The sequence below is a fragment of the Strongylocentrotus purpuratus genome, unplaced genomic scaffold, assembly GCF_000002235.5.
Source record: "Strongylocentrotus purpuratus isolate Spur 01 unplaced genomic scaffold, Spur_5.0 spur5_scaffold_3, whole genome shotgun sequence".
NCBI lineage: Eukaryota > Metazoa > Echinodermata > Echinoidea > Camarodonta > Strongylocentrotidae > Strongylocentrotus > Strongylocentrotus purpuratus.
This window is the reverse complement of record NW_022145609.1, coordinates 24,010,512-24,154,690: the sequence shown is the minus strand read 5'-3', so window position 1 is coordinate 24,154,690 and position 144,179 is coordinate 24,010,512. Positions and strand designations below refer to the sequence as shown.

At 37.5% G+C, this 144,179-nt stretch overlaps 3 protein-coding genes and 2 long non-coding RNA genes across 7 annotated transcripts; 1 reads left to right on the top strand and 4 right to left on the bottom strand.

The window, feature by feature from the left end:
* The first annotated feature begins 28,601 nt into the window (after positions 1-28,601).
* Positions 28,602-31,095, top strand: LOC115928695. Its single transcript, XR_004066184.1, has 3 exons — positions 28,602-28,670; positions 28,928-29,026; positions 31,071-31,095. It is a non-coding gene; the product is annotated as an uncharacterized LOC115928695 (long non-coding RNA).
* Positions 31,096-45,514: 14,419 nt separating this feature from the next.
* On the bottom strand, positions 45,515-53,337 carry LOC115928536 (fibropellin-3-like). Its single transcript, XM_030995832.1, has 4 exons — positions 53,295-53,337; positions 52,305-52,433; positions 46,474-46,672; positions 45,515-45,576 (listed from the first exon to the last, which is right to left on the bottom strand). Exons 1-4 carry the CDS (start codon positions 53,335-53,337, stop codon positions 45,516-45,518), a joined length of 432 nt encoding a protein of 143 aa, XP_030851692.1. The 3' UTR covers position 45,515.
* A 2,028-nt stretch (positions 53,338-55,365) lies between these two features.
* On the bottom strand, positions 55,366-66,703 carry LOC105442204 (CUB and peptidase domain-containing protein 1-like). The gene is made up of 10 exons (XM_030995831.1): positions 66,697-66,703; positions 65,602-65,803; positions 62,952-63,220; positions 59,683-59,822; positions 59,037-59,196; positions 58,197-58,556; positions 57,192-57,557; positions 56,293-56,406; positions 55,715-55,837; positions 55,366-55,379 (listed from the first exon to the last, which is right to left on the bottom strand). Exons 1-10 carry the CDS (start codon positions 66,701-66,703, stop codon positions 55,366-55,368), a joined length of 1,755 nt encoding a protein of 584 aa, XP_030851691.1.
* An 18,447-nt stretch (positions 66,704-85,150) lies between these two features.
* On the bottom strand, positions 85,151-126,442 carry LOC590372. 3 transcript variants are annotated; one of them, XM_030996014.1, is made up of 34 exons: positions 126,298-126,441; positions 120,468-120,563; positions 119,449-119,805; positions 118,921-119,028; positions 117,466-117,584; positions 116,601-116,835; positions 115,129-115,330; positions 111,158-111,426; positions 110,141-110,280; positions 109,492-109,651; positions 108,674-109,033; positions 107,658-108,035; positions 106,994-107,107; positions 105,475-105,597; positions 104,042-104,401; positions 101,565-101,672; positions 101,077-101,195; positions 100,307-100,541; positions 99,684-99,882; positions 99,238-99,506; positions 98,286-98,425; positions 97,223-97,382; positions 96,139-96,498; positions 95,569-95,952; positions 95,108-95,221; positions 94,234-94,353; positions 93,735-93,842; positions 93,341-93,448; positions 92,371-92,490; positions 91,549-91,656; positions 89,900-90,013; positions 88,908-89,036; positions 87,930-88,128; positions 85,151-86,898 (listed from the first exon to the last, which is right to left on the bottom strand). In XM_030996014.1, the coding sequence occupies exons 1-34, from the start codon at positions 126,299-126,301 to the stop codon at positions 86,838-86,840; spliced, it is 6,180 nt and encodes a 2,059-aa protein (XP_030851874.1). In that variant the 5' UTR covers positions 126,302-126,441; the 3' UTR covers positions 85,151-86,837. The 3 variants fall into 3 exon arrangements, with proteins under 3 accessions (XP_030851874.1, XP_030851876.1, XP_030851875.1); XM_030996016.1 differs by lacking the exon at positions 93,341-93,448 and having other exon boundaries at positions 126,298-126,442; XM_030996015.1 differs by lacking the exon at positions 93,735-93,842 and having other exon boundaries at positions 126,298-126,442.
* A 5,394-nt stretch (positions 126,443-131,836) lies between these two features.
* On the bottom strand, positions 131,837-135,103 carry LOC115928738. Its single transcript, XR_004066206.1, has 3 exons — positions 135,019-135,103; positions 134,145-134,273; positions 131,837-133,283 (listed from the first exon to the last, which is right to left on the bottom strand). It is a non-coding gene; the product is annotated as an uncharacterized LOC115928738 (long non-coding RNA).
* Positions 135,104-144,179: the final 9,076 nt, after the last annotated feature.

Genomic DNA, 144,179 nt, shown 5'->3' with positions numbered 1-144,179 from the left:
CTAAGCTGGGCATACGTGACTTTTAGGTGTGAACAATTAGTAATTATTAGGTGTCTTAAAAAATCTTTTTAAATGGTTTCAAAGTTACCATAACTTTGCTGGTGATGATCCCGTAGTTAAAAGTGATTACTAATCTAAGCTGTGAATTCGTGATATTTAGGTGTGAAAAATTAGTAATCATGAGGTGTCTTAAAAACACCTATTTAAATGGTAGTCAAAATTGCCAGCAGTTCCGCGGTGATGATCACGTGACTCAAACGGATTATTTTATTTCATATTTCTCGGTAACGAGAATACATGAGAGCCCGCCCGCAACGCTACAATCAATACGTTCGTCGCGCTTACATCGTATGATCTGTTTATATTTTTGCAATCCTTCGTTTCCGGCAGAGTTTTTTGCCGAAATTCGCTCGTAGAAAAGTTTCTGACACTTTTGAAACGGGTTTTGTTCTAAAATGGACAAATCTTGGGACTCTAAAAACAATTTTGAAATCCCATCTTCTGCTCGGTGCCTGCCGGGCACGAGCAAGTCACCATCGGAACCTGCAATCACGGGGACGGGTACTAACCCGCAGGCAGCCGGGCCCATAATGCCTACCTTACCCGGTGCTTCTCCCCTGACGAGTAAGGCAAAGACGAGCTCGGGCATCGCTGTGGGTACTCCCAAATGCAAAATTAGTAGCAAGGCAAAGCCGAGCGTGCAAGAAAATACTAAATCGTCTAAGACGAAAGTCAAATCCTCTGACAATAAATATGTTGGTAAGACTAAGCCGAACCGCGAGGAAGTTGACAACACGAGCAAGGCTAAGCCGCGCTCGGACTCAAAATCGAAGTCTTTGGATTCACGCATTGATAAGCTGGAAGACATGCTTTCTGTGTTAATGGAGAGAATCCCTGCCCCGGCACAGCCGGCTCTGGCCCCACAGACATTCTCCTCTCCGGTTGATAAAAACACGGAGCCTCTCTCGGTAGGAAGATTGACCTCGGGGGAAGGCCTTATGGCCGATGATTTTTATGATGGAAGTGAATCGCCAGGTAGCGAACTTCTTTATGATACCGACGATGTCGGAAGCATGGGCAGAGCTGTTGGTAGTGTGCCTACTACTGCCGGCAAGGGACAAGATTCAATTCCCATGATCGCCGCAAAATTTGCCATGCCCTCGGGGATTGGTGCCCCCTTACATGACGACATAGCTCAATCTATGACTTATTTGATGAGCAACAAACTGGAAGAAAAATCTCTGGATGAGGCGGCTGAGAAATATCTTTCCCCCGAAAACTGTGAATTGCTTGACACTCCAAGAGTGAACACAATTATTTGGGAAAACTTGCGATCAGCAACTAGAAATAAAGATCTGAAAATTCAGTACATCCAGAAGTCATTAACCAAAGGCTTGTGTGCTTTTGCACGATCTCTGAACCCGGCTACGATGACCGAGGAGCAGCATGATGCATTGGCGCTGCTATGTAATGCCAATTACGGCCTAAATTCCATGAGGAAGAATTTGATCAAACCGGATCTCAACCTTCTTTTTCATCATCTGTGCCGGCCAACTTACCCAGTTACCAAACACTTGTTTGGCAAGGATCTGGGGCGCCAGGTTAAAGAACTGCAAGAACAGCAAAAAGCCACGGCAGGTGTTATGAACACGAGAAACCAGCCTCAAGACAGGCATCAACGCTCATATCATCCTTATCGCAAGGTTACAGACTATGCCAAGCACACCATGAAACGAGCTGGCTGGTTCCCCAATCGAGATCAAGGCAATTCGTCATCCCGTATGTATGGGAACTCAGAGCGCCCTTTTATAGGGCAGCACCAGAATTCCAACTTCAAGAAAGGGAATTCAAAACAACAGGCATCACACACCTACACCCCAACAGCAGCCAACAGGGGCAAACAATCGTACCATCGCAAGAAGTAGTCGGGGGAAATTCCCCTTCAGGCTCAAGCACTCAAGAGGTAAGTGTTTGTAATGAAGCCGTGTCTGATATGGTCGGAGGTCGACTGAAGCCATTTTATGAAAATTGGTGCAAAATTACTTCAGATCCATTCTTACTTCAAGCTTTCAAGGCTACAAACTGGAATTTGATCCAGACAAATTCCCCCCCCCCCATACAAGACAAGCCCCTCCACACTTACAAGCGAAATGCTATGGAGATGGCTAAGATCCATGAGAAGTTGAATACTCTAGAAAATAAAAACGTCATTGAGCGTTGCTCACACGTCAATGGTGAATTCATTTCACACATTTTCACAAGACCAAAAAAGAATGGAGGAGTTAGACTAATTCTGGATTTGTCCAAACTTAATAAATACATTACTTATTACCTTTTCAAAATGGACAACATTTTCACTGCTGTCTCCCTCTTGTCTGAGGGAGACTTCATGGCTTCAGTCGACCTTCGCGATGCATACTACACGGTACCCATTCATACAGAATCTAGAAAGTACCTTCGCTTTGTGTGGCAGGGACAATTATGGCAATTTAAAACCCTGCCAAATGGGCTTAGCTCTGCCCCCAGGCTATTTACTAAGCTTCTCAAACCTGTGTTTGCCTGTCTTAGACAATCCAAACACAAAGTTGTTGGATATTTGGATGACACTATAATTATTGGTAAAACCAAGTCTAGAACACTAGAATCTGTGACAGCTACTACAATGTTACTGAGTAGACTGGGATTCATAATTCATCCAATAAAGTCGGTGCTAGAACCGACTCAAGAAATTGAATTTCTTGGATTCAGACTTAATACAATTAGAATGGAAATTACACTGCCTGTTAACAAAGGCAAAGACGTAAGAGAGGCATGCATTGGGTTGCTAGAGAAGAAAGCCCCCTCCATAAGGGAAGTTGCGAAGATAATTGGGAAAATAGTAGCAACATTTCCAGCTTCTCAGTATGGGCCACTGCATTACAGGGCACTAGAGAAAAAGAAAATAGCAGCATTAAGGTGCAATAAAGGGCACTTTGACAGGCCCATGGTACTTTCACCTAAATCTAAAGATGAAATAAACTGGTGGGTTTCAAATGTTACTTTAGTTAAGTGCCCTATGCATCATGGGAAATTCATGATGGAATTGCGCACCGATGCCAGTGGAAAAGGCTGGGGTGCTACAGATCTAAAATCACAAACAGGGGGCAGATGGAACAGCCAAGAATTAGCTAGGGCTCACAATAATGAAATAAATTATCTTGAGACCCTTTGCAGCAGGCCTCGGGTTGAAAGCTTACTGTTCTAACATGAGAAATACACATGTTCTGATTAGGCTTGATAATATGACAGCAACTGCGTACCTCAATAATATGGGAGGTATTAGATCACACTCCTGCAATGAAATTGCCAGTCAAATTTGGGAGTGGTGTAAGGATAGAAATATTTGGTTAACGGCTGCTCATCTCCCAGGTACTCTAAACGTCGAAGCAGACCGCATGTCTAGGAAATTTAATGACAACATTGAATGGATGCTCGATAGGGCTATGTTCAAGTCAATAGTGGGTAGATATGGTCTGCCAGAGGTAGATTTGTTTGCAACTAGACTCAACGCTCAGCTACCAAAGTATATTTCGTGGATGCCAGACCCTAATGCTTGGGCAGTGGATGCATTCACCGTAGACTGGGGTACTCTCAATTTTTATGCCTTCCCACCTTTCAACATAATTCCAAGGTGCCTACAGAAGATTAAAGTAGACAATGCACGAGGCTTATTGGTGGTACCAAACTGGCCTACACAAGCCTGGTTCCCCATTCTTGAAGAAATGTTGCTCGAAGAGCCTATGCTTTTGCCATGAAACATTTCACTTCTCACTCAGCCAGTGTCTGGCAGTCCTCACCCTCTCACTAATCTTGATCTCCTTTGTTGCAGGCTTGGCGTGCACACTGTGACCTACATGGATTAACAGAGAGAACTACATACATTATTGGTGCATCATGGAGAGAATCAACAAAGAAACAATACAACATTTACATCTCCAAGTGGAAAATTTTCTGCGAACAGCACAAACTTCCATGGATGCAGGCTAAAGCTAAGGATATTTTAGAGTTTTTCAGTGACCTTTTTTACAGACATAATGCTATCCCAAGACGAAAATCCAATTGAAACCAATTGAACACCAATTGAAATTTCAATTGGTTTCAATTGGTTTCAATTGGTCTCAATAGGTCTCAATAGGTTTTAACAGGTTTCAATGGGACCTCAGATGTTTTCAATTGGTCCAGATTGGCCCCATTGGACAAATTGGCCCCATTGGCCCCATTGGCCTAGGCCCCATTAGACTTTAATGGGTCCCCAATTGGATTCAATTGGTCCGGATTGGCCCCATTGGACAAATTGGCCCCATTGGCCCCATTGGCCTAGGCCCCATTAGACTTTAATGGGTCCCCAATTGGTTTCAATTGGTCCGGATTGGCCCCATTGGACAAATTGGACCCATTGGCCTAGGCCCCATTAGACTTTAATGGGTCCCCAATTGGTTTCAATTGGACCAATTGGCCTTAATTTAGACTTCAATTGGTCCCATTGAAACCAATTGGCCAATTGAAACCAACAAATCTAGGCATCTCATGAATATTCATTATCACTTTACACGTGTCACAGAAAAATAAATTTATCATGATTTGTTAAAGGTAATACAAAGTTTTGGTATGGGGTCATGAATTTGGTTTAAATGAACAAATTTGAAGCATATGCGATCCTACAATATTCAGTGATCGTTGTCACGGTTGAAATCGAGTCTGAAGTTATGAAATTGTAAATAATACACTCTTTATGTTGTATAGATCCCTCTCAAGGTCAAGATATTAATGAAGTTATAAAACAATGTTTCTCGACTAATATCGACCGATTAGTTTTTACCGTTTGGAAATTATGTATCACAACTACTTATTCTGAGATTGTCATGGTCGTAACTACCATCGTACGGCCGTAGGCGCTATTTGAAATTTATCAAAATTTACCGGGAGCACCGGTAAATTTTTATATTCAATATTTCTCGAAAGTCGAAGTGTTTTAGGGGCTGAATTTTCTAGTGATTATAATACATCCACATGGGCATCCAAATATATCAAAATTGTAAAGAATCACTTCCAGCCAATTTTCAAAATTTCCCAAAACTTTGTATTACCTTTAAGCAAATTATGACAATGCACACCAATTTTGTGATTTCTTTATTCCTTCAGCAATTATTAACCAATAGATTATTTTGTCTGATCATGTTACAATTACATTCACGTTTTAGCAATAGATATATTGATTTATATATTGATTATATGATTACTAACCAAAAAACAATATACATATTTAGTATATATATTTGTACGAGTCAATGTCACTTTAAATGAAACTCTTGAATTCACTTCAAATGATCTTTGTGATGAAGTTAATGCAAATGAGATTGGAATATACCTAATTGGTGGACAGTTGCCAATATCGATTATGAAGTATCAATAATTTTTCACTGGTTCTTCTAACTGGATCGATTTACCAATTGTATCCCCATTGAATGTCCCCATTGAATCCCAATTCAATACCAATTGGCAATTTGGAGTAAATGGAAAGTGAAACAATGGGTACCCATTGAAACCAATTGGCGATTGGTCCCCATTGGAACCAATTGGCAATTGGTCCCCAATTTTGAGTAAATGGAAAGTGAAACAATGGGTACCCATTGAAACCAATGGGGACCAATTGCCAATTGGTTCCAATGGGGACCAATTGCCAATTGGTTTCAATGGGTACCCATTGTTTCACTTTCCATTTACTCCAAATTGGATTCAATGGGGACATTCAATGGGGATTCAATTGGATTTTCGTCTTGGGTAGCTATAGTGCTATCAATACAGCAAGGAGTGCCCTGGCATCAGTCATGAGTTTGGATGATAGCAACTATACGATTGGTTCACATCCTATCATAAGCAAGTACATGAAAGGTGTTTTCCAGCTAAGAACTCCAACCCCACGCTATGCTCAGGTTTGGGACGTCAGTTTTGTATTGGATTACCTTCGTCTTCAACCAGCTAATGATAAGCTTCCTTTGTGTAAATTGACTCAAAAATTGAGCATGTTACTTGCGCTTACTAAAGCACAAAGAGTACAAACTCTTTGGAACCTTAATTTGGACAAGATGTGTTTGAAGACAGACTCGGTGGAATTCCACGTTGATAGCCTGCTTAAGCAGAATAAACCAGGAAATGTTGGTATAATGGTGAAGATATCAGCATTCCCAGAGGATGAACGGCTTTGTGCCGTACATTGCATTGAACAATATATAAAACTGACAAAAGAAATAAGGAAGTCAGAGAGACACCTGTTCATCTCGTTTCGGAAGCCACACAAAAGGGCATCCTCGCAAACAATTTCGAGATGGATCAGAGTTGTGATGAAAATTTCTGGCATCGATACGGACCAGTACAAGTCTCACTCTACAAGGGCAGCATCTACTTCAATAGCCAAGAAGATGCACATCCCAATGGATGTGATTCTCAAGCATGCCGGTTGGGCCAATGAGAAAACTTTTGAAAAATACTACAACAAACCAGTGAATACGGGACATTCTACTTTCACTCAAGCAGTCCTACATCACTGATTCTGATTTCTACCAGGACCAGGTTAGCTATTCCTGATATTTGTTGACAAATTGTTGTCGCATATGTGACTACTGAGCTTTGAAGTCTCATGTATTCTCGTTACCGAGAAATATGAAATAAAATAGGAGGATTAAACGAGAACTTAAAGTTTGAAGTTTGATCCTTATTTTATGAGTATTAGGAGGTTAGAGAATACATGCCCTACCTCTCCCTCCCTTGCTCAGGATCATTAGTATGTTCTCATCAGTCCTATTTTATTTATTTTATTTGTTCATCAGTAGTCACAGTTGCTTTGAAGATTGATTGTAGCGTTGCGGGCGGGCTCTCATGTATTCTCTAACCTCCTAATACTCATAAAATAAGGATCAAACTTCAAACTGTAAGTTCTCGTTTAATCCTCCTATTAATCTAAGCTGGGCATACGTGACTTTTAGGTGTGAAAAATGAGTAATTATTAGGTGTCTTAAAAAACCTTTTAAATGGTTTCAAAGTTACCATAACTTTGTTGGTGATGATCACGTAGTTAAAACTGATTACTAATCTAAGCTGTGAATTCGTGATATTTAGGTGTGAAAAATTAGTAATCATGAGGTGTCTTAAAAACACCTATTTAAATGGTAGTCAAAGTTGCCAGCAGTTCCGCGGTGATGATCTCGTGACTTAAACGGATTATTAATCTAAGCTGGGCATACGTGACTTTTAGGTGTGAAAAATGAGTAATTATTAGGTGTCTTAAAAAACCTATTTAAATGGTTTCAAAGTTACCATAACTTTGTTGGTGATGATCACGTAGTTAAAAGTGATTACTTATCTAAGCTGTGAATCCGTGATATTTAGGTGTGAAAAATTAGTAATCATTAGGTGTTTTAAAACACCTATTTAAATGGTAGTCAAAATTGCCAGCAGTTCCGCAGTGATGATCTCGTGACTCAAACGGATTATTAATCTAAGCTGGGCATACGTGACTTTTAGGTGAGAAAAATAAGTCATTATTAGGTGTCTTAAAACACCTATTTAAATGGTAGTCAAAATTGCCAGCAGTTCCGCGGTGATGATCTCGTGACTCAAACGGATTATTCATATAAGCTGGGTATTTCGTGTTTTCCAGGTGTGAAAATGAGTTATTCTTGGGTGTCTTGATGGTTTCACAGTTACCATTTAAGTTCCGTGCTGATAATCCCGTGACTGTTGGCATATTTCTATGTTCACCAGTTGATAACTGACTGTTGGCATATTTTCATTTCACCAGTTGTTAACTGGAGTGTGCATATTCCCAGTTCCAGTTAAACCAGCTGACACCAATTAATTTGCATATTGAATATGGGGTGCGTGCAGATCTATGTTTTTTAAACACTTTATCTGAATTTACAGCATAATTCTTAATTGCTGATGATTTAGTTATATGCAATTCATTTCGAAAATATTACAAATATAAATTACCAGTTATTAGGACGTTTCGCTACTACGTATAAATTACATTTAGTTAAACATGAATAAGGGAAACATTAACTATGAACTAAAATTATTTCAAAAAATCCAAGTATATTAAAAAAAAAAAAAAAAAAAAATCGATTAATTAAATTATGAAAGTCTACTTATTACCAATGCCTTTACATTGGAAATACAGACGTACCAGTATTGAAGTGTTGTTTAAATGGCTCAGCTAGACCAGTTGAATTCTCACTGGCCTGGATCAACTGGATCATTTAGCCCATTTCAATTTCCAGGGTTACCAGTTAGCATTAACTGGTTCATCAACTAGACCAGTTGCAACTAGCTTTCTCTTCTGGGATGTCACCCACTCCCCCCCCCCACCCCCTCTAATCTCAAACTGCTTCCGGCGCGCCTGGACGTAATTATGGAAGATCCAAGACTCGATGTTCAGAAACGCGATGAGAACGTCATTATTTTGGTTCATTTATTGTGTAACATTTGCGTAATTATTGGGTTGAACGCGGGTTACAGTAACATATTTCCTCTTCGACGTAAATTTGACGTGAATGAAGACCATGATTCATCTCAAGTCAGCCTCGTAATATTCACGTGAATTTCACGCAGATATTTTTACTAAAACTATCACTAACGCTTCACGTGTTTCTGTGACGCGATAATTTCGTTTGTGAAGATGTAATTTCATAACCAAACAAACACGGGAGTATTAGGTTTACAAGCCATGGTCTCCATGGTAGGGATAATCACGTTATTACAATGGTGATATTGCAGTGACAATTGCGTGATTTAGTGTACGTGTGTTTTAAGTTACCTAGTGCAATAAACGTATTAACACATTTACGTAAATGTCAGGTGTTTGAAGAACGTAACTCTCCTCAAGTCGATACCTTGATATTGACGTGATTTTCACGTGATTTTGTTTATTGGGTAATCAATTGCGTGTTATGAATAATGTTGTTTAACCCTCATGCGTCTTGTTGTGTTGTGCACAATACACATATTGCTCCGTTTAGTCTCATTTGAGCATTTGACTGTCAAGTGGATTTGGCGCCTTATAAATCATATGTATTATTATTATTATTATTATTTCACAACGCCCCCTATCGTCAGAGTCAGCAGCCTAACATGTTAGCCTATGGACGTTTAAAAAAAAAAAAAAAAAAAAAAAATAAAAAAAAAAAAAAAAAATCATTTTTTGTTTAAACGAAAAGCACATCCACCCGACATACGTTATCACTAGCTCTTTCATTGGAGCCCTCATGTTTCATTAAAGGGAAAGTCCACCCCAAAAATAAGTTTGTTTCGATAGAGGCAGAATAATAAGAAAATCAGGTGAGTGAAAGTTTGAGCAAATTCTGAATGAAAATAAGAAAGTTATGAATTATTGAAGTTGTGATCAATCAAACACAAATTGGCAACTCTATGACGTATCATGCGAGCTCAACTTCCATTTGCTCAGTACTAAAAAAATCTAAAATTTTCATTTTCCCTCAAGAAAAAATTCAACCATACATGCACCCTAAATATAATAATTGCAAATATGTTTCTATACTCCCCCTGCAAGGAACAAATATATATTCCGTCATCAATAACGAAGAAAACATGATTTTATGGAATATTATGCACAAAGCAAATGAAGGAGAGCTCGTATAATAAGTCACAGAGTTGCCAATTTGTATTTGATTGATCACAACTTCAATAATTCATAACTTTCTTATTTTCATTCAGAATTTGCTCAAACTTTCACTCACCTGATTTTCTTATTATTCTGCCTCTATCGAAACAAACTTATTTTGGGGGTGGACTTTCCCTTTAACTTTTGAAAGTTCACCCACCGTAATTTTTCAAAATAGGTTGCAAGCTCGCCATTGCCTATAATACACATGTGAAACAAGTCGATCTTTGGACTCAGTCTGCCAAGCGATTGTAAGATTATATGTGCTGTATATGCGGATCCTTTTAATGATTACGTAATGAAAGTGGCGAGGCGGTATGGTTTGAATAACTTAGGTAGGTGAAAAGTTATTGTATTGAGAAGGAAAGAAATGTTCAGAAAGGCATAATAAGAGAGGGAAATGGACGTGGTAGCCAATACACCCGACGGCGCGGTGGCCTGTACTCATAGCGCGCCAACACATCACACCCAATGGCATACACCAGTACCCTGCAACACAGTGGAACATTCTAAGAAATTGAAAATTTATCTACCAAATAGACCTCTTGAATCATCTGAAAAGTAACTTACCCTATTCTGATGACTTCAATGAATGTCAAGTTAACAATGGCTGCGTTTCCATCCAAACATAAAACTAGTTTGCAATTGAAAATTTCTCGATAATTTCACAAAATATATTTGCCGCCGCATTCAATATGACGTCATTGACAGCTGATTGGCTAGTTTGGTAGTGACGTCGAACGAGCTATGTTTGTGCTGCAGTGATCCAGCGAGCGAAAATGAGACAATCGGAGCAATATGGAATCTTTGATATCTTTGATATATTTTATCTTTTATAAGGAGTATTTATATTATATTTTTGGTTATATTTGTGTTTTTTTGTTTTAATGTATGGCAAACATTTATTCTCATATTTCAAGTAAAAGTGTAAAATGTAATGAACTATACGGTAAAGGTTTGAAATTTTTACAACTGAATGTTGTTAGTCTTTTAAAATATTATGATGAATTTAAGGCTATTTTGTGTTAAAGTTTGATACATGTTTTGGCTTTGAATGAAACTAGACTGGATGACAATATATTTCAGATACCTCACTACAATGTTATCCGTAAGGACCGTAATAGAAACGGTGGAGGTGTACTGACTTATATTCATGAAAGCTTGGGATATGAAGTTTTGAAACATAGTTCGTTATTGCGAATGAAAGCAATTGCATTACTGATACGGCAGAAAAACGCCAGTCCCATTGAAAACCCCATTAGAAGGTGCAACCAAGAAATATATTCAATTCAATGATATATATTGTATGAACTAGATCAATACGGCCGAATATACAAGAATAACTAACAATAGCGCCTCTTTGGTTGATCACATGTTAACTAATTATGATGAAAAAAGTTAAGTCATTTGGTTTAATTCATAATGGTTTGAGCGACCATTCCATGAGTTATTTGATATGGAAATCTCCTCAGATACAAAGTTCTGTAAAATATGTTACTTTTAGAAAATCAAAAGGAATTGTTGAACTATTTAAGTCTGACTTACAACATAATAATTGGAAGGTTATAAAACGCATTGATGAGTTGAATGAAGCTGTGTGTAAATAGGAAGAGCTGCTGTTGGACGTTGTGGATAAACACATGCCGTTATAAAGACAAAGCGAGTAAGGAAAAAACATTCGCCATGGATAGATGAACCTATTTCTAGTCTTATGGATGAAAGGGACAAAACGAAAAACAAAACAAAGCAAAGTTTAAAAAAAAAAAGATGGTGAATTGTGGAAAAATTACAAGAAATTAAAGAATAAAATTACAGATAAATGTGAAAATTTAACTGGAAATCAAAATCGTAGTAAATCTTGGACGTTGTTTTCATCCATAGCCCCTAACAGTCGCTCTTCATTGTTAATTCCTATTATTGAAGGAGATGTCTTGAAAACAGCAAACAAATTTAATAGCTATTTTGCAAATGTCGCTGTTGACACTTTGAATGATGATTCGTCAGAACAATATATTAACTCTAGACTGGACAATCCAGTATCGCCTAATCTAAAACAAGATTTTAAACGTTCTTTTGTTACCGAAGAAGAGGTATTAAACGAATTAAGGATATTCCCAACTAAAAAATCGGTTGGAGTAGATAGTATTTCTCAAGTTAACCGCTGATGAAATTATAAAACCAATAACATATTTGATAAATAAATCAATCAGAGATGGGGTTATGGCTGACGTATGGAAAATAGCAAAAATTATACCGTTGCATAAGAAGGGTAACAAGTATAACCCAGATAATTATAAGCCCATTTCGTTATTGCCATGCATCTCAAAGCTTTTTGAAAGAATGGTACAGAAACAACTCATTCAACATTTAAATGTAAACGACATTATATCTGCTCACCAATCTGGATTCAGAAAAAAAAAAATCAACATGTACTGCGCTTGTCAAAATGACCGACGACTGGTTAAACGCAATGGACCAGGGACAATACACAGGTTCAGTCTTTGTTGATCTACAAAAAGCCTTTGATTTGGTGGATACTGAGATACTGTTGCAAAAGCTCTTACTAAAAAGGCGTCACTAGTGAATCGCTTCAGGGCTTCATGAGCTATTTAGTTGATCGAAAGATAGTGACTTGTATTAATGATGTAGTTTCTGATGCATTACCCTTGACCGGTGGGGTGCCGCAGGGCTCTCTACTAGGGCCCTTATTGTTTGTCATATTTATTAATGGTATGCCTCATTCTTTTGAAAAATGTAAAATATATCTATATGCTGATGACACTGTGTTATATTACACATAATAATCCGTCTGTTGTACAGTCAGTTCTCAACGAGGAACTAGCTCGATTAGATACATGGATATCTCGGAATAAACTAAAGATTAACTACAGCAAGACCGTGGGTATGTTAAATGCAACAAAGAAATTGCTGAAAAAACAAGATAAATTAGTTTTGAAAGTTCGAGGGAGAGGTATAATCCAAATGCATAACACAAAATCATTGATTCACAATTTAAATGGAACATTCATATTGAAAACATGCGTAAGAAAATTGGGAAAATGGTTGGATTTCTTGTTCGGTTTAGACATTATGTAAATAAAACTAATTTGAAAATTATATATCAATCTGTTATTCTCCCGCATTTTGATTTTGCAGACAATGTGTGGTCGTCATTTTCTGATAAATATCTTGATCGGTTACAGAAACTACAGAATAGAGCGGGGAGGATCACTTTGAAGACAAATCGGCAATCATATATATCCAATCAACAATTGCATGATATCCTAAAATGGATACTTTGTCCATACGGCGTACTAAACACATGCACGTTATGATGTTTACAATACTGCATGGCCCGACTCCTAATTATATGAATGAAAATGTTTCTTTTAGAGCTACTAGATACACACTTCGAAGTTAATTTAATTTTGCCCTTCCTAAACTCAGGACAAATTAATGTAAAATAACCTTTGTATATAGAGGTTCAGTATTGTATAACTTATTACCATTGGCGTTACGCAACTGTGATACATTGTCTTCATTTAAGAGACTTTTGAGTTATTTGTAATTTTACTTAATTAATCACACAATTCTGTTTCTATGAATACTAGTTTCTTTTCTTTATACTGTCTGTCCTGGATATTTAATTTCTTACTATATTTTGCTTGGGAATTTATGTTATGCCATTTTTTCTTTGTCGTTTGTTAAATTTATATTGTATTGTTTTACTGTATTTTTTCTGGTCCCCATGGATCCCGCCGAATATGGGTTATCCAGCCGTTTATTTTATCTTGTAATTCATTATTCTATTTGTTATTTTTTTTTACTGAATGCATGATGTCTTTTATGCGGAAAACAAACAAACAAACAAACAAACATGTCAACGAAAACTTAAAGTAATTAATGGTGAGAATCTCAAGCATTATGAACTGCCAATATTTTCAATTTCTTTTTATCTTCAAACAGCCTTATTTTATTGTTCTAGCTCCGGCATTAACGTGTCACTGACTGTCATGTGCGATGGGCTGTACCACTGCGATCATTTCGAGGATGAATTAGAATGCGGTAAGTCAACGAATTTTTAAAAATATATTTCCTAGAAATTAAGAAAGATTTATTTTCATTCAAAATTAAATTGTGTATATTGTGTACTATGCTATGTAATGTAATTTGAAATGATTTGTATTTGTATGATGTACATGTACATGTATTGAATGAAGACAATACAAAAAATACCCACAAACAAAACAATATCGGGGGTGTGCGCGTGTGAATCCATTTAACGATATGAATAAGTAAAGTACCGGAAATTTTGAGGTTGAACAACTACATTTGTGATATCGGTGGATTTACTAGTGGAGGCTGGTGCGTTTGTGTGTGTGTGTGTGTGTGTGTACGAAGTGCAAGTGTTTGGTTAATTACAATGTACAATAAAAAAAAATAAAAAAATAAAGACCCATCTTGGTCACAGTTACAATAATTGGTTAGGAGCAACAGAACAGAGCCCGACCACCCGAAGGGTGTATTTTTGGCACACAAAATAGAGTGGCTGGACAGAAACATAATGCTTGAAAGCAGTAATGACAAATCTAAGTACGATTATAAAATAGCAAAGAGGGTTTTGACATTCCCGCTCATTAAAACAAGTTCAGTCGATTACAATAAAACAGACTCAAAACAATTGAATGCTATACGGATAATAATTATTGATAAAGAGTGAGGAGTTCGGTCTTGATAATCCCAGTCATCAAGATCAAAGGGTAATAAAAACATGCCTCCAGCCCCCCAGCCCCGGCCCAACAACTCAGTGTTATTTAAGGTACGCATATGGGTGTTCCCAGCACCCCCCTTTTCAGCATAAGTCCGGTGTGTAATGTCATTACGGGTAGACCTTTTTCTTTTGTTACGAGCCGGAGATTTAAGGAACACGCATGCGGTCCCTCCGTTCACGTAGTGGGGGGGGGGCAGCCCAATGGAGGGTAAGCGTTACATTCCTGCATGATACAAACTATTACTGCATGACCCCTGGCATATCCAGGCGCAGACTGTGACTCGGATCACAACTTGGTAATGATGACAGTACAGCTGAAACTAAAGAAGATGAGAGGGAGCTGTAAAGTGACGAAAATAGATAATGCAAAGCTGAAACAGAATGCATTAGTGTATGCACGTGGTGTCCAATCCCGGCTGTATTCTAGAGAACTCCCAGAGGGGCACATGGTTGAAGAGGAATGGGAAAATCTAAAAGGTGCCTTGCTAACCAACCAACGGGACATAGAGGAGAGATGGCGTCAGTACGTAGAGGAGTTGTATGCAAGGGACAATAAACCAGTCGCTCTGCCCTTGGAAATAGAAGATTATGTCATGGCGGATGAAGTTGGTCCTCCCTTACTTCCAGAAGAGGTGCGTGCTGCAATCTGTCAGTTAAAGGAGAAAAAGGCGGCTGGTGAAGATTACATTACGGCTGAAATGCTCAAGAATATGGGGGAAGTTGGCATAAAAGCACTGACTGAACTATGTTAACATATATATGAACAGGGAATCTGGCCAGATGATTGGACAAGAAGCCAGTTGATAACTATTAAGAAGACTACCAAGGCAATCAGATGCGAGGATCGCCGCACCATCAGCCTGGTATCACATGCTTCAAAAGTATTGCTAAAGGTACTCTACCATCGGATTGAAGCGAGGTCCAAAGATTACATTGGAATTGACCAATTTGGCTTTCGTATAGGGGTCGGTACTCGAGAAGCAATCGCTGTAATGAGAATACTAAGTGAGAGATGTATACAGCATGATCAGGACCTATATATCTGTTTTGTGGACTACGAAAAGGCATTTGATCGTGTCAATTGGACTAGGTTGATGGAAGTGCTGTCGGCCATTGGTGTTGATTGGAAAGACCGTAGACTGCTTGCATCCTTGTACATGTCTCAGACTGCTAGCGTTCGCGTTGGAGATGGGGTCTCTGAACCAGCCGTCATTGGATGTGGAACACGTCAGGGATGCCTTCTGCCTCCTCTTCTCTTCAATATCTATGCAGAGGCAATGGTGAGAGAAGCTCTGGCAACGTTAGAAGAAGGAGTGAACGTTGGAGGAGTGTTCATTAAGTCTGTACGGTATGCTGGTGATCAGGCCACGCTCGATGTCACTGCCGATGGTCTTCAAAGACAGATGGTACAGAGGACCAAGTGGTCAGGAGCTATGGCATGAGAATCAACGAGAAGAAGACGAAGGTGATGATGATAAGTAAAGTCAAGACAAAAGAAATAAATATCATGATAAATGGCAACAGACTAGTGCAAGTTAACCACTTCAAGTATCTAGGCAGTGTGCTGACTGAGGATGGCAAGTCTGCCAAAGAGGTCAACTTGCGCTCAGCTCTGCCTTCATTCAACGACATCCTGATGAGCCACAATATTGACCTTAGTTTGAGAAAGCGTCTTGTGAAGTTTCTAGTATGGAGTGTACTGTTGGATGGGGCAGAGACGTGGACACTCACTAAAAAGGACATGCAAAGATTGGAGGCGGTCGAAATGTGGTGCTGGCGCAAATTACTAGGTGTGTCTTGGAGGGACAGAGTTTCGAATGAAGAGGTGTTGCATCGAGCTCAAGAAAAGCGGGTGCTGATTCAAACGATTAGAGAGAGACAGAAGAAATGGCTTGGACTCATAATGCGGCATGATGAGGGCTTGATGCTCAGAGTCATAGAAGGTCGTATTCATGGGAAGAAGAAGAGGGGAAGACCTCGTAAAGGCTTTCTAGATGATTTAATCACATAATGTGGAGCAACAGGGTATGAAACACTGAAACGGATGGCTCAAGCCCGAGGAACTTGGAGAGACACTTGATATAAAATTTTGATTGGGTCACTGAACCTGTCATAAATTGACAGATCACTATTGATGATAACACCAGTAAGGCATACAAGCATGACAAGTTAGGGCTCGTAACAAAAGAAAAAGGTCTACCCGTATTGACTTTACACACCGGACATATGCTGAAGGGGGGGGGGGGGGGTGTGCTGAAAAGGCTCGTATAACAAAAGAAAAAGGTCGATTGACAAGTCACAGTACTGCAATAGGAAGGGCTACTTGACTGCACACTATCTGATAGATATACTAAATACCATCCATCGGAATGCCGAAAATCCCAAAACGGTCACAACACTGGTGGTTCCAGATTTCAGCAAAGCTTTCGACAGGATAGATCATGGACTAGCGGTTAGGAAGTTACTCGAAATGGGGGCATCCCCGTCTTTGGTGGCATGGATTTCCAGCTTCCTTTCCAATCGAGAACAATGTGTGCGCTACATGTCACAGCTCTAACTGGATGGATATCTCGGCAGTTGCTCCGCAGGGCACTCGACTTGGGCCGCTTATCTTTCTCTGCATTTTCAATGACGTGTTCAAGGACAGTGATGTTCAGTGTTAGAAATACGTCGATGACCTCTCCCTGCTTGAATGTAGGAAGGCAATGGATCAACCAAAAATCCAAGAAGTGGTAAATGAACTTGAGAAATGGACCAAAGACAATAGCATGAAACTGAACCCTAGCAAATGTGTCGTCATGAACGTTCAGTTCATGAGAAACCAGACAACCGTCTGCAAAGTAAAAATTGGTGACCTGGAAATAAGTGAAGTACAACTAGTTAAACTTTTGGGTGTGTTTGTACAGGAGGACTTAAAATGGTCATATCATGACACAGAAATGGTCAAGGCGCAACCTGCGCAACACTACTGACTATTCAGAAATCAAATGCAAAAATGAGCGCTACAGAAAGAGCGCACTCCCCTTCATTGTGAGGTTACTCAATTCAAAACTGGAATAATGTAAAGACAGATCTCTTGTTCTTAAATGCTATGCATACAGTCAATCAAACTGTTATCTTATAGATGTGCTTAAATTAACAATTATACAGTGCGTCCCAGATAACACGAAACCGAGGATTATCGATGTTTTATCATAACTTATTCACAATTATAATTGATAAATGACACATATTTGGAAAGCTTAGATCCTCCTCTTTCATTTGATGCAACTCATAATAATGCATATTTCACGCATGAGTGATTAAAATCAATTTGAAGAGAGGAAACCGAAAAGTCGTTTGGCGGGCGGTATCTGAATTTCAAAGAGAAAATCACATTTCTAGAAAGTTGAGTTTCTGCCCTTTCATATGACACCTCAATCAGGAAAAATGAGCAAGGAATGACAAGTTTTTTTTTTTTTAAAGTAGCCCTTACATTTTCATAACTTTAGCAAACAAATTCGTTTTCACTGGCTGCCTGCCGTAGCAAAAGCAGAATTGACAAAAGACTTAACTCCGTTTCGTTGACAATCAGCCATGCATGAAGTCTTTCGTATACGGCTGATTGTCAACGAAACGGAGTTAAGTCTTTTGTTAATTTCGTTTGTTGATACGGCAGGCAGCCAGTGAAAACGAATTCGTTTAATCAAATTATAGAAAATCAAGCACTACTTTAAACAAACAGAACTTTGTTATTTCTAGATCATGAAAATCATGACGCTCTGTGAAGTGAAGAATTTTTTGTTATAATTGGGAAGATACTCTAAACAAAATTCTGAATTTTACAATAAAGGCTCTGCGTAAACAATTATTAATAATATTATTAGTAGTTGTTGTAAACTTGTACGTTGTGTATCAGAAAATGCCATAATTAGCTATTCAGAATTTTACAGTGAGCAATCGTAAAGAACTTGAAAACACAAAGACAACAGTTGTATGGGCCCATCAGGGGAAAAAAAAGACACAGAAGCACTGATATGAGGGTTTCGCACTACCGCTGCATAATTTTGAATAGGGGAGGGGGCGTTGCGGACCAAAATTTCCCGATGAATAAATTAGTTCTCGGATTTTTATAAAGGCCGGCAAGAGTACATATGAAAAGGGTCATATATTTGCAGACAAGAAATTTTCTTTTAAAAACTCAACTCCCTTACCTTACGCTCACATGCTAACACGAAATAAGGGACCTGCACTGATTCAGGGGCATTAGTCATATAGGGAGGGGAAAACGTTATACCCCATGATAACAGGGGGGAGTTTGTCCATCACAAACCCCTTCCTTCGATCTACATCACATACCTTGCCCCTCACATCTAATCAATACGAATTGGATTTGTTATTTCTAGAAAAATTGTTATTTCATAATTATGTAGTTTCTTTTAAGAAGATGAAAATGTCTAATCATGCCCCCTGGGGCACTGGCGGGTACTATCTCTATATGTCATGCCAGATGGGTACTCCTTTTTAAACCATCTTGCCTTAGGATGGCCCGGGGAGGGGGGGGGGGGGGTCACTCGCATACCAAAGTGGTACGCGTGCTCGTCATTAAAAACGTCGAAAAAGGGTCGATTTTGGGCCTTGTGGCGTCGTCGACGTTTTTAGAACAAAGCGAGCTTTTCAGGTTAAGTTCCGACGTTTAGGGTATCTTTTTTCAACTTCAAGTTCGACGTTTAGGGTCACTTTTCGGCCACGCCACCGCCAATATATATTTATATGCAAGATTTTAATTATGAAAGGCCAAAATTGAAATAAATTATGTTTCATGTAAATGTCATGGGGCACATAGGTCTATGGAACTCTTACCCCTTCGATTCTTTCTTAATTACTATGTAGGTGTGTTGCACAATTTGTGGGTTTGTTTTTAGAATTTACACCGTTTAGGGGTCCATTTTAGTTTCTTACGCCATTTAGGGGTGAGATTTACAGAACCATACGCCGATAAGGGGCGAAATTTTCTGTATAAAACATTGCTTAAAGGTTATACAATGTTTCGATATGGGGTCATGAATTTGGTTCAAATGAACATATTGGATGCTTATGCGATCCTACAATATTCAGTGATCGTTGTCGCGGTTGAAATCGAGTCTAAATTTATGAAATTTTAAATAATAAACTCTTTATGTTGTATAGCTCCCTCTCGAGGTCAAGATATTAATTGAGCTATAAAAAAACAATGTTTTTTGACTAAAATGGAAATTTTATATCACAAATCATATTCTGAGATTTTCATGGTCGCAGCTACCATTGTACGGCCGTAGGCGCTATTTGAAATTCATCAAAATTTACCGGGAGCACCGGTAAATTTTTTATATTCAATTTTTCTCGAAAGCAGAAGTGTTTTAGGGGCAAATTTTTGTGGTGCTTATAATACATCCACAGGGGCATCCAAATATATCAATATTGTAAAGAATCACTATCCACCAAATTTTCAAATTTCCCAAAACTTTGTATTACCTTTAAGCATCATATCTTGCAGTTGGGTGTGATGGTCGAAAAAATCATTTGCGAGCGAGCAAAGCGAGTAGCATTGCGAAAACTACATCCTATAAAGAGGAAAAACCCAACCCTCATCGGGTTATATATAAGCACATTCTCATACCAGCAGACTGAAAAGTTTGTATTATTGTTTTGTTCTTTTGGGTTAAAAAAAACAAACCATCTTTACTCCTTTACTGCTTTTTTTTTTTTTTTGGAAGGGGGGGGGGGGGGCAAAAATGCGTCTTCCCCATTTTTTGGTTGGTGGTGCAAGTGCCCCCCCCCCCTGCCCCATGCCCCCCCCCCCACTTCCAGCGCCTATGGCTACAAAACCCGGCACCGAATTACAGTCGATGGAGCTGTACTATGAAACGTCTTCTACCTTCATCATACAGAAGCCGGCGTTGAATTACAAGAAAAAAGACCAAATCACTGCGATACGTCTTCCTCGTCTCAAAATTTTGATGAATAACTGTCAAAGTGTCTGCGCTTCGCGCGGGAGGCGGAAAAATCCCTCCACCCTGCACGCACCCACCTTCTCTCCTGCTTTACCTGCTCAATATGGCTCACATATTATTTTGGAGTTAAGTTCATCATGAAACGTTTTATTTTATTCTCTCAAGATTTGATGAAACTTCTAGGGAGTAGAAAGCTCTACCCAATTCAAACTCACCCCTCCCCACTTTATATGTTCATTATGGCTATCAATTATTTCTCGCAATCATTCAGTTCCTTCGTTATATAGAAGCCGGCATCGAATTCGAGTCGAAAGTACTATGATACGTCTTACTTTCTCTCAAAATTTGCTGAAATCCCCTCCCTGCACCGGCCCTTAGGATGGACACTAGCGCCCCCTGAAATGAAATCCTGTCTATATACTCGGGTGTCTTGCCCCCCTAACAAAATACCCTGGCACCGCCCCTTATTGGTGGTACGTGCATATGTTTTTCAATTTTTATGACAATGGGTTCTCAGTAAGAATATTACAGTTGAAATTTCCTAGGATAATAACTTTTGATTTCGATTGTAAAGCTTTTTCAAATGGAAGTTCTGATTTAGAAAAGAAGTCGGCGAAAGAATTCGCTGGTCGGTAAACAACAGTAATTAAATAAAGTTGTGGATGTTCACAAACAAACTTCAGATCATCGTGGCCCAAATTATACATGTGAGTGTAAATCAGATTCAAGTTAATATAACTAGCAACACAACCACCTGATGATTTACTATCGTTTCTCTTAAGATTGTAAGCACTTAAAAGGAGCACAGAGTCTAGGCTTGATTGATCTAACCGAGTTTCCGATAAGCCTTTTATATCAAAAGGAGTGTTAACAACATATCTTTTATGTGGTCAAATTTACCCCTAATGCTACGTATATTTAATTGAGTCACTGAAAAAATCTTATTCCAAATTTCTTGGCAAAGCATTTTTATTTATTACATCGTTTAGGTTAACATTATCATCAAAAGTAAGTGTTTCTACACGATCATCAGAGCTGAAAGGAAATTCCTTGAATAAACAAGTGCCGAATATCCAATCAGCATCCGACTAAAGAAAAAAAAAATCGATGTCAACAGAGGAACACTTAAAATGAATCCACCTTTGCCAGTTAATGCATAATCTCGAATTATGATTGTTATATAATGATTAGAACATTTCATACAGGGATACTTCTTACCCGCGATAACAATCTGCTTTGCTCTTCTCAACGAGGAAACGAAGAGAGTTTTAGTGTCGTTATCACAGCGGATTATTAATTTTCCTATCGTCCTTCGTAAGACTTGTGATTATGTCATCTGGATCTGTTTTACAAAGAGTAATATCGACTTTAAGTTGGACGTAACTATGACAGGCCATTCATGCCACTGTTTGATCTCACCATTATGGTCTTTAGATAAAAAAAAAAAAATCCTTCAAAAATGAATTATCAACAAAAAGTAAATGTTGTAGCTTTGTGACGATGATTTGTACGTCCCTTGAGAGACCAATGCCAGTAAATGGTGAGAGCAAACAGTGGCATGAACATCTGCCTTAGTTAAGTCCAACTAAGATTAGATCTTAGTCTTTCTGAAACACCCCCTGATGTCCATGTTCTTTAACGTTGTCATGTTTCTGTGTTTTGTACAAAATATAATCTTTTATAGTCCATTGCAAATTTTCTCGGTAAAATCACATATGGATATAAACAGAAGAGTTACTTGGGGTGGAGAGGTTCCCAGATTTGCCAGTGCTAGTTGACGAGGCTTATATACCAATCTCTAGTTGACGAACTTATTTTAATCATGTATAAATGCAAAAGTCACTTGTTTTTCTTTTCCTTTCTTACATTCCTCTTTTTCTTTTTTCTTTCTTTCTTGTCTTAAAAACAATTAAACAGATAATTCTGCTACATATCTGCAGGAAGGCGAATCACATTTCATCAACATACCGCTTTTCCGCAACACCCGATTGTACAATGTATCCTTGCTACAAACAAATACTTCGTATGGTTTTCGAATCGTGTTCCAAAATATGGATCTTAGCTTCGATGAGGAAGTCCGAATAGGGACAGGTAATGATCCGTCTGACATACAGTCTGTCATCACAACTATCCATGGATATACAAACAACGCTCCTGATGATGTCTATGTAGGTACCAATGAGATGTGGATTGCTGTCATAGGAGGAAAGGGTTACAGCCGACTTGGAATGGCCGTTGAGATCATTTCCATTGACTTATCAAGTGAGTGTTGGATAAATGTTCTTTGAAAAATATTGATAGAATCAGTTACACGACAATCTCCATTTATTTGTAAAATACAAACACACACGATTGTTTTGGTTGAAATTTGGAGACATAATTCGAAAACTTTACAATGTTAATTTTTCTTTTGACAAGTTCGTTTTAATTGAAGGTTATAACTTGAAAAACAAAATATTTAAAAGTATAATTTTCTTATCATATATGCAAAATACGCAGTTAATTCAACATTTATGCAAGCAAAAAAATCGCAACTATGTGTTTTGCACTCGCTATTCATAGAATCATCGCATTAATCAGATTATCTCAATATAAACTTGGCACTCTGTGATTTGGGGCTTGGCACAATGGGGATTAGCCCTAGCCTGTGGCATGATAAGAGTTAAAGATCGAAAAGTACTGTAAAACAAAAAAGCTATGCATTTTTAAAACACTGTGATTCAAGAAAACGATTTTTGTTTTATTTAAACTATGTTAAGATGCTACGATGTTATTTCAATCGATTGTGTGTATAATTGTTTGATTTGTTCAAAAGCATATATTTATCAATACATTCATTTTACCCAAAAAAAGTAAAAAAGAAAAAATCTAACGCTCTGTTCGTTGAAGCAGTGATAACTGTTATGTTACCAGATGTAAAAATGAAAATTGTTCAACACCGGTCGACTGATGAAGATATCCCATGTTCCCAGTCTTACCAGAAATAATAGTATTAATAATATTTTTTGTTTTATTATGTTGAAATACAAAATAGAAGTAGAGGAAAATAAAACTAAGACAACAGATTTGAATATTATTAAGTGGAAGAAGACAATTACCGATTTATAATCTGCTATCAAGTAAAAAGAGATGTATAATTTGATTTGATCTCAATGAAACATGTGATTAAGTGCTTTGTTATGAATATTTATGTACTACGATGTTATCCGTGATTTTATCTGAATAAAGATTTATTTAAAAAAAAAATAAAAAAAAAAGAAAACTTTTTTTTGGTGCTTTCTACCCCCCCCCCCCAAAATATTGGTTGGCACTTTTTTCAAATGAAAACAAAATAATTAGTGCTCATTGCTTGTAACTTTACCAAGGCCAAATTTCTTATCATTTTAATGATTTCAGAACCTTGCAATACACACACATACTTGTATGCCAGATGATCAACCTTTCTGATCGATTCCACATCGTTTCTTTCACAATTCAATCGCATGACCAGAACTCAACTTTATCTTTAAATTCCGCGGGCTTTAAGCGTCCTCTTTACCTTTCTTCTTGTTCTCAAAAGCTTCCCAATACATCGGGCCCCAACGTACCTTTCCCTTCTTATCAGTATTGATGGGGGTTGTGTGTCCGGACGCTTTACACAAATAAAACTCGCTTTTGCCTTAGTATTAAACAAAAAATATGCATCAAATAACGCTTAAACGTCATTATAATTTGTCTTTTATAATATTTATTGGGTAACATAAGTTATACATAAAAAAAAAAATTGCATGTAAACTTCTTCAAATCACCGATTTAAGTCAACTGACCAGAGACACAACCTGTCCGGACACAGAGCGTGGGGGTAAAAGTTTTTTACAGCCTGCTTAATGGTTCATCATAAAATTCATTGAAATTGAGTAGTGTACTCAATCTTCATTTGCATCCGTTATCAACAGGTACCTGTGAGAACAACGCGTGTATATGTGCTGCGGGACTTAATGGAGCTTTGTGTAGTTCAGGTATGGAAATATATTGTTAAAGGAATATTTTCCGTTAATCTGGGATACGTATAATATTATTGCCAATTAATCTACAATATTCACCACCAAAGTTTCGCATGAATGAAATATATTTATCAACTGCTATATTTTTTAGTATTTTCAAATAAAGGGGTTATAATTGTTCCCCGAAAATAGGGCGGTCTAATTTTTTTCAGGAGGGGGGGGGGGGGGGAGGGGGGGGGGGGCTACCCACTTTTTAATTTGAAATTCTTTAATATCATTATCGTCCGATGTAAATTCAATATTTTATTCTCGTCATTACATCATGCCAATAATATCTTTATTTGTATATCCTTTGTACACTCTCGTATCGAATATTGTACATCAAAGGGCATGATTAAATCTCATTTTTTTTAGATTACCTACACTTATTCTTTGGGGTAAGCTTTCATTAAAGTACTGTCATAATTTATTGTATTCATCAATAAATATTTTGGTTTAAAGGACGTAAATGGCTACACAATGATTACGATGTTTCATGACTTTAACCTCGTTATTTTAAACTTTTTATTCAAATTCATATGTATTTTGACATCACCATTCTAATTAACAACCGCTGCCCCACCTAAAATTGAGTGGTCTTGACAATGGGGGGGGGGGGGGGTGCTACCCATGCTGTAATGTTACACTCCTTAATACATCATGACTTTTCCTCTACATCGATTGATATCAATTCGAAATTTTATTTTCGTCATTCACGATTTACCTCGTGAACGGTGAATGTAAAAATTGGTCATTAAATTTAGGCTATTTTCTATTCTCTCTGTAGTTGACTGTTCTGGTAGCAACCCATGTCTGAACGGAGGTACATGTGAGAACAATGCATGTACATGTCTTGACATGGGGGTTGCGAGCCAGCCTACGTTGCCATTTTACACTCCTTAATACATCATTATAATTTTTCCTCTACATCGATTGATATCAATTCAAAATGTTATTCTCGTCATTCATGTATTTCCTCGTGAACGGTGAATGTAAAAATTGGTCATTAAATTTAGGCTATTTTCTTTTCTCTCTGTAGTTGACTGTTCTGGTAGCAACCCATGTCGGAACGAAGGTACCTGTGAGAACAATGCATGTACATGTGCTGCGGGATTTGATGGACCCCTGTGTAGTACAGGTATGGAAATATATTGTAACACAGGTTAAAGGAAACCTCACTCCAAGGGATAACTCCAATCATTCTGGGAGACTTATTATATGTTTGCCCATTAATCCACAAGATTTCCACCAAGGTGTATGGGAGAGGTACAAAGCAAGACAAATCTACAGTTTCTAAGCACGACATGGGCATCGCCATTTGCTTCATTCCATGACGGACTATATCAAGTCGTTAATCAAGTAAATGTATCCAAATAATCATCATAAAAGGTATTACATCGTGCCAAGAATATCTTTATTTATATGTCCTTTTTACACTCTCGCAAGGAATATGGTACATCAAAGGGCATGAATAAATCTCATATTTAGATAACCTACACTTATTCTTTGAGGTGAGGTTTCCTTATAGTACTGTCTAGATTCATCGTATATATCAAGCAATATTTTGGTTTGTAGGACATTAACGGCTACACAATGACCTTAACCTAATTATATTTTACTTGTTATTTAAATTCACAGATTTTTTTTTCGACCTCATTTCAACTAACATCCGCTGTCCCTCGCGCCCAAAACGAGTGGTATAAACATTAGGGAGGGGAACCTACCTACTTTGTCATTTTTAAATTGTATAATGCATCATTATTAATTTGCCTGCAAATCGCCTAATATTAATTCAATATTTTATCCTCGTCATTTGCCTCTAAATCGCCTAATATTAATACAATATTTCATCCTCGGCATTCATGTATTTCCTCGTGAACAGTGAAAGAAAAGATCAGTCACTAATTTTAGGATATTTTTATTTCTTCTCTGTAGTTGACTGTTCTGGTAGCAACCCATGTCGGAACGGAGTTACCTGTGAGAACAATGCATGTACATGTGCTGCGGGATTTACCGGAGCTTTGTGTGGTACAGGTATGGACATATATTGTAACATATGTTTAAAAGGAAACCTCACCCAAAGGAATAATGTTTAGTTATCCGGGAGACTTATTTCATTCTTGCCCATTAATCTACTAGATTCCCCACCTAAGTGTATTATAGACGTATAAAGCACGAATAATCAACAGCTTCCCAGCACGTCATGGACATCGTCAGTTTCTTGATAATACATGACGTACTATATGAAGACGTTTATCAAGTAATTGAATTCAAATGTACGAATGCTTCCTTTACAGGTGAGTGTGGTGATGAATTGCATTCAAACGGGTATTATCCTTCGTACCAGAACGCACATCGCATAAATAAGTTAGTGTCTTTCTCGGGAGAAGGTTTCTCATGAATGAAATAAATTAGTCCACCGCACTATTTTATTTTTAAAGATTTAATCGGTTACTATTTCCACCCTGTTTAATACTTTTGACTCAATATACATTTTAAATTCTCAGCCATGACCGTCCCTTATTGAAAAGTGAAGGTTTTCGGAATTAAGTTGAAATTGCTTTAGGACTCAAGCTTTGTGCATGATATAAATACAAGTTCGCCTGGTACGTCATATTATCAAGAAAATGACTGCCCCATTGTCATTCTAAAAGGTATTACATCAGCCAAAGAATATCTTTATCTGTTTATTCTTTGTACACGCTCGTAAGTAATATTGTGCATCAAAGGGCAGGAATAAATCTCTTTCATATTTCAGATTACCTACACTTATTCTTTGGGGTCAGGTTTTCTTAAAGTACTGTCAGTATTTATCTTATTCATGAAGCAATATTTTGGTTTGAACGAAAATAATGGCTACACAATGGTTTCGATGTTTCATGACTTTAAGGTACTATGTCCCATTTGCAGGCCAACAAAATGAAAAGGTTAAATTCGAACGGCATTTCTATTCGAAAGATAATACCTATTAAGAACTTCCCTTAAAATAGGGGGGCTTGAAAATGTCTTTAAGTGGGAAAATAATGACTATTAGTTGTTGAATCGACTTAAGAGCTATAGAGTACCGAAGCTGTGACGTCATAAAAATCTATATTTAGAGTTTCTTCATTTTTTCTTCATTTTCTGAAAGAGCATCAAATATAATGTCCAAATGTCGAAAAACAATTTAATATGTTAAGTATTGACTGAGATATGACCATATGAATAAAAAGATTGCCTATAGGAACTCAATGTTATATGCTCTGGCCATTAGGAGCCAGAGCATATAACACTGAGTTCCATTAGGACATATATTTATTCATTCAGATGGTCATATTTCAGTCAATACTTAACATATTAAATTGGTTTTCGACATTTGGACATTATATTTGATGCTCTTTCGGAAAATGAAGAAAAAATTGAGAAATTCTAAAATTAGATTTTTGATGACGTCACACTTCACCACTCTATAGAGCCAATAAGTTATAGTCTGATTTTCAGACCATTGTACCGAATGGTCGTAGGTTTTTTGCTGCGCAAAGATTCAATCAGTTTAATTTTGGCCGTTACAAGAAGTGGGTTATTGATGTAGACAAATGCTCATTTACCCTTTACAGCTCATTTTATGTACGTTATTACAAAAGAAGAAAAAAGCCAGTCAGTCACTCAATAGTGTCTAAGAGTGAAGTCTAGCAAGTAAACAGGTTTCCTTGCATAATATAAATATAAGTACAGTGCTAACGTTTAAATTTTACAGATAGGACATACATGACATATTCATAATTCTTGCAAAGTTCCACAGAATTTGATGTTGGCTGCAAAAGGGACATAGTATCTTTAAGGCCCGTCATATTTAGCTTTTTATTTAAATTCATATATTTCGACTTCGTCATTCCAACTCACAACCGCTGCAACCCCGACCGAAAATGGGGAGGGGAGGGGGGGGGCCTACCCACAAGGAAATTGACATTTTTTAATTCATCATTATTAATTTGCTTCTACAACGCCTGATATTAATTCAATATAATATTGTCGTCCTTCAAGAATTTCCTAGTGACGGTAAACGTTAATATTGGTCATTTATTTTAGGATATTTTCTTTTCTCTCTGTAGTTGACTGTTCTGGTAGCAACCCATGTCAGAACGAAGGTACATGTGAGAACAATGCATGTACATGTGCCGTGGAATTTAATGGAGCTTTGTGTAGTACAGGTATGGAAATATAGTGTAATCATTGTATCATGATTTTAACTAACAACCGCTGCCCCCGCCCTCAAAACAAATGGTTTAAACATGTCGAGCGCCGGGGGGGGGGGGGGCACCCTCTTTGTCCTTTTTAGAAATCTTTAATGCATCATTATTAATTTGCCTTGATTCAATATTTTTTCCCCGTCATTCATGTATTTCATCGTGAACGGTGAAAGTAAAGATTGGTCAATTATTTTTGGATATTTGTTTACTCTCTGTAGTTGACTGTTCTGGTAGCAACCCATGTCGGAACGGAGGTACCTGTGAGAACAATGCATGTACATGTGCTGCGGGATTTACCGGAGCTTTGTGTAGTACAGGTATGGACATGTATTGTAACATAAGTTTAAAAGGGAACCTCATACAAGGAATAATTTCAGTTATTCCGGGAGACTTATTTTATTCTTGCCCATTAATCTACTTTATTCCCTACCTAAGTGTATTATAGACGTATAAAGCACGAATAATCAACAGCTTCCCAGCACGTCATGGACATCGTCAGTTTCTTGATGATACATGACGTACTATATGAAGACGTTTATCAAGTAATTGAATTCAAATGTACGAATGCTTCCTTTACAGCTGTGTGTGGTGATGAATGGTATTCAACGGGTATTATCCTTCGTACCAGAATGCACATCGCATATGATATGTTAGTGTCTTTCTTGGGAGAAGGTTTCTCATAAATTAAATATATTAGTCCACTGCCCTAGTTTATTTTTAAAGATTTAATCAGTTACTATTTCCCCCTGTTAAATACTTGTGACTCAATATACATTTTAACTTCTCAGCTATGACCGTCCCTTATTGAAAAGTGAAGATTTTCGGAATTAAGTTGAAATTGCTTTACGACTCAAGTTTTGTGCATGATATAAATACAAGTTCGCCTGGTACGTCATATTATCAAAAAAATAACTGCCCCATTGTCATCCTAAAAGGCATTACATCAGCCCGAGAATATCTTTATTTGTTTATTCTTTGTACACTCTCGTAAGTAATATTGTGCATCAAAGGGCAGGAATATATCTCTATCATATTTCAGATTACCTACACTTATTCTTTGGGGTTAGGTTTTCTTAAAGAACTGTCAGTATTCATCCTATTCATAAGGCAATATTTTGGTTTGAACGAAAATAATGGCTACACAATGATTTCGATGTTTCATGACTTTAAGGTACTATGTCCCATTTGCAGACCAAAAAATGAAAAGGTTAAATTCGAACGGCATTTAAAAGATAATACCTATTAAGAACTTCCCTAAAAAAGGGGGGCATGAAAATGTCTTTAAGTGGGAAAATAATGACTATAAGTTGTTAAATCGACTTAAGAGCTATAGAGTACCGAAGCTGTGACGTCATGAAAATATATTCTTAGAATTTCTTCATTTTTTCTTCATTTTCTGAAAAGAGCATTAAATATAATGTCCAAATGTTGAAAACCAATTTAATATGTTAAGTATTGGCTGTGATATAACCATCTGAATAAAAAGATTGCCTATAGAAACTATATGCTCTGGCCATTAGGAGCTAGAGCATATAACACTGAGTTCCATTAGGACATATATTTATTCATTCAGATGGTCATATCTCAGTTAATACTTAACATATTAAATTGGTTTTCGACATTTGGACATTATATTTGATGCTCTTTCGGAAAATGAAGAAAATTTTTAGAAATTCTAAAATTAGATTTTTGATGACGTAACACTTCACCACTCTATAGAGCCAGTAAGTAATAGTCTGATTTTCAGACCGATGTACAGAATGGTCGTAAGTTTTATGCTGCGCAAAGATTCAATTAGTTTAATTTTGGCCGTTACAAGAAGTGGGTTATTGATGTAGACAAATGCTCATGTACCCTTTACAGCTCATTTTATGTACGTTATTACAAAAGAATAAAAAAACAGTCAGTCACTCAAAAGTGTCTAAGAGTGAAGTCTAGCAAGTAAACAGGTTTCCTTGCATAATATAAATATAAGTACATTGCTAACGTTTAAATTTTACAGATAGGACATACATGACATATTCATAATTCCTGCAAAGTTCCACAGAATTTGATGTTGGCTGCAAAAGGGACATAGTATCTTTAAGGCCCGTCATATTTAGCTTTTTATTTAAATTCATATATTTCGACTTCGTCATTCCAACTCACAACCGCTGCAACCCCCACCGAAAATGGGGAGGGGAGGGGGGGGGGGGGGCCTACCCACAAGGAAATTGACATTTTTTAATTCATCATTATTAATTTGCTTCTACAACGCCTGATATTAATTCAATATAATATTGTCGTCCTTCAAGAATGTACTAGTGACGGTAAACGTTAATATTGGTCATTTGTTTTAGGATATTTTCTTTCTCTCTGTAGTTGACTGTTCTGGTAGCAACCCATGTCAGAACGAAGGTACCTGTGAGAACAATGCATGTACATGTGCCGTGAAATTTAATGGAGCTTTGTGTAGTACAGGTATGGAAATATAGTGTAATCATTGTATCATGATTTTAACTAACAACCGCTGCCCCCGCCCTCAAAACAAGTGGTTTAAACATGTCGAGCGCCGGGGGGGGGGGGGCACCCTCTTTGTCCTTTTAGAAATCTTTAATGCATCATTATTAATTTGGGCATTCGGAAGACTGAAAAGACTGAAAAGTGCCATCTGGTCCAACCAAGATATTTCTAGGAGTCTCAAAGTCAGGATCTACAGAGCACTTATCCTCCCTATTGCCACATATGGAGCAGAATCCTGGACTCTCCGAAAATCTGATAGAAATAAGCTTGAAGTATTTGAAATGAGGTGTCTCCGGACCATCCTTGGAGTTCACCTAATGGACAAGATTAGGAACGAAGAGATCAGGCAGAGACTGAACATCCCAAGCACCATATGCGAGGAAATAACCAAACGTTGCTTGAAATGGTTTGGCCATGTTTTACGCATGCCGCATCACCGCCTACCATACCAAGCATTCCAAAATGACTTTAATGGACGCAGACCTCGGGGACGCCCTCCAAAGAGATGGAAGGACCAGGTTCAATACGATGTGGGATTATCCACACAAGAGGCAGAGCAACGAGCCCAGGACAGATCAGACTGGAACATGATTTCTCGTAGGGGAGCAAGGGGACACACCGTCCTATGCACCTAAGTCAAGTAAGTCAAGTCATTAATTTGCCTTGATTTAATATTTTTTCCCCGTCATTCATGTATTTCATCGTGAACGGTGAAAGTAAAGATTGGTCAATTATTTTTCGATATTTGTTTACTCTCTGTAGTTGACTGTTCTGGTAGCAACCCATGTCGGAACGGAGGTACCTGTGAGAACAATGCATGTACATGTGCTGCGGGATTTACCGGAGCTTTGTGTAGTACAGGTATGGACATGTATTGTAACATAAGTTTAAAAGGGAACCTCATACAAGGAATAATTTCAGTTATTCCGGGAGACTTATTTTATTCTTGCCCATTAATCTACTTTATTCCCTACCTAAGTGTATTATAGACGTATTAAGCACGAATAATCAACAGCTTCCCAGCACGTCATGAACATCGTCAGTTTCTTGATAATACATGACGTACTATATGAAGACGTTTATCAAGTAATTGAATTCAAATGTACGAATGCTTCCTTTACAGGTGAGTGTGGTGATGAATTGCATTCAAACGGGTATTATCCTTCGTACCAGAATGCACATCGCATATTATTTGTTAGTGTCTTTCTTGGGAGAAGGTTTCTCATAAATTAAATATATTAGTCCACTGCCCTAGTTTATTTTTAAAGATTTAATCAGTTACTATTTCCCCCCTGTTATATACTTTTGACTCAATATACATTTGAACTTCTCAGCCATGACCGTCCCTTATTGAAAAGTGAAGGTTTTCGGAATTAAGTTGAAATTGCTTTACGACTCAAGCTTTGTGCATGATATAAATACAAGTTCGCCTGGTACGTCATATTATCAAGAAAATAACTGCCCCATTGTCATCCTAAAAGGTATTACATCAGCCAAAGAATATCTTTATCTGTTTATTCTTTGTACACTCTCGTAAGTAATATTGTGCATCAAAGGGCAGGAATAAATCTCTATCATATTTTAGATTACCTACACTTATTCTTTGGGGTCAGGTTTTCTTAAAGAACTGTCAGTATTTATCCTATTCATGAAGCAATATTTTGGTTTGAACGAAAATAATGGCTACACAATGGTTTCGATGTTTCATGACTTTAAGGTACAATGTCCCATTTGCAGGCCAACAAAATAAAAAGGTTAAATTCGAACGGCATTTGAAAGATAATACCTATTAAGAACTTCCCTTAAAATAGGGGGGCTTGAAAATGTCTTTAAGTGGGAAAATAATGACTATTAGTTGTTGAATCGACTTAAGGGCTATAGAGTACCGAAGCTGTGACGTCATAAAAATCTATTTTTAGAGTTTCCTCATTTTTTCTTCATTTTCTGAAAGAGCATCAAATATAATGTCCAAATGATGAAAACCAATTTAATATGTTAAGTATTGACCGAGATATGACCATCTGAATAAAAAGATTGCCTATAGGAACTCAGTGTTATATGCTCTGGCCATTAGGAGCCAGAGCATATAACACTGAGTTCCCATAAAACATATATTGGGCCTACCCACAAGGAAATTGACATTTTTAAATTGATCATTATTAATTTGCTTCTACAACGCCTGATATTAATTCAATATAATATTGTCGTCCTTCAATAATTTCCTAGTGACGGTAAACGTTAATATTGGTCATTCATTATAGGATATTTTCTTTTCTCTCTGTAGTTGACTGTTCTGTTAGCAACCCATGTCAGAACGAAGGTACCTGTGTGAACAATGCATGTACATGTGCCGTGGGATTTAATGGAGCTTTGTGTATTACAGGTATGGAAATATAGTGTAATCATTGTATCATGATTTTAACTAACAACCGCTGCCCCCGCCCTCAAAACAGGTTTAAACATTTCGAGGACCGGGGGGGGGGGCACCCTCTTTGTCCTTTTAGAAATATTTAATGCATCATTATTAATTTGCCTTGATTCAATATTTTTTCCCCGTCATTCATGTATTTCATCGTGAACGGTGAAAGTAAAGATTGGTCAATTATTTTTGGATATTTGTTTACTCTATGTAGTTGACTGTTCTGGTAGCAACCCATGTCGGAACGGAGGTACCTGTGAGAACAATGCATGTACATGTGCTGCGGGATTTACCGGAGCTTTGTGTAGTACAGGTATGGACATATATTTTAACATAAGTTTAAAAGGAAACCTCATACAAGGAATAATTTCAGTTATTCCGGGAGACTTATTTTATTCTTGCCAATTAATCTACTTGATACCCTACCTAAGTGTATTATAGACGTATAAAGCACGAATAATCAACAGCTTCCCAGCACGTCATGGACATCGTCAGTTTCTTGATAATACATGACGTACTATATGAAGACGTTTATCAAGTAATTGAATTCAAATGTACGAATGTTTCCTTTACAGCTGTGTGTGGTGATGAATGGTATTCAACGGGTATTATCCTTCGTACCAGAATGCACATCGCATATGATTTGTTAGTGTCTTTCTTGGGAGAAGGTTTCTCATGAATGAAATAAATTAGTCCACTGCACTTTTTTATTTTTAAAGATTTAATCAGTTACTATTTCCCCCCTGTTATATACTTTTGACTCAATATACATTTGAACTTCTCAGCCATGACCGTCCCTTATTGAAAAGTGAAGGTTTTCGGAATTAAGTTGAAATTGCTTTACGACTGAAGCTTTGTGCATGATATAAGTACAAGTTCGCCTGGTACGTCATATTATCAAGAAAATGACTGCCCCATTGACATCCTAAAAGGCATTACAACAGCCCAAGAATATCTTTATTTGTTTATTCTTTGTACACTCTCGTAAGTAATATTGTGCATCAAAGGGCAGGAATAAATCTCTATCATATTACAGATTACCTACACTTATTCTTTGGGGTTAGGTTTTCTTAAAGTACTGTCAGTATTCATCCTATTTATAAAGCAATATTTTGGTTTGAACGAAAATAATGGCTACACAATGATTTTGATGTTACATGACTTTAATGTACTATGTCCCATTTGCAGGCCAAAAAATGAAAAGGTTAAATTCGAACGGCATTTGAAAGATAATACCCATTAAAAACTTCCCTAAAAAAAAGGGGGCTCGAAAATGTCTTTAAGTGGGAAAATAATGACTATTAGTTGTTGAATCGACTTAAGAGCTATAGAGCTAGTAAGTAATAGTCTGATTTTCAGACCATTGTACCGAGTGTTCTTAATTTTTATGCTGCGCAAAGATTAAATCAGTTTAATTATGGCCGATACAAAAAGTGGGTTGTTGATGTAAACAAATGCTCATGTACCTTTTACAGCTCATTTTATGTATGTTATTACAAAAGAAGAAAATAAAGCCAGTCAGTCACTCAATAGTGTCTAAGAGTGAAGTCTAGCCAGTAAACAGGTTTCATTGCATAATATAAATATTAGTACACTGCTAACGTTTAAATTTTACAGATAGGACAAACATGACATAGTCATAATTCCTGCAAAGTTCTACAGAATTTGATGCTGGCTGCAAAAGGGACATAGTATCTTTAAGGCCTGTCATGTTTAGCTTTTTATTCAAATTTATATATTTCGGCATCATCATTTTGACTCACAACCGCTGCAACCCCGCCCGAAAAATGGGGAGGCGTAGGAGGGGGGGGGGGGGGGCCTACCCACAAGGAAATTGACATTTTTCAATTCATCATTATTAATTTGCTTCTTCAACGCCTGATATTAATTCAATATAATATTGTCGTCCTTCAAGAATATCCTAGTGACGGTAAACGTTAATATTGGTCATTCATTTTAGGATATTTTCTTTTCTCTCTGTAGTTGACTGTTCTGTTAGCAACCCATGTCAGAACGAAGGTACCTGTGTGAACAATGCATGTACATGTGCTGTGCGATTTAATGGAGCTTTGTGTAGTACAGGTATGGGAATATATTGTAACTTACCTTAAAGGAAACTTCACCCCAAGGAATAACTTCAGTTATTCTGGAAGACTTATTTCATTCTTGCCCATTAATCTACTAGATTCCCAACCAAGGTGTATAAGAGACATATAAAGCAAGTTATATCTACAGTTTCTCAGCACGACATGAGCATTACAATTTGCTTGATTGCATGACGGACTATATGAAGTCGTTAATCAAGTAAATGTATTCAAATAATCATCCTATAAGGTATTACATCATGCCAATAATATCTTTATTTGTTTATTCTTTGTACACTCTCGTAAGTAATATGGTACATCAAAGGGCATGAACAAATCTCATTTTTAGATAACTTACACTTATTCTTTGAGGTGAGGTTTTCTTATAGTACTGTCATGATTTACCGTATATATCAAGCAATATTTTGGTTAAACTAATTATATTTAACTTTTTATTTAAATTCACATATTTAGACATCATCATTCTAACTAACAACCGCTGTCCCTCGCGCCCAAAACGAGTGGTCTAAACATGAGGAGGGGGGGGGGGGGGGAGGAACCTGCATACCTTGTCATTTTTAAATTCTGTAAAGCATCATTATTCATTTGCCTCTAAATTGCCTAATATTAATTCAATATTTTATCCTCGTCAGTCATGTATTTTCTCGTGGACGGTGAATGCAAATATTTGACATTAATTTTGGGATATTTTCTTTTCTCTCTGTAGTTGACTGTTCTGGTAGCAACCCATGTCGGAACGGAGGTACATGTGAGAATAATGCATGTACATGTGCTGCGGGATTCAATGGAGCTTTGTGTATTACAGGTATTGAAATATATTGTAATCTATATTAATTAAAACCTCACCCAAAACAATTTCAGTTATTCTGGGAGACTTATTATATTCTTTCCATTAATCTACAAGATTCCCCACCAAGCTGTATGAGAGACATATAAGGCGAGGATTATCTACAGTTCCTCAGCTCGACAAGTGCATCCCCATTTTCTTGATTACATGACGGACTGAAGTCGTTTATTAAGTAATTGTATTCAAATGTATGGATACTTCCTATTTAGTTGTATGTGGTGATGAAGCATTTCATTCACCAGGTATAATCCTTTATAATAGAAAGCAAATTACATAAATAAGCTATGACTTTCCCTCCTTGAAAAGTAAGGGTTTTGTCATTGAGTTGAAATGTCTTTACAACCATAAAGGCTTGGTGCATGATTTATATACAAGTTCGCCTGGTACGTCATATTATCAAGAAAATGACTGCCCCCTTGCCATCCTAAAAGGCATAACATCGTGCCAAGAATATCTTCATTTGTATATCCTTTTTACACTCTCGTAAGGAATATTGAACATTTTTCAGTTAACCAGTACTTATTATTTGGGTACTGTCAGGATTCATGGTATTCATCAAGCTATGTTTTGGTTGAAGGACATTAATGGCTAAAAAATGATTTCAATGTATTATGACTTTAACCTTATCAAAATTAACTTTACATAAATTCATATAGTTCGACATCATCATTGTAACTAACAACCGCTGTCCCCACCCCGCCCTAATTATGAGTTATACAGATGTACTGCACCTTTTTATACACCTTCGATTCACAAAAGAGTGTCTTGTGACTAGACTACTACTACCTCAGTAACTACTATTATGTCATCTAGATTTCAAATTTGCAACAGTAACGCACTGTTCCTCTTAATCACCTGGGTTAACGTGATATCAGATATTAGGATTGAGTAATTTTGGCGCCCTGGTAGATTTGTTGCGTTGTCACTAATCCAGACTGCACTTAAAAAAAACCCATATCGATTCCATATACGTTGTCTTATTGGTTTAAGAAAGAGAAGAAAAACCTCAACCAGTTCTTTTCTTTGAGTCTTTAATAAGGTTGAGATTTGATGCTCAATGGTTAGGTTGTCATATTTTTTGTCTCCAATAGTTTATGTCTTTATGAAATAGTTATGTCTTTACATATCCACTTATAAATTTCCTGATCTATCCTTTCGAATATTCACTTGTTTGTTGTTTCAATTATCTTGTATTATTCCAGGTGATGCGTCAAGATTCTCTCTTACATCAATACTTCTTACAGGTCTCATCCCATCGATTATTCTTATCAGTATCATCCTAATGGTGGTTTTTTTCAGAAGGTATGAAAATGTTTGCTTCTCATCAGCTTTCAAATGGAAATCATAGCCAATAGTTTCCACATACCCTTAAAGGTACTATGTACCATATGCTTTTCCAAAAAAAATGAAACGGTTAAATTCCAACGGCATTTGAAAGATAATACTATTTTAAAATGAAAGGGCGTGAAAAAGTCTTTGAGTGGGAAAATAACGAGCATTTGTTGTCGAATCGAATTTAGTGATTACAATCATTTTAGTAATAGTATGATTTTCGGACCCTTGTACCGAAGGGTCGTACATTTTGTGCTACGCAAAGATTCAATCAATTTAATTTTGGACATTAGAAGAAGTGAGTTTTTGATGTAGACAAATGCTCATGTACCTTTACAGCTCATATATGTATGTTATTACCAAAGGAAAAAAAGTCAGTCAGTAACTCAATAGTGTATGACAGAGAAGTCTATAGAAAGTAAACGGGTTTCCTTGCATAGTTTAAATAATAGGACACTGCTTACGTTTAAATTTCACAGATAGGACAAACATATTCATAATTCCTTCAAAGTTCTATAAAATTTTATGTTGGCTGCAAATGGGACCTAGTACCTTTAACATGCTTGATCTGTAGGGTTATTGTACTGGTTTTCAAAATAAATCTCTAATTATTTAGGGGAAATGTATTTATATTCATGAGAATACTAGCAGTTAAGTTTGAATTGCTTTTCAGAAAACTTCTCATTTTGTGGATACTTCTTCCTCTTTTTTCTAAGATAAACAACGTTCTAGCTTGAAGATTAAACAGCTGAGCACTAATCAAACATAGTTGGTCTCTCGTGAGAAAGACTATTATATGTACATGTAATTGACAAATTCCTCTACTCTCCTTGTCTAAAAAAAAAAGAAAATTAGTATATTTATCTGTTATATTATGACTTATACTGTCACTGTGTTATCAGACTATTATTTGTGAAGCCTAGCTTATAAAGATGTAAATTAAAATAAAAGAAACTAGCTTCGGGTTTAGATTTTAGTAGAATATGGGCATAGGCCTATGTTTGTTTTGCTTAACTATGTACTTGTTGTTCATTGTTGCTCCATGTTATCATACACTAGACGACAACCTGATAAAGGAGAGAATGGCGAGAACATATATGATGATACGGAATTGCCAGGAGCTGCGGATAACTATCAGGATCTGTGTGAACGAGTAGGCAATGATGGCCATGTCTATCAAGACATTGAATTAACATCGGTACCATAGGGTGATGATTTGTTTTGTAATGTGATTATTCATGCACATTAAGGTATACAAAATGAGGAACAGTATATTAAAAGATTGCAAGACCTTGGTACGGAGCATTCTACGACTAAAGTTATTGTTACTATCATTGATTTTGCAAAGATCTCTTATTTCATTTCATTTCATTTTATTTCTTTATTGTGTCCATATCGGATAATTGTTTATATTTACATGAACAGTCTTGCTTCAACATATGAACATAGGAACAACATATAATTGACATTCGTAGGGCCCTGTTTTAGTGTACATTTGATATAATATACATGATCATGATGAATATACTTTTAAATACTCTTTCTTCCTCTTCTTCTTCTTCTCTCTTTCTTTTACATAGCCTCCATGTTCTTGTATTCTTTATTATTTTATGCTCTAATCTGAAGTAGGTATTTTGTTTTAAAAATTGTTCCTTGATATGGTGTAACAATAGGGGTACAACAGTAAAGTAAGTATACTGAAACAATATATATATTCGTGTAACATGTCAATAAGGGTATTTTGCATAGTTTTCACATTCTCTTCTCTTTACTGGATTTCATTAACAACTCTTATGGAAAGTGGAATGAATGAATTAATGCGGCGAATAGTCCTTGCCTTAACAGATCTCAATCTTCGTCCGCTTCTCAGGTGTATGTACTGGTCATTAAGGGGGAGGGTTAGATCAGACATAATGAATAGGGCCTTAGATAATACTCTTTCCTTACAGACTTCATCTGGGTCAACAGTATGGTTCATTATTTTGCTGGCTTGTTTTACAACCCTTCTCAGCTTTTGTTTGTCACTTTGCCTTGCATTATTAAACCAGATAATGGAATCAAATGTAATAGTACTCACAACATTATTTGTGGAATCTGTTAATGATATACAATATATTATGAATGAAATTAACGATTTAGGAGACTATGCAGGTCCGAAAATAAATTGGAATAAGACAGAAGTTATGAAACTGAATACGGTAGATAATTTTGTTCATGATAATGCCATTATATATACTGATCAACCTGTAAAATATCTAGGAGTATATGTAGGCGAAAATAAGAAATTGTTACAAGATTTAAACTGGAATGTAAAAAATAGATAAAATTCGAAATGTATTAAATATGTGGAAAATGAGAGATCTTACTTTTTATGGCAGAATAATTGTTTTGAAAATGTTAGCGGCCTCACAAATTGTATATACCGCAACTGTTGTACCAGTACCAAAACATGTTTCACAGATATTGAACAGACTATTATTATGGAACTCCAAAAAAGATAAAATTAAACGTAATGTAATTATAAGTGATATTGAAAACGGTGGATTGAATATGATTGATATTGCTAGTAAAATATCTTCACTTCGTTTGGCATGGATATCTCGTTTTTTTAATGATAATGGCTCTTATTGGAAAAATATGTTTAGATACTGGTCCGACAAAATAGGGGGTTTGCCACTATGTTTACATTTCAATTGTAACTTAAAGGATGTGAATTTATTATGCTCTAAACATAATTTGCCAGAATTCTATGTAGATCTTTTTTGTACTTGGTCAGAACTAAAATTCATTGATATGTTTAAAGTAAGAAATATTCCAAATGAAATTATTTGGAAAAATAGTAACATTACCTTTAAGAAAAATATACTGTTTTATCGAGAATGGCAAGAGGCCGGTTTATTGAAAATTCACAATTTGATTACAAATGGTATTTGGAATGATTCTACAATACTAAATACAAAGGTGAAAGCACACCAGCTCTTATTTGATTTTAAATATACAAAATTAAAGAAAGCATTTCCACAGTGTTGGTTGGATAGATTAAGATATGAATTTGAACAAGAATGTGATATTTCGAATATGATAGAAATAGAAACAGGGGATAAAGTTAATGTTTTTGTTATGAAAGTGAAGGATTACTATCGTTTGTTATTACGTAAAAAGTCAAAGTAACCAAATATCATTTACTTTTGGAATTTCTTTTTAGATTTGGATAATGACTTTGTTTGGAAGGATGTATTTTTATTTAAATTAAAGCAAATTCGTAATAATAAAGTTAAACAATTTAATTTCAAGATGATTCATAGGTTTATTGCCTCAAAAGAAAACTTATATAAATGGCAAATTGTTAATAATAATTTATGCAACTCTTGTGGACAAGTTGACTCAACTTTTCATTTTATGTTATATTGCAAGGATGTGACTTTGTTTTGGAAAATAATATGTAATTTGATATTTAATCTATTCCAAATAGAAATACAAATAGACCAGAAGATAATAGTTGTAGGTAAGGATATTGGAAACAAGAAATATTCATTTCTGAATGTTATTTTAAATTATGCGCAATATGCAATTTATAAATGTTACGTTAAGAAGATTGTTAATGGTTCTGTTTACTACCCACATACTTTGTTTTTTTAATTCAAGTCGTTGCTAAGAGTATTTTTAAGATATGAATGTATTAGCAAAGAAAATAATACTAAGCTGGAAGAATTGTTGAATGTACTTTAATCTTTAGCCTATGTTATGTTCCACTCAATCATTGAGTTATTAATGTACAAATGTATTACTATTATGGAAATAAAAACCTCGCTTGAGGATAAGAGAAAAAAAAAATAGTACTCTGAAATATGGACTGGTAAAAGAGAAAAAGAATTCTATCGTTCACATGAAAGTACCTTAACTTTCTAAGAAAATACATACGATGGTTGCATTTAGTTAGGGTAAGCTTTGACTTGTCTTCCCAAGACAGCTTATTGTCAATTTCTGTGCCTAGGTATCTATAAATTTCAACATTATCAATGGTATCATCATTAAAGTATACATGTCTATCAATGGGTTCAAAACATTTATTTTGCCTAAAGTCAAAAACGATTTCTTAGCAGTAAATAGTTTTCCCTACACCAATTTTTGACCATGAAAATGGTAGCTCTGTAATCAAATTCATTTTACGTTTCAATCAGTCCTACTATTACTGTATCATCTGCATATTTAAGTATGTGAACAGATGGAGTATTTGACATATAGTCATAGGTGTACAGGGTAAATGGGGTCGCAAAGAGAACACACCCTTGTGGGGTACCAATTGTGATAAGTTCGTCAGAGAGAACACCGTTGACCTTGACCTTCTGTGTCCTTTCATGTAGGAAGTCTTGCAGCCACAATAGGGACTTTTAGATTGAGTAGACGAGAACACGACGTACGCCGACTGATCATGCGTGTCAACGTACTCAACTGCCCATGTTGACTACAATTAGATATCTTTTAGATTGCACTCGACGATATACATGAATGCAGGAAGTAACACTATCAATTACATGACAGCCAAAGAAAGAGGACAAAATATACAGTTCCTCATTCTACCCTCAACAATAGGCCATTTTCTTAATGTTACCAAATTGAATGCAAAGGTCTTTGTGAAGTGCCTCAATACAAATTATTTCATTCACCTGATAGGAATAGTAGTATTTCAATAGACAGAATGCAACTGCATATATTAAGTGTTGCTAGGTAGGTCAAGCCATAATGTTTGTCCAACGTGGCGACAACTAATGCATGCAGTTAGGATTCTGTCTATTGAAATATTATTATTCTTATCAGGTGAATGAAATAGTTTGTATTGAGGCACTTCACAAAGACCTATGCATTAAATTTGGTTACATTACAAAAATGGCCTATTGCTGTGGTAGAACATCCCTTCACTGCTATTATGTAAAAATGTGTAGAACAGGTGAATATGCATGTGACACTTGTTCTACACATTTTTACATAATAGCAGGGAAGGGATGTTCCTTTGTCTACCTGAGGAACTGTATATTTTATGCGCACGCGGCATATACTAGTACCGTACTAGATTTAGGAAAATCAAGGTTGACGCATTCTCGATCACCGACTGAGACGGCGTGACGCATGCCCAGTGCCTTAAAATGACGTCACACGTTGCAGTCAAAGCTGTAAACGTGCAAATCTAAAAGTCCCTAATATAAGAGATGGCTGAACTTGTAGATGTTGAAGTTTCTGTAGTAGGATGAGGGGGTTCTATAGTGTTAAATGCCGACGAAAAGTCTACACCTTGCCTTATCTAAATGTTTGTAGAGCGTGTTTGTCAAGGTAAGAACTGCATTGGTAACGGACACTTCGCTTTATATGCAAACTGGTTTGGATCGAGTAGCGGGAGAACTGAGCTTGTCAGCTTTTCAAGTACCAGTCTTTCCAGGCTTTTCAAAACAATCGATGCCAGCGCGATCTAGGGCGAAAATCCCCATTCGCGCTGGGGCGATTGTTCTTGGGTACTGGCGTAACTACGGCCGCTTTCCAACAGACAGGTACTACTCTTTCGGAGATCGACGTCTGGAATATCATAGCGTATGGGACGGCGAGCTGGGACGAGCAGGTCTTCAGAGAACTCGTCCATCCACACCGGCAGGCCCCGGTGCTTTTCGAGGGTTAATGAGCTTGAACCGTTTGCGAACATCTGATTCATGTATCACAAAAGGCTCGAGGTCGTCTCCTCTGTTACGCAACGCTGTTAAAAGCAGTGCTCCCACTTAGCCGAGTTGGAGCCTCGAGTTGTGTCGAGCTGGCGCGAGCTTGAACTCGCGCAAATTCGCGTGAACTCGCCTGAAATTTAATAATTTGTATGGTATTTGCATGAATTATCAGACGACGCATTATCGAGTTTCCTACGATGGATAATCGAGTCACGCGGGCTCGGTATGAGTTACGATGACTTGTGTACGACTTGTACCGATCTATTAACGATCAAGGTATTCTAACGGGGGATAAGAGTTTTCAACGATTCATATGCGATCAAGGGGCGGGAAATGCATCATTTTGGCCAGGGGCGACCAAGCGACTCTCGAGGTTGGAGGGGGTGGGGGCACCAAGAAAAAAAGGCATCTTCAAAGGGAAATCCCAAAGCGAAAATATACAATTTTTTAGACATTGGTATATACCCTTACATTGTGATTACATTATCAGGGATGATTTCAATATTTGTTTCACTTTGTACACAGTACAAGACATTGTTTAACCATCATACTTTGCAGTTGAGTGTGATGGTCCTCAAATTTATTTGCGACCTAGCGAATGGAGCGAGGAGATTTTTTAAAGATTTGTATGGTCGCAGTGCGAAAAATTTGACATCTTATAAAGAGCTAAAAACCCAATCCTGATGGGTTAAGAGCAGATTTTTTGTATAACTGGGACTGAATAGACCTTTGATAAGTAACATAAGGATATCATCCAAAATGCGAGCGAGCTGAGCGAGCGAGCTTTAGGAGGAGGTGCTGTTAGTCGCTTGAAATTATGGGCGCGTTTAATGATGAGAGAAAGAGGGGACACTTATCAGAAAAGAAAAGGAGCTCGTTTCAAAGTACAAAAAGTAATTATCAGAGGTGAAAATGGAGTACTTCTCACATTTCTAAAAGAGGGGCTCACCAGGGATGAAAAATTTGTTGGAATAGTCCGTCATTGCTTTTTATCATTTCCATGCATTCCTTGGTTTATTTGTCTTGAAGCACTTTTCCAGCTTTTCTCCGTATTTTCGCTTTGCTTCACTGACTTGTCTTTTTATTTCTCTAGTCATTTCTTTCACCGGATCATGATTTCCATTCTTAAAATCGTTTTTCTTTTTCTTTATGGTTGCTTTTATCTTTCCATTAAACCAGGGCTTGCCTTTAGGGTAGATTTTGATTTCTTTAGATCGAATATGTAAGTCTTCACAGAAAGTGACATAACTATTTATTGTATCCATTAGTTCATTTATGTCATCACATTCGTCATGAAAATGGGACCAATGTAACCCCCCCCCCCACCAAAAATCTATGATAATGATAATGATGACAATAATGTTATTACGATCGCAAGGACTCGCACATTATCTGTGTGAATATGAACATGACACACTACTCATCCAGACATTAATTCTGCAAGAAATTGCTCTTGATGAGTTGAGGTTTTAAAGTCTTTGCGATCATGTCATGTAAACAGCAGCAACAATATATAAGAAGTCTTTTTTTTTTCCTGTGAAGAAGGTGATACTCAATACATCAGTCCTTTGAATGCATCGAAAATAGTAACTTGTTCTTGTAGTAAACGTCGTAAATGCTTAGTATGATAAGTGACAAGAGAAATTATTTCAATCCTATTATTCAAGGGTATGATAGAACCAGAAAAAAACTGTGATTAAAAAAATAAGTTCAATACGTATGCAGAGAAAAGTGGAAAAGGTTGATCGAACCATTACTTGTACAATGAGAATTCATGAAAGTTGTTCATAGGTAGCCTCGAAAATTCATACTACATACATCTAATAAGATTGGTGGCTATTCCACTAATGGCCGACGCCCCCGCTACACCCCTGCCGTAGTGAATGTTCTTGTCTAGCTATCTCTTCGTGGTGCTATGTCTTGACGGTATCGAGTCCATTTGTCTTGTCCCAACCTGAAAGTTGGAGAAGAGAACATAATAAAGATGATTAAAATACCAAACGGTGCTTTCCAAGCTTTGAAAATGAGTTGAGTGAATTAGTCGTCCTTGCACAGGCAATTTGAGAGAAAAGACGGGACTCTGTGTGACATTTTTGTACAAAACACTTTGTTATAAAAAGAGACTGAAACTCTTTTGCGCTAACCAATTTGCACTATCAAAACAAAAATATCTAGAGCTACTTCTAGTGCCATCCGATTGAATAGACCCCCACTCATAATTTCATAAGCAAAACAAATCATGCAGATATCGTGAACTTATTATTTTGGTGCGTTTTTTTGTATACGCACTGTTTAGTTACCAGTTTGTATATTGATCTTTAAAAGTTCATACAACTCATAGCACCTTCTCTTATTCTTTGACGGACTTTTAAATGAAATTTGTACGCCAATGTTAGTTTTTAACTCATGAAGTAGATTCTTATCAACTCATCGTTTCAGCAAAAACTATTTTAAAATGAACTCTGTATAAGAGATATAAACTGATGCCCATAAAATAAGAATACATTTTCTTTCCATTTTTTCATTAAATAATTCTGACAATAGGATGCATTCTTGATTGATACAATTTTATACCGTCTCAGAACTCTCAGAATAGATCAATCTAAGGAGTCATATACAGATTTAAGATACCAACTTCACCTCTCAAGAATAAATCGTATAGCCATAAACATTTTGTGAAAATAGGTAAGAAAAAAATATCCCAAGTTAATGGCAAAACTGATTGTTCAAAATTAAAGAAGAAAAAATAACACATTAGGTCGCTACAGCGCTAAATTCAAAAATTCCTCACCTCTTTACATCATGATTTTATTTTTTTTTAATATACGAAAGTGAAATTTTGAAAGCTTACCGCGTCGATCGTTTGATTTCGAAACACGTGTTGACCTGGCGGGTGTTGGTCCAGGTCGTATACAGGACTTCTTCCCCGTTACAGAGATGACACTGACCGGACCAGCTGGTAGTTGATAACCCATTGCCCCTCCCTACCGTGAACCCTAAGGTAGGGAAGTCCTTGTTCTGGTTAGCGTAGCCCACCACAACTGTGGGCGCTGAGAAAAGATGAGACAAATACAAACCCAACATTAATTCATTCATTAATTCATTGCTTTATTGTTTCAATCATTCGTTCATTCATGTTTTCTGTACAAATCAGGAGAGTGTTTCACAAAGAAAAATATTGAATTTAAGTTCGACTTAACTATGGCAGGTTGTTCATACCTCTGTCTAAAGGGACGTACCAATCATGGTCACAATTCTAGAGAATTTACATCTTTTGTTCATTATCAAAGGAAAAAAATTTATCTAAAGATCCGTATCCGGAAACCTACCCCCTGGACATCCACCCCCGGATAACCAACCCCAGTCAACTACCCATAAGGACAACAACCCCCTAGGACAACTACCCCCTAGGGCAACCACCCTCTAGGATGACTACCCTCGGGACAACTACCCCCAGACAACTACCCCTAGGACAACTACCCCCTAGATAGATAGATAGATATTTGGTTTTATTCAAGTACTGATTAAAAAGTCCGAAGACTAAACAAGTCAGTTAACAATATAAAATGTATAACAAAAAATATAACAAGGTAAAAAAACACATGGATGAATTAAATCATTAATAAGTAAAAAAAAATAAATATAATAAGTATATAAGTACATAATAATAAGTAAATAAATAAGTATATACAATTACCATAAATAATTATATATAATACGATCATTGCTACAGTGAAAGGACTTAGAATTCAAATTAAAAACAAATTAAAACAGCTTTGGGAGATCATACAATTACCATAAATAATTACATGTAATACGATCATTGCTATAGTGAAAGGACTTGGAAAATTAAAAACAAATTAAAACAGCTTTGGGAGATCATACAATTACCATGAATAATTATATATAATATGATCATTGCTATAGTGAAAGGACTTGGAATTCAAATTAAAAACAAATTAAAACAGATTTGGGAGATCATACAATTACCATAAATAATTATATATAATATGATCATTGCTATAGTGAAAGGACTTGGAATTCAAATTAAAAACAAATTAAAACAGCTTTGGGAGATCACATTAATACTAATGCTTGAGATAATCATTATGCAATAATTAATTAACATTTAAAAATTCACAATGGCGAACATATGAGGGCATTACTAAGAAGTGGAATTCAGAAGTTGTATAAAGTAAGGAATGGGAGAAAGCATGCGTCTTTGAGTTCTTATACGAGGTAATGTCATGTGTGTAGAGTTCCGAAGATTGCGACCTGTGATTGATTCTCTACTTTGTGGCAAAAGATGGCGATGGTCAGGAGAGGTTAAAACTGATTTGGCAAATTTAGTTGCTAGTTCGAGACGCCTATTACTAAGGGATTCTAGTTTTAAAGTTTTGAGGAGTTCACTATATGGAAGTAAATTTGGGTAAACGATTATCCTCAAGGCTCGCTTCTGAATACGTTCGATGGTTTCAGCCTGAGCCTTCGTTATACCAGAAGTCCAAACGGGGGCCGCAAACTCCAGTACCGGTCGAATGTAGAGCTGATAGATTGTCACCAAATCTTGAGTGTTGACCCCATTCCTTTTTAACTTATTGATGATGAACAATCTCCTCGACGCGTTTGATATGATGCGATCGACTTGTTGATCCCACTTGAGGTCATATTGGATGATGACCCCGAGCAACTTAATCGCGGAAACAATCTCCAGGCTAGCTGAGTCGATGAGCAGATCAGGAGGATGCTGTGGAGTTCGGAGAAAGGAGACTTGCATAGCCTTGCACTTAGCGGCATTCGGGATAACATCATTTTCCTGACACCAACTAGTAAGGCAATCGACATGAGACTGTAATTGGGACGGTTGAAATTTGTTAATGACCTCCAACAAAGTTAGGTCATCTACGTACTTCCAGCGGTTCTCAGTCATCTGTGCAGCATCGTTGGCTAATAGCAAAAAAAGTATCGGGCCCAAACGTGTTCCCTGTGGCACTCCACAAGTGATGGATCTCTCCTGGGAGGTTGTTCCATGGTAGCGGACAGTTTGCGTTCTCTGAGACAAAAAGCTACATAAAGTAGGGATGATAGAGCGATCTACTCCTAACCCAATCAGCTTCTGGATCACAATCGCGTGATTAACGTGGTCAAAAGCCTTACTGAAGTCTATTGTGCACAGATTAGCGAAGGTTCCAGAGGTGTCGATACCTGTATGGATGGTGTCCAACAGGCTGACGAGGCAATGCACAATCGAAGTACCGCGTCTGTTACCAAACTGCTTAGGGTCGATTTTGTCCTTGATGTCGTACAATATCCAATCAGCAAGGAACCCTTCGAAGATGCGAGATATTATAGGGGTAATCGAGATGGGACGTAGCTGGTCAAAACTAGTCACTGGTGAAACCTTCGGTACTGCACACACAGAAGCATTTTTCCAAATATTAGGAAAACAACCCTCTCTTAGACAGCAATTAAAAATGTGGGTTAAGGGCTCGGACAGCTCAAAGGCAAACTCCTTCAAAAGACGTGAAGGGCATTCGCCTGGATGACAGGCCTTCGATGTGTTGATACGGCTAAGTTTGTGGTATACTTGATGTCGCAGGATCGTCGGAGGCGGTGATGCTGCAGGTAAGTATGCCGGCATAGCAAACGGGTCGAGTGGAGGCAATGTACAACAGATGTTAGCGAAATGTGTATTCAGATCATTAGCTATTTCGTTATCAGATTTGTCGTCGGATGAGAGGCAAAGTGATTTTTTGCAAAGGCCGGCTAAATTGCGGATTTGTTGATGCCATTTACCGGGCTCCGCTCTTTTCAGATGGTGCACCTTGCGAGCATAGAAATTGTCCTTAGCATCTTTTATCTCTCTGTGGACAAGGTTTCTCTGCGCGTTGTAGGTTGCTGAGCCGGTTCTGTAGCTAGTATTACGCTTAATGATGGCTCTGCGAATGCGATCATTAATCCATTCTTTGTCGTTAGGGCGTCGTTTCACAGTGACAATTTCGAAAAATTGCCTGTACTTGATGTTGAGTAGTTCGTGGAAATCGGCAGCCAGGGCGTTAGCATCAGATTCTCGAAGCGTAGACCAATCCATCAGCGTAATCCATTGGCCAAACGCACGTACAGATGAGTCCCGGAAAGGTCGAAATGATATGTTGAACGACTTTCTAGGAGGGACTTCTGAAAGTGGCCGGTATGTGATTACGCAATGGTCGCTAGACGATATCGGTGCCGAGATGACAGGATCATTGTATACATCAGCCATGTCCGTAAGGATCTTGTCAAGAGTAGCAGTGCCCCGGGTTGGTTCAGTAACCACCTGGGATAGCAGGGTCTGGTGCTCAATATCATCGGTAGCAAGGTCATTGAAGTCGCCCATGATGACTATTGTAGCACTGTCTGACTGAAGCCGGATGTTGTCGACGGCGGCGATGATATAATCACTCATCTCTCCTCTGGAAGGTGAACGTGGAGGTGAGTATATAACGCCAACATATATATCATTAGCTAGCTGAACAGTTCGAGACGATTTGAGGCGCACCCAGAGGGCCTCAAGGTGTGGTGGAGTAACATTTCTGAAGACTTCGCAGCAGTTAATATCATCTCGGATGTACAAGGCAACGCCCCCACCCTGCCGTTCTTCACGATCGTTGTGGAAAAGTTTAAAAGATGACAACTGGCAGGCGGAAGCAGGTTTTGCTGCAGAAAACCACGTTTCTGTCACTCCAATGACATCGGAGTTGGTGTGAGTTGTGTTCAGGACAGCTTCAAAGTCACTAAACTTGTTGCTAAGTGACCCTAGCATTAAAAAGCATCACGGTAGGTAGGCTTTTGGATATGCGATGGTGGTGCGTTTCTATGTGGATAAGTCTGTTTTCTCGAGGTCTAGAACTAGAGCGCCGGGGATTTCTATCACGGATAAGGACGGGAATTAGATTGTGATGGCGGCGGCCTTTTCGTCCTCTGTGAGTTTTGCGCTTGCGTGCAATCCCAAGTTTGTGGATTATGTTCCACACATTTCTGTCCACCTTTGTAAGACAAGTTTCCCTCGTGCATGCCGAATTCAGTTCGTGCAGATCGTTGCGCTCGTATGTTCTTCTTGCATGTGTACTACAGTGCAAGCCATTTTCTTTCTCAGGACCAGGGTTGGGGTTGATATCACCACACAGGAGTAAAGTCAATTGAAAAGTTGCTGATGAGTTGTTGTAATATGAAACTCGCTGATTACAGTATCCTTTCACTTTCAAAGTTGGAGTGAAGTCATGATTAGAAAGTGAGTGTGAATAGGCAAAGCACCCACAACAGCCAGAGTCAGTTGAGCTCAAAAGGATTAAAAGGAGCACAATGGAAACTCCCCCTCTCAGATCCATTGTACAGTGTACTGTGTAGCTTCCCTCAATAAATCACCAGCAATCAGTGAAAAGAGTATACACTTGGATGATTCAGCAGTGAGAGACGTACAAAGTCTATGGCAAAATGGCTAACAGCAAATGCATTACAGTACATGAATATTATGCTGAAAACACAATCTCCAAATTGTAACCATTTCGTGTAGGACAACTACCCCCGGACAACTACCCCCAGACAACCACCCCTAGGACAACTACCCACCGGACAACTAACCCCTAGGATAGTTGTAAGGGGGGGGGTAGTTGTCCTAGAGGAATGTTGTCGTAGGGGGGTAGTTGTTCGGGTGGTAGTCGTCCGGGTGATAGTTGTCCTAGGTGGTATTTGTCCTAGGGGTAGTTGTCCGGGGGTAGTTGTCCTAGGGAGTAGTTTACTGGGGCAGTTGTCCGGGGTAGTTGTCCAAGGGGATAGTCGTCCTAGAAGGTGGTTGCCCTAGGGGGTAGTTGTCCTAAGGGGTAGTTGACTTTGGGTGGTTATTCGGGGGTGGACGTCCAGGGGGTAGGTGTCCTAGTACCCTAAAGATTATAATTGAGATACCAATGGTGAGAGCAACCAATGGCACAAATGGCCTGCCATTGTTAAGTTCAAATTAAAGTTGATCTTAGTCTTTGTGGGACACCCCCTGAACTACGTAGGATCTGTTTAAAAAAAAAGCCCTGCTGTGATTTTAACGTTAACGTTGTGATACTGTTGTGTATTTCTGTTTCTGCTTGTACTCAGTTATTTTTTTATGTTAATTTGTATTGAAGAATTGGGCCAATGGTTTTCTTCTCTTCTCTGTCGTATCAGTAAGCTCTTCCATGCAGTGTACAAATCTGATATGATTAAGGTCTTAGGATGTGAAAGTGCACAGTTACTTGTCCATTGATATGTATTTCAAGACATAGTACTACACCACCCAATCTGAATATTTGTATTACATTTTACAGAAGAGCCATAAAGTAAATTGATACTATGGAATCTAACCAGAAATTGTAATAATCGATTTTTTTTCTTCTAATGAAAGTTATACAATGATTACATAAAATACAATAATCAAATAATAATCGAACATAATAACAGTTCGTTGCCAGGTACTAAAGGAATGAGCATACGTAAAGCCTTTTCAGATTTAATTGTTGTGATGAGGTTAATGTAATACGCTTCACATATCTGTTTCTTCTAACACTGAGCTGAGTGAATTCGGGTAGGACCTCAAATTTGTGTGCATTAAAAAATGGCCTCTAAGGGGCCAACATGATCGAGTGAAAATGCTAAAAGAAATCACGGTCTTAATACCTGAGGAGCCAAAAAGGATCTCTTCATTGGTCATATAATCTCCAAGAAGAAGACCGGTTGATGTCTTCACGATGGTTATCTTGTCATTACAATCATTGTACCACTCCCCGTCTAAATCACAGTAACCAGCTATTGAAATGAAGAAGACGTTTATACATGTACAAACGTATAGTTTAAGGATCAATATCAAATCAGTTTGTTAACGAGTAGATTGTCAATATGACGGTAGATTTATATGGAGAAGGATAACGAAAATAACAAATAGTTTAGAATCAAGTTAATCAACACATTAAATTTGGATTTGAATACATTTTAATTAGGCTACTAAAAGTTTATATTAAAATTTTCAGCCTATAATATTTGTTTTTTCTTTCAAATAAAGACTTTATTCAACTTTTCTCAAAGCATAAAATAGTATAACCGAATCTTGCTCATAGATTGTTCTTTTAAGAACATGGAAATGATAAAGAACCCTTCAAATATCTATTTTAAAATATACAATATTTTTGCATACAAAATAACGAAATTAAAAGAGGAACAATTTCCACTTGGGATGCAAACGATGAAAATATTAAATGTTCAGTTAATTTTATGTTTTGGGGTATATTTTTAAAAATCTTCTAAGAATCGACGACACAAGGGGCATTCTCAAAATAGGTGTCTAACATGTTCAATATCTTTGGAACAAAACATACAACAATCATAATGGGATATACCAACAGTCTTTAAATATTTATTGATACCAAGAATAAACAAATGAAAGTTCATATCTGCCCTCAATGTGAGTCATCATAATTAGTTGTCATTCTGGGGCTATAATTTCATTTCACGTCGACATTTGACATTTAGTTATTGAATAATTTTACATGAGAACCTGTTTTTTCATCTGCAGATATTGTTTTTTATGACATTGCATATCTGATTATTGGACTAGATATAAACTAGGAACCTTTGTCTATCTTTCGAAATATAGTGACCATACGACGTTACTCTTGTAGAGCACTGTCACGTGATCAGTCACGCGTTTAGTCATGTGATCAAAATATTTACCTTTTTCGCAGTTCCCGCCGAAATATCCCAGAGGGCATTGGCAGGTGTACCGGCCCTGACCGTTGACACAGCGCCCTCCATTCTGACAAGGAAGGCTTGAACACTCGTTCACATCTATATAGATGAGTATGAACATTTTGAATTTTATTGCGATTGGAATTTATGAAGTATGTAGAGGTAGATAAGGGGTGTGTCATGGGGAAGATGGAAGAATGCTCCCCAGAGGCCTTTCAATATTTTGGCCTGAGAGTCGGTTGATTTGTGGTTTAAGGGCCGGTCGCATCTAAATTCCTAAAGCAAATGTCAGTCACAGCCCGTCCCTGTACATGTGGTACGGTCTTATGCATATCATGTATATGTATAATTGTTATATCGACACCGTTGCAACATATATAAAATCACTGTATCAGAAACAAAGAATGCACGTATTATTCAATTCGTTGCGTTTCGAAGATTGATATCTGATTTCAGTTTCTAAGTTCGAGTGATTTTCATGGGCATATTTTATCATGTCACTTCATTGAATCCATTAGATGTTGAGCATGCTGTGATATTACGAGCTAAATAATCTTTTGATATACAAGAGTCGAAGTCCACTGTTTTAGGAGACAAATTAGAGATAAACTCCTTTGGAGTAGAAATCTACGTTTATAATAGTGGAACTTTCTTTTGAAAAGAATTAACTTCAAAAGCGAAGTGACCCCAATCCAAAACAAGTGGATTTCATTAGTGTAGACTTCGTATAGATTCGCAAGACACAAAGATTACCCTATTTGTCATTATGTGAACATTCAATAGTAGGCTGTTCTCCAAATCATTTGTAATATGCATGTATTTAATCTGATGGTTGTGTGTAGATTCGTAAACTTACCAATATCACAGTTGTACCCTGTAAAGCCCTGTCTGCACACACATCTGTAACTGTCCCCGTAAACCTCACACCGGGCTGCACCATCGCAAGAGTTACTGAGACAAGCATCTGTATTAAAACAGGAAAGCAGCAGAAAAATTAGTGCCAAGCAGACAACATTCAGATCTGAATCTGTTATAAGAATACCTTTCACGTTTTGATTTGTAATTGTCAATATCATAATCACTCGGGCTAACTTTTTATGTAGTCGATTTGGCAAATTTTGAGTCGACACAATCGGGAACTGATCCGGGAACCTCATCCTGCTTACTTGAGTTGACTTCCAAACCATGCTTTAGGAACGCATTTTTTCAACACGATTGGTTGTGTAAGATTACTTAATAAGTTGTCACACTTTGTTTAATGAAGTCAGTATCGTCTACATGAAACTTGAAGTGTGCTAAATACAAGTCATTTCCGACCTTGTAAGTGTTCCATTGATTAAAAAGACATGTCATCACGAATAGTGTGTTAAAGATAAATTCTTTTGTTTTAACAATTGCAGCCTTGGCTGGACTATAAAATAAACAGGTACGATACTGACTACATCTGAATGTAAACCATTGAACCTGAATGCATTCAAAACCTGATCATAAAACAGTTTCTGCATTTTTCACTTCATGGGTAGCTGTAAATTGTCACAACAATTACGTCCGAAGCGTCGAGTCTTTATTGATTCTGAGTCCTTTACAGGACTATCCACATGGTTGACCTGCAAATCTTCTCTCCAAGTTATAATCTCGTCAAACAAACCTGTACTTTAAAAAAAAAAATCACCTAACACTACACTTTCACAGTTTTGTCCCATACAGCTAGTCTGGAGCACAGCTACACGCACACTCTGACACGATTTGTTACAACAAGGACCCTCCATGTATGCAGGGATTGCTGCATGCAAGTTTTGTTGTTGTTGATCGTACTTAAATGTATTTCAGTCATAAATGACTATTTATGCCTCTCGTACTGCACTTGGATTTTGAATATATATACACATATATACCAAGTGCTGAAGAGGACACAGATTAAAGTATTCCAATTCAGATAAAATTACAATCTAATCTGCTACTGCCTTGCTGTGAGGCTATGATACAGTTGATAACTTTACATATCTTTTTCTATTAAAAAGAATCAATCAATCAATAATTTGGGAAGGCACGATGTTTCAGAGTAGGTCAGCCTCATAGGTTGGAGTTCGAAACAGGTTTTGAAACCTAGTCGATAAGCTAGTTCCCTTTCGTAATGTATTAATCATCTAAATTAGTACTTAGAACCGTAGATAAACTATGCAGTTTATTATAGGTTTACATATTCTTGCTTTCTCAGCAGGGTTCTTCAAGCGGCCTGAATCCCGTTTTTGTCCGATTTAACATATGAACAAGCACACTTATTTTCATTTCAGGTTAGCAAGAGCGTACGGCCAACAGGAATATATACCAACATGTATACTTACCAACGTTAATCTCACACAGCAATCCCATGTATCCTTCCGGGCAATCACAAGAGAAATTTCTGAATTCATTAGAACAGGTTCCTCCATTGTAGCAGGGGTTCTCGAACCGACATTCATTGTTATCTGAGAGCACCAATCAAGAAAAATGTATTTTGTTTGGATTGAATAATAGCATATTTAAAAGAGAAAAACGGGGAGAGACATCTCTAAACGTCTTGGAGGAGGACGTACCACATTCACAGATTCAACAAGCATTCATTGTTATCTTGGAGCAGCAAGTAAGGAAAATGTATTTTGAACGGATTGGATAATAGCATATTTAAGGGAAAGGGAACGGGAAAAGTCATCTCTAAAACGTTTTTAAGGAGGACGGACCTAATTCGCTGATTCAAGAAGCATAAAGAAGCCCCCCCCCCCCAGTTCCACGTTAACCTACAGTTACGATCAAAGTTTCAGCTTTTCATTTCTTGTTATTAAACGGACGTTAGTGCCGGGTCGGGATTTGAACTTTCAACCTCTTGATTTGAAATGGAAGTGAAAAAACACTTAACCACGACACCTCCACATATATGACTAACCTTGAGTGCAATGTTTTCCCTTGTATCCATCCAGGCAACTACATTGGAAACCATCTATGAGATCCGTGCAACTGCCTCCATTTCGACAAGGATCTCTCTCGCATTCATTTACATCTGTAGATAGAACAACATAGATTAAACGTACAAGACATATCGGTATTGAATGTCGTGGAACAGTTATGGTTACGAATTCAGTGAGCAAGAATATCTTTTGGAGGATTTTGTTCCGCTGTGTTCTTTGATTACCTATATGTTCATCGTTTTTCTTATCAGTACTACTAGTGAAAAGCAAAATTCACCGAATGTAAGCAATGAAGTAAGGCCTAAAAGAAATGTTGTTTTGCCCTTTCGGTGCATGGGTCGGTCGGTCGGAAATCTTTTTTTCTCCCTCGTTGGGTTGATATTTCTCAGTTTTAAATGCTTTAATATTTTTTTTCTCTAAAAAACGGTAACAAGCGGACCGTAGATTTCAAGATTTTGGGGTCGGTCGCAGAGGGCAATACAATTTTTTTTTTGAAAGGCCTTATCAATTATCTATCAAGTTATCAAGTTTACCGTTGTACATCGGTTAGACATCCCACTAGTATGTACTGTATACAAGTGTTCCATTGTTCTCTTAATAACAAATCAGAACAGATTGACTGGGTGTTTAGATAAAAGGTAGAATAATATACTTTCGTATGATGAATCTCACACTTTTTTGTTGTTGCATGTATCTGATGAGTTTAACTTTTAAATGACTTGTAAATGCCATTAAAACTACTATCCAGGTCGTATAGTTATTTATCATCGTATGAGGTATACATGGTTTTATTTTTATAGTCCGGATGTTTGTTTATTAAAAGGCAAGCCTGGATAAAATGAGATTAATGACTCCCTAAAATGAAATGTTAAAGAACCTGCTAATCGTTCAGCGACTGCTTGCATGACGAAACCCCTTCCGCTTGGTTGATTCCCTGTTTGGAACCTTATCCAGAGGGCGTTGTTCGGTGACGAGACGATCCCCAAAATATAGTCATCAGCTGTTAACGTTTGCAGGATCGTGCCCGTATGAGGACTGGTCCCGCGGCCGATCTCGATCAGTGTATCATCCCCGGATCCGAGATCAACATCAAGGATCAGGGCCAAGACTGTGTAATTAGCCGGGGCAACGATTCGCCAGATGTTGTAAAAGTTGGCAGGGTAGTTTGCAGGGTAATTAGGGGAAGAGATCTGTACCGTGTTAGTAGGCATGTAGGCCTCGACGAATATGACTGGATTATCATCTATACGAAGAGAGAAAGAGAGATAGAGATAGAACGAGAGGTAAATATAGAGATAGTTAGAGAGAGAGAGAGGGAGAGAGAGAGAAAAAAAGAGAGAGAGAAAGATATAAAGAGAAATAGAGGTAAAAATAGAAATATAGATAAAGAAAGAGAGAGAAAGAAAAAATATGTCTTTTAAAGTGCTGTTTAAGTTTAAAAGGGGTCAATGGAAATTATCGGTTGATTAATAATCGAGTGAACCTTGCTATGAATACCAACTGTCACAAGTCAACAACAAATTTACCCACGGCTTAATCTACTGCACTAAATTCTGTATTTTAAATGAAATCAAATTGTGGGGAAAAGGGAGCCATGTACTCTTTTGAGAAACATGTACTTGAGACACATTCCAACGGAGATCAGTGGTTATTCTCTTTACACTTCCAAAATCAAATATCAAGTTTTGGTGTAGTAATGACAAAAAATACTTTCTTCAATAAGCTGTTAGCCAGACGCAAATGATGCCTTACATTTTCGATAAAAAATATTATAGAGGTATTAAGGTTTCATTTTTATTTAAATCATCATGAGGACGTAAAATACCGACAAGCTTTGAGAGTAAAGAAAACGAAAATATTTTGCAGGGGGTTATAGATTTACCTCTTGGATCCACGGAATTCAGTTCCACCTCAAACCCAGCGTCAGTATATGACTCATCACTGACAAACTTCATCCACATGTGACGTCCGTGTGACGTCACAGACCTGCTGACGACATAACCCGTCATTATCGCCAACTCGGTAGAACTTTGCGGAAACGGTCCACTGCCCACGTACAGATAATCGTAGTTGGTCTCAAGGAAAAATTCAACGACGTCCAGTCTTACGCTGCGGCCGACCGGGGCCGATATCTTCCAGACGATGACGTCATCGGTGTCGTAGTTCATCGGGTAGTTCGGCGACGCGATGGATGTGGGAACGCCGTCGTCAAGGTCGATTTCGTAGATCCCCGGTGAGTATGCTGATGAGAGAATAAAATTAGGATAAAATCATTGTCATCTTCTCATTTATGACTGATGTTTCACAATTTTTTCTTGACTTGATCGAGACATAAGTATTAACTGTCACATGAAAATCAATCTTAAATTGTAATAATATGATATGATTTCATTATCATTATAGACATTTTGATGATTCACATCAAAAAATAAAAAGTGATTTCAAAATAAAACTGCTTGACCCCGAACTTAAAAATGTCATAATTTCTACAGAGACAAAAACTGAATGGTTTGAATCATGAATTGATCTCTACGTGTTAAAAAGACTAATTGGAAAGTTCACAAAAACAGATTCTAACAATAGACTTCAGTTTTAGAGATCATGATGAATATTATTCTAACTTCCCGAGAATGAGCGAGTGGCAACTCTTCAATCGACTTTTTCCAAGATGTCGTTGTAGTCTGATCAGAAAACGCGAGATGGCATAACGACCAATACCTACCACCCAAAACCACAGCTGTAATAAATGGCTGGAACTGTGAGATTCGGGTAAAGACAGTCGGGAAGAGTGGTCTGGCGCATCCATATCCAAAGCTTGTTGCTCCGACCAGATGCCATCGACCATCATCACCTTCACAGGTCAAAGGCCCACCGCTGTCGCCCTGGTGACATATGGTAAACAATATTATAGGAATTAAAGAGTGTTTCCTCCTCCCCTCCTACTCTACTTCTTCTCACCCCGAACTCATTCTCCTCCTTTTCCCCCTCGTCCCCTTCTTCCTCGTCACATTTCTTCTCTTTGCCCCCATTCTCCCTCGTTCTCTTCCTCCTCTATCCCTCACTTTCCTCCATCATCTTCTTCTTTCTCTTCTTCCTTCTTCTCTTCCTTCTTCCTTTTCATTTTAAAAATACATAGAAAATTGTCGTGTCTGCATTTGTCTCTCGATTGGAGTGTATGTTGTTGCTGAAGGTTCTCCTCCTCCTCCTTCTCTCTTCTCCACTCCCTCCTCATCGTAATCTTCCTTCTCACACATCTTCCGTCATCTCCTCGTTCTCATATCTCGACTATCCATGTATATCTTGGGAGACTGCGCAAAATTAACCCTCTTTTTGACAACACTAAAATATATAATTTGAGTTTTTTTTACCTGACAGGTATCGATCGTTCCCCGTTCATACCCAGCGCATAACATGTTATCCGTCAGCGTGCCGTTGTAAGAACTGTCGGAATCGCACCATTCTTGGTCCAGAAGATTTACCACCGCTTTCTGTAAGGTCTCCGCAATATCTGTATAAAAAGTTCATAAACTTAGCCTTCTTGATCATGTTGATGAGTAAATAATATGATCCGTGTTTCTATGTTGCAATACTGATTGTATTTATACATCACCACTCAAGAAAAGGTCAGTTACAATAACAACTATGATTCTACACCCCTATGTTTCGACATGTCTAAGTTGCGTCACCACTATGTTTCTACATCCCTATATTTTGACAACTCTAAGTTGCATCAGACATCACCCCTATGTTTCGACATCGCTACGTTTCGACATCCCTTTGTTTTATTACCACTACTCTTCGACATCCCTATGGTTGGCCATCACTTTGTTTCAGTTTACCCCCCCACGTGCTATGGACCCACAACAAAAAGTGAGTCATTTGACACATTTAAGCATAATTTTCGTGAGTCAGGTGTAAATTGACTCATTAGTAACAACCAATGAATCTCTATTGTCTCATTTATATTTCACCAGTGTGTCAATCATGAGCTGACGCATTTGCAAAATGCTTCGACTGACTCACATGGTCGTAAAAAATGAGTCAAGATCGACATAAGAGCATTTTAGAAGAAAAAAGTGAGTCAACTTGAAAGTGAGGCTGTATGCATGCGCGCGCATGCTTTCGTGACGTCATCCAAAATGCGCATTCTCGAGCCATATTTGAATTCCCGATCGATGACGCGACGTCGCCATCTTATATCTTGGATTCAGAAGAGTTTTGACTGCAGCTAGTGAAAAATTGGTACGCATAATTATTCATATGGTTTTAAACGATGATTTTTATGACTGGATTCGTGGGCTGAATCTTCTGATTATTATACAAATGATGCATGCGTTCATTTTACGATATCCGCACTCGAGTTTACTGTGTGTAACTTAACTATCACTATGAACATGACTGACAATGAGAGCGGACAAAATATACAGTTCCTCAGGTAGACAAAGGAACATCCCTTACTGCTGTAAAAATGTGTATAACAGGTATCACATGCATATTCACCTTTTTACATAATAGCTGTGAAGGGATGTTTCTTTGTCTACCTGAGGAACTGTATATTTTGTCCGCTCTCATTGTCAGTCATGTTCATAGTGTATAGATTCTATTATATACCTCATACATAGATTGTCATTCACTGATTGGTCAAAACAATATCACATGTCAAAGAGCATTTCGATCTATCAAGTATTATTACGTCAGAGGGTTTGATAGCTACTATCAAACCCCGGGATAGGACCCCTAACCCCTCCCGCGACTTAGTTACGCACACCAATTTTTTGAGTTGCTAGGCTACCACAATCGCGCGCACGGTTACGCGCAGCGCGTAGGAATTCAATACTCTTGCCTTTAATTTTGACTTGATGTTGGATTTTTCTTATTCTGGTGAGTGAATTCCTCTTGATCTCGTTTCCTGTTTTTTAGAGCTAGATCTAGACATACAGCTAGAACTAATCATGAATCAATAAAAAGGATGAGGTATATAAAACAAATATGGACTGCTCTGTAATCGGATGATGGTGGGAACTACCACTCCCTCGGTGGTGTTCACACCGGCCCTTCTATCACCCCCTCGGCTTCGCCTCGGGGATGATAGAAGGGCCGGTGTGAACACCACCTTGGGAGTGATAGTTCCCACCATCATCCTCATGAGCAGTCAATATTTGTATACTGTATCGCACGAAGCCGTGTCGAATGAAAACATGCATGATCTTGCATCATTGTTTTATACAACGAAACTCCTAGATCCTTGTTATTTGATGTAAAACGAATTAATTCAAGATAGTTTCGTGACAGTATGGGTGACAAATAAATCTCAAGTTAAGGCTTAATTTAGTGCGTACAAAGTAGATTTTTCAGATTCGGGTAGCGGGACCACCGATTACATCGCTAAAATGTGATATTTTAGGATATATTTTCCATTGCAAATGTGGACAGTGACTCTGGCATGGTATGGTATGTGTGTGATAGGCCTAGGGAGTAGGGGGGGGGGGGTCTATGTCATGATCAGGGGCGTACGCAGGATTTTTTCAAGGGGGGGGGGGGGGGGTTAAAATCGGGCCCAAAATATTTTGTTCCCGAAAAATTTAAAATCGCGCCGGCCGAAAAGTCGCTCAGTGGGGGGGGGGGGGGGGGGGGGGGGGGGGGGGGGGGGGGGGGGGGTAAGCGGACAATTTTTTTTTTTTTTTTTGGAGTCCAAAAAAAAATCGCAACGACTCAGCCAGCCGAAAAGTCGCTCAGTGGGGGGGGGGGGGGGGGGGGGGGGGGTGGGGTAAGCGGACACTTTTTTTTTTTTTTTTGGTCTCGAAATTTGAAAATTTGGCATTTTCCTCGTTGGGGGGGAGCGGGGGGGGGGTAAGGTCACCTTTTTTATGTTAGCCGTGGGCATATATATATATATATTTTTTTAATAATTAAAAAAAAAAAAAACAAAAAAATCCAAAGGGGGGGGGGGGGGGTTTAGGTTTTTTTAGGGGGGGGGGGTTTACACACATAAAAATACAAAAGGGGGGGGGGGGTTTGAACCCCCAAACCCCCCCTGCGTACGCCCCTGGTCATGATGCACCCACAACAAAAAGTGAGTCACCCTTACTCAAATTGATGAGTCACTGGTTTGTCCGTACAGCGAAACACTTGAAGGATCATGTGAGTCACTATGACTCGATACAAATGAGTCTCTTAGATAAATAAGACTCATTTGTATCGAGTCATAGTGACTCACATGATCCTTCAAGTGTTTCGCTGTACGGACAAACCAGTGACTCATCAATTTGAGTAAGGGTGACTCACTTTTTGTTGTGGGTGTACGTTCCGGTTCCACCCTAACTTCCGACCCCTCTCCTGTCTACCGACACCTTTATGTACTAACACTCCTATGTTCCAAAATGCCAATATTCCGCAACCCCTGTGTAAAGATGCTTCTATTTTATATTGCATACGACACTCATCTGATCCGACGACCCCGTGTGTCGCCTTCCCTATAAAACAGGCCACGCAAGCAAGTGCTAAAATAAAAAAATATTATATTGGTCAGTCTAAGTAAAACATATCCATGCATGCAGTCACATACATATTGCTGGAACATAGGCTTGTACGAACATAGGCTCATCAACGTCAAAAATCAAAGATTAAAATGCCGTACCTCCCCCTTCAGAGATAGTGCCCCAACCAGCGACGAGGCATCGACGATAATCACTCAGTTCATTTGACGATGAGGCTAGACATGCTGGCCTAACGTAATCACTGAAAGACACGGGCTCAGTTAGACGCAGTAGAGCGATGTCCGCGTCGATGGTCTCGCCGTCGTAGTCGGGATGGATGATGATATCGGCCACTTCGGCATTCACTTCGTACTCGGACTCACCTGACAGCCGAAGGTTTCCGAAGATCACCCGATCGACGTAGTATGTTCTGGATGGAAAATATCAAAACGATAGAGCCATTTAGTACCTTAGGCATAATTGCGATTAAACCATAAAGCGCGTTGCACACGAGGCGTCATTGTGACTTCGTTATTATATGATAATCAAACCTAATTAAAAAAAAAAAAAAAAAAAAAAAAAAAAAAAAGCAATTTTTCGACGGTACAGCCGTTGCGCACGATGCGTCACTTCGACAGCGTTATTGCTGCGTTAATTCGAACGTTTGAAGGCACTTAGCCCATACGCCCTTTACTAAAATGATTTTGTTTTCTTTCTTTCAATGACAGACTTTATTTATTTAACCAAGCACGAACACAGGCACCGGAAGTGGGGTGGGAGGGGAAGGGGGGAGGGGGCAGAGGGCACACGCTCCCCCAACCAAAAGAAAATCAGTAAAGGAGTAAAGATGGTTTGAATCCTTAACTCAAAAGATCATAACAATAATACAAACCTGAATTGAATCACATATAACCTTCCATTTAAAGAAAAGAAAAGTTAACAGGAATTAAATTTCCTAAACATTCCGCATGCCACCTATATTTGTCAATGGAGCGTTTATAATAGCGATACGCGCATATCGTGGAAATATTGTGAGAGGATGGGAAAGCGTGTGTGTTTTTTGTTATAGGGGTGAAAAGACAGGAGCCCCTGAACGCTGGCGCACTTATAGGGGGGGGGGGGGGTATTTCTTATTTGATACCAGTGATTTATAAGTGTTGCTGAAATTTCATGATTTTCCGGTATTTTTGTCTCAATTTTTTGTAAGTCATACCTTTTTATGCGTTTGTTGGAAAAATTAGAAATTCCCAAATTTACAGTCGGGCGAAAAATATACTTATTTAGAAGCCTTCATTTCAGGGCCTGCAGAACGGCTGGGCTCGGGGGTTCACTTTTTGAAAAAGTATGTTACATAGAAAAAGAAAGAAAGAGAGAGAGAAAAAATAAGTGACCTGCCAGGTCACAAATGAGGTATCAAAATGTGCTCATCTGACCGTAATTAAATGCCTAAAACCCCAAAGCTTATGGGGACTCCGCCCACAGACCCCATCAAGGGCCCTAAGGCGGTCCCCTGGATGCTCATCTGACCGTAATCAAATACTTAAAACCCCTTAGCTTCCAGGGGCTTTGCCTCCTGGACCCCACCAAGGGCCCTAAGGCAGGCCCCTGGATGCTGATCTGACAATTATTCAAACAAATAAGACATAGTGGTAAAAAACAAAAAACATGGTTACAGCAGTTGTACATGTGTCATATTATCTACTGATAAAACAAGCTTATTGTGTTTTAAACAAAGAACCCGCTCAACTTCACAACGACATTTCAGATATTCTTGAGAGAACCTAAAGAAAACCGTTCTCCTTTCGATTTTGTCGAGAATATATATAGTTTTGCACAAAAAATGAAAAGGTTAAAGCTTCATTGTTCACCATCTAGAAAACCAAACAAACACAATTTTTTTAAAATTTAAATTATGCACTGCATTGTTAAGAAGAGAGTCTTGGGAGTCTTGAACAAACTAATGGATAGAGAACGATCCCAAATCAAGTGTGAAATACTTTTGACAGAAGATAAGCAAAATGTACATAAATTAGAATCAGCCAAACCCGAAGTATAACAATATATGTTGACCCCAAGTATTAAATTCTGAATTGAAAATAAAAAAGCTTTGTGGAAAGCAACATTTGAAAGGATAGGAGCATTATTTTTCCCGTTTTGAACAGGATCACTTAAAATCGTAGTCCATTATATTCCAGGATCTTTTCAACAGAAAAGCCGGGTAATAATTGGGGAGCGCCAGGTGTGTCAAGTCTGACAGAGATGAGCGCTATACCAGAACCCACTATTATTATTATTATTATTATTATTATTGGGCAAACACAGATAATCTGTGATTAGGAGAGTTTTGAGAACATTCTTTAAAACATCTAATGAAGGAGACAGTTTATAAAATATATTAAATCCCTCTGGTTCTCTATTAGCTTAAGGTAGATTAAGGACTGAGTACAATTTGAAATGAGGATAATTATGAACCTATGTTATTGAAATTGAAATCGACGTTGTTGAAGCTGCAATGGTTTATCAATAAAAAACACGTTATTATTCTTAAAATTGAATCGCGGCTAAAATCCGAATTGAGAATTCTTTTACAAATCAAAAAAACGAAATATGTACAATACGCAATAACAGGAGAACATAATAATGAAATAACATGTATTCAACTAGACATTCGGGAGTTTATGAAAACAAATATCACCAATACAGATGAATTTTCATGAAAGTATTAATGTTTATGGATGTGAGGTTATAGGACATAGGGATGTTGGAAAAGATTGGTGTCAGAACAGAGGGCCGTTATTGTATAATACTTACACGCAATGGGCAGCCGTGAGCACCCATTGTGAGGTAATCAAAGTAGCGCCGCAGAAGAAAGTACCTCTATCGGAGCCATCATTTTCCCTCAAAGATCCAATCCAAGGGAATTCCCCTGGGCGTGCATTGATACCACCAACAATCCTGGATTGGCCGAGGGTATAGGCAGGGCGTGTCCCGCAGATACTGGTATCAAACAGATCTGTGAAGAAATTAATTATGTTGCATACGATATAAATTACAGTCAAGAGTCAAGGGTTATACGACACTACCTTTTTGCTTCTTAACTTACCGGTATTCTTAGAATAATTATTTGTCATAAATTCATAACTTTGCAGTTTCACCATATGGATAGTCCTGATAGAACTGTTTGAGTTCGAAAAGGAATAGAAAAGAAAGAGAGTGAGAGTGAGGTGTTAATTTTGTTTTGTCATATGGATAACTATTTGGTATTGTACGGATAGAGGTATATATAAGAGAGATTATAAGAGAGTTCTTCTTTCGTATTAAAGAGAAGTCCTGAGAGGGACTGGTTAATCAAGTTATGTATGCGAAGTGAGATGGAGGCCTGATAAAAGAATAATAATAATAATATTAGGCATTTCCATAGCGCCGTATATCTAGACATTCTATTCCGAGGCGCACTAATTTTTACCCGGCTTTAGCCTAGCTGCCCTTACAGCGCTCCAGCACATGATTTCAAGGAATTAATTCCTGCCAGGTACCCATTTACCTCACCTGGGTCAAGTGTGGTAAATGAAGATTAATGCCTTGCCAAAGGACATTAGTGCCGCGTCGGGATCGAACCATGACCTTTGAATTTCATTTCAAGTGCTAAAACCACTCGACTTCGACACTCCTACATACTGATGTTCCGAACAGGATGACCGTTAGTCATCAGATATTGGTATCGAAAAGATCTTTTAAGTAATGATGCTGAATACAATATAAACTACAGTCAAGGGTTGTACGAAACAATCAAGCAGGGCTCCCACTTTAGCCGAGTTGGAGCCTCGAGTTGTGGCGAGCTGGCCCGAGCCTGAACTTGCTTGAAATTTACTAATTTGTATGGTATTTGCATGAATTATATCATACGACGCATTATCGAGTTTCCTACGATGGATGTACGAGTCACGCGAGCTCGGTATGAGTTGCGATGACTTGTGTACGACTTGTACCGATCTACCAACGAGTTATCAAGATCTTTTAACGAGTGATAAGATTTTCAACGATTCATATGCGATCAAGGGGCGGGAAATGCATCATTTTGGCCAGGGGCGGCCAAGCGACTTCTGAAGTTAGAGTGGGAGGGAGCACCAAGAAAAAAAGGGCACCTTCAAAGGGAAATCTCAAAACGAAAAAATATAATGTTTTAGACATTGGTATATACCCTTAAATTGTGATTACATTATCAGGGATGCTTTCAATATTTGTTTCACTTTGTACACAAGACAAGATATTAATAAGCATCATACTTTGCAGCTGAGTTTGATGGTCCTCAATTTATTTGCGACCGAGCGAATGGAGCGAAGAATTTTTTTAAAGATTTGTGAGGGCGCAGTGCGAACAATTACATTTTATAAAGAGCAAAAAAACCAATCCTAATGGGGTTATATGCAGATTTTTATTTTATAACGGAAAACTGTAAAGACCTTTGATAAGTAACATAAATATATCATCTATAAATGCGAGCGAGCGGAGTGAGCGTGCTTTAGGGGGAGGTGCTGTTTAGTCGCTTGAAATCAGGGGCGCGTTTAATGATGAGAGGAAAAGAGGACACTTATCAGAAAAGAAAAGGAGCTCGTTTCAAAGTACAAAGAGTAATTATCAGAGGTGAAAATGGGGCACTTCTTGCACCTTTTAAAACCCTTTGTACTTAGACACATGCTCATTTTCTTTTCTGATAAGTGTCCCCTTTTCCTCTCATCGTTAAACGCGCCCCAAATTTCAAGCGACTAGGAGCAATTTCTGCCGAAGCTCGCTCGCTACGCTCTCATGCGGCTATAGATGATATACTTATATCACTTATTAAAATATTTTTCAGTCTTCCGTTATGAGAATGTGCTTATAACCCCATAAGGATAGATTTTTTCTTCTTTATAAGATGTAATTTTTCGCACTGCGATCTCACAAATAATACATTTTGTCCTCGCTCGCTCGCAAATAATTTGTCAGACCATCACACCCAGCTTCAAAGCACGATGCTTAAGCAATATCTTGTATGGTGTGTAAAGTAAAACAAATATTAAAATCATCCCTGATAATGTAATCACAACGTAGGGGTATATACCAATGTCTAAAAGATTGTGTATTTTCGGTTTGAAATTTCCCTTTATAGGTGCCCTTTTTTCTTGGTGCCCCCCCCCCCCCCCTCGCTCGGCCGCCCCTGATTTAGATGTTGACCTTACCGCCTTCTGCAGCAAAACATAGACCTTCACCAGCATAGTCGTCTGTCAACCGAGAGCAGTCAAAGGGCCAGGGACGGTTGAGGGACTGTTCGAAGGGTTCTTGGCAGGCTTCCGTGATGGCGACACAATCCGAGTAGCACACCCTTTGGGCGGGGCCGTTATGGGTGCATTCCGGAAACATTAGGTTGCAGGTCAGGCTCAAGAGATTTTCGTGACAGGACGAAATGCTGGATACCTGGATAATTAAAAAATAGAACAACACCGTTTATGACGCTTCATGTTGTGCCCTGCAATATAGAGCCGTAATCATTCACCAAAATCCGGCGAAGGGGGCGGGGCGTCCCCTACGATTTGGAAGGTAGATGCCCAATATGAAATATTCCCTCACGAATTTTGCGTCTTTTACTTTTAATCCTTCCAAAAATATGTATTTAAAAAAAACTTACATATGCTATTAGGTGGGGTTTGATTTTTATTATGTTTTTCCTCAATTTATTTTTTTTTTTGGGAGGGGGGGGGGGGGGGAGGAGGAGGAAGGGACCATAATTATACAGATATTCGGGGTATTTGTTGTATATTTTTATGTGTTAGCTTTAATATGTCACTTTCTCAAATAACGTGAATCGGGACAAATCAATTTTGCACGTACTTAAGAAAAAAAACTATCCCAGAAATGCATAGGGCTCCAACAATTATAAGTTCAAATTTGTTTTTCGTTCGAATACTCGCCGTTAAACCTATAAACGTAATTCTAGGTTAACTTCCATCTACTTAAACGGGTGAAAAGGGATTGTGAGTCGATAGGCGACGACACAAAGCTATAACTACTGTCACATTCCACAGCTCTCGCATACTTGACTATGCAAATGTCTTATCCATTTTCATTTGAAAACCAAAATATACCTCAGACCTAAGGCCGGCCTAAAGCCTTTATCAAGTGCGATAGCCATAATTACCATAAAAGATGTTTACAACTTCAACGAAGCGAAGAATAGCCCAAAGGCTATGGAGTCCAATATTGATATTAAAGGATTGAAAGGATTCATAGGTATTTTATTACAAACATAATTATTGTATATTCAGCTAGAAGAGAGAGGTCAGGTTGTGCTTCATCAAGCAACTCGATCTCAATAACAGTTTTAAACAAATGATAATACGGATATCGGGTTCTTGTATAGCGCTCGTGTATGTTATACTTGACTCTCATCACACTCCACTATTATTACCCCGGCGCTATTATGGCGCTCTTGTATTTCAAGGAACTAATTCCTAACGGGTACCTCTTTGCTTCACCGGGGTGGAGAGTGACAGATGAAGATGAAAGTTTTGCCAGATGACAGTATAAATTATTAGAACCCCGTATCGTGTGCTTTGTAGTCCATTAACTTATCCACTAGACCACGAGATCCATGTAATGGAGCACCCCTAGATTTGTATTTATTCATTAACAAAAAAATATTCTCTCTCCTTTTTTTCGGGAGGGGGGGGGGGGTGGGGGGTGGTGGGGGGTGGGTGTAAACTTACTATTTCTGTAAAGTTTCTTTCTGCGTCCTGTGCGTTTTGTGCCAAGCGATGCGGGAAGATGGTGGTGTTGTAAGCCAATCTTTCCCTGCAAACCTCTAGTTTTACTGCCTCACAAATCGCTTCAAGTCGGAAAAAGAAGATTTTTAGAAGTAACAACATTTGTATACTATTGTAGCATTGTCATAAGGTAAGATACATCTCAGTGATGCGGGAGGCAAAAACGTATATTTCAACGAATATAATTTATAACCAAGTCATATGGCAGATCAGTATGTTTAGGCATATAGTTATCTGTTTTTAACATGTTAGTTCTTTAAACAAATATAAATTTGTATAATGCTGACGCATATATGTCAATATGAAAATCCAGCTTCGGCTAGATTTGATGTAAAAGGATATGTACTTAACATGTTTTAATAGCATGAACAAACCTTCATTGTCGGATTGATTGGCTGATTTCAAACACAATATTTATGTTAATGCGTCAAAGGGCGCCTTAGTGACAAGTAGAGATGTTCAAACGACGGTCCGTTAACTTGAAGTTAATGTCGTGGTTACATACACGTTATAGTGTATTTAACTACCGTACGAACGCACTCGTTGGCAGGGAACTTTAAGTTAACTTGAAATTACACAGCACGGCAGATCTTAAGATTAGCGCAATAACTACAAGCAGGAGTCAGCAGGGTGTCCTCACTCGAAGTTATTTATTATAGGGACGCAACTTACTCCGAGGTTACGCCAGCTTGACTAGTTAAAATTAATGTTATCCCCAGCCCTTAGTTAACTTTAAAAACTCGTTAATTCTTTCCGTGTGACCCTTCTTCGTGGTAGCGCATCACTGTAAATAACTGGGTGAACAAATAGCTAATTTATGTGACTTACGACATGAATCTTCGTCTGAAAAGTCCAGACAGTCGTTGAAGCCGTCGCATATTTGCGCAGGAGAAATGCAGAGCCCGCTTTTGCATTGAAACTCATCACCTTGGCAAACTGGAATTTCAAGTTAGGAGAGAATAATAGGGAGAAATGGTCTATAGAGATCGATGATATAATGGCAAATGTAATCATAATTTGGTTATACCTACCTAACCTAGTTGTTTGTTTTTTACAATATTGAATGATTGTAGCCATCACGTAGTTATTGATTATTAAAGGTATGTACCACATATTTTGTTTATTCTATATAAGTTAATTGAGTAAATTGTTTATACCGTGGATATCTATCGTGTTTTGTGTGTATTGTTATTTAATTAAATAACAATATAAATAACAATTAATAAAAGCGTTTTTTTACATTATAAAAAGAGATTCGCATATGAAAGTGATAGGGACAACAGGAACACGTTAAAATATTGTTACGCTAGAATGAATTCAAAGTTAGATGTAACAATAGTTATATATAGGCTATTCCACATTATGGGCTACTTTTTTCAGACTGCAGCCATTTTAAATATTCTGCTACTAATACTGTATGGTATATTGTTATTTCTATTATTGCTCGTACAATATTGCTATAACAACATATGTGTAGACTTTAAATACAGACTTCTACTGATGATATGTGTGTTATTTCCTCGTATGTTTTAGTTTAATTAATATAATCCTACGCATACTTCTATTCAATTAATTTCAAGGTTTATTTCGAAAAATATAGAATACAATGATGCACATACTGCAGCTAAAAGCTGAAATTTATGTGCTTACAACTGTCGGGGATACATTCATAGAAAATAATATTTATTAACAAAACATTTATGCATAACATATAATGCAAAAAATAGCAACAATTAGCCAATAATCGCAAATATTATTTATCATCATAATAATTACCTGGACGCTCCACAGCAGTCAGGCGCGCATCAAATCCTCGATTTGTCTTTGATACATCACTGGTAAATAAAATCCACATGGTATCACCAGGTGATCTTACTTCAGACGTGTAATTTGTACCAGTAAACCGGGCCATTACGACAGATCCGGCACCATCGGGCCCCGATCCGAAACCGACGACGAGGTTATCATAGTAATATTCGAGGGAAACATCGTTGAAAGTGGCGACGACTCGGGAGTTCTCGGGTGCCTGTACCCGCCATAAGATATTGAGGTTGTTGTCGTAGTTACTCGGATAGTTTGGGGACGATATTTCGGTTTCCGAGGTATGAGAGAGAGAAACGGGGTAGATGTCGTCTGCATGAAATGAACATTTTAATTAGGGAAAAAAACGCAAAGTTCGTGTGCAATTTCTGCTGTAAAATATAATCATTTATTCAAATTTATATGAAATGTGCTATATATATATATTTAATAATATATACAACGACCAGATACATAGAAATTAATAAGTTCAGTCCATACCAAATCCACAATAGCAAAGAGCACGTCTTAACGGATTATGATATTAACAATTTCTACGAAGTACGTATTTAAAACTTCAAATCGGCAATACTTATACATTGTTATGTAAAATTATCATTTATTTTGAATTTATTGTTGCAATTTGTCCTCTATCATGTTTCAACTACATCATATTTTGTATTGAAAAGGAAAAGCATTTAAGTGTTTAAGCAAATATTAATGAGTCCAAGTAAGAAACATTTTGACGACGAAATACTTAATATTCATCCAGATATTTAACAAAAACATTTTTCTCGGTCAGTTGAGGTGGAATAATACAAGTTTAAAAATTATCTTACATGCATTTTCTGCAGATGTATACGGCAGAACATAGGCAACCAAGAACCCAAACACGATATACATTATCCCCATCTCTCTTCGTGAAACTTCTCCACCTATGGAGGAAAATAAAAGAATGTTTGATCAATGATTTTTAAGAGATGGAGACCCAACTGGCAACAAATTATTCCAAGCAGCTGCTGTTTTCTACGGTTGCACAATATAATCTACTGGTGTGATGTTAGCTTTGATGTTCGAGGTTTGAAGCCGCCAAAATCATTGAAAAGCTTGAGTAGTGATTTTTGTCCCAAAGAAATATCCTTAATATTTCACTTTTTATTTTAACTAACAACGGGAAAATTGAACAGATGATAAAATATGAATACCAAAGCCTTATTGTGTCAAGACATTTGCTTACAATGTATGATGGCATCTTTAATTTGTGAAAAATAGTTTTAAAAAATTACAGTCCTTCAACCTGCAATTTGACACTTCTCCGATTACTTCCGGCTGTATTTGTTCATGTATTTTTACAGTTCTTTATGATGTTATATGTCAGATTAGTGCCCACGCGTGCCCAATCGAGTAATTTTGATTAATATTTCAGGAAATTTTGCTCCATTTCCTTTCGCTTGCCTCCTGTAAAGGTAAGAACGAGTGGTAGCGAAAAATATTTATCATTACAAAAGCATATTTCCCTTTGAAAGTTGCCCGTTAGTTTGCAGCTAGGCAGGAATCTTTTGTTTACGTATCTGCAAGGAAGATCCAGTTACGCACATGCCTGACATATTTTCTCCTGGCGGCATCGAAGATGGTACAAACTTCAGTTGAGCTGAAGAGATATAGTGGTGGAGCCTATGGAAAACAGAGCCTGTTGTGGATAGGCTCCTTAAACTACAAATGACATAATTAACTTAAGTAGGGTTTATAAAATACAAATACAAGCTAAACCGGGGAAGGGAGATTACAGGGGTACGTGCACCAATACTCACAATTAACTACAAAAGACAAGGGAAAGGGAAAGGAATAAATCTGAAGCTTATTGAAACAATAGTACAATGTAGTTTGTTCTCAATATACTCATATGTACATAGTTGACATGGCCATACCGTTACGTACTCATTGTAATAAACAAAAGTATACTGCTTGGAGACAAAATAGTCAGGAATCGGGAATGACAAGACATTTTGATTTTCTGCTGAATACATGAACACTTACAAACCTTTTTCACAAAGTCGAGAGAATTCCAGAACTTGCACTATGAACATGACTGACAATGAAAGCGGACAAAATATACAGTTCCTCAGGTAAACAAAGGAACATCCCTTCACTGCTATTATGTAAAAGTGCGTAGAACAGGTGTCACATGCATATTCACCTGTTCTACACATTTTTACATAATAGCAGTGAAGGGATGTTCCTTTGTCTACCTGAGGAACTGTATATTTTGTCCGCTTTCATTGTCCGTCATGTTCATAGTGTTGGGAGCTGCATATATATTAAGGTAATTTGAGCAAAGCGTGTTCTCGTTCTAGGAAGGTGGTATGAAAACGCCTGTCGGGTAGGATAGTCATGAACTTGATTTCTTTTTTGAAACAAATCTGATAGTGCCTGGGGCAGTTCGTTGTTATTCAGCTGAGTATTTGTACACCAAAATAGGCACATCACGCATTAGCAGTTATATTGCCATGTTATTCCCTGAGAGACCAAAATCGCCGCTGGTGAGTTTGGAAGGACAACAGCACGAAAAGGGGAACTTCTTTTAAAAAGGCAACTGAATACTTTCCTACAATACGATAACAATGATATACAATTCCCAACCTCTAGACCACTGTCTACCTAAAATGACCTCGCTATATAATAAAGAAAGGATTATCATGAGGGCATCGTATAGTTCTGTACGATCTCTCACCATGATAAGTGGATAAAATGCAAGTATTGAAACTGCATTACAATAGACCCGTTAGGTGTAAACAAAAAAAACAGATTTTGTATTACCCTGTAGTTGTCAGCACCTTTGTCGGTCGGTCAGTCGCTCATTATTTTTCTCTTTTTCTCTCTTTAGACTGATATTTTGTATGAATGCTTTAATAATTTTTTTCGATTCAGTAAACATTTCTTTCTTCTAAAAAACGGTAACAAAAAACTTTAATAAAAAGCCGACCACAGATTTTAAGATTTTTGGGTCGGTCGCAAAGAGCAATACAATATATTTGTGAAGGCCTTATAGAGAGTAAGTTGTGATGAGAGAAGGGTATATACAGAAGATGGTTTTAGTATATATATATATATATATATATCCAAACAAACATGCAAGATGATTGCATTTAAATGAGTGCAACGTCTCAGCAAGACGGGGTTAGAGAAGACAAGATAACAGGGAGAGAGACATATATATATATATATATATATATAAAGAGAGAAAGAGAAAGAGAAAGAGAGAGAGAGAGAGAGAGAGAAGCATACGCACAATCACGCATACACACAAGCTGAGAGAGAATGAGAGAGAGGGGGTATAAGATACGCACGCATTCGTACACACACTCGCCAACGTAGGTGAATAAAACACTCTACTGCGCGTATAAAAAAATGCGCCCAACTTTGGCAGATTCCCTTTTAACAGTTATAACGTGTGTGACCTTAGATTATATTTCATCCTAAAAAGTAATTGATATTCTGTCTAATGAAACCTTATTCATAACTCTGCTGGTACGGATGACTGAGCAGCAGCCTTTTCAAAAAGTGATGCCAAAGACCTCTTGAACAAAGTTTGGACTGTAGCAATGAATAGGGGTCAAAAGCCCTTAATAGTAATGATAATAATAATAGGCATTTCTATAGCGCCGTCTATCTAGAAATTATATTCCGAGGCGCTTTTATTATTACCCCGGCTTTAGCCTAGCTGTCATTACAGCGCTCCAGCATTTCAAGGAATTAATTCCGACCAGGTACCCATTTACATCACCTGGGTTGAATGTGGCAAATCTAGATAAATGTCTTGCCGAATGACATTAGTGCCGCGGCGGGACTCGAACCGCGGACCTTGTGATGGACAGTCCGGCGACGTATCCACTCGACCTCGACACCTTACGCAATGTTAGTTCAGTCCGAAAACAATCGCTAGTATATTCACATTTATTTTATGCCTTAGAATAAACAAGGTTATAATGTCAACTTAGACTTAACTAAAGGCTTATTAACAAGCAAACTTAATGACATTCCCTTCGTTTCTTTGCAGGGAAGTGAGACTCATCTGGAATACATGGTGTCGTAGTCTAGCGAATACGTTACTGGACTGTTGGTCACATAGTTCACGGTTCAAGTCCCGCCGCGTCTATACTTTCCTTTTGCAAGACATAAATCTTCGTTTTCCACTCTCCACCCAGGTGATAGAAAAAGAAACATCATAGCCCAGAGTGGATCTCAAATTCGAGTCTAAATACTAACAAATTCCGAGACATGTTCATTGAATGCTTTAGCGCCTTATTTATGGCAGCTAAGCTATAGTCGGGGCAATAGTACACAATTTTGTAAGGGCAGAAGGGGTAAATCATATAAAATATGTGCTTTGTGAATAAACCTATCATTATAAGTATTTCTTATATTCGTGTCAAGAGTACTCGTTTCTTAGATTTCTTTTTCTCGATAGACCTGTAGTCAGTAGCCGCTTTGTATTTTTTAATAGTCTAGAGGTTGGATGTTTCATGTAATAAATTATCACCAGAAACGCCATGCCATACAAACGCTGAACCCTCCCATATTATCATCAGTACGATCTTACTTTTTCCTTCTTCTTCTCCTTTTCAACTCCTTATTTTTCTTCTTTTTATGCTTCTTCTTCTTCATCTTCTCCTTCTTTTTCTCCATTTACCATCAGCACCACTACATCACCATTACCACTACCAATACCATCTGATATTCATCATTACGTCATGCCGTAATGGCTAACATGAAATCTGAGGTCAATGCAGAAATCTTGTACCTGTTGTCAAAGGTGTTATGGAGAATGTGGTTTTGAGAATGCTGTCCCTGAGCTATGGAATAGTCTCCACATAATTTAAGGAAATGTATTTTCCTTCAGCCTTTAACGAAAGTTTTCCTATGAAAGCGTGTTGAGACCCTTTTTCAAAGGTAAAATGCATTATATAAGAACTGTATTTTTTAATTTGAATAAAACCATCCACTCTTACCCTACAAGGCAAACTGAAATATTCCATTTAAGAAATCCATAAACCGCATTGGCTCTCAAATCCATTAGACACGCCGGCCCAGACATCTGGAACTCTCTGCCCATTGTAATACGAAACATTGGGACATTGTATTCTTTTAAGGAGGCGGTTAAAACTATGTTATTGTCTAAGTATTGATCCTGTCGTCAACAATTCAACAATATTCAACAATGATGTGTAATTGTCCATGACCTAGCATCGTTTATCCATTCATTAATGAACCTGCATTCAATCAGCAGATGTATGAGATTTATTGTATTATTACCAACGCTCCTTATCTCCCCTTTCTTTTTCTTCTCTGCAAGTCACTATTTTTTATTTGTATTTTTATTGTTGTATCTATTAAAGTTGAGGGCTGCGGGCACGTCAAGCTACTTTGCTTATTTCTGTAGCCCTCCTGCATCTAATGTATGTTAATTATGAATTCAATATATTTGTTTAAATTCGTTTATTTTCTGTATAAAATTATATACACTTAAAATATTGTATTAAACTATATTATGTTCATGAAAATGTATGATGAAAAGCAGGAAAAATGCAGAAACCAATAAATCAAATCAAATCAAATCAATTATTATAATTATGTGCATATGATCATACAAAGATTCCCTAATGATATCTCATGCAAAAAAGAATCAAAGTTTTTGAAATATTTTTTTTTGACCAACATAATATAAAATTAAACGATTAAATTGTGCAGATCAAATTATGTGCTGTATGTTTAGAGTGAAAATAATTTGGTCATAGATGGGGTTTGTCTACAGGACATCAGTATATAAGTATCTGATATACATAAACATCCTGAGAAAACAGAATTGGAATAAAGTAATAGAATGAGACTATGCCAATACTCATAACAGTTTGAATATATTTTTGAATATGTATATCATTTCATTTGTTTTTACTTATCCAAGAAGAATTTTAAAAGTGATAGCATTTTGAGTTAAAACACTATTGCAAATGTAACAGATTGAACACTGCGCAAGTGATGTGATCTGTGACTTATCTGTATGAAATGTTTAAATGGTTGTGTGAAAAGTTGGTCAGACTCTTGGCCTGCAAGCTTGCAGGGCATATCCTCTTGGCCTGCAACTAAAACAACAATAACCTCAATAATAGTAGCAACAACATCTAAAATTATCTAAATACAAGGGAAAGTATAGCGACAATTAGGAATGACATCTATACGATATTACTCCACAACTTTTGATAAACGTTCATGAAATTCGAATGAAGCAGAAATAAGAACAAGATGATGTTCCAAACGTTACCAAAGCCATTTTAATGTGGGTATAGTCCACTTTCTCATCATTCTCACAATACTAATAACATTTATTCAAATTGTTTATGATATTTATTAAGGATTAAGTTTTCTGCAATATATACATGGTTTTTATGTTACTCTATATTCCGATGAGCTTATATATTTGCTTTTGGTTGGATCAACAAAATTAGAGGTAACGAGGAGAAAATGATATATTATACTCACTGTTTGTCTAGATCCTGTTAAATGCGAAATTAATTGTTGAGTGAGGCGTTGAGTCCTCTCTTCAGAAATATTTATCCAATTATAGCCGATCTAAAAGGCTTCACACATAATCTTGCACAGTTCAAATAAAAGTAACTGGCAACAAGTGACATGAGAGGTCTCTTCTAGAGCGTGTTATAAAGGCGTTTACAAATTACGCAAGATAAGAGGAGAGTTTGTCTCTGATGTGTCATGAATCCGGTTTGACAGATGCCAAAACATGCAGTGTGTCGGGAAAAATGATCTAGAAATCAGTTTTATGCAAATTCCCCTTGCACAAATTTAACGTGCTTCGTTCCATCAGATTTTCATGTAGAAGTGACGGATAAACCGTATAAAATGAAAGACACAAGCTGCATGAGTCCGTTTGACACGGTCTGGTGATATTGAGCAGGTACCTGATGCAGAGGCGGCGCTCCAAATGGGGCAGGGGAAAAGTACAATACTCCCACCTTTTCAATTACCCCAAAAGTGCCCCTTGTACATAGGAACAGAGCCCCTTTAACTTGTAAGAAGTACCCCCTTATTACATGAAAATAACTCCTTTTACTTTGACAAGTGCCCCCATTACTTTGTAAAAGTGCCCCTTCCCCTTTTTTCCCTTCTTTTTCGCAGACTAATGAAATAAGATACACAATCGTGTAATGGAACCCATTATGTATGTAGTGTCTTTCTTTTCGAATTTTTTTTTAGTTAAATAAAGGATTTGACGGACAAAGGCAGAAAAATTGACTTGGCCTGGACGCGCCTGGACACCACACAAAATCTAGGCCCGTAAAAGAAAAACAGAAAAAAAAAACATTTTGAAAGCAACACGCTGAAAGGAATGCACCTTGATTGAAATAATTTGTAATGATATTCACGCTGGTAGATTTTACATATAGAAATTATGATCACTGATTTTATCCTGAAGAGCATGGGTGCTCGGCAACTCGAACACTTGTTTGTTGAATAGATTATAAAGAGTGTAATTACAATGGAAAGCTGTTGGGAACCTGACGTGTATAAACCTTGACCAAATTGTGGTATTACTCCGTTCCGCTTCGATAAAAATAGCCCTGGCTAAAATAATACACGGGAAAACACACACAGCCATTTTACTGAAGTGAAAAATAGAAACAATATTTTGGCTTCTGTATATTACATTATACCTGATATTCATGAACTATAAGTGCAAACCCTAAAACGTGAACACCGGACTATAATTATACATTTAGGTATGGTATTGCATACTTTTTTCTTTTTACCGTTAAGCTGATGTTGAATACTAAGCGGAGGGCCAAAGTCAGAAAAGAGGGGTTTGCCTGCCGTTACCACACAAACTAAGCACACCTTGTTTATTTGAAAGATTTTACTAGCGGTCACCCCTAAATTGGAGGGGGCGTCCAAAAAAAACCTGGCCCTTTTGACGAAAAATAATATCTTTATAAGAAAACCTTAAAATAGCATGAGTTTGGTGTCATATGAAAGATGATAAAATGGTCTACATATTGATAACAATTTCTTTTTACAGAATTGGGATTTATTAAAAGCGCAATCTAACTAAGAAACATGATTTGTCGTGAAAATTTATAGCAACCTAACGTTATATACTTGACTTTCACATAAACAACATTTGTGGCTATAATTATGTGTATCAACTGTATGCGTATGTGTATTAGTTTATTGAGGACAAGTCTGGTGTATCTAAATCGAGTTTAATGTAAGTTTTTTAGTAAGACTTCTAGTCATCATGGGTTGGGTGTCATATGATGGATAATCATAAATACCTGAAAGATGATATCAATTTCACTAAGTTATGTTGTGTGTAAAATATAATATTTGAGCCCAAAATGTGCTTTTATGGTGGATAAGTAGTTTGCCTTATTTTTTATATTTAATTAATAACTGGACGATAGGCGCAAGACATTTTAGTAGTGCAGAAAGTTCAAAGAATTAGGAGTGCTAAGTGCAATTGATAAATACTTCTTCTGTATACTCTGTGATGTTTCAGGAAATATGAGCATGGGCAGTTGCCCATCAGGTCTTTCGTCTTCTGTGTGCATTGCTGATCGTCAACGAAACGGAGTTAAGTCTTTTGTCAACTCTGTTTGTTGCTACGGCAGGTAGCCAGTGAAAACGAACTCGTTTGATCAAATTATGGAAATGCAAGCCTTACTTTAAACAAACAGAACTTTGTTATTCCTGGCTCATTTCTCCTGATTGAGGTGTATTTTAAAGGGCAGAAATTGAACTTTCTAGAAATTTGATTTTCTTTTAAAAATTCAGATACCGCCCGCCAAATGACTTTTTGGTTTCCTCCCTTCAAATTGCTTTTAATCACTCATGCGTGAGATATGAATCATTTGAGTTGCATCAAATGAAAGAAGAAGATCTAAGCTTTCCAAATGTGTGTCACTTGTTAACTATAATTGTGATTAAGTTATGATAAAACATCGATAATTCTCGGTTTCGTTTTTTCTCGGACGCACTGTATGATGCACACCATGTTATAACTTTCATAGCAATTTGAAAGATACTCAAAGAATGACGGGGAAGCTGAGAAAATTGTTTTATCTATTTAGAAAATGCAATTGCGCGTCTACAATCATAAAATTACCTAAACAATTGTTTTAAGACAATGGGTAGAAGACCCTGCTTACAGGCCTATCATGATTATGGGAAAGAGTGATGATTTTTTTTCCAGACGAGTTCTGAGGCACAATATTTTTTCGTTTTGAAAACAAATTGTTGGATATATCTGCAGAACTGCATAATACTAGGTTCAGAGTCATTTGAGATTTAACCACCAAAACGAAATTATAATGCAAGGAAGTTCTTAATTTGAAGAAAATGGTTAGTTGACATGGTGGTTTCAAACCCACTCTCCCTCTATCTCTCTCTCTCTCTCTCTCTCTCTCTCGATAGACGCATGGGCATTTACTTTTTACAAGGGGCTTCCACTGACAACACCTGTCCTTTTTCATTGGTAGAATAAAAAATATACACATATCCTAAAGAAACATCTATGGGCAGATAGGCCGTGTGGAGTTGAAAAAACATGCCTACAAGCCGCTTTTCATTTTTGGCCTGATGAAGGTCCAGTCGATTTGTAGGCTGAGGGCCACATGATATATGCATCTTATATGGTTGCAATAAACTTTCAGAACCAATTTTCAGTCCCATTCAGCGGCTAGAAATATAAAAAATGTCAAAGACATGATGTAGAAAAATATAGAGGCCTCTCTAGATCCTTTAGTCATGCTGTTATCTGGTTATTTGATCTTTCGACAGAGCCGTAATAGTTTTAGTTGCTTTAGGACCTAGTGGATAGCCATCACTTTTTAAATACATTATTTTACTTCATCGAAATGGCATCCAAGGTATTAATAGATTAATGTTGATAGTCACCCTGTGCATGCTAGTGTGATTGGAAGTCGTCCAATTTTAGAAAGAAAGGCGAGATAAGGCATTTTCATAATGTCACCAAACTCTGCTTACGCGAACTAAGGTGAACAAAACGGCCACGGCTCCCCTATGAGAGAACGAAAATTAAATAATGAAAATAATAGAGGGAAACAATGTAGGGGGCAAAACACTGGTCTGCGAATCCCTCCGTTTCAGGACCACAAAAAAAAAAAAATGAAAACGGGAAATTCATTGCCCACGCCCACCCCTGCGCTGCAATACACTAAGCGTTGGGAGCTATGAACGCAATGGTATAGAGTTTTTTGGTGTTCTTAATTTTGTTGCCTCAGAAAAATAAACATTGAAAAGTGCCCCAGGCCAGGCCCAAACTGGGTTGACAAATAACCAGTATGACATTAGTTATCTTTTATATGACATGCTGAGTTTGTAAAACAAATGCAAATCCGAACATTGTGGGTGCAAACAAATTATCGGTTAAATTATATACAAGGGCAATACAAGTACTGAGATTCGGTTTGGAACATTAATTTGGCAATATTGGCAACGATGGATCGCTTTGGATAGATGTCCCTTGCAACCAGACAAATTCACGACTCATGGAATACTAGATCCATACGATAGTTTAAAGGTAAATACCAGTTCTGGTCATGCGATTTCAATTGTGAAAGAAACGTTGTGGAATCGATCAGAAAAGGTTGATCATCTAGCATATAAGTATTGGTGTGTATTGCAAGGTTATGAAATCATCAAAATGATAAGAAATTTGACCCAGTCTTGGTAAAGATACAAGCACTTTACACAGAAAGATGTATATATGGGACTACATGACACGTGCGCGATATCTATCCGGTCTGGATAGATATAATAATTTACCCCCCCCCCCAAAAAAAAAAAAAAAAAAAAAAAATCAATTTTAGGCGATTTCCCGGCAATATTTGTATCATCACGTATTATTAGTCAAAACATATTCTTTCACACGATTGGTAATCAAAGCTTCCATTTCATTTTTTGAGAGGGGGGCGTTTCCAAAACTGGTCTTTACCTTTAATATCCGAGCCCCACCGTGTGCACTTTCTCCCTCTTTTTTAGCCTTTTTTTCTTCTTCTGTCTTCCTTTTCTATTATCTGAGGAGTAGAATGGTGGGGAGGCGGGAAATGAAAAAACGTCTAACCCCAGTGGAACCTGTTGAGTGTGTAAAATGAATTAATTTGTTGAGCCGCGACCCTGGTCGATATTGTTTACGTTGCATTCTATCACAGCTGCACTGATTCGATAACTCGAATAATCGCATTTTCTAAAGGTGAAAAACCATAGAGATCAATCTTTAAGACCAATTCTGTTATGTAAAATGCAATTTGTTTTTAAATATCTCTTCAGTAATTTCTTCAATGATGGGGAAAAAAATACTTTTGGCTCTGTTCTGATGTCCACATGAAAATAATTTAGACCATATAAACGCTCCGGCATTCTGCATGGTCTTCTGAAAAATTACTTGAGGATTCACAAGATCGTATTTCAGTCTTGGGGCATTCTGACAATTTACCTTAGGGTTCATCTTCAAGAGACCTACATTAGTGGTTTGGTGGGCTGTCTTTAAAATTAGAGCTAGATCAGTTCTCCAAGCAGGAATTTTGGTAGTTATCTTTCTTTGATTGTATTAGATTTTACCAATCAGTCAAATGGAGGGAGGTGTCAAAGAAAAGTTGATATTGTGTGTGTGTGTGTGGGGAGGATGGGGGGGGGGGGGGGGGGGAGGGGGGTAACTGACCAAATGCCCACATTTTCTGAAACATCACAGAGTATAGGAGTAAGTATATATTGCACTCGGCACTCTTAATCCTTCGAACTGTCTGTATTACTAAATGTCCAATCACAATGATAAAACAAATCCTAACAAAAAATACGTTCGTACTTAAAAATATATTCCTTAAACAAATATTTCTAGAGAAGGCGCCGTAGCCAATTTGATAATGAGTTTATTATTTACATTTTCATCTATTTAGCCTTGTTTATCAAGTGTGATAACGATCGCTTATGTTGGATCGCAGATGCTTCAAATATATACATTTTAAACAAATCCATGTCCCCATGTCAACACTTTATATTACCTTTAAGGTAACCAAGCCACTGATCTGTGTAAAGATGGCTCTGTGTACCCCATTTTTCGTTCAGGCTCGTTCAGTCAACCCCCCAACAACAAAAAAACTGCTGTGGTTATTATTTGTTTTTAACGGTTGAAAAGAATGACAACTGAAGGTGCAACTCAAACGAGGCGCATATTCACTGAACTCTGTGTTATTAAAGACCAGAAGGTAAATCATATGCAAAAATCGACTTGAGCAAAAGTATTAAAGTGAGAGAATTAATTGAATTTATCAAATGAGATGCATTGCATTTTGCAGAAGAAAAGTCACACACACAAACACACACAACACACACACGCACACGCACAAATGTTATTTGATATTTGATATGTGATATGTGTGGCATGATTAAGCTTGTTAGGGATGTTTTTTTGATCTGCAAAGACCGGATTAATACCCAAATCCCAATCGTTTTATTCAAACATCACACAAGCAACTTTGGCGCAAGTCGATTCTTGCACTCCCGCAAACAATGCCTCCGGTTCATTCAAGCGTAAACACATACCACACGAAAATGATACTAAATGATTTGGGATTAAACACTCTTTCTTAAAATGTATAATAATTTACTGTTCATCGATGATTCTTTAAATAATAAGCAATTTTCTAGGTGTGAACCTTTTTTGGGCTCACACTGTATTTAGTGAATGTAAAGAATGGTGGGGAAAAATTTGAGGGCAAATATTGGTGAAAAAATGTGAGTTTTCGGTTGTTTGTTGTTTTGGGGTTTTCAATTTTGTATTATTCCTTCAATATTTGAACACAATTTTAAACATTCTTGCAGAATTGAGTGTTAAGTTACATCCTTTTCAATGTAATTATGCAATCTGTGAGAAACTTTGTTGTAAAATTTCAGGGGGTGCCCAACACTTTTGAGGGCTTGAATACAACTGGTCCAGTGACTGACCAGATTAGCGTTTTCCCTACAATTTCTAAGCAATATATTCTTTTTTAATTATCTGGTTTTGACAATTATTTAGAAAATTTGACAAAAGTATGAATGAAAGTATTTAGATTTTGGTGCATGTTTGAAGGTTGCACTTCCGTTTTCAATATGAATTAGTCCAAATTGTATGTTGTTATATAAATAATAATAAATAATAACAACATTTATAATGCGCACATATCCACCCCAAGAGATGCTCAAGGTGCCTAATATAGCTCTAATATAGGGCCTAACAATGTCATGCTCAATATTTTATGTAGGCCTTCACTTCAGGGTGGACACATGTCCGCGTGCTTGCAATAAAAGGGCGGCACAATTTGTATTGTAATAGTATTGATGTTAATAATTTTATCATGATAATGATGATGATGAAAATGATTGAAATGATTGAAATGATTGAAATGATGATGATGATGATGACGATGATGATGGTGATGAGGCTTACCTTAAGGATTAAGGTAAAACTGAGACCTATCGCCTGTAATGTAAACTGTACTTTTGAACGCATTGCATTTCCCCTATCCAACTAATATATTATAATTGAGCACAAAAAAGAATTATACATGAACATATTATATCACCACTTCTTTACCCATTAAGTTGCCTATTAAATGTACAATATATTGTATAATTTCATACAAAAAAATTGTGTATTTTTAATTATGAAACAATTGAGAAAAACGCAATCAGCTGTTAATATTTGTTTTTATTTTTTCACAGAAAAAAAGACAAGTAGTATTCAACAAGTACAATTGCAAAGGCATAACTAAGTAAAATATCAAATCAAAGACAATACATTGTTAAGTTTTGTATGGCGCATATCACATTACGATATTCCGTTTCTATGCGCTTCCGGGTACGCTTCCAAGTACTTAGAAAACTACCTTGTATAAGTATCCCGACATTAGCTATAATTGTGAAAATGAAACAAGGTTGATAATTCCGAAAATTAAATATATAGGGTTCATGATTCCAAAGGTTCGTAATTCTGAAAACAAATTACATTTAGTTCCATACTTATATTGCCTTTTCTGAATTATGAACCTTCAGAATCGTGTGCTCTCTTTCTTTTGCAGAATTACGAAATTTTGGAGCAACGAACCTTAGGAATAACGAACCTTCGTGAAGAATTTTCGGAATAACGAGCATTGTGAAATATGAACCTTCGTAAAAAAAAACAAAAAAAAACGACATGTTCATAGTAAAGTCGAGAGAGACAAGTGTTGATCAAATACCTAGTCCGAGGGCACATTGTACGCATCCACAAAGATTCGAACCCTCTAACTCCCGATTGAAAGTTAAGGACATGAACCACTATACACATTAAAATGTTAAAGGAGAGAGTGTACATTCACCCCACTCTAATTTCAGAGTTATAAAAATCTAATTCTCCAAGTATAGATATAAAAATCTAATTCTCCAAGTATTGATATAAAACTCTCCTGATGTTAACATAAACACAAAACAACGAGTGCAACACAAATGCATTAGACAACATTTAATAATATTATTGTTATATATATTATAACATTTTCTCTATCACCAAAAAATTGAAACATTTAAAATACACTTTCTATATTATAAAATACAAACAAACAAAAAAGAAAAAGTAATCTTGACGCGTTTTGAAACGACTGGTGCTACAAAATTAGGGGCGTATAGTAAACACTGGAATATATCATTATTTTATGTTATTTATTTTATCTTAAAGATATAGACATATACTTTCTTTAATAGGGGAATGTCAAAACATCTGGAATTTAATATCGGTATTATCTCGTATATTTTCTATAAAATTCCAGATGTTTTGACAAATTGGCGTAATTTTGAGGGGATTAAACCCTATTACCGTAATAGAAAAAGCAATATATTGTATTAATGTCAGTATTGAAGAAAAAAACCTGACCAAGTTTCATCATTGTAGTTCATGTGATTTTGGGAAATTAGTTTGATATGTTATAATTAATATCAATAATAACATCAATCGTGAACAAGTTTGATCAAGTTATGGTTGAGTACTTTGAGCCAATCAGATATCAGCCACATTGTCACATGGCAAATATTCGAAAGTAGTGAGGTTTCAAATATATATATACATATATCGATTTTCCCGTATTCTATATCATTTTCATGACTTTGACGAACAAATCTGTTCTATGGTGAAGATACAGGGGACACGACGGAAAAAAGAAAGAAAAGGAGAAGGGGAAAGGGAAAGTCAAAAGAAGATATAAAGACTATTGCCTCATTTCCCTCTCCTATGTAGCCTCGAAGATTTAATACACGTCATCCATCAAATAAAACTGATGCCCATCCCAGTAATGCCAGAGGCCCCCGCTTCACCACTGTTTTACTGAATGATTATATTCTTGTCTAGATGTCTCTTCGTGGTGCTATGTCCTGAGGGTATCGAGTCCATTTATCTTGTCCCAACCTAAAAATTGAAGAAGAGAACAAGGTCACTAATAAAGATATGTATAACATATAAAACGGTGCTCAGGCTTTCCACGCCTTGAAAATGAGTGGAGTGAATTGGTCATCCTTGCACAGCCAAATTAAACAAATGGGATGTTCAAAAACAGGACTGATACATTTTTGCGCAAACCAAATTTCACAAGTTTTTCGAAATTTGTCAGTGTTCACTCAAGCGCAAAATATTGTCAGTACTTTTAGTGCTATCCGTTTGAATCGACCCTCACCCATGATAAAGAAAAAATCATGCGGATATCATGAAATCAAAATTGTGGACGAAACTTTCAAAGTGTGTCCTTTTTTGTACGCACTGTAGAGTGGCCAGTTTGTGTACTTATTTGTAAAACTTCATACAAGTCATAACCATTTTTTACTTAATCTTTGACGGAGTTTTAAATCAAATGTGTTCAGTTGATTTTTTTTTTATCAACATATTTTTAATGGACTCTGTTCATGAGCGCTCTCTATTAGCATGCGGATTATAAACCCTTTTGTACTTTTAAGCTGATGTCTGGAATCGTATGGTGCTTTGTTCAATAAATGGCGCATTTAAATTTTTTTATTTGTCCACCATTATTTTTTTTCAAGTTAATGTCAAGGTAGACTTCGCCTTGAGAAAACACACTGAGTAAAAAAAATAGAAAGACATACACGGTTGCCCATCAAATTGGAATACAGTTTGTTAAACCTCTTTTCATGAAAAGATTTTGACAATATGATATATTCTTGATTGTTAAAGTTTATACCGTCTCCGAACTTTATAGATCAATCAATCGAAAGAGTCATAGAGATTGTAGATATAAACTTTATCTTTCAAGAATCAGTCATATTGTCATAATCATTTCGGAACAACAGGTAAGAACAAATTATCCTAAGTCAATGGCGCAGCTGATTGTTTAAAATTTAATGAATAATACACTAAAAGTTCCCCACCTCTTTACATCATTATTTCTGTTTGTGTTATTATACGAAAGTGAAATTTTGAGATCTTACCGTGTCGATCGTTTGTTTTCGAAACACGTGTTGACTTGGCGGGTGTTGGTCCAGGTCGTATACAGGACTTCTTCCCCGTCACAAAAGTGACACTGACCGGACCAGCTGGTAGTTGATAACCCATTGTCCCTACCTACCAAGAACCCGAAGGTAGGGAAGTCCTTGTTCTGGTTGGCGTAACCCACCACAACTGTGGGCGCTACGAGAAGATGAGAAGAAAAAAATCAACACTAATCAATTAATTCATTCAATCATTCATTCATTTATTCATTCAACATTTCTTTACAATTGAGAGTGATTCCAGTCAGAACCACGAAGGACCTGTTTTTAAGAGAAACCCTACTATGATTATAACACACTTTACCAATTTGATGCTGTTGTATGTTTCTTGTCAGTAATTAAATTATTATTAAAAAAATTATATTCAAGAATTAGGCAAATGCTTTTTTCCCCCTATTTTTAAATTTTAGGTGCCGTGTCAATTTCTCTACCATGCCGCGTACAAATGTAACATGATTGAGCTATTCGACTGTGAAAGTGTATAGTAGTCCAATTTGATTGTTTGTTTTACAGAAGAAAAAAAAAGTAAATCACCAAGAATTGATACTATGATATCTTTTTAACCAGATATTGTAATTTCCGATGAAAATTATGCAATGATTACATAAAATACAATAATATCATAATAATGCGAATACAAACATAGTTCGTTGCAAAGTACTTTAGGAAAAGGCATGCAGCAAACCTTGTTCAGATTTGCCGCAGTAAACAGCGGCGTTTTTTATAATTGTTATGATGACGTTATTGTAATACGCTTCACATATATTTTTCTTATAACACGGAGCTCTGTGAATTCGGGTAGGACCCTGTTTGAGCACACTTGCTATTCATATAACTTAAGTTTGTCTGCATTACAAAATGGTCTCTTAGTGGGCCAACATGATCGAGTGAAAATGCTAAAGGGAATGACGGTCTTACCTGAGGAGCCAAGAAGGATCTCTTCATTGGTCATATAATCTCCAAGAAGAAGACCGGTTGATGTTTTCGCGATGGTTATCTTGTCATTGCAATCATTGTACCACTCCCCGTCTAAATCACAGTAACCAACTATTGAATTGAAGAAGACATTTACACAGTTTAGGGAATAACAGCAAATCAGTTTGTAAACGACTAGATTGTCAATATTACATATATGTTTATTTGGAAAAGGTTATTGCGATGAGGCTACTAAAGAGCTCGTATCAAAACCTTTATGCCCATCACAGATGTGATGTTGATGGTGATTCGCTAGAGAAATGAAAATCTTTTTTTTTTTGCGTTTTTTTTCTTTCCAAATAAAGTATTTATTCAATTTTTCTCAATGTATAAACCAATTTATGAGCAAATGTTGAGCATAGATTGTTTGTTCAATTTAATTATTGTTTTGTTTTTTGTTTATTTTTGAAAAAATGGAAATGATAAAATGTCTAGTTGAAAATATATGATACTTTGCATACTAACAAAAATAAAATAGGAATATTTCCACCTGGGATGCCAAAGATTAAATTATTAGATGTTAACTCTATTTCATTTTTTTCAAAATCTTTTAAGAATCGACATGTTAAGGGGCCTCCCCAAAATAAATTCCTAAAAGATTCAATATCTTCTGAACAAAACGTACACAAATAAAAACGGGATACACCCATTAGTTGTTAAATACTTATGAGCACCAAAATATTGGTATATATTAACAATGAAAGTTGTTATCTGCCTTAATGTGAGTCATCAGAAATTATTATGTAATTTGGGGGCTATGAGGTTTTTCATATGCTAATATTAGGTTTTTATGGCATTGCATATCTTCTTATTTGATTGGATATTTAATTAGAAATCGTTATCTTTCGTTTGAAATAGAGTGACATATACGTCAAACTTGTAGAGCACTGTAAGATAAACATTCATGCCTTTAGTCATGTGATCAACATATTTACCTTTTTCGCAGTTCAGGCCGGAATATCCTAGACGGCATGTGCAGGTGTACCGGCCCTGACCGTTAATACAGCGCCCTCCATTCTGACAAGGAAGGCTTGAACACTCGTTCACATCTAGATGAGTATGAAAATTTGGAATTTCATTGTGATTAAAATTCTTTTATAAAATGTGCAGAGTTAGAGGGGTGTGCCATGGGTAAGTTTGGAGAAATGTGCAGAGTTAGAGGGGTGTGCCATGGGTAAGTTTGGAGAAATGTGCAGAGTTAGAGGGGTGTGCCATGGGTAAGTATGGAGAAATGTGCAGAGTTAGAGGGGTGTGCCATGGGTAAGTTTGGAGAAATGTGCAGAGTTAGAGGGGTGTGCCATGGGGAAGTTTGGAGATTGCTCCCAAGGGGAACCTCAATATTTTGGCCTGAGAGTCGGTTACATTGTGGTTTTAGGGCCGGTTGATATTTATCGATGAGCCGGTTGCATCTCATTCCCAAAATGAATTTCAGTCACAACCCGCCCCTGCACGTGCGGTACGATCTTATAAATATAAATTTTATATATTTGTATATGTATACTTGTTATATCGATACCGTTGCAACATAAAATTACTGAATAAGAAACAAAGAATGTACGTATTATTCAATTTGGTGCGTCTTCTAAGATTGTCATCTTATTTCAGTTTATAAGTTTGTGTGATTTGTATATGTATATTTTATCATGTCACTTCTTAACCCTTACTGTACTGGGGGGGGGGGGGGCCTGGGAGGCCCCCCCTCGACATTTTCGGAGATTGCGCCGCAACCGCTTGGAATTTTGAATTGTCGTTTCATGACTTTTTTCCCTCAAGTCTTACGCACATTTTGATACCATTTTCGTCGAAATTGGATATACCTGTAAGGCGTTACATAACAATTAGTATGCGCATGTCATCAAAAAAAAAAAAAAATTGCATCAAAATTTGCATAAATTATCATTATTAATTACAATAAAATAATTTTTTTGTGTTAGAAAAGAAGTTTCATATGAATAATGAGTTTCAACATTCAAAAAGTGGAGTTTGACACGTTTTCTGTAAAATGCATAAAATTAACGCATTTTGTATAATTAATTAGGCTAACGACAAAAATTTGCATATTCGGGAAAAATAATTATACCATCTTGTTCCTTACTTAAATATCTACAAACATGCAAAATTTCGTGTTCATCGGACAATCGACGGCCGAGATCATAGGGGGGGGGGGCCTCCCAGGCTCCCCCCCCCCCAGTCAGTGGGTGCTCAAAATAGCCCAGTACAGTAAGGGTTAAATAATAAAAATCATTAAATGTCGAAAATCCTGGGATAATACGAGCTTACTCTGTTAATGTACAAGAGTGGGAATCCACTTTTTTCGGAGTCAAATTGAAGATGAATTCCTTTTGAGTGAAAAAGTCTACACTTAAAATAGTGCAGTTTCAATAGAGTGGATTCCAACATGAAAAGAGTTAAAACTATTACAAAAACGAAGTGACCCCATTCCTAGAAGAATGAATGTCGTTTGTGCAGGCTTCGTTTAAGGATTACCCTGCCTGTCATTGTGAGAAAAGTGAATAATATACTATTCTTCAACCCGTAAGTAATACATTTGATCTGTTGGTTGTGTATAGATTCATAAGCTTACCAATTTCACAGTTGTACCATGTAAAGCCCTGTCTGCACACACATCTATAACTGCCCCCGTATACTTCACACATAGCCGCACCATCGCAGGGGTTACTCTGACAAGGATCTATATTAAAACAGGAAAGCAGCAGAAAAATTAGTGGCAAAGCAGACAACAATCCATCTTTAATCTTTTAGTAAAATATCTTTCACGTTTCTTGCATTTGAAATTGTGAATATTAAAATGACTTCAAGTTAACTTTTCGTTAAGTAGACTAGTCAAAAATTGAGTCGACACAATCGGAAACTGACCCGGGAATCGCCCCCTGCTTCTTTGAGTCGACTTCGGAGTCATGCTTAAAGGATGCTTTAACACTATTGATTCTATAAACGTTACTTACTAACTTTGTTACACTCTCTTTTATGACGTTATTAGTTAGTCAAGCGAAATTGAACTGTGCTGAATAAAAGAATCAGATGCTACCTTGTAAGTGTTCCATCGGTTAAAATGACATATTATCACGAATATTGTGTTAAATATAACTTTATTGTTGCAGCCTGGCCTATACAATAAACATATACGATACTGACTAAATCTGTATGTAAACCACTGAACCAGAATGCATACAAAACCCCAACATAAGACAGTTTCTGCATTTTCACTTCAAGGGTAGCTGTAAACTGTAACAACAATTAAATCTCAGTCCTTTCAAGGACTTCTGAATTATCACGACAGATTACAACACAGTCATTTTAAGGCCTACCCACATCATTGTACCGCGAATGCTTTCTCTAATTTATCCTCTCGCCATGCAAACTTGTTGTTTTACAAAACAATTACCTATCACTACACTTTCACAGTTCTGTCCGGTATAGCCTGTGGCACAGCGACACGCATACACGGACCCGCTCTGTATACAAGACCCTCCATTTAGGCAGGGATTGCTGCCGCATGCAAATTCTGAAAAAGGACAAAGATGAATGTACTCAAATCCAGATAATATTGCAATTTAATTTACTACTTGGCTGTGAAAATAACCTTTTCCATTTTAAAAATCAATCAATCAATAATTTATGAAGGCATGATGGTTCGGGGTAGATCCGTCTCACAGGCTACAGTTCGAAAAAGGTTTGAAAACCTAGTCAATATGCTTGTTCCCTTTCGTAATTTATTAATTATCGCTTACCAAATATCTTAGATAATACGAAGAAATAACAGTTTCTTACAGGCTAGCAGTCAGGTACAATGAAATCATTTGGAACATTATCCTTCTAGTTCTTAAAAGAGCGTACTATATATCTTATTCACGTCCTTGGGAATGGATTTCCTCCGATTGACATTTAATTTTGAACTTAATTGAAAAATGGTTGCAGCAAATACAATCGGTTAAATGTAAGCTGATATGACTCTGATCGAAAAAAGGTACAGGTCAAGGGCAAAATAAAAATTAAGTTTAAACCACGTATTTATAATTTACGTATTATTTGCAATGCAATTTCCAATGCCATATAAAAGAGTGTCTATCTACTTCCAGTAAATTCAACTCGGAGAGGACCTAAAGCCGTCGGTGTCCTGGTTGCTTACTGACAAGCATTTATGCTTTCTTAACAGTCAGGTAAAATAACCACCACTACTTATACTTATTTAGAACCTGTTAACAGTTGCTTCTTGTAATTAGTAATTAATATCCTTTCGACAACAAGAAGTTTACAATTGATCTCACTCACGGGTCACGTATGATGTTTAAACTCACACCTAAATAGTTTTAAATAATATATAAATAAATATGTAAATAAATAAATAAACATACCTGTTTCGCAACGTGAACCTGTAAAACCAGAGGCACACTGACATTGATAACCTTGCCCTTCTTCCATGCATGTAGCACCATTCATACAGGGATCTCCAATACATACATCTGTGAAGAAACAAGTTCACACAAGGTTGTATAATAACAATAATAATACTCAGTTTGTACATAGCGCTTATTGATCTTATTTGATCAATGTCTTGCCAAAGGACATTAGTGCCGCGGCGGGTTTCGAACCTGTTAACCGTTACTTATTGTACTTAGTAATTAATATTCTGTCGACAACAAGAAATCTACAATTGATGTCACTCACAGGTCACGTATGATGTTTAACCTCACTCCTAAATAGTTTTAAATAATATATAAATATATATATATAAATAAATAAAAATACCTGTTTCGCAACGTGAACCTGTAAAACCAGAGGCACACTGGCATTGATATCCTTGCCCTACTTCCATGCACGTAGCACCATTCATACAGGGATCTCCAAAACATACATCTGTAAAGAAACAAGTTCAGTCAAGATTGTATGAATCAAGCTCGTATGCCAACTGCTCCGCGGTAATTTCCTTCACTAACCAAGTTCCTTACTTCAACCATAGACAGTCTCCTGTACCTAACCCTGACCCTTAACATAAACGCTAAGTTAGGGAAGAAGCTGAAACATTAAGCATTACGTTGACCTTGGCATTACAAGTCATATGAAACCATATTAAATTACACAGTTTCATATAGGGAGCTAATATAAATTTTCTTTCTGTAACATTCGGTGGTCAAAGCAGAGAACACCCATCCCCCCCCCCCCCCCCCCCCCCCACAACCAATCTGTTGTTACTACTGTTACTACTTATCATGCTTACATAATGCATGGAATACGCAAACGTACTTACCAAAGATAGTCTCGCAATACAGTCCAGTGAAACCATTCGGGCATTGGCAAGTAAAAGTGTTTATTCCATCTTCGCAGGTAGCATTGTTTTGGCACGGATTGCTCTGACACTCATACTCATCTGCAGAAAAGACCGGGAGAAGAGATTGATTAAAAACACGATCACATGAGTTGATTTCAAGTATTAAGTCTTTGCGCTTAACAAAAACCAACAACTAGACGTTTAAAACTACCTATATAATGATTCGGTTTATGTTAGTATGACTATCTTATTCGTAGATGGGTCGTTATGACCCTCTATTACACCAACATTCTTGACACGCCCTGAACTAATATATAATTTAATAGTGTACGAATTAAGCATTCACATCACACACAAAATCGTATAGTGCTCTTCCCAAAACATGTTGGTCTTGATTTTTATATAGGTACTTCAATCTGCCAATTATTTATAAATATAAATATGTATACATGTAAATATATTTATATTTATGAATTGATTTTGTTCGCAACGGTAATGTTGACTATTTTGCTTGTATTTCATTGAAACGATTTAGAAACTCAAATTTGTAATGATGTCAACGTGTTATGCAGAGGTGTTGTGTTGTACTCGATGTTTTTAACGGACTGTGAACCACAAAGTACGAGCTTCGAATGCCTGTTACAGGACAAATGTACTTAGGCAAGACATTAATCTACATTTGACCCTGATGTAGGAAGTAGATACCAGGCAGGATTTACTCCTTGAGCTAAAGAAGGGGTGATAGTATCCAAAGAGTTTCCATTAAGAGCGCATATAAAGGTTTTATCATTATGGGATACGCGATTTACCAGAACGGAAAATTAATATTGTAATTATGAGGGGGGAGACATACCTGTTTGACAGTAATCCCCTTTGAAGCCTTCGGGACAGAAGCACTGGTAACCTCCATCGATGTCTGAACACGTGCCTCCATTCTCACAAGGGTTACTCAGGCACTCGTTGATATCTGGAAGTACCATTGATCATTTAGTGAAAGTAATGAAAATATTGATATTCTTTCACCTCAAAATGGCTATATTGTCTGATATTTTGGTGATTTGGTGAAAAAAAGCAAGACATTAGCAAAATACCTCGTGGATTTTACGACTGTAATGAAGTGATAAAGATCAATGACGTTTTATTTGTTTCTCTTATTTGTTACTTAATTAACTGTCGTGCTTTTTTCTTCAGAAAACTGCTCTTTTAAAACTACTTCAACGTATTTCGAAATTAAAAGAGTTTTTCATGTTTTTTTTATAGAATAATGAATCAGTTTATTAATGTTTTAATCAAAGAAAAAAAGACAGATCTCACCTTCGGTCCTTTCTGCTGTTAGGTTCACCAAGAATCCACTTCCCATAAGCGAACACGCCTCTCTTCGTTTCCTTCTACTGGAGTCCCCAGTATCCGACACAAATCTAAACCACAATTCTCGAGTGGGGGAGGTAATATCTTCAGGCAATTCACTTCCAGTCAACTCCACTAGGATTGTGAATCTTATAGGACTCGAGCCGTAGCCCACGGTGAGCGAAGAAGATTCGGTGAGGTTGAAGAAGTCGAAACGCGCCCTCACGCTGTGATCCCGAGGAGCCATTATCCGCCAAATCTCGTGCACGCTGTCGCTTGCATCAAGAGGTATGTCTGGTGAGCGGAGCTGTTGGACCGTAGACTCGTCCACCAAGATTAGAGGATTATCATCTGTTACCAAAAAAGGATTAAAACAATAAATGTGTCAGAAATACAGGCATGTTTTGTCTTTAAAAAAAAAGACAGAACAGAATAAATTAAGAAATTGTATGTTTGTTATATTATAAAACCATCTGATCATTCTGAAGATTCTTAATCCCCCGTATTTCACCATGGTACAAAGACGAATCGTATTACCTCTCGGATCCACAGCGTTCAGTGTTGCCATGAATCCAACGTCAGTAAGTTCGTAACTACTGGAGAATTTGAGCCACATATGGCGGCCATGTGACGTCACAGTTGACCTTAACCCATAGCCCGTGAGCCTCGCAAGCTCTGTGTAACTCAGTGGCGTCAGTCCATCGCCCACAAACAAGATGTCGAAGTCTAATTCGGTAGCGAAGTCGACGATGTCCAGCCTGACGCTGTGGTTGACAGGAGCCGATACTTGCCAGACGATGTTATCACCGATGTTGTAGTCAGAAGGGTAGTTTGGAGAAGTGATGGTCACTGGGACGGCACGCTCAAGGGTGATTTCATTAATACCTGGTGTTATTGCTGAAAGAAATATAAATATCACCAGAATACTTATGATTTTAAAAAAATCCAATGAAAAACGCCAAAACATATTTTTTGAGACCATAATTTCAAGACGGAAAATTGAACTTTAAAGTATGATTACTGTGAACTTATAATCTGAAGAATGTTGACTCCTCTCAAAGGGCTGATTGATATACTGGCCAGATGGTCATTTCATTTACGGTCAAATGGCCAGATGATCATTATACATTAATGGAAAACAGAAACTTCAAAAAGCTATTGGCCAGTCGTACATACATTCATAGGTCATGTTTTAGCCAAAGTGGTCTCCATACAAGCGCAAAGTATTTTGAGAAATTAATTCAACGGCACTTTTAATGGCATGTAGAAAATTATCGGATTACCGTTACCTTAGACAGCCAATCAGAGCTCGTTATATTCACGCCTCGTTACTTTTAGTTTCCGTTTATATTGTTCGATTTCGGCTTTCTGTTTCATTCTTGCGTTTAACTCTGACGAGTGCAGGACGAATTGCTTAAGTATGGCTGTTTTCAACGCGATTTTCCGATTATGTAGTACCCATGAATCATATTTTCAATTATCGGATTACGTTATACGCCATTTTAATGTAAGCACATATCAATAGGTGATGGACAAAGCTTTTGAAATTGCCGTGTTTTTTGTTGATGTTGTTCATGCCGAAAGTCATCTGATCATGTTTCTCCTGCACATGTGTACTTACCTCCTGAAACCACAGCTGTAATAAATGGCTGGAACTGTGAGATTCGGGTATAGACACCCGGGAAGAGTGGTCTTGCACATCCATATCCAAAGCTTGTTGCTCCTACCAGATGCCATCGACCATCATCACCCTCACAGGTCAAAGGCCCACCGCTGTCTCCCTGATTTTTTTTGGTTATAAACACGAGAGAGTAAATTTGATTGGATGACTTGCAAACCAAACGAATTATGCTACATAGGACCACACACAGGTGTCGTTTTCGAATAAAGTACTAGGAACTTTGACATTTGATATATTCATAGGATACTTAAAATTCTGAAACCAAGACAAAAATGTTATAACATTGGAAATCACTAAGTGAAAAAACAGGGTTACAGCCCAAATATCCGGTCAAATGAAACAAATATAGATATGACGGGTAAGGAGAAACACAACTTGGGGGGAATTAAAGATAATTAGCAAATCCAATACTCCTCCTCCCCCCTCAGTCCATACTGTCGTAGGAGGACGGTATGAGCACTATACTTGGAAATCAAAGGTCATGGGTTCGACCCCCGGCAAAGCATTAATGTCCTTTGGTACGGCATGTTTATCGACATTTTTCATTCCACTCAGAAGAGACTGGGGACATTATAGAAGCACGAAGCCCTAGTGATAGAAATAGCCATTTGCCCTCACGGTGACCGTATGGTAAGAATACTCCTCATGGAATGGAGATGCTGCAAATTTGGCGGATGAATGAATCTGGTGACCGGGATAATAATATCTTTAAAGTGGTAACAGACGGTATTTCGTCCAATATAAATCCAGATTTATAATACTAATTAGTAGTAGTATTGTTATCATTTCTGATATTATACTTTTAGATTTTAATTATTTTCGTTGTTATTATTATCAATATTAATATGATCATAATAAGTAGTAGTAGAAGTAGTAGTAGTAGTAGTACTACTAGTTAGTAGTATTTTCTTGCATTTAAACCTCCTTTTGGTTGCCTATTATGTCCGATGCCGCCGCCCCCACTACATGGCTAAGGCCAGGCTACGCCATGGATAGCAGTTACCTGACAAGTATCAATGCCGCCCTGTTCATATCCAGCACAAATCATTTCTTCTGTCACATTCCCGTTGTAGGAAAGTTCAGAATTGCACGAGTCTCGATGAAGGAGGTTCACCACTGCTTTCTTTAAGCTCACTGTCAACGCTGTAAAAGATTAAAAGAAATCATCGTGTACATCTTCTGTAAGCAAACGAACTTCAAGTTTAATTGTCATCAAAAGTTTTAAACCATTTCAAAAGAGATGAGTGCTCCCGCTATTAAAAGGTCGAAATCTTGTAGCACTACTATCTAGCATGATTTTTAATTTTGTGACTATCTAATAATTAAAATGCAATATATAATCACAATAGATAGTATTCGTAAAGTTATCAAATTTGATGCACAAATCGTTGTTAAGTGCTTCGTTACAAAGTATTTCATTTAGATGTTACGCGTAATTGTATTTCAATTGTCAGAATGCGAATCAAATTAAGTGGGTGAAATTAAATTCGTTATGAACTTTCAGGCCTACGTGATCAAGAAAATCTGAAAAGGATGTTAAAAAGCTTCTCAATTTGAAAGGGGCATGCGGATGTCACATTCCTTTCAATCAGATAACCTAGTGTACTGTTTCAATAACCCCTGTAAGAATGGAGCAACCTATATCAGCACTAAATAGTTAAACACAGTGGTGTAGTTATTGATTCACATGACATTTAAAAAGAGTGGTTGACAGTTTGAATCTCTCCCCGCTGGGCATATCCATAGATAAAATATTTCATTTTCAGTCGCCTCTCTTGACCCAGGCGTAGTGAATGGGTATTGGTGTAATCTATACACTGAAATGCACTGTTAGGTGATAACGGTACCCGGATAAAACTTAGGAAATCGTATTGCATTTAAGGACACACACACACACACGCACACACACACACATCGTTTCATCTGGGAACCTCGCTTTACAAAACAATGCATACGTGAGCCTTCCTGTGTAGCTCCCCATCCAGCAACGAGACAGCGACGATAGTCCTTGAGTTCATCCGAGGATTCCGCCAGACACGCGGGTCTAACGTAGTCACTGAATGTCACCGGTTCAGCAAGGCGTATCAGAGCGATGTCGTTGAGGAGGAAATAGGGGTCGTACTCGGGATGGACGAAAATATCAGCCATCTCGACAGATACCTCGTTGTCGGAGTCATCTGTCAAATGTGCGTTCCCAAAAACCACACGATCGACGTAGTAATAACTATAAATGATATGGGGTGTAAAAAAGTAATTTTTACAAGGGCGAAATATCATCTAGAGATAAACACGTTCGCTACTATAACAATTGTACTAAGTAAATATCCCTGGTTGAGTCAAGTTGTAAATTTAATTTTCATTTCCACAGAGCAAACGAGTTGATTAGTGGCATCATACTTACACGCAGTGAGCTGCGGTAAGAACCCACTGAGAGTTGATCAATGTAGACCCACACAAATGTCCTCCAAAGTCCAATCCTTCGATGCGGAGTGAACCAATCCAAGGGAATTCCCCTGGGCGTGCGTTGATACCACCAACAACCCTGGATTGGTCTGGGGCGTATGCAGGGCGTGTCCCGCATATGTTGGTATCGAAAAGATCTGCAGGGGGATAAAGTCGCATGTCAGTGGCACAACGACGGGAAGGGAAGGCACAACCACCCAATTCGAATAGCACCCCTTTGCGCCCCCCCAAGCAAATAAAACAAAACTAGCATAAATCGAAAATAAAATGAAAAGGGGAGGGAAAAGGATGCCCAAAGAAGATGATAGACAACCTTTGAATACCCCTCCCGTTTGATTGGTGAATTTCATGTTTCTCTAAAAACCCACTTGGCAGTAAGATCAGTGCCGCCATCCCTATCTCATTAGCTTTACGCCACTGCCACATGTGATGAATTCAATAGAAAATGCTGACATCTTTTCTTCTGTTTTATGAATTATTATTTTTAAACACTTAGTGGATCTTATTAATTCCAAGCATATTCTTAATTCGATATCATTAACATGTATGCATGGTCTTTACCTCCCGCAGGGCCAAAACAGCTCCCATCTTCCTCCTGTTCATCGTTCAACGTGGAGCAGTTGACGGGCCAAGGACGGTCGAGGAGTTGCTCAAAGGATGCCTTGCAGGCATCAGTGACTGCCAAACAGTCGGAGTAGCACAACCGATGGGTGGGGCCATTATGGGTGCATTCCGGATAGTAAACGGAGCACATGAAAGGGAACAGGTGATCATGGCACGATGATATAGCAGCTTCCTATAGTAGATCATTAGAAAGTATAAACTTTGAGGATTTCACGTCAGGATTTTCAAAGGCAATTGCAACGTAGATGTGTACGGTACATCAACATCAACAGTGAAGCCAACTGCTCTTGCAAGTGGTACGGGGGACCTCGTACCGATGAATGTAACATAAATAATGTATTTTCAGACAAACAATAAATATTACATTAAATAAAGATCTCCAGCATATTTTTGGTCGTTACGTGTCTGTTATATACACCCTTTTGTGGGCCTGTTGTTGTTACCGTACATATCCCTTCGAAATGAATCACTTATACAAACAAAAATATTATTTAATGCGTATAAACAAATATCAAATTCATTGGTTGATATACGGGTCAATACCCGTAGAAGGACAATGTTTTACTGAAGTTAAAACTAATAAATTAATCGTTCCTGGCATTATCTATGAAAATCATCGACAAGCTCGACATAACCCACCATTAATAAAGAATCAACTGAAAAATATTTGTTTAAATAAAGCATCGGAAAAACTCTCCGTTGCTTACAATTTCTGTAAAGTTTCCCGCCGCAGCGTCCGCTGTCTCTGCGTTCCGATTCGGGAAAAACGTCAAATTGTAGGCCAGGTTCTGTCTACATATGTCAAATTGAACTTGTTCGCAGTACGCTGGGTGGGCGAAAAATAGATGAATGAAGGGTGAAAAGCAGCGATAACATATCAGAGAAATCAGGAGAGCAGACAACATATAGACACAATAACAGCAACAAAAAAGAGACATCAAAATAATTCGACGGCTGAAGATCATGAAAGACTTTATGTGTTTGGGGAACTGGTAAATAAAAACTCAGGGAAGAAAAAAAAACTAAAATAGAATCCAGAAATATAGAAAATCCCTGAATATATAGGCCTAGATATAACATAAAAATGTATAGATAAGTGTGCTATACAATTTAGCGAAGTGTAGATTTTAGGTAGGCTAACTATAATGATAGGAATTAATTGAGAAGCGAATGTAAACGTTAAATCCAAACTTACGACAGTATTCCTCATCTGAGAAATCGAGACAGTCATTATTTCCGTCACACCTTGCCGATTCGCTGATACACAATCCACTTGAACATTGGATTTGTCCGCTGCTGCATCCTGTCATTAAATATTCAAAGCATCGAAATTTAGATAATCTCAATAATATCAATTCTAGTAAACGATTTGTTATCGTGGATTCTAACTGATAGATTTTGAATAGCAATATAACGTCTGGGCCCCGTCATATAAAGAGCTGATATTAATCGCAACTTGTTTGCCATTGATATCAATCGCAGGTATGTACATAAGAGATAGGAGACAGCAAACTTGAGATTGATAGGAGGACTTGCGATGGATTCGGATCAATCCCAACTCTTTTTGAGACGGGGCCCTAATGGAACATTTTTTTAAGCATGATTGAAATAATCACTCTGGAAAAAAATATATTATGATCGAGGCACGACCTCAATTTTATAATATACAAGTAAGTTTCATCAGATTACTTGGGAATATCTTTTAAAACATAACTGTTCTTAACTGTCTCGTAGGCCTACCTTTCTTCATCAGCTTCTGTAAGCATAGAATCTAGGTCAGTTGTTTTGGGGAAATTATCAGGCGAGCTAGGAATATTTCTAAAATTATATTTGAAGGCCTCTGCGTATTACACTTTAAAGTGACTGGGTAACATTGTTGAAGGTTGATGAAAAAAATTGCTTAATTTTTGTATAAAATGTAACTTACTATATTCCTTCTACTGTACTAACCCTCTGACAGGCAAAAAATCCTGAACAAATTCTCAAACCACAAAGATATCTATGGTTTTCTGTGAAGGCGTCGATGTGAGGCACCCTCTAACAGTGATTAACAATAAATTCTCCCAAACATTTTTGAATTTTCCCAACCGTTTTTCCATGAAAAAAAGACATAAAACAGGCTATAAAAAATCTGTCAACACTTAAATGTCTGGAATGGAATGTAGAGCCATTTTATTGCTTTGTGAGATTTCCATTCACCTAAAATGTAATTAAATTGTTCTATAGATCTAGATCTAGACCTAGTTGGGAGAATTAAGGAATCGATCAGATCAGTTTTTTCCAATTTGTACCATGAATAATGGTCCGTTTTCACTCAAATTTTCAGATTATCTTTAATTGAACATCTAGCATTGAAGTCACTACCTTAGAACCACTATCTCTCATCTGAACAATGTTACCCAGTCCCTTTAAACAATATGGAAAGTTTTCCCTCCTGCTTCATATGAGAAAAAAAAGGATAATCAATATCCTTACTTTCATCTTTGATGAATTGATTTGTTTTAAGCATACTAGGTATAATATAACACGATTGACTTTTAATTTGAGCGAGGGAGGTAAATATTTGATGCGTTACTAACCTGTGATATATTACGTATCCACTTACAGCAGCGGATGTTTTTTTTTTTTTTGGGGGGGGCGATTTTTTTTAATGTTGATGGCCCGGGGGGGGGGGGGGGGTTACTCAGATTTGGTTTGGACGGGATGTGTGGCTGAAGTGTGTAAACCCAAACTCATTTTTAAGGGTCATTTTGGCAAAAAATTGTTCACATTATTAGGGACTTCCATTCAAAATGTGTGTGTGGGGGGGGGGGGGGAGGTCTTTTCTGAAGAATTCCTACCCCCTCGTTATCTTATGGCGCGTCTAGAAAGCAAGTTCCATGCTCCTTTCAGAAAGATGTACCCGGAAGTTGTAGTGGCATAGGCTAAGTTGTGATCCTTTGTGTATAGCTTACACAGAATTTTGTTTTGGTACGCTCGGGGGGGGGGGGGGGGGGGGGTGGGATTACCCATTTATAAATTAGTCAGAAGCGGTGCTCAAATTAATGATATTGATAAATCTGTACGACTATCGGCGAGGACTTTGGATGAAAAAGCGAAATCGTTTTAAAAAGAATTTGCGGGACTTTGCATTTGGAATTTTCACTATAGCGAGATACGTTCCTGACTTTTAAATTTTTGACAAAAAAGTAACCCATTAGAGCGGCACATCCCCGTATACCGTATTAAGCGAGTACTCCCCCCCCCCCCACCCCCCCCCCCGAGGTTGACGGGTCGCATCATATCTTATTGCATGCCCCGTGTGGTCTATGGGCTGCCAATAAGAATAATATTACTTAACTTAGTAGTAATAATAAGTAGAATAGCTTCATTTATATTGCACGCAAATTCATCCCAGAGAAAGCTCAAACAAAGTAAAATTAAATCCCTGGTTTTTAGCCCTGTTGCCCTATTCAAAGGCGTTCAAACTATTCAAGGAATACATTTCTACCCGGTTCCCATCTGCTACACCTGGATGAATAGTAGTTAATTTAGACTATGTCTTGCCAAAGTACATAGTGCCTCGGCGGGACTCGAACATCAAACCATGTGATCCACAGTCCGGTGACGTATCCATTAGACCACGACACCTCTAAAGCAGAAGCAGGCCTAGGATAATATTATCTTAATTACCAGGGTTTAGTATAGCTGTGACACGAAGACTGAAGCCGATATCGCCCCTTGAGACATCCGTGGTAAACCTGATCCACATAGAGTGACCGGGTGTAGCGGGTTCACTGGAATAGTTATACCCAGTCAGTTTCTGAAGCTCCCAAGAACCAGGTTCATTGGGACCAGGCCCGTAACCAATGTCCAAGTAGTCGTAGTCCGTCTCTAGGGCCAGGTCTAGGATCTGTACCTGGAGGATGTGACCCTCTGGAGTCATGATTAACCAAGTGTGGTCGAGGTTCGAGTCGTAGTAGGATGGATAGCCGGGTGAAGATATGACGGTGGTTTCGTTCCCTTCAAGTCTTATCACAGTGATGCTGGTATCTGTGCAATGAATTGATAATAATGATGATAATAATAATAATAGTAATACAAATTATAACAATACAAATAATAAAATAATAATGATAATGATCATAAGAGTGATACAAAAATACAAATAATAGTAATAATATTTTTAACCAAGGAAGCCGAGGCATTCACGGCGTTCTTCAAGAGAGTCCTGCATAATCATAGCAGATTTATTGGAAGGAAAAGTAGAAGGTACCAGACTAAGAGGGAAAACAATAACTAACTGGAAGGGGAACACCACGACATGGAGTGGAATTACAACGCGAGAGTCTACTAGGATAGCAGCCAACAGAGATGTGTGGACAAAATGTTGCAATCAGCATCCAAGCTGGGAGAAGATACTACCTTGATAGATATCTAGAATTGACAGACACCCCTTAACACCTGGGTGGAGATTGGCAAATGTGGATTAATGGGCTGGGGTTTGAACCCTCAATCTTTGGATTGAAAGTTAAGTGAATGAACCTCCACACCACGATACGTCCACTAAAGACAGGATAGCTACGAATTGAAAATTGCATTTCATGGACTCTATACTCTAGCCGCAGCGCACCCATCCCATATCTAGGAAATGAAATGTAATGTACTTCAGAGCTTGAACTATTTTAATTAGGTCACTTTGAACAATACAAAACAAAAAAAAAGGTAACAATTTTTCTTTTAAATACTTAATTTGATAAATTAAATCTTATTCTGACAGTTTTGCTTTTTCACAGAGAAGATGATTTGATGTAGTGCACTTGCCAAATGTTTATTTGACTTCTAATTTTCAACGATCCTATCAAAATTATATTCAATGATTGAGATATTACTTTCATGAAGATTATGACTCATCCGGTATCGTATAAATTGTTAGCGATGCTATAAATCAATTACTGGAATTACTTACAACTTCTTTTCGCGACATTTCGCCAGTTTCTACCGGGTTCTTCAAGGCCTACTCCCCGTTCATGTCCGATATTACCTACGTACAATCATACTTATTTCCATCTTAGGATAGCAATAGTGTACGGACACCAGGAATCCATACCAACATGTACACTTACCAATGTTAATCTCACACAGTGATCCCGTGTACCCTTCGGGACACTCGCAAGAGAAATTTCCAAAATCATTGTTACAGGATCCTCCATTGTAGCAGGGGTTCTCATACCGACATTCATCGTTATCTGGGAGCAGCAAGTAAGGAAATGTAATATATATGGATTGGATAAAAGCATATTTGAAGTAGAGGAAAACGAGGAGAGACATTTCTAAAAGTTTGGAGGAGGATGTACCGTATTTACATATTTAACAAGCAAACATTGTTACCTGGGATCACTAAGTAAAGAAAGTTTGTTATGAACGGATTTGATAAAAGCATATCTAAAGGAAAAATAAACGGGGAGAACGTCTCTAAACGTTTGGAAGAAGGGCAGACCACAGTCACAGATTTAACAAGTATTTTCATTGTTTTCAGGGAGATTCAACATTCATCAAACAGTCCTTCTTGTTATAGGTTTACCTACAGATATTTTTAAGGGCCTTGTAGCTCTGTAAGTTGAATAAAACACCTAATATTTATTGTGTAATCCCATTAATTAGGCAATAATAAAATTGTCTTTTGCATAAAGAAAACGAAACTAAGGAATGACTTGATTTAATGTAATTTCTCAAAACAAAAAAATAAATGAATAATATTTTTATTATGCGACTGACTGGAAAGCTCCCCAGGAAATGGAGAATGTGCATACATTGTCTGTAGGCAAGCCTAAATTCGACGACAAACTTAGGTGTATATATACAAGTGCGAGAATTCTCTGACATGACAACGGGTGTTCCAGAATATGTAGGCGTGAAGAAAAAGGTCTAGGACCGTGAGACGTAGCTGTACTTTACAAGTTTATTACGAGCTTTCGGCTTGTGAGGCCTTGTATGCCTCTTATGCCTTGTAAGCCATGTATATTTGTTCATACAATGTATTTGTATTTGTATGTGTTTGCACTTCAGAACCTGAAGAAGGCCTCACAAGCCGAAAGCTCGTAATAAACTTGTAAAGTACAGCTACGTCTCACGTTCCTAGACCTTTTTCTTCACGCCTATATATATATATATATATATATATATATGTAATGCGCTTAGAGACATCGCCGATGCATCAAGCACTATATAGACCCAGAATATTATTATTTTACACCTGGATTGAGAGTGGAAATCTATTAAAAAATAACTCAGTTTTTATATAGCGCAAATTACAATTAAGTCTCTAAGTGCTTCCAAACTTGGAGATTATTACCCCGGCTTTAGCTATGCTGCCATTAAGGCGGTCTAGCATTTCAAGGAATTAACTCCTGCCAGGTACCCATTTACATCACCTGGGTTGAGTGTGGCAAATGTAGATGTCTTTCCAAAGGACATATCATAATAGCATATCGTTATTGCATGTCATGCTGCTGTCATGCAACAGTTATTAATTTCTGGTCAAGGGACGTTTGTCCCGGGTCGGGATTTGAACTCTCAACCCCCTTTATTGAAATACAAGCAAAAGAACCACTCAACCACGACACTTCCACATATATGACTGACCTTGAGTACAATCCTTTCCTTTGTATCCATCCAGGCAACTACATTGGTAACCATCTATGAGGTCCATGCAAGTGCCTCCATTTCGACAAGGATCTCTCTCGCATTCATTTAGATCTGTAGATAGAACAACATAGAACATGACATTTCGTTACTGAATTACATGAAGCAGTTATGATAACAAAATTATTAAGAAAGATCAAGTTAGGAAATTTGACTGTTGAACATCGGATAGGATTAAATCATAGTGGAGTCAATTTCAGGAAGTGTACACACAATTATGAGCATATAATGGTACTCTAAAATACCAAATGAGATCTAACACCCGCTAGTAAGTACTGTATTAAAATGTGCATTCGCCCCAGAATCATCTTTTATTTCATTGTTCTCTTAATAAAGAATCAGAACAGATTGATGGGATGTTTAAATATAATGTAGAATAATATACTTTCGTATTATGAATCTTACACGTTTTTTTGTTTGCACGTTTCTGATGAGTTTAACTTTTAAATGACTCGTTAATCAAATGTACATTTAAAACTATCAGGTCGTATAGTTATTTCTCATTGTATGATGTTTACATGATATAGTTTGGATGTTGGTTTATTCAAAAGGCAAGCCTGGATAAAGTACGTTTAATGATTCCCAAAATAAAATGTTCAAGAACCTGCTATTCGTTCAGCGAGTGCATACATGGCGAAACCCCTTCCGCTTGTCTGATTCCCTGTTTGGAATCTTATCCAGAGGGAGTTGATCGGTGAGACGACGAACCCCACAATGTCGTCATCAGCGGTGAGCGAATGCATGACGGGTTGCAGGATCGTTTGCCAGTGAGGACTGGTCCCGTAGCCTATCTCGATCAGGGTACCATCCTCGGATCCGAGATCAATATCAAAGATCAGGGCCAGGACCGTGTAATTGGTCGGGGCAACGATTCGCCAGATGTCGTAAAAGTTGGCAGGGTAGTTGGCAGGGTAATTGGGGGAAGAGATCTGTACCGTGTTGGTATGCATGTTGGCCATGACGGATATGACTGGATTATCATCTATACAGAGAGAGAGATAGAGATAGAAAGAGAGATAACAAATATAGATAGTTATAGAGAGATAGAGGGAGAGAGAAAGAGATAAAGATAGAGAGAGAAGAAAATAACAAGTGTTTTAACAGTGCTGTTTTGGTTTAAAAAGGCGTCAGTGATAATTATTGGTTGAGTAATCGAGTGAATCGATTTCTGGGCACTGTTTCATTAACCTTGCTATGAATACCAACTGTCACAAGTCTACAACAAATTTACCCACGGCTTATACACAACATTACATTCTGTATCTTAAATAACATCGCTATCCAGTGGTGGGAAAAGGAATACCTGTACTCTTTTGAGAAACATGTACTTGAGACACATTCCAAAGGGGATCTGTAGTTATGATCATTGTACTTCAAAGAATCAATATCAATAAGCTGTCAGCCAGACGCAAATGATGCCTTACATTTTCGATTAAAACTATTATGATGGTATATCTTTTATGACTACTGAGGTTATATTTCTTTTAAAATCACCATGATTATACATCCTTTTTACCTACGATTTAGAAGAAAACCATACAAAGTTAGAAGATGAAATATCCCGACAAGCTTTGAGAGTAAAAAAAAACGAAAATATTCTGCAGGGGGTTAGATAATTACCTATTGGATCCACGGAGTTCACTTCAACCTCAAACCCGGCGTCAGTATATAAGTAGTCACTGACAAACCTCATCCACATGTGACGTCCAAGTGACGTCACAGACCTGCTGACGACATAACTCGTCATTCTCGCCAACTCGGTAGAACTTTGAGGAAACAGTCCATCGCCCACGTACAGATAATCGTAGTTGCTCTCTAGGAAAAGTTCAACGACGTCCAGCCTTACGCTGCGGCCGACTGGGGCCGATATCTTCCAGACGATGACGTCATTGGTGTCGTAGTTCATCGGGTAGTTCGGAGACGCGATGGATGTGGGAACGCCGTTGTCAAGGTCAACTTCGTATATCCCCGGTGAGTATGCTGATGGGAGAATAAAGTTAGTATCAAATCATTGTCATTTTCTCATTTATGACTGATGTTTCACAATTTTTCTTGAGTTGGTCGAGACTTAATTATTAACTGTCACATGAAAATCAAATTTAAATTGTAATAATATGATCTTATTATCATTCTAGACATTTTGATGATTCACATTAACAAAAAGAAAAAGTGATTTTGAAAGAAAACTGCTTGACCCCAAGCTTAATAATGGCATAATTTCTACAGATAAAAATTGAATGGTTTGAATCGTGAATTGATCTCCACGTGTTAAAAAAGACTAATTAGAAAGTTTATATAAACAGATTTCAAAAATAGACATCAGTATATTATTCTAACTTCCCGAGAATGAGCAAGTGGCAACTATTCAATCGCTTTCTTCCAAAATTTCGGTGTAGTCTGATCGTAAAGAGCGCGATGGCATAACAGCTTATACTTACCATTCGAAACCACAGCTGTAATAAAATCTTGGAACTGTGAGATTCGGGTATAGACACCCGGGAAGAGTGGTCTTGCGCATCCATCTCCAAAGCTTGTTGCTCCGACAAGATGCCATCGACCGTCATCGCCCTCACAGGTCAAAGGCCCACCGCTGTCGCCCTGTCGCCATATGGTAAACATTATTATTGGAATTAAAGAATGTTTTCCTCCTCCCCTCCTTCTACTCTACTCCTTCTCACCCCGAACCCCTTCTGCTCCTATTCCTTCTCGTCCCCTCCTCATCCCCTTCTTCCTCGTCACATGTATTGTCTTTGCCCTCCCCTTCTTCCTCGTTCTCTTCCTCCTCTACCCCTCATTTTCCTCCATCCTCTTCCTTCCTCCTTGGCACTTTGAAAATACATAGAAAATAGCCGTGTCTGCATTTGTCTCTCATTTGGAGTGTTTGTAAGTTGTTGGTGACTGTTCTCCTCCTCCTCCTCCTCCTCCCCCTGTCCTCCTCTCCACTTCCTCCTCATCGTACATTTCCTTCTTCAACATCTCCCGCCCCCTCCTCGTTCTTAGATCTCGACTATTCATGACCATCATAGGAGACTGTGCAAAATTATCCCTCTTTTTTAAACAAATTAAAGTAATTTGACATTTATTTACCTGACAGGTATCAATTATTCCTCGTTCGTACCCAGCACATATCATGTTATCCGTCAGTGTACCGTTGTAAGAAACGTCGGAATTGCACCTTTCTTGGTCCAGAAGGTTAACCACCGCTTTTTGTAAAGTCTCCGAAGGATCTGTATACATTTTTCATAAACTTAGCCTTCTTGATGATGCTGATGAGTAAATAAAATGACCCATGTTTCCATAATACGAAACTGTTTGTATTTATGTTGCATTATCTCTCAACAAAAGGTCGGTTACAAAAACAACTATAATGCTACGCCCCTTTGTTTCGACATGTCTAAGTTTCGTCACCATTATGTTTCGACACCTCAAGTTTCGTCACCCCTATGTTACGACATCCTTACTTTTCGACAACCCTATCTTTCGCAATCCCGCCGTTCAGACATTCCTATGTTACGTAACCGCTATGTTTCAACAACATTAAGTTTTCGACATCCCTATGTTTCGACAACCTATGTTTCGACAACCCTATATTTCGATATCTCTACGTTTCGACAACCCTATGTTTGAAATTTCTAAGTTACGTAACCCGCGTTTTTATACCCTATTCTTCGTCATCCCTGTATTTTTCCATCCCTATGTTTCAGTTTACCCCCGCCCCCTCCCCCTACGTTGTATGGGTTCATCCATATGGTCCTCTTTTACCCCTACGTTCTGGTTTCACCCCTTAGTTCAGACCGCTCTTCTGTCTGCCGATACCTATATGTACTGATAGTCCTATGCTTAAAAAATGCCAATATTCCGACACCCCTGTGCGCAGGTGCCCCTATTGTATATGGCATACGACACCCATCTGTTCCGACGACCCCATGTGTCGCCTTCTCTACAACACAGGCCACGCAAGCACTTGCCTAATTAACCAATTCTTATATGGGTCAGTTTACGCAAAACTTATCCATGGATGCAGTCACATACATATTGCTGGAACATAGGCTTGTTAGAACATAGGCTGATCAACGCTAAATATCAAAGATTAAAATACCGTACCTCCCCCTTCAGAGATAGCCCCCCAACCAGCAACGAGGCATCGACGATAATCACTCAGTTCATTTGACGATGAGGCTAGACATGCTGGCCTAACGTAATCAGTGAAAGACACCGGCTCAGTCAGACGCAGTAGAGCGATGTCCGCGTCCAAGGTCTCGCCGTCGTAGTCGGGATGGATGATGATATCGGCCACTTCGGCATTCACTTCGTACTCGGACTCACCTGACAGCCGAAGTATTCCAAAGATCACCCGATCAAGGTAGTATTGTCTAGGAGGAAAATATAAAAACGAAAGAGCAATTCAGGACCTATGACATAATTGCGATAAAACCATAATGCGCGTTGCACACGAGGCGTCATTAGGGACTTTTCGATTTGCACGTTCACTAGTGGACTGCGACGTATGCGGTCACTTTTGAAGCAGTGCGCATGCGCATCGACGAGCTCATCGTTCGTAGCAGAATTCTCGAACGTGTTCGCCCTTGTTTTGCCGTCGTTCCCAAACTGTGACGATACATGTTCGTAAGCAATCTTTTGTAGGCACGTTCAAATTGTAGTCACAAAATGGACCCAATTGACCTAATTCTAGAACCGGAGAGTGGTGGAAGCGTGAATTCTCTTAAATTAACACATTTTCGTGTCTGTAATTTCTCTTAAATCAAAATTGTTGCATAATTATATATGAAATGAACACATTTTGTTTGTGCATCGCCAATCTGTTGCAGCATTATTTTCGAGATTAGTCCCATGCACCGAATTTGGTGTGTTGAATCTTTAGCTTTTCGATCGAATTTTGCGCTCACTAAGCAGAATCTATCATAAATTGAACACATTTTATTCATGCAACGCTAATCTGCTGCAGCATATTTTTTTAGAACAGTGCCATCCACCGAATTTGGAGTTATATCTTTAGCTATTCGATCGCGTTTCGCGCTCACTAAGCGAGCGTCGTAGTTGTGTAACATCGAAAAGGTAACGAACAACAGTCAGCGTGCCTCGTCAACCCTGCTTAAAAGTGACCGCATACGTCGCAGTCCACTTATGAAAGTGCAAATCGAAAAGACGCTATTGTGACTTCGTTATTATATGATAATCAAACCTAATAAAAAAAAAGCAATTGTTCGAGGGTACAGCCGTTGCGCACGATGCGTCACTTCGACAGCGTTATTCCTTTGTTTAAAGTGATGCTTGCATTTCCATAATTTGATTTAAAAAAAAAAAAAAAAAAAAAAAAAAAAAAAAAAAAAAAAAAAAAAAATCGTTTTCATCGGCTGCCTGCCGTAGCAGCAAGCAGAATTGACAAAGGACTTAACTCCGTTTTATTGACAATCAGCCATGCATGAAGTCTTTCGTCTATATCTGATCGTCAACGAAACGGAGTTAAGTCTTTTGTCGATTACGTTTGTTGCTACGGCATGCAGCCAGTGAAAACAAATCCGTTTTTATAGTTTCCTTCCTTCAAACTGCTTTTAATCACTCATGCGTGAAATATGCATCATATGATTTGCATCAGATGAAAGAGGAGGATCTAAGCTTTACAGATATGCGTCAATTTAATTATAATTGTGATTAAGTTATGATAAAACATCGATAATTCTCGGTTTCATTTTCTGGGTCGCATTGTATATATGACATACCGTACATCTCCGTACACTGGGTAGGCTATGACTAATATTATATTAAAATGAGATTGGACAAAAATAAATAATTATTTTACCAAGACATTAAAAGAAAGAGATGCGAAGAAATTGGCAACAATAGTCAAATTTGACTAATTGCCATTATAATACCAAACGAAGAAGAAGAAGCAGCTTCGCTGTTTTGATTTTTAGCAGACACCGTAGTACGTTAGAAAACCTTAATTTTCCTACAAGACAAGTCGAAATTGAAGGCACCGATTTGTGCTTGTGAACTTGTCACAAATGATAGTAAAAATGCCGTTTTTAAAGCTAAAGATGACAGACAAATTTCCTCCGAGTCCAAACAGAAATTCGGACATAGGCTAGTTTGGTTTTAGTTTCCGATTGGTGAGTCTACATCCCATGTGTGAGTGAGCTGAGGCCATGCCGGTGCTCTACCGGGTACAGGTGAGCGTCGGCCGGAAGAATGCTACTGCATGCTAGCTAGGTGAAGTTGCATAAATCGAGACTTAAAAAAAAATAAAAAAAATAAATATCTTCCCTTCAAATTAGGAACGTAAGTTAACTTCAAATAGTAGATCCTATTCTTTATTTGCATTATGTTATTTATGTTGAGACACAGTGATGGTCTAAAACCACTAAAAAGTAGTATTTTGAGGACTCAAAACATCCTGTACCTGTCTGTAAGACGCACCCCTACTTTCGATTTTTCTGGCGGAAAAAAGTGCGTGTTATACACGGCGATTTACGGTAATGGAAAAAACAACAAACATAGTTACAGCAGTTGTACATGTGTTATTATCTGATGATAAAACGAACTACATAATCGTTTTTTTATACAAAGAACCCGCTCAACTTCAACAAAACGTTTAAGATATTCTTGAGTGAACCTAATGAAAACCGTTCTCCTTTCCATTGTGTAGAGAATATAAATTGTTTTTCATAAAAAATGAAAAGGTTAAAGCTACATTGTTTACCATCTAGAAAATCAAACAAAACAAGAATCGTTATTCAAATGCACTGCATTGTTAAGAAGAGAGCTTTGGGAGTCTTGAATAAATTAATGGGTAGAAGGGCGGTCCCAAAATAAGTGTGAAAATACTTTTGACAGAGGATAAGCAAAATGTACATAAATTAGAATCAGCCGAACCCGAAGTATAACAATATATGTTGACCCCAAGTATTAAATTCTGAATTGAAAATAAAAAAGCTTTGTGGAAAGCAACATTTGAAAGGGTAGAAGCATTATTTTCCAGTTTTGAACAGGATCACTTAAAATCGTAGTCCATTATATTTCAGGATCTTTTCAACAGAAAAGCCGGGTAATAATTGCGGAGCGCCAGGAGTGTCAAGTCTGACAGAGATGAGCGCTATACCAGAACCCACTGTTGTTATTATAACATTCTTAAAAAAACATCTAATGTATTAAATCCTTCTGGTTTTCTTTTAGCTTAAGGTAGATTAAGGACTGAGTAAAATTTGAAATGATGGTAATTATGAACCTCTGTTATTGAAATTGAAATTGACGATGTTAAAGCTGCAATGGTTTATCAATAAAAAACATGTTATTATTCTTTAAAATGAATCGCGGCTAAAAGCCGAATTGAGAATTCTTTTACCTATCAAAAACACAAAATATGTACAGTACGCAATAACAAAAGAACATAATAATGAAATAATATGTATTCAACAAGACATTCGGGGAGTTTATTAAAACAAATATCACCAATACAGATGAACTTTCATGGAAGTATTAATGTTTATGGATGTGAGGTTAATATACAAATAATGCACTGCAGTGAGGGCATTAGTAAGAACTACCCACACAAGGTACCTTTGGAACAGTCTAACACGCCCGAGGCGATAGCCGAGGGTGTTTGGACTGTTTCAAAGGTAGTGAGTGTGGGTAATTTTACTTTTGCCCAAACAAAATGCTGTGTATTATATGTTTTATAAAAGTATGGCGTGGATCCCGGCTATTTGATAAATCATCCTCATCTCAAAGTCCATACATTACTAATTGTAGGTCTACATCTGTGACTGATCTAGATCTAGTTAAGATCTATTTCTAGTTTTTTGACGATCAAAACATGATCATTGGCGATCATTGGCGATCATTGGCGATCAAAACATGATCGCCAATGACCGTCATTACCATAGGATAATGACCGGTAGTTTCGCGTTAGGCTAAATAAATGCATGATCACGTGTACGATTTCACCTAATCATTTGATTTGGATCTACGTCATCATTGTATAAAGGGGTATAGGACATAGGGATGTTGGTAAAGATGAGTGTCAGAACAGAGGGCCGTTATTGTATAATACTTACACGCAATGGGCAGCCGTGAGCACCCATTGTGAGCTAATCAAGGTAGCCCCGCATGCGAAAGTACCTCTATCGGACCCCTCGTCTACCCTCAAAGATCCAATCCAAGGGAATTCCCCTGGGCGTGCATTGATACCCCCAACAACTCTGGATTGGCCCAGCGAGTAGGCAGGGCGTGTCCCGCAGATACTGGTATCAAGCAGATCTGTGAAGAAATTAATTATGTTGCATAGGATATAAATTACAGTCAAGAGTCAAGGGTTATGCGAAACGACCTTTTTGCTTCGTAACTTACCGGTATTCTTAGAATAATTATTTGTCATAAATTCATAACTTTGCAGTTTCACCATATGGATAGTCCTGATAGAACTGTTTGGGTTTGAAAAGGGATAGAAAAGAAAGAGAGTGATGGCGATATTTTTATTTTTGTTTTGTCATGTGGAGAATTATTTGGTATTGCACGGAAAGAGGTAGATAAATTTATAAGAAAGTTCTTCTTTCGTGAGAGAAGTCCTGAGAAGGACTGGTGAATCAGGCTATGCGGAGTGAGATGGAGGCCTGATGAAATAATAATATGAGGCATTTCTATAGCGCCGTCTATCTAGAAATTCTATTCCGAGGCGCAATATTTTTTACCCCGGCTTTAGCCTAGCTGCCATTACAGCGCTCCAACATTTCAAGGAATTAATTCCTGCCAGGTACCCATTTACCTTACCTGGGTCGAGTGAGGCAAATGAAGATTAATGCCTTGCCAAAGGACATTAGTGCGCTGTCGGAAATCAAACCACGACCTTTGAATTTCAAGTCAAGTGCTTAAACCATCCGACTATACTATGACACTTCTACACACTGTTGTTCCGAAGGGGATGACCGTTAGTCATCATAATTGGTATCGAAAAGATCTTTGAAGTAATGATGCTGAATACAATATAAATTACAGTCAAGGGTTGTACGAAACAACCTTATTCATCGTGTTGTTTAAAAGAATGCGTTCATGGTTCTTGGTGGACTGCATTATACTTGATATACTACGTCATATTTGAAATTAGACAGTCATGTCGCTCTGTCAGAAATTGGCCTAGCTCTTATATAGTGTTCTCTTTACGAAATGTAGAACTAGCCACTAGCCAGAACACTGACTTTTTAGAAATATATGTTTTGTTTGGAATGATCAGATTAAGAGAATGATGTCCCATATCCCCCCTAATATTGTCATTCCTATTCATTGAAAAAAACAAGTTCTAAACAGTTAGGGATATTTGATATTTGATAACTTTTTAATCGGACAAAATAAAACATACTTCAAACAAAGATGGACATAACTCTCTTTCATTTTTTCTCGTTATTACTTGATAGGTGGCCGAGATTTTTTCGATGGTTTATTAGTAATCCTTCCTTATTCTATGTAGTGTGGCCTCCAAAACCTTTGAATGTTCAACACAAAATTAGACATGATATTTAGATGTTGACCTTACCGCCTTCTGCAGCAAAACACATTCCTTCACCAGCATAGTCGTCTGTCAACTGAGAACATTCAAAGGGCCAGGGACGGTTGAGGGACTGCTCGAAGGGGTCTTGGCAGGCGTCAGTGATGGCGACACAATCCGAGTAGCACACCCTTTGGGCGGGGCCGTTATGGGTGCATTCTGGATACAGTAGGTTGCAAGTCAGGCTCAAGAGATTGTCATGACAGGACGAAATGCTGGATACCTGGATAATTAACAAAAATAGAATGAAAATATTTATGACTATGCAAATGTCTTATCCATTTTCATTTGAAAACCAAAATATACCTCAGCTTAAGGTCGGCCTAAAGCCTTCATTACAGAAGATTTTACAATTTCAATAAAGTGAACAATAGCCCACAGGCTATATAGTCTAATATTAGTATTTATATGAAAGGCATGAAAGGTATTTTATTACAAACATAATTGTTGTATATTCAGCTAGATGAGAGAGGTCAGGTTGTGTTTCATCAAGCAATTTGATCTCAAAATCAGTATTTAAAAAATGATATTACGGACATAGGGTTCTTGTATAGCGCTCGTGTCTCTTATACTCGACTCTCATGGCGCTCCATTAATATTACCCCGGATTTATCATGCCTCTGTTATGGCGCTCTTGCATTTCAAGGAACTTAATTCCTTTAGAGTACCTATTTTCTTCACAGAGTGGCAAATGTAGATTGAAGTCTTCCCATATGACAGTAGTGCCGAGACAAGGATTAGTTCTCCGTATCTTGTGCTTCTTAGTCCATGGACTTATCCACTAGTCCACGAGATCCATGTAATGTTTTTTCTAATCTTCTTTTTTTGTTTGGGGGGGGGGGAATAAACTTACTATTTCTGTAAAGTTTCTCTCTGCGTCCTGTGCGTTTAGTGCCAAGCGATGTGGGAATAGGGTGGTGTTGTAAGCCAGTTTCTCCCGGCAAACCTCTAGTTGTACTGGCTCACAAATCGCTTCAAGTCGAAACGAAAAATAGATTTTTAGAAGTCACAAAGTTCGTATAATAATGTAGCATTGTCATCAGGTAAGATACGTTTCAGTCATGTGGGAGGCAAAACGTATATTTCAACGAATAACATTTATAATTATGTCATATACCAGATCAGTATGTTTGCGTATATATTTATCTGTTATTAACATGTTGGTATTGGAAATGTCATTAATTTTTATAATGCCGACGCAAATATGTCAATATGAAATTTCAGCTTCGGCTGGTTTGGATATAGAAGGATATGAACTAAACATGTTTTCGATAGCATGAACAATCCTTCATTGCCGGATTGATTGGTTAATTTCGAACACATAATCATTTTTAATGCGTCAAACTGGACGCCATATTGACAAGGGTCATAGTTACATACTTCGAAGTTATCTTGTAGTTAAAGGGCAAGTCCACTCCAAAATTAACTTACTTACAATAGAAGCAGCAAAGTCGGACAAACCAAGCAAAAAAGGTTTGATGTGTTCTCAAGCGTATAGTTAACTTTGAAAACTCGTTGTTTCGTTCCCGTGTGAACCTTCTTCGTGGTAGTGCATCATTGTAAACAACTTCGAGGTTTTGCAAACTTACAGTGCGTCCCAGAAAAAACGAAATCGAGAATTATCGATGTTTTATCATAACTTAATCACAATTATAATTAACACATTAAATCCTCTTCTTTCATTTGATGATATTTTCACGCATGAGCGATTAAAAACAATTTAAAGAGAGGACACAAAAAAGTTATTTGGCGGGCGGTATCTGAATTTGCATCAAGTCTTTCGTCTTCTTTGTGCATGGCTGATCGTCAATGAAACGGAGTTAAGTCTTTGTCAACTCTGTTTGTTGCTACGGCAGGCATCCAGTTAAAACGAATTCGTTTAATCAAATTATGGAATTGCAAGCATTCACTTAAACAAACAAAACTTTGTTATTCCTGGCTCATTTTTTCCTGATATAAAAGGGCAAAAATTGAACTTTCTAGAAATGTGATTTTCTTTTTGAAATTCAGATACCGCCCGCCAAATGACTTTTTGGTTTCCTCTCTTCAAATTGTTTTTAATCACTCACACGTGAACAATGCATCAAATGAAAGAGGAGGATCTAAGCTTTGCAAATATGTGTCATATAAAAAAACGAAACCGAAAATTATCGATGTTTTATCATAACTTAATTACAATTATAACTATTAGTTATAATTGTAATTAAGTTATGATAAAACATCGATAATTTTCGGTTTCGTTTTTTTCTGGGACGCACTGTATAACAACGACAGTGCCTTGTGAACATAACTAATTTGTGTGACTTACGACATGAATCTTCGTCTGAGAAGTCCAGACAGTCGTTGAAGCCGTCGCATATTTGCGCGGGAGAAATGCATAGCCCGCTTCTGCATTGAAACTCATCACCTTGGCACACTGGAATTTCAAGTTAGGAGAGCATAATAGAGAGGAATAGCGCGTTAAGGTCTATAGAGATCGATGATGTAATGGCAATTTTAGACATAATTGTTTAAAGTCATACCCACCTTACCTATTTTTTGTTGTTGCAATATTATATGACTGTAGCCATCACATAATTATTGACGTATGTATGTACCCCACATTTTGTTTATTCTTTAAATTCGTAATATTCCACATTGTGCGTTTATTTTGAAACTTTCTATTATCATTTATACAATATTCTTATAAAAATGATATAGTTAGGCTTAAAATACAGACATCTGTTCAATATCCTCGTATGTTTTAGTCTAGCATAATCCTACCCATAATGACATCTAAAATAATAGCAACAATTAGCCCATTATCACAAATATTATTTATCATCATAATAATTACCTGGTAGATCCACAGCAGTCAGACGCGCCTCGAATCCTCGATTTGTTTTTGAGACATCACTGGTAAATAAAATCCACATGGTATCACCAGGTGATCTTACTTCAGACGTGAAATTTGTACCAGTAAACCGGGCCAGTACGCCAGATCCGGGACCATCGGGACCAGATCCGAAACCGACGATGAGGTTATCATAGTAATATTCGAGGGAAACATCGTTGAAAGTGGCGACAACTCCGGAGTTCTTGGGTGCCTGTACCCGCCATAGGATGTTGAGGTTGTCGCCGTAGTTGCTCGGATAGTTAGGGGACGATATTTCGGTTTCCGAGTTACGAGAGAGAGAAATGGGGTAGATGTCGTCTGCATACAAATAAAAATTTAATTAGGGGGGGGGGGTGAAAACGGTGCATATGAATCGCTTACCACCGAAGTCTCTAAGCACTATAACAAAATGCAAAGTTTGTGTGCAATTTCTGCCTGTAAGATATAATCATGTATTCAAATTTATATGAAATGTGCTGTATTTTTCATAAACAATTACTACATACATAGAAAGTCCAATCTACAGCAAATCCACAATAGCGGTGAGCACGTCCTAATGTGCTCGTCTTAATGTGCATGTCTTAATTACCACTCCCGCCACTCATCCTCTCCAAGCGCTATAGTTCTCCTTAGAAGTATAAGCTAAGAAATATAACCAACAGTCTTTTTCAAGACTACACCAACAGTCCTTTTCTGGACTACAAAACACTCAAGAAAGATTACCGAGAGTCCTTTTCAGGACTCCTCAATCCTCCCTCTCTCTCACATGGTGCACCTGCAAGCCTATTGAACGTCTTAATATGTTATGATATAACTAATTTCTACGAAAGTAGTACGCATTTCAAACTTCAAATCGGCAATACATTATTTTGAATGTTAAATTATCATTTAGTTTGAATTTCTTGTGTAACTTGTCCTCTTTCTTGTTTCAACTACATAATAGTTAAGGTGAAATAATACTAGTATAAGTATTATCTTACATGTATTTTGTGCAGATGTATACGGCAGAACAGAGACAGCCAATAACCCAAACACGATGTACATTTTCCCCATCTCTCTTCGTGAAACTTCTCCACCTATTGAGGAAAATAAAAGAATGTTTGATTACTGTGTAAAAGTTTCTAATGTTTCATAGAAGTTGCCCGCGGGCATGCTGTAAAATGGTTAACGTATCAGTGAAGATGGTAGGAAAATCTTACAATATAATTTGTCATTTGTCAATATAAAATAATTGTCAATATAATTTGTTGGCGCTTTGAAACTTTAATGTTAAGCGCGATATACATTTTTCGTATCACTATTATTATTATTATTATTAAGGAGGGTTCAGGAAAAGGCCAATTTCGATGCATGTTCTTTACAATTGGAAGATTGCTCTTTTTGGAGTTGTACCTGAAAAGGAAACAAAAATATTCAAAAAAATAAAAACATGAACAAAATTAATATTGCTTCTAACTGGCAAATTACATTGACCTTTTAAAACACTATAATATTCATTAAACGCTCAGTAAAAATAACATTCATGCGTATTTCAACCTCCGTATAGATCTTTTTACTTCCCAATATGGTGTGTACACTCCAAATATTAACTAAACGATACAGACATGTCTGTATTATTTAATGATGAATTCTTTGGTGTTTTAAACTTTTCTCAATCTCTGAGAATAATTGTAATTGATATTTGTCCCACTCTTTCCACTTCGATCGCCATCATATATTTAACTCTGCAGAAGAAGAAGGCTTTCTCTTTTTATGTACCCCTTGGTGAAACCTTCTTTTTCTTTTCAAATCAGGAGTTTGCCATTTAGATCATCAACTATCCAGCAATGGAGCCCCCTTTGTGAAAACATACGTTATTTTTCGTAAAGCCAGACAGCATTGAATTGGCAAGGCCTGTGCTAATACCGGTATTTGATATTTAACTCTGCTGAAGAAGAAGGCTTTCTCTTTTTGTGTACTCTTGGTGAAATCTTCTTTTCTTTTCAAATCAGGAGCTTGCCATTTAGATCATCAACTATCCAGCAACGGAGACCCCTTTGTGAAAACATACGTTATTCTTCGTAAAGGCAGACATCATTGGATTGGCAAGGCCTTGTTTCGGTTCTGCATGGATATTTTGTGCGAACTGATTAATGTTCTCCAGTGGTACTGATGGGAATCTTTGGGCATTTATCACCGACCGTGATGTGACAGGATTGCAACGAAGCGAATAGTCCATGCTTAAGCCCCAGTCCTACGAATAATGATACCAATTATTAAATTCGTATTTATTTCATACACATCACATGAAAAAGTATAATTTTACATCGCCGGTGGGAAGGATATCAATACTCTAAAAAGCCCATGAATATCAGTGATTTAATTATTACTAAAAATCAAAAAGATATATATTCGTATATCCAAAATGACTAGGGAATTTATTAAAAAAACAACATAATTATTCGGCATTTAATGCCTGCAATCTGTACACAGAGTGCAATTGCGAAACGCATTCACTCCGAAAGCAAAGAACATTATTGAGACGAAATCTGATTAACACTGTAAAGCAAATGGCTAAATCTTTTAAATACGTTTTAAGCAGTCATTAAAATGAAAAAGATTTATATTGAACATTTAGTCAACCACATTCTTGTAACTTTTAATAGACGGGACTAATTGTGAGGGGATGGGTCCGGCATTTATATTGGAAGGAGATATAAAGGCCTATCAAACAAGCAAAGAACGGAACTTTCTCTTCGAGTACCATTTACACAGACTGTCATAAAAAACACTTGATCCCTTTTGTTGATCTGGGAAGTGAGGGTTTGTTCCGGACAGTTTACTCTAGTACTAAAGCCTGGCTTTGTTCGACAACTTACCATCATATATGCGACTGATGTGCGCACATATGATAAAGGGCATATATTTAGGGGAGAAAGGAGAGTGATATCAAGGAAGGAAAAGGAGGAGATTGTACGGTAAAGCGTATTTTTTTAATCAACATTCTTTAACTGGTTCATACATTTAAATTGGGAATGGGGTCCGTGAGGAGGGTTTGGGTGAGAAAGGAATATAGAGAAGGAATAGCGATAGTGATTGGCAGGGTAGTGGGTTCTCCATCCGGAACTTAACACCACTCGGGTATTTACCCAACATCATGTGTGTTGTCAAACACCATGCAGGATTAGCTTTCAGCTTTATGACCAACAGGTCTTGTAATGCTCTTCATTTTCAACCGAGCGCCCCTACATGGAATAGTCATATTCATAAATTCCCCTCAACTCTCTGAGAGACTATAGATATTTCTTGATGGGACTACGGTTCTGCTGTGTGCAGACTTGTACACCCGTTAATTGTATTTCCAACAAGTATGAAGTCAGCGAATTATGACCTACTGTACATGGAAACTGACTACCATCTCCCTGTAAATACGTGTACACCATAATAGGTTTATCACGCATAAGCAGTTATATTGCCATGTTATTCCGTGAGAGACCAACATTGCCGCTTGAAAGGACACTATAGCACGAAAAGGGGTGACCTTCTTTTAAGAAGGCAAACGAAAATTATTTTCCTACCAAACGATGATATGTAAACAATTCAAAACCTCTAGACACTGTCTACCTAAAATGACCTCTCTATATAATAAAGAGGATCATCATAAGGGCGTCGTATTGTTCTGTACGAGGCTTACCATAATACTGGAAAACAAACAATGTATTAGAACTGCCTTAAAATACGACAATATAGACCCGTTATAGAGAGTAAGTTTTGTCTGTTCAGTGCGTTGTGGCGTGCGCCTGTAATTCAGCTAACAATGCAAGTTACAAACTGATTCAGCCAAGGACGCAGGTTTGAAACTTAGTCACGTATCTCGGATGGTGATCTTTAAAGGTCGGTCTCCAAGCGTAAACACATCAGATTGATACACGTCTGTAAAACCCCAATACGCACACACTGTTCAGAGCCAGAAGGTCATTAAGTCTGTATAAAAGAATACGAGTTAACGCCCTTCTTGCTCCAAACAGATGTTGTTGCTAGATTATTTAAAGCAATTCAGTCAAAATTGACTAATTATGCCTTATGTACTTAGGATTTATAGGAGGAGGGTATTTATTGAAGATGTTTTTAGTATATCCAAACAAACCTGTAAGAGATAATGCATTTAAATGAGTGCAACGTCTCTCTTAGAGAATAGAAGAGAAGAGGAAGAGGAAGAGACATAATATAATAGAGAGAGAGAGAGAGACATACACACAATCACGCGCGCACACACACACATACACATACAGACAGAAAAAGAGAGAGAGGAAGAGAGAGGAAGAGAGATAGAGTATATACACAAACACACGCACGCACGCACACGCACAAACATAATTATATGGAGAGAGAGAGAGGGGGAAGGGGGGGGGGGGCATGAAGTGCTTTTAAATAAATGGTAAATGTAATCCTAAGAAGGTAAATAAGTTGTTGTTCATGCGTTTCTCTTTTAAGTCTTTACGAGGGAATAGGTCCTTATAATCCAATGCCAGTCAACCAACCGGGTCGGCGCAATCTTATCCAGACGTATTAAGATACATTCACCTCACAGGAGCATCAATACTAACAAGGCAACGTTATCCATGGATACTATGAAAGGTAGACATGAAGGCCTATAAAGGAGGCCTCAGCTAAATAATAGACCCTACTCGATTTTTTTTCAATGAGACTCAACTTCAGGACTGTAATCCTTTATTCGTTGCGGAACAACATCGAGAGAACATTCAAACCTCAGTGCCCGTTTCAGTTAGTTTTATACGGCTTATTTTCGTATTTCACATTGCACATTTTCAGATTGTTTAGCAATTATGTTTATAATAAGAAAGGTGTTTTAGATAAACCCAAGTATGTAAAATAAAGTCAATCAACTGATTTGTTTATATTCACTTGTAAATAAAAGACCAAGTTAAAGGGATAGTTGAGTTCTGTTTTCAGACCGCAAATGCCTTCAAAGTGCATGGTTATTGCTCTTATTCTTATCTTTGACATTTATAGTGCCCTTTTAGAACCTAAAATTGCTATGAAGGTAATTTAAGACCCCAAAATGTGTGAAATTTAGCCAATACGATCATACCAATTCAGCTCCACTTTAAAAAAAACACGGTTACCGTTATTTAATTATTTAATTAAAAATAACCGGCTAATTGTGGGTAAGCAACACGAAAATGCCAACAAAAAAGCCAATACCGGCATTGGCTGAAATACGACGTAAAAGGCGTTATTTCTTTTTTTTTTCAACGGTTTTTTCAATTTTTTTCAAAATATCTAATATTTGTGGTGGTACACAAGTATTAGAAATCGTTATATTTCAGCCGTCTCGGAACCGATTTTGATCAAACAAAGTTGATTTTGTCATTTAAAATATTATGTTCTTTCAAATTAGACACTCGGTTTTTCATTATCTCACAAAAAATTATTTTGTGTAGCGCCCTCTGCACCAGAACTCAACTATCCCTTTAAGTAAATGTACCCAAAAGAAAAAACAAAGCTTGTTGGTTCACATGGCTTGCGGCTCCAATGGCCCTCGCTGGATCTGCAGACTGTGATCCTATATGTAAACAGTGTTTTTTCACCACAAAATCAGAACATTTTGGCGGCTAGCATAATTAATGCGTATGATGTTGGGGGAGGGTAGCACCCCCCCCCCCCCGGCAAGTTTCCTTACTCAAATAGGGCGATCAGTGGCTATTACTAAACCCTATCTACGATAGTTCGATGCAACAACTTAAATTGACTATCATAAAGTGTATATATTTTGGCTCCCTCACTTCGCTCACTCGCACTGTTTGTAAATCAGGAAAAGATGTCAACTCTTCTCCCCGACCACGTACGACATGTCCGCAGCCTATGACGGCGACAAATCCGCAAAGGGTCTATTTTTGTGCAAAACTGAAACCGTTCAAGAATGAAAACTTTCTTAAATTCGAAAAATCGATCTGTCGCATGCATTTGTACTTCAGTGTGACATTGCTGTTGTAGTTCTTACGAGTTACACATAACTAGGTCTATGAAAACAAACGCCTAATTAGTGTCCGTTATGTTATGTTATGATTAAAATAAAAAAACTCATAAGGCACTACTGAATGCGTTGGTGAACCTCGGTCGAAAAAACTTTCTGTTTTTATGCACATGGTCTGATGATAGTCCAGCCATGAGGAAATTGTCGAATTACGTATCCATCATACTATATGATCATTTTCCTTTCTGTGTGTTGCATGACAACAAATGCGTACAATGTTTAATCAAGAAAAAGCGTTTTAATGGTCAAATTAATGGTGTGTACAAATTGACTTGGAAATATAGGAAGTTTGATTTATCAAAAACTCCAAAATAGAGAGTAATTCATACTTTTATGTCTCTTTGCGCCTTACATAATACTTGGTACTTGGTTGGGTAATCCCTTTGAGTGCTCACTCAGGAAGCTATACTGTGATGGTTTGTGAGGCGAGTAATTACAAGGAGTGTCATGAATTGCAGGATTGGTGTGTGGACAAAGCACTCGTTAATTTACATTAAAATATGCTAAGTCCAGTGATATCAAACTTTTAAATTTAAACAGTTTAATTATTTCAAACCCATAATAAAAATTATAACAAATTGAAAGGTCTATCTCTGATCAAACATAGGCCTATTTGGCAAAAAAAAAAAAAAAAAAGACTTTTTCCGTTCATTCAAATTTTAAGCACAGATGTGCCAAAGTTTGTGATTTTAGACAAAAATGCATTTTTCCACCGCCATACTAGCTTTAGCTTAGAGAAACCCAACTATATCTCCAATAATGGCTTCACTTACCCATTACCAGAAAGGGGTCAGTACCACCGAGCACGAGCCTGCGAATACACGGATCGCAGTGCACCAGCAAACGAGGTGGACATCCAGCATGCAGAAGGAGATACTGAGTAAATCAGTTCTGCATAGCCTCGACTGACTTAAAGATCAACGGCTGGACAAACACGATTAACATGGAAAGTAGACAGGAACACTTTCGAGTCCATTTGTTGTTGTTGTTTTCCGACGCGTAGCAGTTAGTGAGACGTATCGATTCTGTTTATCTTCTAGTATTAATCCCGCTTTTGTTGACCCTTGAGTGTAGGATAGAGACCTATCTGTTTTTTTTCTTTAATTTTCGTCTTTCTCTTTTTTCCTGCTTCATTTTTTTCTATTTCTCCTTTCTTTCTTTCTTTCTTTCTTTCTTCTTCTTCTTCTTCTTCTTCTTCTTCTTCTTTAACTACTTTTTCTTCCCCTTTCCCCCGAGTTCCTCTCTCTCTCTCTCAAACAAACACACACACATACACACGTACACACACGCACACGCACTCAAACACAAACACACGCACACGCACGTACACACCCACACACACGCACACTGTCTATCTCTCTCTCTCTCGTTCTTTCTCTCACTTTTCCCTCATGAGAAATAATTGACTCAGAGGCGGACGTGTAGTAGAGATAGATTCCGGGATAGCTGAGGTGTGGTTTCAGTGCTCTGAATGCTTCGAGGCGGGAGTGCGGGGGGGGGGGGGGGGGCTCACCTTTGTTTATAAAGACAGTGTGTATTATTATACTATACATTGTAAATCCAAGCCCGCCCCCTTTCCTCTCCACCTGTCACTTTCACATATCTTAGGGTTAGGGTTAGGGTTAGGGTTAACTGCAGGATGAACTGCAGTTGTCAGCGTAGACTTGATCGTTCTTTGCGTCTAAAACGATGGTACTTATGATGTATTTCATGAAGGAGACCATACGGTGTGACATATATTTCTTACTCTCGTGTTTTATTTGCATTTTTCTATGCCTCTGTAATATGTTTGTATTATTTCTTGACTTTAATTACAACAGTGAACCCGTGTAATATATCTGGTCAACCACGCGGCCTTGAAAGTGGTGCTCTTCCCGATTCGCCTTTTTTCGAATCATCCTGCTACTCGGCGGCCTTCTGCAGCCTCTTTGGCCGCCTGAACGGTGACACAGCCTGGCTCGCATACTCGTCCGACCAATACCCATGGATGCAGGTCCAATTTGAGTGCAGTTATATTGTAACGGTCGTATACTACTCAGGGTAGAAATAACGTTGGTCAGTGGGTGACGTCATACACTTGTTCGTCTAGTTTTGACAACATGGCTTGGACTGGTTATTTTAACGTTTACTCTGGATCAGTTGAGGTGAATGCAAAACTGCGGTTTCCTCATTTACATTAAAAAAACACTTAATCAGTGGTCTTTATGTTCAGAAATATACAGTGCAACTTCGTAAGAACTCCATTGGACTATGGAAAATGGATCGCAATAATACAACTTCTTTGTGCCAGGGCTGAAAAAAAGGAACAATTTTTTAAGGAACAATAAGTTTACATAGTGCCATATTTTTAGTTTTAGTTCTAAAACTTGGGAACAGGAAAGAGGGAAAAGGAACTTATTATGGGCAAAATAAAAATAAAATTGCAATATACATGATAAAGGCCTTTGTTTATCTAACAAACTAATAAGTATTTTTCAAAATGAATTATGTGAAACAAGAATCACAACTTACGAAAATGACATCTTAGTTGATCCAGCCATGCAGATAGGGAAGTTCCGACCCACCCCGGGCGCAGGAGCTCGGATAGCTCTTCGCTGTTTTAGACATTACTGTTCAGGATACTGACATATGGATATGGCCATGGGACGGAAAAAACGGGGGAAAAAACTATTGACATGATAATTATAACTGGCTCTTCATAACCACAATGTGTGTAGTCAGCATTGTATTAATACACAGGCCGTATAGAGTTATGGACTAACAATAAGCTTCATTAAGAATGAGTTTTCTTTGCAATATTACTTAAGATCAATCCCATTAAATATGTTTTTGTATAGATATTCCCGGGAAATTATGACCATGATAGCCATGTGACTCACACGCTTGCAAGGCCGATAGTTGGACGCTCTTTTTGGGTCCATCCGAAGACCGATCATGGTCTCCTGTCTTGGGGATGGAACTATATGGGTATGGACCTCTAACTGATGTCATAGGTAAGTGCAGAGTAGGACTGTTAATAAATGAGAAAGTTTACCACTGGTAAAAATGGCAAAAGTGACCTCTAATTGATGCCATATAAGAAGGTGGAGAGTAGGACTATTAGTCAAAATCAAAATACACGATAATTGTTATTTCGTTCAGAGGTCTAGGTACCATTTTCAAGAGACAGGTATTAAGGTAAATACACATTTTTAGAGATTGTTTAAAATATTTCTAACCCTGTTCAAATATCTGACCCTCTTTAATTCTACGATTCCGTTTTTTTTTGTCTCCGACACTCTTTTATCTCCCCATGTCTGTGCTTTACCGTCATGTCTGTAAATTAACACCCACCGCCGCCCTTCCTCTCACTCTTTCTCTTCCCCTCCTATCCCTTTCTACCTTTCCGCCTTTCTCTCCCTCGTGCTATCTCTCTCTCTCTTTCTAACTCTCTGTCCCTCTTCCTATATTTCTATTTCTCTCTCTCTGTCTCCGTCCCTCACTTCCATCTCAATCTCTCTCCATCCCTTTCCTCTATTTCAATATCTCTATCTCTCTTTCTCTCCATCTCTCACCTCTCCCCATGTATCATCCTTTTCTACCTTTCCACCTTTTTCTCCCTCATGCTCTCTCCATTCAACGCCCCCTTTCTCTCTCTCTCTCTCTCTCTCTCTCTATAACTCTCTGTCCCTCTTCCTCTATTTATATTTCTCTCTCTCTGTCTCCGTCCCTCACTTCCATCTCAATTTGTCACTCTCTCTCCGTACCTTTCCTCTATTTCAATATCTCTCTCTCTCTCTCTCTCTCTCTCTCTCCATCCTTCAAATCCTACAAATCCTACAAATCAAATCTTGTTAAAGCCTCTCTAAAGTGTTGGGAGCCCAAACAAATTGATTGCAAAAAATCTCTTCAATTGTATAGTGAAGAAAGTAAAGGAGGATGTCATTTAACACTGACTTCTGCAAGAATTTTCAGGAAATTATCAAAATAGTTCATTAGTGAGTCTTACCCCACCCCTTAATGCAAAGCAAGGCCCTAAAACAGGTGGATTCTTGAAAGTATAAACTTGTGGAATATTGTTTCTCCCGAGGTCAAGGTCTGGACATGCGATCGATAGACCATCCATCTTTCTTGAATAATAATTGAATATCAATGCCACTCCTTGTTTACTGTACAAAATCACATTACTGAATAAAGGTGCAGCATTAATTTAATTTGGGCTAATTCATAATTATACTAAAGATATCAACTGCCTGCTGCTACGATAAATAAGTGAGCTACATTTTTATTTTTAATGCTGTGTTACAAAATAGATAAACTTATGTATCAAATGATAAATTGGGAATTGGACCCATCTTTACATCGTCAGTCCAAGACGATGTCATCTATTCACAGATCTCACATACATGTAGATCTCTATGTATATATCAGATGTCTCAATTTTAAAACAGAGAATTGGATGTAATAAATTAATTATTTGAAAGAAAAGACAAGACACTTTGAAGCAGAAGTGAGATTTTCAGAAGACGATAATGAAGAAGAAAAGAAGAAGAAGAGGACGAAAAATAAAGAAGCAGATAAGGAAGTAGACGAATAAGAAGAAGAAAAGATAGAAAAAAGAAGGAGAAGAAGAAGAAGAAAGATAAGTAGGAGGAAAAGGAGAAGAAGAAGAAGCAAGAACAACAATAAAAGCAAGTAGCAGCAACAGCAGCCGCATGTATTAACAGAATAGTTTTAGTAATGATGCTGATGCAGATAATGCTGATAATGATTAAAATGATAATGATAATAATAATAGTAATAACAATGATAATGATGATGATGATAATGATAGTGATGATGATGATGATGATTGGCTTTAGTTTTACTTTAAGTCTTGAGGCTTACCTTAAGGATCTGGGTAAAACTGATACCTATCGCCTGTAATGTAAACTGTACTTTTGAACGATTTGCATTTCCCCTATCCAACTAATATATTATAAATGAGCACACAAAGAATTATACATGAACATATCATATCGCCACTTCTTTACCTATTAGGTTGCCTCATTCAATATTATTTAAACTGTACAATATATCAAATCATTTCATACCAACAATTGTGATATTGTAATCATGAAACAATGGACAAAACGCAATCAGCTGTTTATAATTGCTTTATTTTTTTCCCAGAAAAGAAAAACAAGTAGTATTCAACAAGTACAATTGAAAAGGCATAACTATGTGGAATATCAATACAAAGACAATACATTGTTACGTAGTAATAACAATGATACCATTCCGTTTTATATGGCGCATATCACATTACAATATTCCGTTTCTATGCGCTCCCAAGTGCTAAGAAAATTACCTTGTAAAAGTATCCCGGCATTAGCTACGGAAACCATAATAGGCTCACATGTGTTCGAAAGAAATAATTTTACAAGGTAATACCCATTTATCAAGTATCAAGTATCAAGTGTATTTGTCTTCCAGAAAACACATGTGCCAAAATATAATAGAGTATAATCATAACAGCCCAATGTAGAATAAAGAAAGACGAGGAGACCTCGGTTGAAGCACAGCTTGTTAATATGTTAAGGCCCCCTCATTTGATGTGACAAAGATAACTGATTCATGAATACAACAACAAATATGGAATATATAAAACTATTTACAAAATACTCTCAGAGAACAACTTCCCACTTGCCATGGGTGTAGAATGGCAAATGTAGATTTTATGTCCTGCCAGAGAGGACACAATGGAAGATACTCAAGTTCAATCACTAACAAGAATCATGGTTTTCTAGGGGGAGAGATGACGCTCGATTTTCCGACGGCTCATTTTTCTGAAGGTTCGTTATTCCTATGCTTCATAATTGGGAAATTAAAAAAGGATAATAATTCTGAAAATAAAATATAAAGGGTTCCTGATTCCAAATATTACACGTGGTTCTATACTTCTATCGCCTTTCCGGAATTATGAACCAGTTCTCCGGAATTGTGTGCCCTATTTCGTTTTTCAGAATTACGAAACTTTGGAGCAACGAACCTTGAGAATAACGAACCTTCAGAATTACAAACCTTCGGAATGAATTTGAGGAATAACGAGCATTCTAGAATATGAACCTTCGTTAAAAAATAAAAAAAACGACATATAATCGTTATCCTTATACATGTACCATGTTCATAGTATCAAGTATCAAGTATCAAGTATCAAGTTTATTTGTCTTCCAGAAAAACACATGTGAAAAAATATAATAGAGTATAATCATAACAGTACAATGTAGAATAAAGAAAGACGAGGAGACCTTGGTTGAAGCACAGCTTGTTATAAGTTAAGGCCCCCTCATGTGATGTGACAAAGATAACTGATTCATGAATACAACAACAAATATGGAATATATGAAACTATTTACAAAATACTCTCAGAGAACAACTACCCAACGATGCATCGACCACAGCATGGATGAGTACAACAAGTATACCCGAAGATGCGCACATCCCCATCACACCGGGTGAGCTAACAAACTCACCGTATGTGTGAAAATATGTATCATATGAGCAAAAATCAACCCACCGATGGGAGGGTGATCTAATATGGACAAACCTAAGATGACATCAATTCGAGACATCAATGAGTTATTGCTCTCTGAGTGTAGAGGTCAAGTAGGAATATATGAGAAGAAGAAAAAAAGAAGAAAAGGGATCAAGGGGATTATGTCAAAGTCAAGAAATAACGAAAAATAGATCGAGAGTAGAGTTAAATATGCTATAGTACACAAAAAATAAAGCTTGATAACACATTTATGTGTCATCGAAATACTTGTGAATATGAGCCTTCGTTAAAAAAAACCCGACACGTAATCGTTTTCCTTATACATGTACCATGTTCATAGTAACGTCGAGAGAGGCAAGTATTGATCAAATGCCTAGTCCGAGGGTACATTGTACGCATCCGGCAAAGATTCGAACCCTCAACCTCCCGATTCAAAGTCAAGGATATGAACCATGAACCATACACATTAAAATTGTTAAAGGAGAGAGTGTACATTCGCCACACTCTAATTTCAGAATACTCACTATAAATATGTTATAAAAATCAAAAATTTTTAGAAAATGTTGGTATTATCTTGTATATTTTCTATTAAATTCCAGATGTTTTGACATATTGACGGATTGTTGAAAGGATCAAACCCCATTACCGTAATAGAAAAAGCAATATGTTGTAATAATGTCAGTATTGAAGGGGAAAACAAACCTGACCAATTAGTCTCATCATTGTAGCTCATGTGAATTGGGTAAACTAGTTTGATATGTTCTATTCAATGTCAATTATAACAAACAGCGTGAAAAAAATTATCATTCAAGTTATGGTTCAGTATTTTGAGCCAATTAGAGATCTGCCACATTGTCACGTGGTAAATATTAAAAAATGGAGAGGTTTAATATATACATGTATCCCATTTCCCGCATTTGATATCTTTCTCATGACTGTGAAGAACAAATCTCTCCAATGAAGTAGATGCAATGGGCACGATGTATACAACAACAAACGAAAGGGAGAAAGGGAAAGGAAAAGTGAAAAGAAGTAAATAAAGTCTCCTGCCTCGTTCCCCCTCGTAGGTAGCCTCGACAATTTATACTTGATCCATCTAATAAAATTACTGCCCATCCCAGTAATGCCAGAGGCCCCCGCTACCGCTACACCATTGCCTTACTGAATTATTATATTCTTGTCTAGCTATCTCTTCGTGGTGCTATGTCTTGAGGGTATCGAGTCCATTTGTCGAGCCCGGCGCTGAAAATTGGAGAAGAGAACAAGGTCACAATAAAGATATGTACAAAATATAAAACGGTGCTTTCTACGCCTTGAAAATGAGTTGAGTGAATTAGTCGTCCTTGCACAGTCAATGTGAGAACAAATGGGACTTTGTGTGACATTTCTGTACAAAACGATGAGAGTGTAAACCGGAAAACAGCACTTTGTTCAAAATCAAGACTGATTTTTTTTTGCGCAGACCAATTTTCACGAGCTTTTCGAAACTAGCCAGTGCTCACTCAAGCATAAAATGTTGTCAATACTTTTAGTGCTATCCGCTTGAAAAGACCCTCACCCATAATTAAGCATACACATCACACACAAAATCGTATAGTGCTCTAGCCAAAAAATGTTGGTCTTAATTTTGAAATAGGTACTTCTTGGAATTATTGATATATATAAATATATATTTATATATATTTATATTCAGGGAAACATTATGAGAGCTCGGCTAGCAGAGGTGTTGTGTTGTGTTGTACTTGGTGTTTCCGGACTGTGAACCATAAGGTACGGGCTGCGAATGCCTATTGCTGGGTAAATATACTTAAGCAAGACATTTATCTACGTTTCTCTACTTTGACCAAGGTGTAGGAAGACGGATGTCTGATTTCATGAACTCTCTACTGTAGCCGCAGCGCACCCATCCCATCTCTAGGAAATGAAGTGTAATGTACTTCAGAACTTGAACGAGTTTTATTAGATCACTTTAAACCCAACAAAAGTATGAAACCGTTACAAAATCATATGTCTGATATTACCTATGTACAATCATACTTATTTCCATCTGAGGTTAGCAATAATGTACGGCCACCAAGCATATATACGAACATTTAAACTTACGAATGTAAACCTCACACAGGATTCCATAAGAATTTACGAGGCATTCGCAATGGATATATCCGAATTCAGTGTAGCAATTTCCTCCATGTTTGCAGGGGTTCTCGCCGTATTCACCGCAATCATCTTGATCTGAGAGCAATAAGGAAGTCAAATCTATTTTGTATGGATTGGATAAAAGCATATCTAAAGGAAATGAAACGGAGAGAGACATCTTTATAACGTATTTAAAGAGGGCGGACCTAATTCGCAGATTCAAGAAGCATGAAAAGTCCTCCCAGTTCCATGTTTACCTACAAATACGAAAAAGGTTTCTGTAGCTCTGTAACTTAAGTGAAACGCCTTATATTCTGTTTGCAATCCCGCTAATTAAGCAAAATTATCTCATGCATAAAAAACAGGAAACTAAGGAATGACTAGATTTAATCGAATTCCTGCCCCCCCCCCCCCATGACAAAAAAAATTGTAATTATATTTGTATTAAAGCCCCACTGCACTACTTGTAGCTACTTACTCCCTCTATATAGAACACAATGCCTAAGCGGTGCCCATTGGTCCCCCATGATCCTCTTTTTCTTATGTTAATTGAGAGCTGAGTTGATGAGATAACCACCTGTCAGTGACCAAGTGGGAGGTTTAATCCCTCCTGTCCAAACTAGTGCAGATGGGCTTTAAATGCCGTTTCATATCCTCATCCATGTACAAAATATTCACAAATTAAAAAGTCTACCGCAATAAAGGACGGGGTATAAATAATATTTTCTTCCTGAATAACTTCCAATTGTTTTGTTTAACCTGACTGCTAAGAAAGTATGTGTATGCTTGTAAGTAGGGAACCAGGGAAACGCCTACTTTAAGTCCTCTCCGAGGTACTTACTTTGTGCAGATGTATACGGCAGAACAGAGACAGCCAATAACCCAAACACGATGAACATTATCCCCATTTCTCTTCGTGAAACTTCTCCACCTATGAAAATAAAAGAATGTTTGATTATCGTGTAAAAGTTTCTAATGATTCATAGTACAGTGCGTCTTAAAAAAAACGAAACCGAGAATTATCAATGTTTTATCATAACTTTAATAGTCACATTTATAATTAATAAATGACACATATTTGGAAAGCTTAGATCCTCCTCTTCCATTTGATGCAACTCATATGATGCATAGTTCACGCATGAGTGATTAAAATCAATTTGAAGAGAGGAAACCAAAAAGTCATTTGTACAAAAGACTTAACTCCGTTTCGTTGACAATCAGCTATACATGCATTCTTTCGTCTACGGCTGATTGTCAACGAAACGGAGTTAAGTCTTTTGATAATTTCGTTTGTTGCTACGGCAGGCAGCCAGTGAAAAACGAATTCGTTTAATACAATTATGGAAATGCAAGCACTACTTTAAACAAACAGAACTTTGTTATTACTAGCTCATTTTTTTCAATTCAGATACCGTCCACCAAATGACTTTTTGGTTTCCTCTCTTCAAATTCATTTTAATCCCTCATGCGTGCAATATGCATTATATGAGTTGCAACAAATGAAAGAGGAAGATCTAAGATTTACAAATATGTGTCATTTATCAATTATAATTGTGATTAAGTTATAATAAATCATCGATAGTTCTCGGTTTCGTTTTTTCTGGGACGCACTGTATAGTTGCGCAAGGGCATGCTGTAAAATGATTATCGTATTAGTGGAGATGGTACGAATAATGTTATTAAGTAAGTTGCCATAGAAGATAGGTCAGGAAAATCCCACTTCCGATTCATGTTCTCCACGATTGGAAAAGTTCCCTTCTTGGAGTTGCACCCCAAATGGAGACCAACAAAAACCGACAACAACAATATCGCTAAATTACATTAATTGCCTAAACAACCATTAAAAACAATATAATATACTTTAAACGCTCAAAAAAAGAGGCATTCAGGCATATATTATAACTATTAACCTCCATATAGAACTTTTTCTCCCCAACTTGGTATATAAACTCCAAATAGTAACTAAACAATACAGAAATATCTGTTTGATGTGATGATGAATTCTTTGGCGTTTAAAGCTTTTCTCAATCTCTGGTAATCTCATTATGAAGAAAAATTGCAATCGATATTCCTCCCACTCTTTCCACTTTGATCGATACCAGATATTTAACTCTGCAGAAGAAGAAGGTTTTCAATTTTGTTCTACCCTTGGTGAAACCTTCCTTTTTTTCTTCAAATCTTGCCATTTAGATCATCAACTATCCAGCAATCGAGCCCCTTTTTGAGAAAACGTATGTTATTTTTCGTAAAGCCTGACAGCATAGGATTGGCAAGGCCTGTGCCTATACCAGCACCTGTTTTGGTTCTGCATGGATATTTTTGCGAATTTACTCATGTTCTCCAGTGGTATTGATGGGATTCTTTGGGACATTGGTAAAGGCCCTATCTCATTGAGCAGGGAATGCTTGCAAACGTAGCGAATTTGGGGTTTCGCCAGGGTTCGTAAAAGATGGCAAGTGAGTTTGCAAACAGTTTTCATTTTCGTAAACAGTTTTTCTTGTCGTAAAGAAATTTTAAACACGTTCAAAATTTCTTTGCGAATTTATTTTCCGCAAACAGTTGCGAGCGTTTGCAAAACAGTCGTAAGCCTTTGCAAACGGTTGTAAGACGGTGTCGCTTAAGTTCTTTTTGATTCGCCAATGCTAGCGACCACGTTACCATATGGTTCCTATATCAAAATCGATCCATTGCTTACCAAGAGTTAGCAAAAGGTCCCAAACATTCACAATTAGTGGCAAAAAATTGGCAAATAGTTGCTTATCTTCGCAAAAACTGTCCCTAACATTTGCTTACAGTCGCTAATAGACACCAACTGCCTTTCGCAAAAAAACTCAAATGTTGCTAATCGACGCTAAACATCGCTAAAAGTCGCTATTTTTCGCCAACATTCGTCAGGAAAGTTGGCGAATCCAAAATGTGCTACCCTCGCAAGCATTCGCAGCTCAGTGAGATAGGGCCTGTAAGCGACCGTGATATGACAGGATTGCAATGGAGCGAATAGTCGATGCTTAAGCCCCAGTCCTATGAATAATGATACCAATTATTCAATTCGCATATATTTCATGAAAATAAAATTAAGAAATATAATTTTAAAACGCCAGTGGGAAGGATATGAATACTCTAAAAAGCCCATGAATTCAGATAATACCTAATATACAAGTGTTTCAATTATTACTCGAAATCGAAAGATATAATTATATTCGTTTATCCAAAATGACTTGGGAATTTATTTTAAAAAATAGTCACATTTACTCGGCATTTAATGCCTGTAATTTTTTTACACAGTATGCAAATTGCGAAACGCATTCATTTTATGGCAAAGAAAATTATTGAGACGAAATCTTTCAAATACGTTTTTAAGCAGTAATTAAAAAGAAAAGATTTATTATAAACAATTAGTCAACCACATTCTTGTTCAAAGCAAAAAGACAAACGCGGAATTTTTAATAGAAGGGATTAATTGTGAGGGGATGGGTGACATCGGTCCATCAGATATATTGGAAGGAGATATAAAGGCCTGTCAAACGAGCGAAGAAAGGAACTTTCTCTTCGAACGTTTGTTTCCTCTTTGTTGATCTTGGAAGTGAGGGTTTGTTTTAAACAGTGTACTCTAGCTCTGAAGCCTGGCTTTGCAAAACAACTTACGGTGATAGTATATGCGACTGATGTGCGTACATTAGGGAAAAGGGTATAATAGATATATATATGGGAGAAAAGAGAGTGATAAGGAAGAGAGGGAGATGATATAGTATAGTATATTTCTTAAATCAACATCGAGATTGAAAAACAATATCATCCTTCACTGTGGGGAGGGATCGGGGGAGAAAGGAATACAGAGAAGGAATAACGATTAAGTTAAAGAGGCATAGTAGTGGGCTCTCCATGGAGAATTCAACACCACTCGGGTATTTATCCAACAACGTGTGTTGTCGAACACCAGGGTTAGCCTTCAATTTTTATATTAAGCTAAATAAATAATAGACCCTACTAATTTTTTTCAATGAGACTCTACTTCAGGACTGTAATCCTTTATTCGTTGCGGCACAACATAGAGAGAACATTCTCAGCTCTGTGCCCGTTTCAGTTACGACTTATTTTTATATTTCACATTGCACAATATCAGATTGTTTACTAAGTATATGTTTATAATATAATGTCATGTGAAGGACTGGTTACTGAAGAAGAATGTCGGCAGGCTATTGTATCCATGAAACACAACAAGTCACCTGGCAGTGATGTTTTATCTGTGGAATTTTTAAATGTTTTGGGAACGACGTAAAATATATGCTATAAGACTGTATGTATAAATGAGGGTTTTCAACGAGAGAAAGTATCTGAATCCCAAAGATTAGCTATACTAACTTTGTTATGTAAGAAAGGGGATAAACAGAGTTTGGACAACTGGAGACTAATATCGTTACTGAACACTGACTACAAGATCTTAGCGAAGGTGTTAGGTAAAAGACGCTTTCTGCGTTACTATTCATCCTTGTTGTTGAAGTAATGGCCTTAAAAATCAAGCAAAATAATGAAATACATGGTATCATGGTCGTCTCTGAAAATAATGGTATGTCGAAAGTTTTTTAAATATCGCAATTAGCTGATGACGCTGTCCTTTTACTTAATTCCATTGAATCTGCTAACATTTAAGTTGAAGAAGTCAGAAGGTTTGGACATTTTGCTGGGCCAAGCTTAAATGTTATGAAAACAAATGCAATAACAATAACAAGCATTAAGTTGGAATTATAATCCACTCAAGTATTTAGGTATATACCTAACTAGAAATTAAAAAAGAATGTGAACGATTGAACTGGTCAGTGAAACTTGAAAAGGTTAAATCTATCCTAAATATCTGGAAGATAAGAAATGTAACCATTTATGGTAAAGTTGTTATAATTAAATCACTTATAATTTCATAATTTATCTATGTTGCTTCGGTATTACCCTTTTTCTCACAAACTAATTGTTGACTTGAACAAATTGATTTATAATTTCCTTTGGAATTTAAAAAGAGACAAGATAAAGAGATCAGTCTTAATAAATGCAACTGAAAATGCAAGCCTAAGAAAGTCTTGGATTCCAAGTTCCAATCCCTGCATTTAGCATGGTTATCAAAGTTCTAAAGTTCCATGACACACAATGGAAATGTATGTTTAAATTCTGGATTGGAGAAAATATGTCCGTTGTCATTGATTTTAAAATCAAACTGTTCTCGCAAAGATATTTTGATTTTATGTTCCAAAACACAATCTACCTGAGTTTTATATTAATTGTCTCGTATGCTGGAGTGAACTTAAATATATTGACATTTTGCATGTCGAAGATGTTAGAAATGAAGTGTTATGGTACAACAGTAACATACAATTTGATAGTTAACCCTTTTTTAAAGAATGGTTTCAAAATGGTATCGTACTAGTTGATAATATTGTAGAAAATCGTCATTTTAAGACACGATATCATATTTACAGTAGGCTTGCGTGTGCACCATGAGAGAGAGAGAGAGATGATTGTGGAGTCTTGAAAAGGACTCTCGGTAATCTTTCTTGAGGGTGTGTAGTCCTGAAAAGGACTATTTCTGTAGTCTTGAAAAAGACTGTTGGTTATCTTTCTTATATTAGCTTGGATAGAATGAGTGGCGGGAGTGGCTCGACGTTTCGAACAGGTTGACTATCCGTCGTCAGGAGATCATATTTGTAATGTAAGATCATATTTGTAATGTATTTGGTTCGAATTCCTTATTGGTTGACTTTATGTATACGATCTCAAAAAGACGATCCCTAAAATTTGGAAAAAACGAATTCATGAAGTCAACCAGCATGCAGATGACGATAGAGATACTATACAACATTATGACACTGATTTCTGCGAAATTAAAACAGGTGATGTCATTAGATTGTCAACAATAAAATCGAAACATTTCTATAGTTTAATGAGTGATCTTAGGAAAAGTGATTTAGTTGTATTAACACACTGAGAAAAATTTCACCTTTCAATTGATTTTGACGGGTAAGAGATATTGAAATTTAAGTTTAAAACAATGAAAAACAATAAAGTGAAGCAAGTAAATTTTAAAACACTTCATCGAATTTTACCGTTCAGATATAATTTATGTAAATGGAAAATTGTAAATGAAAACTCACGTGCTTTTTGCAAAGTAACTGAATCGTTTGATGATGTTCTTTTAGAATGCCCCGAAGTAGTATTATTCTGGAAACGCGGTGTTGCATTTATTTGTTATATCTTCAAAGAAACGCTGATAATAAACTAAAAAATACCTGACTGATGGTGCAGATTCTAATTGTTCAAACACTAAAGATATAAACGTCATTATTACATATGCACAATATGCAATATATCAAATGTACTACTTTCAGGAAAAACGTACAACAGTCTTGAAATATGGCATGTTTTTAAAACTACTGTGTTTGGATAACATTTCAGATGTTATATCAAATGCCCTTCAACATTATACTCCTTGATTTTATCTGATTGTAAAGATTTGAGGTGTAAAGAAAATGTATATCTTTGTTTGAATTATTTGTTGTTAAATATATTTTATACCCGAATAAATACCTCTGAAGAGGAAATTATTATTTGTTTAAGTAAGAAAAAAGGTATTTTAGATAAAAACTCAAGTATATAAACTATATTCAATCAACTGATTTGTTTATATTCACTTGTAAATCAAAGACCAAGTTAAGTTAAGGAACCCACAAGAAAAAACAAAGCTTGTTGGTTCACATGGCTTGAGGCTCCAAGGGCCCTATCAAAATTTCAAATTTCAAATTTACATTAAACAGGTTCGTTACTTCAAACTCATAATAAAAATTAAAACAAAAGTGATAACAATTTTTTAATTTAAAAAAAAAAATTCTTTCAAATTTTTAGCACAAATGTGCCAAAGTTGGTGATTTTAGACAAAAGTGCAAATTTGTTCAACTTTACCGCCAAGCTACACAAGATTTAGCTTAAAGAAACCCAACTATATGTCCAACCATGCCTTATTCACTTACCCATAACCAGAAAGGGGTCTGTACAGCCGAGCAAGAGCCTGCGAATACACGGATCTCGATGGGTGCACCAGCAACCGAGGTGGACATCCAACATGCAGAAGGAGAAACCGATCGAGTATAGCGACGACTGACAAACACGATTAAAATGGAAAGGACACACACACACACACACGCACACACCATTCTAGTCTGCAAGCACAAACCCTGGTCAGTCGTAAAAGAGAGTCTGCACTATAAGACTACCATAGGCCATGTACTATAGCTGCTTCTGACACAACCAGTAGATAGCTGGGCTAGGCTTCTGTCAAGGCACAATGATTTGTGATAAAGTGTCAAATTAGGGTCTGTGCTTGCAGACTAACACCAGTCCCCCGCCACACACACACACACACGCACACACTCTCTCTCTCTGTCCTCTCTCTCTCTCTCTCTCTCTTTCTCTCTCTCACTGAGATATTTTTACCTCATGGGAATGAATTACATTAGAGGCGGACCTAGCTGATGTAGAGATATATTACGGGATTTTCCACGAAGCACGCTGCACGAGGAGCTGAGGTGTGCACTGGTTTCAGTGATGCGTGTCAATGCTTCAAGGGGAGGGGGGGGGGGGCTTAATTAGGAGCGCGAGCATGCATTTTGAGGAGGCAGGAAATATGAATTAAACTCACTAGAAGAAGAAGAAGAAGAAGAAGAAAAATAATAATAACGATAATAGTAATGACAGTAATCAGGCGCGGATCCAGGGGGGGGGGGGCCGAGCGGGCCTTGGCCCCCCCCCCCCCGCAAAAAAAAAAAAAAAAAAAAAAAGAAGAAAGGAAAAGAAGGGAAAGGGAAAGAGGAGAGAAGGGAAAGAAAGAAGAGAAAGAAAAAAAGAAAAGGGGGAAGAAGAAGATCGGGGGTGGGGGTGGGGTCGAAAGGGCCTTGCCTCCCAGGCTGTTGACCCCCCCCCCCCCAATAAAAAAAAATAAGAGAGAAGGAAGGAAAGGGAAAGAAATGACATAATTCCGAGATTTTTCCTCACTTTTGAGTAAATACGTTTGTATGTGTTTGTTGGAGAATGACAAATTACTAAATTTACAGCCAGGCAAGAATTATGATTCTTGAGATTACTACATGTCAGGCCCGAGGTGGGGCAGGGATCGGGAGTCTCGAGCTCCCTCCCCCCCCCCCCCCACTTTTTTGAAAAAGTATATTAAAGAGAAATAAAATATAATGAGAGCAAGAAAGAAACAATAGTTAACTGCCAGTGTTAAAAATTAATGAGGAATCTAAATATGCTCATCTGACCGTGATTAAATGCCTAGAACCCCTAAGCTCCCGGGGGCTCTGCCCCTGGATTCCACCTAGGGCCCTACGGCGGGCCCTTAGATGCTCATCTGACGGTAATTTAATGCCTAAAACCCCTGATTTGGGGGGGGGGGGCTTCGCCCCCTGGAACCCACCAGGGGCCCTAAGGCGGGCCCCTAAATGCTTGCGGGGTCGGACAAGGTATCAAAGTGTGTTTATCTGACCGCAGGCGCGTAGCCAGGGGGGGGGGGGCGGTCCCCAAATCGGAAGAGGACGTAGGAAGAAAAAAGAGCAGACAAAGAACACATTTAAAAAAGGATTAAGAGTATAGACAACGGTACAACGCATCGTCTTCTTTCTCTAATAATTTAATGAAACGTCAAAGCTTCGCTCAGGAGGGGAGGGTCTTCTTTCTCTCATAATCTTGTGAAACGTCAAAGCTTCAGCGCGAAGCGCAAGAGTGGGGAACCTGAATTCAGACGAGGATTCAGAGGCGAGAACGGTAAAACGAATCTTTAATGATTTAATGAAACGTAAAAGCCTCCGCGCTTCGCGCGGGATGGAGGGTAAACTATATTCCGACGAGGATTATTTTTCGAGAACGGTACAACGAATCGTCTTCTTTCTCTAATGATTTAATGAAAATTAAAAACTTCCGCGCTTCGCGCGGCAGGGGGTAACCTGAATTCAGACGAGGATTTAGAATCGAGAACTGTACAGCCAATCGTCTTCTTTCTCTCATAACATTATGAAATCTAAAAGCTTCCGCGCTGCGCGCGGGAAGGGGGGGGGGGGGAGGGGGACCTGAATTCAGACGAGGATTAAGAGTCGAGAACTGTACAACGAATCGTCTTCTTTCGAATGATTTAATGACACGTAAAATTCAGACGAGGATTAAGAGTCGAGAACTGTACAGCCAATCGTCTTCTTTCTCTCATAATCTTATGAAACTTAAAAGCTTCCGCGCTTCGCGCGGGAGGGGGGGGGGATGAATTCAGACGAGGATTCAGGGGCGAGAACGGTAATACTAATCTTTAATAAATTAATGAAACGTAAAGGCTTCCGCGCTTCGCGCGTGATGGAGGGGGAAACTATATTCCGACGAGGATTATTTTTCGAGAACGGTACAACGAATCGTCTTCTTTCTCTAATGATTCAATGAAAATTAAAAGCTTCGCGCGGGAAGGGGGGGGGACCTGAATTAGGACGAGGATTAAGAGTCGAGAACTGTCAACGAATCGTCTTCTTTCGAATGATTTAATGAAACGTAAAAGCTTCCGCGCTTCGCGCGGGAGGGGGGGGGAGGGACTGAATTCAGACGAGGATTAAGAGTCGAGAACGGTACAACGAATCGTCTTCTTTCTGTAATGACTTAATGAAACGTAAAAGCTTCCGCGCTTCGCGCGAGAGGGGGGGGGGGGGGGGAACCTGAATTCAGACGAGGATTAAGAGTCGAGAGCTCTCCAAAGAATCGTCTTCTTTCGAATGATTTAATGAAACGTAAAAGCTTCCGCGCTTAGCGCGGGAGGGGGGAACTGAATTCAGACGAGGATTAAGAGTCGAGAACTGTACAGCCAATCGTCTTCTTTCTCTCATAATCTTAATGGAACTTAAAAGCTTCCGCGCTTCGCGCGGGAAAGGGGGGGGGGAACCTGAATTCGGACGAGGATTAAGAGTCGAGAACTGTACAACGAATCATCTT

Coding starts and splice junctions, on each gene's coding strand:
- LOC115928536 (XM_030995832.1), bottom strand. CDS start 53,337: ATGACTAAACGCGTGACTGATCACGTGACAGTGCTCTACAAGA. Junction 52,434..53,294: donor CGTGACAGTGCTCTACAAGA/GTAACGTCGTAT, acceptor TCATTTCAATAG/CTGGTTACTGTGATTTAGAC. Junction 46,673..52,304: donor GATCCTTTTTGGCTCCTCAG/GTATTAAGACCG, acceptor ATCTTTTCTCAG/CGCCCACAGTTGTGGTGGGC.
- LOC105442204 (XM_030995831.1), bottom strand. Junction 63,221..65,601: donor CTCACGGCTGCCCATTGCGT/GTAAGTATTATA, acceptor TTTTCCATCCAG/AACATACTACGTCGATCGGG. Junction 59,197..59,682: donor GAACGATCGATACCTGTCAG/GTAAAAAAAACT, acceptor ATATGTCACCAG/GGCGACAGCGGTGGGCCTTT.
- LOC590372 (XM_030996014.1), bottom strand. Junction 99,507..99,683: donor CTTACCGCAGCTCACTGCGT/GTAAGTATGATG, acceptor TATCATTTATAG/TTATTACTACGTCGATCGTG. Junction 92,491..93,340: donor AGGTTCACGTTGCGAAACAG/GTATGTTTATTT, acceptor GTCCTTTTTCAG/AATTTGCATGCGGCAGCAAT.